This window comes from Triturus cristatus, chromosome 4_1 (assembly GCF_964204655.1).
Source record: "Triturus cristatus chromosome 4_1, aTriCri1.1, whole genome shotgun sequence".
Lineage (NCBI taxonomy): Eukaryota > Metazoa > Chordata > Amphibia > Caudata > Salamandridae > Triturus > Triturus cristatus.
Window position 1 is genome coordinate 332674828 of NC_140585.1, and position 144179 is coordinate 332819006.

The 144179-nt window shown below is 47.4% G+C and overlaps 1 pseudogene across 1 annotated transcript; it reads left to right on the forward strand.

Annotated features, from left to right (window-relative positions):
• Positions 1 to 28928: 28928 nt before the first annotated feature.
• LOC146854889 (uncharacterized) lies at positions 28929 to 97293 on the forward strand (annotated as a pseudogene). The gene is made up of 2 exons (XR_014981242.1): positions 28929 to 29155; positions 94106 to 97293. The product of XR_014981242.1 is annotated as an uncharacterized LOC146854889 (transcript).
• The last annotated feature ends 46886 nt before the right edge of the window (positions 97294 to 144179 follow it).

Sequence of the window (144179 nt, forward strand, 5' to 3'; positions counted from 1 at the left end):
TCGTGTGCTGCATGCTGCACAACATGGCAGTGAAGAAGACTGTGCCACTCATCCTGGATCCGGATGAGCAGGAACATCCACCCGTGGAGGATGAAGGGCTTGGTCACGAGGCAAGTGAGGAGGAGGAGGAGGAGGAGGAGGACGACGAGATCCGGAGTCAGCTCATACGCAACTTCTTCTCATAATGGTGAGTCCATGAGTCTGAGTGTTAGGGTTTGTGCACAGCAAAGAGCATGTCCCCTCTCATTGCACTAGTGGTCTTAGTAATAGCTCTCTTTTAAACATACTATTGAAATCCTTTCTTGTTATCTCAGCCCCCTCCCTAAGGCTTCTGTGTATGTTGCTTAATGTATTCACAAGTTTGGATTTTGCTGTTTGATTGCAAATTGAACCTTGCATTTACCAAGGCTTATTTAGAAAACCCCTCCCTAGGCCATGTGTTACTTCAACTCATTTGCTTAATAACTGAAGCTCACATGGGCAGCATGTGTTAATTCTACTCATTAGCATAATAACAGAAGCTCTGCACACCGGCATGTGAGAACCACACCCAGTTCTTCGAACCACACCCAGTTCTTTGAACCACACCCAGCTCTTCGAACCACACCCAGTCCTGTCTATAAAAGACAGCCCCTGAGCCTCATCCAGTGCTTGTGCTCGTCTACCTCCTGCTTACCTGAGGACGTATCCTTCGGCGCTGGCACTCCTGCTCTCTCCTGACCTTCATTGGCTTCAACGGGCGTGGCTGCTGGCTCTTCCTTCTTCCGGTTTCCGGCTCCTTTCTGCCTCAGTCCCTCTTCTGCCCACTGCAATCAACCTGCAAAAGAAAAAGAGGACAAGGTTAGACTGATCAGTATCCCTTTCCAGCAACAAGTAAGTGCAAAACCTTTTATTACCTGAAAGAACTTTGACGGCGATTTCTGGATTCACGGATAGACAATTTGGAACAAGATAGCTCCCACGAACTTGTGGTTAGAATACTTTGTGGAACTTTGTGAAATAAACATTGTTTTACTTGGAACTTTTGAAAATCGAACAGAGGAAATCATTGGCAGCAAGGCCAACAGTAAAGCAAGGACTTGAACTAATTACCTGCAGTATCTTGATGTAAAAGTACAGTATTTGTTTTTATACAAAGTCTGGAAATGTGTGAAAAGTGAGTTTACTATTAAGAACTTCGGCTTTAGTTATATTAAGGTGAATGTTTGATGTTGATAACTCTGATAATGATATTCGTTTGATTTTTATAGAAATTTTACAGTAATAGAAAACACATCTCAGAACAGTAACACATACCAAACCTGGAAGCTAAAGACCAGGATCCAAGAGGTACTTGTAGAAGGGAATTTCTAATAGATTAAGGGTTAGTCAGGAACACATGTAGGGATAGGTTGCACTTATCTGTTCTTTGTTTATATTTCAATAGGCACCCATTTCTACAGAAATCAGAGAGGGCTGCAGATTTTAACAGCACTTTAACAGTGGAAACTCAAGAACGGTGTTGTCTCTCTCTTTTTTTATTTTATCCACTTCCCCCCTTCCCTTGAGCTTCTGGTTCTTAGTGCACTGTTTACACTAGTTTGCTGGAACAAGCAGTTTCAGGGTGGGGTCGGACTGTCTTCAACCTCCATCAGAACTGAACAGAAACTCAGGTGAGCTGGGCTTTGACACTGAGTGTGCACGCTTGGAGCCTTGTGTGGCATGTGTTGCAATGTGTGTGTCCAGCTGACTGTATGCTAAGTGACTTAGAGGTGTGTTCAGATGTGTCACTCGAGGGATGATGTCCTTCCACACATTTTAGCTTAGACACTCAATTTAAAAATAGCATGGTGACACACTTATTCCTGTACAGTAAATAACCATGCATGCGGATGACAATCTTTTCCCTGACTTCTTGTGTGTCTGTCATCCCCAGGTAGTTGCGCATGCTGTCCGCTCATGTCATCCTTGGCCTCCCGCTATTCCTCATGAGTATTGCAACGTGTGCTGAATCAGCGTCCCATGCACGGACATGGTGAAAAGTCTTTTTGGTTAAGGATTGCTGCAAGGCATTTTGGTGGTGGTAGGTGTTTGGAATGTGTGGGCACTGCTCCTGTGCATGTTGTGTTACTATACATACATGTAGACTCACCATGGGGCACATGACATTTTGCATGACTCCCATGAATTGATAGTCACCCTTCGTAACAGTAATCTGTAATGGGACTGTGGATTCTGATGAAGGCATCAATGTGTGTACAACTTCCCTCTGAAACATACGGGATGCTACGGGTGGACATAGTGTGGGACACCCCTATGAGAGGATCAATGGGGAATTGCAGCCCCTCCATGTGCAGCAGGGGGTGTTTGGCTCACACCCTTCACTTGTGTGCCAGTTCAATGGATTTACAGCATCTGTGTTGTGAAGGGGGTGTCCAGTGTAGGTCCCACATGTTCAGCCTAATGACCTGTGAGTCTGTTCATATTGAGGCATTTCCCTAGGTGTGAACGTGAGTAATAAAGGTGTTCCTCACCCTCCAAGGTACCTCATCTCTGTCAATGCAGGTCTCTTGCCACTTTGCATGCGGCATCTCTGGCATATTTGTCAAAGATTGTGCATATGAGTCTATGTGTAGTTTAGCAACATGCATGCAGTTCTTCAGGGATTAGGATCTCTATTGTGCATGATGTCAATGGTTGTGTTTGTATTTGGGCATGTTGGTCACCACAACGGGCCGTCAACACCTGCTGAGGGTCTGTATCCTGTGCGCAGCTCGGCCTTCAGTTTCCTGATCCTGTGTCAGTCATCTTTGGTGATTGTGCATCCATTGTCTGTGGGTGTGCCATGGGAAACCGGACACTCCTTCCTCTACATACGCCTGTTGCAGTTGTCCTTTCTGGCATCCTTGTCTTTGTGTGCAACTTGTGGCATCGTTTCCAGGACATGCCGCCTGCTGCTGCGGCCCCTGTAGCATGGGCCCACAAAGTTTCTGGATTCTGCAACACACACACCTCAAAGATGCTCCTCCCTTCGTCCCTTCACCCATTCATTTGGCTGTCATCAGCTTGTCTGTGCCACTGTTGCGGCCACGCGGTGCCAAAGGCTGGACCGTCAGCGCATGCAACGTGCACATTGCACGACCCTCATGTCCTTGTATGACCCACATCACACTACAATCTGATGTTGCAGCCCCCCTCCAAGCATTGTCCATCCGAAAATCTACCGCCTGCTCTCAGGCATACCCTAGGCGCATACACGACACCTTTGCATGATGAGTGTGCAACTCCAACTGCATACACAACGCTGCCCCACCTTCCAGGCCCTGTCACACCAACCAGGTCATGTCCCTCCTACTCCCCACCGGCTCCGTACACCAGCAAGGCCATGGGAGTGGGACTCAAGCCTTCAGCATGGAGTATAGTGGCATCATCTGGCACATGGCCCAGGTATCATCTCTCAGCATGTCAATCTTCAATGTGTCCAGGTCCCCCTCTCCGGCATCACATGCGCACAGCACCTCATCATCAGCTCGTATGCCATTGACAGCCAGGTGCTCCTCACCCTCACCAAAGACGCAGCCATTGCCAGTTCCAACATTCAAGAAGGCATGAGATCCATTGATGAATGGCTGAACATCAGCCACCTGAGGCTGAACTTGTACAGGACTGAGGTAATCATCTGAGGATTGTCCCCTTACAGCTGGGTCAACTGCTTGTGTCTCACCCGCAAGAGCCCTGCACATGCACCCAGTGCCCACGCACACAAGATGGTGTGCATCATGGATTCGTCACTCACATTTGCCATGCTAATCACCAGCATCTGTACCTCAGGGTGCAACACCCTCTGCATGATGCACATGATCCACAGATAGATCCACTCCAAGGAAAGACAGACCATCCCCCAGGCCCACGACACCAGCCGTGTCAAATACTGCCCCGCCCTCTACGGAGCAAGCACATCCAAACTGCCAGGAAACTTGTCCACATCCAGGCTGCATGTGCACACTTCAGCTTCAACATCCCACGCCCCAGCCACATCACCGTCCACCAAAGATAGCTGCAATGGATCACTGTCTGCTTCAGGATGACCTTCAGACTCCTCACCCACACTCAGGAGGCAGGCCACAACCCCAGACCCCAAACCAACCTTGCCCGTCTGTCATCCGAGACCCCGTTGTGCCAACTCCGTGCATCCAACCTTGCCCTGGCCACCATTCTTCACATTCACCGTACTCCAGCATGCAGGACATAGTTCTCCCACCTGGCAAGACATACCTGCTACTCCCTCCCCGGCAACATCCACATGAGCCATGACCTCTATGCCTTCATGATACGCTTCCCAATTGGTCTGTCCGCACAGTATTGCATGCCCCCCCTCAGCAGCTTGAGGCCATCAAGGGTGAGAATTGTGCTCCATGTTTGTATTGTATGATACATTGTGACCCATGTGTGTCCTGTACCAGACTCAGATTCCAGGGTATGGATGGCTGGAGTTAGTTCAACACTCAGGCATAGTTTGACATTTCCCCACACGTAGGTTGTGTACTCATGCAAAATGAATGCAACATCTAATTGAAGAAATTAAGATTTATTCTCGGTGGGGGGCCTGTTTGGTGTGGACAAATAGGTGCTATACAGTGTGCATGGAATCCAAAGTTCACAGGGGGAGATGGGATCCTTGTCATTTGGAGTCATCAGAGTCCAGACCACAGTGTTGGTCATCAGGTTCAGACTCCTCACCCACGCACACAAGGCTCTCCACGACACGGGCCCGAAGTACCTCAACAGCCGCCTCACATTCTACACACCCACCCGCCAGCTCCGATCTGCCAGCCTCGCCCTCGCCTCCGTCCCATGTTTCCGGAAATCCACCATCGGAGGACGATCCTTCTCCTACCTGGCAGCCAAGACATGGAACTCCCTCGCCACTCACCTACGGCTGACCCTGGACCATCTCTCCTTCAGGAAACAACTCAAGACCTGGTTGTTCGAGCAGTAGCGCCCCCCCTCAGCGCCTTGAGACCCTTACGGGTGAGTAGCGCGCTATACAAATTCTGCTGATTGATTGATCATTGGTCAGACTGTGACCAGCAAGTCCATGTGGCAGAGAATGTCATTGGATGAGGTGCTGCTGTTGCGCATGAGGGCCAGGTGCCAGGCCGGGTGACCTGGGAGATGTGGATGGTCCGCTGCCTCTCACGGTCTTTTCCGTGGACGACCCACCTTCCTCGGGGGACCCTCAGATGCAGGCCTTGACGATGTTTGTGACGCTCCGTCGGACGATTCCTCCTCCTCCTCCCTCCCTGTGGCTGGTGGTGGTCTTCGCCTGGGGGCACAGGGAGGGTTGGCCATGTTGTCGGCGATCCGACGGAGTGAACGGCTCATGTCCGTTTGCACCGCCAGGAGCTCAGCCAGTCTTGCCTCCATCCGTCCTTGGTTTTGTTGTTGACTGGCGTGTTGCTCGGCCTGCTGGTTCTTAATCTCGTTGAGGGTCGCCACTACCTGGCTGATGCCCCTGGTGTCACGCCGGTATGTGTCCATGATGTGGCGTATGTGTGACATACCGGTTCCCTCAGCTGGCTGGTCAGGTTCGCGCCTCCGCCTGCCTCCACTCCCACCACCCCTGCCCACACGAGCCTGGCCTGCCGTTGTGGTAACATCGGGTCTACGGGACCCCTGAGGGATGGCATTTGCAGAGTTGTCTGCCTCCTCCTGGGTGGCCGGAGAACCTTGTCCCTCCAGGTAAGACTGGCTCAGTTGTTCTGTGCGGGCAGGGCTCCTGGGTGTCTCCTGGGATGTGGCAAGAATGGGGGTGGTGGTTGGCACAGATGTACCTGACGCAGGTGCTGCAGGGGCTTGGGCACCAGAGGGTCCAGGTTGGTTGGGGTCATCCACAGAGTGCTGAGAGTCGTCGCTGCCGGTGGGATCATCTTCCTGCCGAGCCTGGGCCTGTGATTGTTCCCCCCCAGTGTTGGGGGGAGATCAATGACGTTGTCCTGTGTGTGAGAGAGAGACAATGTTAATGCTGTTTAATGCGACATCCATGTTTCATACATGTTCTAGTTGCCACAGTTCCTCCAGGTAGTTGTATGTGCCTAGCATTCACATCAATGTTCACTTGTGGATGGGTATGTTGCAGGGGAATGATTGAAATGTTGTCCAGGGTCTTTGACATGTCGCATTTGGCCTTGGATGCTTTTTTGGCTGTGGCTTGATCTTGTTGTGTCACATGTCCATTGTGAGAGTGTGTGACTCCATTGGCTGCGTGCTTGTGTGAGGGGTGAGTGATCATCCCTCAGCCTGACGCTGTTCAACATCCACATGGCCCCCCTCACACAAGTGGCCCGCCACCACAACCTCAAAAACATCTCCTACGCCGACGACACCCAGCTCATCCTCTCCCTCACCAAGGACCCTCACACCGCCAAGACAAACATCCACGAGGGTCTGAGGGCCATCGCCGACTGGATGCGGAGCGGCCATCTGAAACAGAACTCGGACAAGACGGAGGTCCTCATCCTCTGACCCACACCCTCAGCCTGGGACGACTCCTGGTGGCCGATCGCTCTGGGGACATCACCGACACCCACCAAACACGCACGCAACCTAGGAGTGATCCTCGCATCCTCCTTCTCCATGTCCAAGCAGGTCAACGGCGTCTCCTCCTCCTGCTACGACACCCTACGCAGGCTCTGCCGGATCTACTGGTGGATCCCGACCTAAACAAGTAGAACAGTGACACAGGCCCTCGTCAGCAGCTGACTGGACTACGCCACTGCACTCTACGCAGGACTCCCATCCACACACCAACGGCGGCTACAACGCTTCGGAAACGCCTCGGCACAACTGATCGTCAACGCCCCCCGCCACAGCCCCCCTCCTGAGAGACCTGCACTGGCTCCACATCGATAAGAGAATCACCTGTATGCTCCTCACCCACGCACACAAGGCACTCCACACCGCCGGACAAGCCTACCTGCACATCAGACTCAGCTTCTACACCCCCATCCGCCAGCTCCGCTCCGGCAGCCTCGCCCTCGCAGCTGTCCCCGGCATCCAACGTACGCCCCCCTGCAGCAGATCCTTCTCCTACCTCGCCACCAAGACCTGGAAGACCCTCCCAACCCACCTACGACTGACCCAAGACCTACTTGCCTTCAGGATACTCCTCAAGACCTGGCTCTTCGAGCAGTGGTGGAACCCCCCAACCTCTGCGCCTTGAGACCCTGACAGGTAAGTAGCACGCATTACAAGTACCTTGATCGATTGTTGATTGCTTGATGGTGCCTGCTGGTGGGTGTGGTGTGATTTGGCAGTGGGTCTCCCAGGTGATGTATCTGTCCCACCATGGCGCATGCTGCCATGTCAGTGAGTGTGAGTTCCTGTCCTAGATTTCTGAGCTTGTTGTGTTTGTGTTAGAGTTTGCAGTTGTCACAGGAGGGCCTTGTGCTGCCTACAGGAGGGCCAAGTGTCAGCTACCTTGTCAGTACTTTGCCAGTCCCTTCACATTGCGCATGGTGCATGGGTATGTACCTGGGCCATATGGGCTGAGGGTAATGGTGTCTGTTTCTGAGTTGTACAATATGTTTAGTGATTCCCACCCTCCCAGCATCCCGGACAGCCTGTCTTGGGTTTGTGGTTTGTGTAGGCTGGGACATGGCATGGCCTTGCTTTGTGAATGGGGCATACACATGTTAGTGGCATGAGCGTTGTTTAGAGTGTGGTTGTGTCAGGTGAGGGCTTGGGGGTAGGTGAGTGCATTTGTTGTAGTTGGGGTGTGGATGCCATTCCCCCCATGTTACATAAGTTGTTTGTGTACTCACCAGGCTCTCGAACTCCTTCGACTCCGTGTACTCCCACCGGCGGAAGCAGGGCCATCACCTTCTCCTTCCAGGGATGGTAATGTACCGGTCTGCAGGGCAGCCCACCTCCTGTGATGTTACTCTGGGCGTAGTCCTCGTTCATTTTGCGCTTGACTGCCCTCCGCAGATTGTACCACCTGGCTTGGCATTCATTCCTGGTCCTTCTGATGGGCGCAACAGCATTCACCCGATCGACGATCCTCTGCCACATACGGGGCTGGGGGTACGGCGCGTACATACGGGGGGGCTGGGGGTACGGCGCATACATACGGGGCTGGGGGTACGGCACGTACATACGGAGGCTGGGGGTACAGTGTGTACATACAGGGCTGGTGGTACGGCGTGTACATATGGGGGGACTGGGGGTACGGCGCGTACATACGGGGCTGGGGGTACGGCGCGTACATACAGGGGGGTCTGGGGGTATGGCACGTACATACAGGGCTGGGGGTATGGTGCGTACATACAGAGGGGGCTGGGGGTACGGCGCGTACATACAGAGCTGGGGTTATGGCGCGTACATCCGAGGGGGGCTGGGGGTACACGCCGTACATACGGGGGGTGGGGGGTACGGTGCGGACGTACGCGGTAGGGGTGGGAGGCTGAGGGGGCAATGCAACTCATACCCCGGGCACAAGTGTACCCGGGGTAGGGGTCGTGCAAAGTTCGCTCCGTACGGGACGTTTTCCATACGCTTGTGTATTCGGGACGCCGGTACGGATCGGACTTGTGCGCTCGGACTTCAGTTTTACGACTCGTACATAAAACTGTCCGGGGACGTCTCGTAGACTTTTCCCAAGGTCATTCGTATGTATTTTTCACGTATGAATCGTACTTCGCCGTTTGTACGGGACTTGTACGATTCGTACGTAAAAAAATACGGATACGAGTCGGACTGTAAATTTTTTTAACGGATCGGAATCGGCACCACTGAATTTGAAAAATATACAAATCCAATCAAAATCATTAAACATGATATCTTCAGAGATAAGTTATAGATAGGAATTAGCATTTAAAAAACCTTTGAAATTCACTGAAAAAAACATAGGTTTCAGGGGCGTTATAGTTAGGAATTGGCATTTAAAAAAACCTTAGAAATTCACAGAAAAAACCATAGGTTTCAGGGGTGTTATAGTTAGCTGGACATTTCCCTCGTAGAAAACCCTAGAATTTCCCCTGTTATAGTTAGTTCAGCTAACTATAACTCGCGCCCCCGCAATGCACTGCTGATGACGTCACATATTACATCACTCATGACATGGTCAGTGACATCACTGATGACATCACTGATGACATCTCAAATGACATCCCTGATGACATCACTGATGACATAATCCATGTGATAAATTACTGCATCTTCTCACACCCTAATTTAACCGTTGATACACCAACTCAAAATTTCAGACGTCCATTCTCAAAACCATAGATACTCCAATACCAATAACTACATACCCACTCATTAACTCTTAGGTCTACATACACCTCCACTCACTCACCTGTACAGTCACTCATACTTACAGTCACTCTGTACAAGACTATCATATGCATTTATACACCTACATAGACACTGACACACCACCAATCATCCATAGAGGTACTCTCACACCTAGTCAGTCATGCAAATAATTAATCACACTCCCATTTACTCACCTATGCAGTTATACATACTCAAGTTCACTTACTCATAAAAATAGTACCACATTCTTACGCTCTTATACATTCATTGATACAAGCACACACTCATCCATACAGCCACTCTCACAATCACACACTCTCACATATACCCACTTATATACTCTTACACGCATATATACTGCCTTTCACATATGTTAGTCACACATGTACCACTGAGATATACATTCAATCCCTAACACACCCATGCACTCTTAAAACCATGCACCCATAGAATCACCCACTCACACATCTATGCATAGAGTCACACACACCCTACCCACACAAACACTCAGGCACCCATACAGATACTCAGACAACCAATCAATAACCCATATAGACACTCATATAGCTATTCACAAAACCATGCAGCCACTTATACACCTACACACAGACACATACAGACATTCACACAGTTTAGTCACTAGTCTGCAGTAAGATACATTTAATGACTCACTTATAGAGTCAGTTACGCACCTAGAAAATCATCCATTCACACACTTGTACACCCACTCATTCTTGCACAGGCCTTTCACTATAAATATATAAAACATATTTAAACTTTACAGAAACACACAGTCACTGGATGACGTCATCAGTGATGTCATCAGTGATGTCATTTGAGATGTCATCAGTGATGTCATAAGTGATGTCACTGACCATGTCATGAGTGATGTAATATGTGACGTCATCAGCAGTGCATTGCGGGGGCGCGAGTTATAGTTAACTGAACTAACTATAACAGGGGAATTTCTAGGGTTTTGTACGAGGGAAATGTCCGGTTTTGTATGAGGGAAATGTCCAGCTAACTATAACACCCCTGAAACCTATGGTTTTTTCAGTGAATTTCTAAGGTTTTTTAAATGCTAATTCCTAACTATAACACCCCTGAAACCTTTGGTTTGTTCAGTGAATATGTATATATATATATATATATATATATATATATATATATATATATAGAGAGAGAGAGAGAGAGAGAGAGAGAGAGAGAGAGAGAGAGGATGGGTAGAGAATAGGAGTAGCTAGGTGTTTTAGGGCCATAAAAACGAATCAGTAAATTGGTGCAATATCCATCCTTGCGCCTTAAAAACAAATTACTAACCTAGTGCAATACCCATACCTGCGCCCTAGAAACTAATTATTAAAATAATGCATCATCCGTCAATCAAACCCTATGAAATCTAAAGAAAATAACAAAAATTAACATTTCTATTTATTAACTATAAACATTTTATGCACTTCAGTCCACTAGCCAAACACCCATCTAAAACGCAACTACCCAACAAAAATACATAAACATACAAAAAATACATTAAAATATAAATTAAATTAAAATTAAAGAAATAAAATTAAAATGTGATTACAATAAAAAATGTAATGCACTACCCAACCAAACCTCTATAAAACCCAAAACCCAACAAAAAAAGACATAGATAAAATCTTAAAAATTAATAAAAACATATATTCAATTGAGATTACAAAAACAAAATGTTTAAAATGTTTGACAAATATGTATCAAATTATAAAAATGCGAATTAATAAATTCCACTCCCAAAACAACAAAATAATTCACAACCTCAAAAATAAATAGCAATAATTACTTTAAAATGATGTATTAAACGAATAAAATTGAAATTTGCAAAAACAAAATACAATTTAATGCAGTAACCACTCACAACCCTGTTGAATAAATGACATAATTAGATTTTTATATTAAAAATAAATATAAACTTTTAAAAATGTAATTAAAGAATCTACACGTCCAAAACTAAAAAGATATTAAACAATTATTACAACTAAATAAATCGAATGTTTTTAAAATGTCAAATATTTAAATATATTTATTACACTATCCACCCTGATCCCCTATAGTACCCAACACTGAACACAAAAAACATAACATTATTAATGTATAATACATGTATATTTATATGTATGTGTATATGTTTGTGTATATAAGTATATATATTTGAATTATAACATCAGAAATATATTTAAGAATATATAAACACATTTAAGAATCAATTTACATTTTCAATATAATTTATACATTAAAACTCTTAAAAATTATACTATGGTGCAACAATATTTACATTTTAGGTATTTAAAACTTCAATAGAATTGTATAAAATAGAAAACCAATATCCTTACCACCAATAATACTTACCTGGATATAATGATACTCTCTATCTTATGACTTCCATATTAAGGTTAAACACTGCCCTTGCTACAATATATTTCGTTTTTGACTGCTTAACTCACATTCACAAATCTTTTGGGGTTCTCAACTGTCCTTGACATGAGTACATTTCTGGCCAAGTCCAAGGTGGCCAGGAGTGGGAAAATGTGAATATCCACAGACATGGTGTTTGTGTGTGCACGCACATCCAGACCATTCAGACCCTGAAACTCCCACTTCCAGCCTACTACCCATCCACAAGAGTAGATTCACTCACACAGAACCCTCAGTGTGAGTACATTCATTTAAAAGCTGGAAACGTTTCTAATTTGTAATAGTGATTTTGCAATGTAAATAGAACTATTTTCTATTTGACTTACATACGCACATAGCTTAAGGAATGTGGTGTGTTTACTCAGTGGTGGTTCTGAAATCATGGTCTTGAACAACATCTGCCTTCAAATACTGTGAGGGAGAGCTGCATTGCCACAGCATCTTTAGCTCCAATTACCTTGGATGAAATGTGTACACTATTCAATACTTTTTGAGTCTAAGCCAAACATGGCCCAACAAACATGTTCTGCCTTTAGCATTGTAACCCTTGAAATGCCCCTGACAATGACATGGACATAATATAACAGAGAAGAATCAGAGTGGCAAAAGCCTCTATGGACAATACACATCATCTGTATAATATCCTATCGTGGGCTAGGTAACCGGACAATATATTCAGCATTTAACATATATTTTTCTGATACTTGAAATAAAAGAGCAGCCATTCAGCTCCATTCTATTCTCTTCCTAAAATTTAGATTAGAATTGCTTTAATTCCCAAGACTGCCCACCTAGCCCCTTCTAGAACCTAACAATGACCATTTAAGGCCTGGTGCACAAAATACATTGTATGTTTACTCCTTAGGTACATCAGCACTTGGATTGAATGTATGCTTTCCAATTCATAAAATGTTCTTGGGAGCTATGGCAATTGCCGTTCTCCAGGAGTACTGCCATTTATAGGTATTTACGCATTCATACACGTGTGCTGCATGTGTAAATGACTTCCAAAGGTGTGTTTCTTCTCTATAGGAAAAATGTTTTGCCTCGCTAGAATCCCTTTGCCCACTATGATTTCCCACTGCTAGTGACTGGCACCAGCATGCATTTCCTTGGGGACAGGGACTTATTTCTCATCAATAGACTTTGACAAAGACCAATAGATGGAAAGGCAGAAAAGGGGAAAATAAAGAGGGATAGAAAGATTGGAAGAAAGTAACAAAGGGAGAAAACAGTGATGAAAAAGAACCTGCAAAAGTGTATAAAGAGACAAGAAGTGAAAGGTGATGGTGGGGAGAAAGAGGCACAAGGTGGAATTAAGACTAGGCAGCCTTGGCAGTGGTCAACTGTGGCATTTGTCATCACCAGCAGAGGGCTCCTAAGGAAAACATTATAACCCTGCATTTATTAATTTATTTCATTTTAAGGCATACTTAACGCGCGTTAAGGCATACTTAACGCGATTTTAAAAATCGCTACCCTCCCTTGTTAATATCGCGAAGCTGCCTTCGCGATATTTTCCCCAGGGAGACTTGTCAGGAACGCCCACTTTGCATCTCATTAGAGATGCAAAGCTGGGCGTTAGGAATCCTGACACTAAAGCAAGGTTTCACGCGTCAGCGTGACCTTGCTGATTAGGCAATAGAATTATCGCCGCTTTTGGGCCGAAAACGGCCGCAAAAGCGGTGATAATTTTGTATCGCCTACTTGTTGATATGCCCCATATTTGGTTAAATGATCCCTCTCATTAAATATTTACCACAAAAAGCTGCTCCTAGTGTGATAACCCAAATAAGTTATTCCACAAATTGTGAAGATTTCTCAGTTTTACATTAGCCCTTACTGCATTTGAATACTATTCTGGTGCTCTTCGATTTTTTTCAGCAAGAATGTGGCTACTGCTCCAAGCTATAATGTTCTGTGAGATCGATTCACAAAGGTATGTGCAAGTTGGAATTAGGTGCACCAGTGCCTTTAAAGACAAAGCAAAATGTGAATTTTCGCTAGTAAATGGTGTGTTGTGTGCATAAGGGCACAGAATCCTGCCTAAGTAAGTGAAACCCCACAAACGTTTATGGGTAGTCAACAACTTTTGTCAGGAACATTCCTAGCCTGAATACTATCAAAGATTTATTCTAAGAGCAGGAGTAAGTCCCTATCCAGGGAGTCAGTGGAGATAGAAATCCCCCAAAAATTGCAGGATCTGCAAAAGACTTTTCCAGAAGAAGAAATATTTTCTCTTGAAGAAACACAATAAAGTTAGAAAATGCACTTCTGTGTAATTATGTTTTCTGGGAATATTGAGTCCTGATTATCGATAGAACAAAATATCGAAATGTAACTGTCTATACATTTTACAAAATGCTTTTTCATAAGTATAAAGCACAAATTGCAATTCGGTAACTTGTTACGGAATCGTAATTTGTTTTAGCGATTCGGTATTTGGAAGGGCGTGTTTAGGGCGTCCCTTTTAAATACAGAATCCCAATGGTATGTGCGGATGTTTTGCGACCTGATTACGGTTGCAAAACATTCATATTTTACCAACACCTCAAAGGAGGTGGTAACTATTAGCAAATGGGAAAGGGTACTGGGGGACCCCTTCCCCTTTGTGAATGTTGAACAACATTTTTGAAGAGCAGGCAGTGGTCCCACAGACCTACTCTTGAGAAATGAAACTTAAACATTTCATTTTATTTTTTGAAAAGCATCCCATTTAAGGAAAAAAGGCTGCATTAAAAAATGTGTATTAAAAAGCAATCAGAAACAAGGTGGTCTACTGACCACAGCAGGCCACCATCCCTTTGATGGCTGCAATTCCTAATGAGTCGCAAACAGCAAACTACCTCATAAATATTCATGAGTTGGGTCGATTTGTGACACACTAGGAATCACTATTTCAGACTTATACATTTTTATGCATTTGGAATTGCGATTCCCTAATTGTGATTTGGTAAGAATCGCAATTAGGAAATCGCAATCTCTATCGTTCATCTATAAGGCCCAATGACCTTTCTATATTGTTGTAACAATATTTTGTCCCATCGATGTTTGGGATTTGATATTCTCTACTACAATCTGTGTGATATTTATGTCTATGTAAATGTAGACCTGTTATATTTGAATGTGGGTAAATGCTAACATATGTAAATAGTCCTGGAAGATGTGCCAGTCACCATTTCCCAGAAGAAATACTGGAATTCTTTGAGAATTGAAAAACAGAATGTATGCTAATGTCGACGTAAGTCTGCAGGGGATGATTTCAAGCTTTTTCATGATTTGCATGCTTTGTCTTTGGGCACCACAGAGATATCCCCGTGGCTGCTGCTGTGTCTATGTGCCTCATGCTGAGAGTGACTTGTCCGTGGCTCTCAAAGCTTCCATAGCTGTCGACATGTGATGTCTTCACTTTGAATGGCACTGCACGTTGTTGTTGCATTGTTCAATATCTTTGCGTCACATCTTTGTGTTGTACTGTATTGCAGCATTTGTATATTGTCATGCCCCGATAAGACCCTGAAGCTCTTTGCCTCATTGTGTTTGGTTTATTTTTCTTGGCTATAGTACCAACTGAATCAACCGTTTATACATGATTCTTCTTTCCATTGCTACATTTTCTATGTTCATTGTGAGTGCCTTCGGTGAAAATGTGCAAGTGATCCATCTCTCATCCACTGTACTCCCAGCAGTACATAATTGGTAAAAAATATATTGGGGCAGGGGTTGCCGAATACAAAGACTGCCTAATTGTTTTCATTCTTCCCCTTTCTTCCGCCACCCTACTCTTCCTGTTTCTTTATCGCACACCTGCAGGTTGTTTTTAGGTTGAAGCCTACCAGACAGCACAGCTGTTTAGTTTGCTAAAGACATCTTGGAGACATTCAGAAAGCTGACCTAGGAATGCATTCCGCCTGTTGCTTATCATTGGCTTTGTGGTTTATTACTTCCGTTTTCTGGCTTTCTATTTGGTGCCTTTATTTACTTTTGGCTGTGCATGTGAGTCCACCCCTCCCATTGCTCAAATCTTGTTTACTGCATTCTTCCACAAACTTGCTTTCTGTAAATAGACCTTTAAATCTTGTTCTCATCTTGCCACATTTTCTGTGCATTCAAAGACAGAGGACACATGTCAAGCTCTCTCTTTTGAGGGAGCTTGGGGGCACATGCATCAAACCTTTTTGCGATCGCAAACAGTGCGAATTGCAAAAATTGTCCGTTTGCGATCGCAAAAGACGGTGTAGCAATGCATCAACTGTATATTTGCGAAAACACAGGTTTTCGCAAATATAGAGAATCGCTAAACATTCTGCGAATAATATTGCGATTTGGTATTTGCGTCTCCCAAATAGCGAATCGCTAATAAAGAATCGCAAATATTATGCATGAAAAATCGCAAACTGCAATTTACCCAAAAATCGCAATTTTGCGAGAGAAAATAAGAAGGATCACAACCAGGTGGTAATCATGAGTGCAAATCAGATGCAGCTGAAAATCAACTAAAACCTATTTAAACATACCCAGAATGAGCTAGCACATTTCACAATGGCAGGGATTTACTTGATGGCGAGGAGGATGAGGCTGCAGGCTGCTGCACACAGACGGAGGCGAATAAATGAGCGCATTTTCAGAGTCCGCATAACTTTGCTAGGACAGCAAGAGGATGAGATATACGATAAGTATAGGCTCAATGCAGCAATGATCCATGATCTAATCAATGAATTGGATGCCATTCTGCAACGACAGACACGTAGGACCAATGCTATCCCAACGCATGTGCAGGCGTCAGGCAGTTTTCAGGGGGTCATTGCTGTAGCGGGAGGTGTGTCACAAAGCGCACGTTCAAGAATATTCAAAGCATTCCTTGATGCCATGATGGCCGTGATCGGGTCACACATCAATTTCCCTACCACCGCGCTTGACGTTGCGAAAACTAAACAGGAGTTCTACCAGATAGCTCGCTTCCCACATGTTTTGGGTTGTGTTGATTGCACCCACGTGGCCATATGTCCCCCTGCAGCTCAGGAATATTGATATAGAAATAGGAAATGTTACCATTCCCTCAATATTCAGGTTGTTTGCAATGCCAAAAACATATTAACTGACATAATTGCGCAATTTCCCGGGAGTGCACATGATTCTTATATATTCAGGCAAAGTGGCATACACACCCGGCTTGTCAGGGGAGAATTTGGAGAGGGACATCTGCTTGGTAAATATGTGTAATTGTTTCACACAGTCATTGTACGTATGTCAAGGTCAAACTGCCACTGACCCTTTGCTTCCATACATGTAGGTGACAGTGCATGCGCCTTGCGTAATTACCTCATGACGCCTTACCTCAATCCCACATCTGCCAATCAACAGAGGTACAATGCAGCACATATTTCAACAAGGAACATCATAGAGCGCACATTTGGGCTGCTGAAGAGCCGATTCAGATGTCTCCATAAGACCGGTGGAGCACTTCAGTACAACCCTGAACAATGCTGCAAGATAGTAGCAGCATGTGCCATGCTGCACAATATTGCGACAAAGGGAGGAATGGAAACCGAGGTGTCTGACAGCGAATTGGAGGATGGGAACCAGCAAGTGCCACACCACCGTGCAGCACAAGGGGCAAGCGCAGCAGAAGGGCGCAGGAGGAGATTGGACATCACACAAAATTATTTCTGAGGTGAGTAATGATGACACAGAAACTTTATATTGCAATCAAAGTAATCTTTAATTAAATAAGAATGACATGAGTGTTGAAGCACACTTTTAATCTGACCAGTGTAATGGACATAATTGGTTTGCTAAAGAAAATGTACTTGTAAGTCAGTAAAAGGTCAGATCACAACAATGGTTACGTCACCATAGTGGAATGTAATTCTACATGGCAGTCTAGCGCTTTCTTCCACAAACACCCAGATGCCTGTCAGAGCCAGCATGGTCATCCCTAATATTGGAAGCGGAGGGGGTACTGTTGCGTGTGTTGCGTCTTCTTGCAGTGTCGACTGGCACTGCCAAACTACTTAGGCTTGAGGCACCCTCACTACCCTGTTCCAGCGTTGAAATGTTGGCAGCAATTGTGGAAGCATTAAGCAAATCTACTGCATTGGTAACCTGATCCAGTGCTTTAGCCACATCCCCGCTCCAATGGCACATTTCTGTTTGCATGGTCACAGACCTAAGTGCCAGCAGTGCAGTTGTCGTGGCCAGCCTATTGTTAGATTTGGCAAACATTTTGAGGTGCTGCATTAGTTCGCGATGGTGTTTTTTGTGGGATACATGTCCCTCCTGCATGACCTTGGTCAGTTGCTGCACACTATCGGACAGTACTGCAATGTTGCTTGCCATCTTGCCAATTTGTAATTGCACTGCACATGTGTTTTTTGTCTGCAGGCGCTGCATACGGAGCATCTGTCCCTCAAGACCACCCCAGACATCATTTGTTTGCTCCTCCTGCTGTGTTCTCAGTGCTCTTCCTCTTCTACACCGGACTCTGACGTTGCTTCTGGGATGGAAGTGGCCTGGCCATGGCTGGCACCTGGTGTTGCATCAGCCTCATCATCAGAATCCATGGTGACCAGTGATGGGACAGGTGCCCTGCGTGAGTTTGGGGCACGTGATGGATTTTTTTGCAACATGGGTGTGTCCATGCGTTCACCTGCGCTGGTGTCCTGCATGTCGTGGGAATCACTATCCTCGGCTTCTACACGTTGTGCATCTGTGAGGTGAAACAGTGCAAAATTGCATGAATTAATGTCTGTGATGTCATGTCACACTAAAATCATTTTTTTGTTATTAAATTAATAATCTATTACACTATTTAGAGTTTTTTTTATCTCAGATTTGTGTGTTTGTCATTGTGACTGTTTCACCTGACTACATCTCCCATTATGCAACTCCCTTTATGAATTCCTTGTGTAGTGGATGTTCAATGTGTGCACTTGGGCTGTACTGAGGTCATGTTCCACCTTTACATTTTAGGACAATGGTAACATGCATTCATCTTACCTTCAGATGTGTTTGCTGCTCCTGACGTGTCAACCTGGGTCACACCTAGAACAGCTTCTGGCTGGATGGTAGATTCGACCAAGTCCTCCATGGGAGTGTTCCCAGTGTCTGTTGGTGTTCCCCCTCCTGTCTTCTTTGCCTCCTTGAGCTGGTCAGCAATGCGCACCTTAGCCCGACTGCGCAAGTCGTACCATCGTTTTTTCAGTTCTTCGATGGTGCGGTGTGTCACCCCAATGGCATTGACCCTGTTTTGGATCCGGAGCCAGATTTTTCTTTTCTCCTGCTCTGCCACTTTCAAGGATAATTTTCCAAACAGCTTATCATGGCTGTGGACTACTCCCTCAATGAGGGTGTCAATTTCTTTTTCAGAAAACTTTATTTTCCGCTTCCTGCCTGTTTGGCTCTCCTCTGCTGTTTGTGAGGCTTCCATTTAGTTGAGATTCAAGGTGTTTGTAATGTCTCTCTCCCACTCCTGTTCAGCTCCCAGAGCCAGCTCCCTCCTCTCCCTGAGACTGTGCACTGAAAATGAGGCTGGAGCTGCTCACTTCCTGGTTCTGATTTCATCAAGATGCATCAAAATGCGACTTCGGTAATGCGATTTCGCAAATAGCGAAATCGCTATTAGCGAGTTCGCTATTGCCGGAATCGCTATTATATTAGCGATTATTTGCGAATCTTTATTTTCTCACTATTTTTTTAGTGCATCGCGTTTTGCGAGTCTTTATTTGCGATTCCTTAATAATCGCAAATAAGGACTCACAATTTTTAACTTTGATGCATGTGCCTGTTGGTGTTTACTTTTCTTTCTCTGACTTCAAGGTGAGAGAATTCATGATGTAATCCTGCTGAGTATCCATGTAAAAGGAGATGCTGTAGGATGGGTTTTTTCCTAGCACAAAACAAAGAAAACAAATAAACTGTGCTGATGTTTAAAAATATATCAGAATTAGTATAAATGAAGCACTTTTTTCATCATTCTGAAGTGTGGTGAAAACAAATACGATCAAAACACATCAATACACTAGGTGATGATATTTGCACACATTATCATTTGTGTGCAGTAAAACTGTATGTCAGTGCAAATGTGATGAATATTTCATTGAAAATAAGGTTGTTTGTAATGGCAGTGTGCTACCACACCATGCATACTTCACACTACGCCATTCCACTCTATGCCCTTTCACTCTATGCCACGCCTCTCCATTCTACAACACTCCACTCCACGACATGTCACTCCACTCTACGCACCTCCACTTTAAGACACTCTATGACATGCCACGCCACTCAACTCCATGCCACTCTAATCTACGCCACTCACTCCACAACACGCCACTCCACTCTACAGCCCTCCACACGACTCCACTTACCCCACTACATTCTACCCCACTCCAATCTACTCTACCCCACTCCAATCTACCCCACTCCACTCTAATCTATCCTACCCCAATTACCCACTCCACCCTAATTTACCCCACTTCAATCTATCCCACTCTGACCCAATCTACCCCACTCCACTCTACCCTGGTCCACTCCACTATGATGCTATCTACCCCACTCTGCTACAATCTACCCCACTCCAATCTACCCCACTCCACTCCACCCCAACCTACCCCACTCCTCTCCAATTTACCTCACTGCACTCAAATCTACTTCACTCCTCTCCAGTTCACCCACTACACGCAGTCTAACCCAATCAACCCCACCCCACTCAAATCTACCCCCTCCACCCATTCCACTCAAATCCACCCCCTCTGCTACGATCTACCCCAGTCTATCCCACTTCAATCCACTCCAATCTGCCTCAATCCACCCCACTCCAATATAACCCACTTCACTCCCATCTATCTGACTCCACTTCAATCTGCCCCACTTCACTCTATTCCACTCCAATCTACCCCAGTTTAATTTACCCCACTCCATTCCAAATTTACCCCACTCTACTGCAATCTATACAACTCCTCTCCACCCTAATCTATCCCAGTCCACTCCAATCTACCATGATCTACCTCACTCCAATCTACCACAATCTATCCCACTCTACTCCAATCTACCGCACTCCAATCCACCCAATCTACCTCACTCCACTCTAATCCACCCCACTCCACTCTATCACACTCCGCTCCACTCTCCCCAAATCTACTCAATCCATCCCACTCCAGTCTGCCCCATCCAACTCCAATCCACCCCACTCCAATCTACTCCATTCCCTTCTACCCCTCCCCATTCTTCCCCACCCCAATCTAACCCACTTCAATTTACCCCTATCTACTCCATTCCAATCTACTCCACTCCACTCTAATCTACCCCACACTACCCCAATCTACCCAACTCCACTGCAATGTACCCCACCCCACTCTACCCCAGCCCACTCCAATCTATCCCACCCCACCCTACCTCAATCTACTCAACTCCAATCTAGCCACTCCAATCTACCCCACCCTAACCTAATCTACCCCACTCCATTATACCCCATTCCAATCTATACCATTCCAATCTACCCTGCCCCATCCCAATCTACCCCACACCACTCCATCCAAATCCACTCCAAACTATTCCACTCCAATCTACCCCAATCTTCCCCACTCCTATCTATCTCACTTTAATTGACCCCACTCCAACCTACCCCACTTCACTCCAGTCTACCCCACCATATTCAACCCAATATACCCCACTTCAACCCATCCCTATCTACTCCACCTCAATCTACCCCACTCTACCCGAATCTACCCAACTCCACTCAAGCCCACTCTACCCCACTCCAATCTACCTCAATATACTCTACTACAATCTATCCACTTCAATCTACCCCAACCTAACCCAATCTGCCTCACCCCAATATTCCCCATTCCTATCAATCCGATTCCAATCTACCTCACCCCATCTCAACCTACCCCACACTACTCTATCCAAATCCAACTACTCCACTCCTATCTACCCCACTCCAAAATACCCCAGTCCTATCTATCTCACTCCAATCTACCACACTCCACTCCAATCCACCTCACTTCACTCCAATCTTCCCTAGCACAATCCACGCTAATCTACCCCACTCCACTCCAGTCTAATCCTCTCTACTCCTATCTACCCCACGCCACTCCAACTTGCCATACTTCACCCCACAATCATTCCACTTCACCCCAATCTACCCGAATTCAATCTACCCAAATTCCACTCCAATCCACTCAACTCCATTCTACCCCACTCTACCCCAATCTACCCATCTCAAACTCAATCTACCCCACTCCACCCCATGCCAATCTATCCAAATCCCATCCCAATCTACCCAACACCTCTCCAATCTACCCCACTCCCCCAATCTACCCCACTCCACTCCAAAATACCCCAATCTACCTCACTCCATTCCCTTCTACCAGACTATAAACCACCCAATCGTCCCCACTCCAATCTACCCCACTTAACTACATTCCACCCGACTCTACTCCAGTCTACCTCATTCCCCTACAATCTACCCCAGTCCACTCCAATCTTCCCCAATCTACCCCACTCCACTCCAACATACCCCAACATATCCCACTCCATTCTACCCCATTCTAGCCCAATCCACCCTGCTTCTATCTACTCTACTCCAATCTAGCCCACTCAAATCTAGCCCAATCTACTCCACTCCAATCTACCCCAATCCACCCCAATCTACCCCACTCTACCCCAATCTACCCCAATCCAATCTACCCCACTCCACCCCAATCTATCCCACTCCACCCCAATCTACCCCACTCCACTCCAATCTACCCCACTCCATTCTACCCCACCCTACCCCCACTCCACTCTATGTCAATCTACCCCATTCCAACCCCAATCGCCCCACTCCAGACCAGTATATTCCAATTCAAGCTACCCCACTCCAATCTATCCCAATCTAACCCACCCCACCCCACCCCACTCGAATCTACCCCAATCCACCCCACTCCATTTTACCCCACTCTACCTCTCCTCCACTCTACTGCAATCTACTCCACTCCACTCTACCCCTGTTCAAGGACTGGCCGCACCCTGTTGAGGTTCCACCGGCCGGAGGAGCTATTCCATTGGGTCGGTGGGGAGCCGGGGCAGCCTAGCTGAGAGGCTGCATGGTGGGACTCTAACTCAGCCGCTGCCCCCGTCGAGATCTCAGGCGGCTCCGGGGGTGCTGCCGGTGTGGCGCCAGCCCCAGTGACTACCACCTGCTGTGGGTGCATTCACACCTGCCTTGGCTGGCATCTTGGGGCCCCTGTATTCTGTTGTGGCCCCTCCTGCTGCCTCCTGCAGGGCCTTAAAATTCACCCAGAGACTGCCGGTAAGTGACTGCTGACACACATGGCTGGGGCGCGCTGATTAGGACTCCCACCATCGACTGCTCTGTCATCAGGCCTCTGTCTCTCTGCTTTCTGCCTTTTCTCCTGATCTTTTTTTTCCTCCTTGCATAGTTTCTGCTTTTTTGTCACTTTCTTTCACTTTCTGCATTTTTCGGTCACTTTCTGCATTTTTCCGCATATGCACTTTTTCCTCTTGTCGTTTTTGCACCTTTTCCTCGCCGTGTCTCCGCCGCTGCTCGTCCCGCGTGGCCACACCCCCTCCAGCACCGATTCCTACCTCCCACTTCTCCCTGATCCCAGCTGTCCAGCCCCCTGATTTCTGGACCATCCACTGCTACGATGCCAGCACCCTCCTCACCCTCACCGCCGTATGCCACACCGCCTGCCACCAGGCATCATCGAATGACACCCAGGGCGCTTCTTCCTGGTGAAACTGCAGTTGCACCTTTGACTGCCACCGCACACCAGCCCTACCCACTGCACGACCGACAAATACCGGACCTGACCGCCTCAGTTGTATCCTGCTTAACACATGCTCGCTCCACAAATATGTCATGGAAATCTGGGACCTATTGGACCCCGTCGACCCCGACATCGCCTTCCTCACGAAAAACCTGGATGACCTCCACTTCTGTTCCGGACATCGCCGCCGCCATCCCAGATGGCTACAAGATCATTCACAAGGACTGCATCAACATACTGGGATGGCCTTCATACACAAAATAACCCTCTGTCTCACCACCCACTCGGACGACCACTCAACCAACATGGAGCGCCTTCCAGATCCAAACCAACCCGAACACCGCCTTCTGTGGTACGTCAACTACAGACCCCGGTCCCCATCCTCCATTCAGCGACTCTATCATCAACTTCATCGCACCCCACACTCTCGCCTCTACAGACTACATCCTCCTCGGCAACCTCAACTTTCACCTGGACAACCCCAACAACAAGAACACATCGTCCCTGCTGGAGAACCTCTCCCCCGTCTGACTCAAACAACGGGTCACCACCCCAACCCACTCAGCAGGCCACCCACTCAACCCCATCTTCCCTGCCAGTGACAACATCACCGTCAGCCACACCTCCGAGCTCTTTTGGACAGACCGCTGCTGCGTCCACTTCTCCTTCACCAAACTCACCGTACACCACCACGCCCACCGCTACCCTCGCAGAAGTTCGAACAAGGTCACCGAAGAACAGCTCACCACCTCCCTCAGCAAAAACTCCACCCCAACATCCGCAGATGATAATACCTCAGCACGCACCCTCCACCGATGGATCTCCAACTGCGCCAACACACTGGCTCCCCTCAAGAAAGCCCAAGGCAAGCAACACTCCAAAAAAGCCAGCTTGTTCTCTCTCACCCTTCATGAGTCCAGATGTACCTGTAGACGGCGTTGAGAAGAGGAAGACCACTCAGCCTTCAAAACCACTGTCACTGCACACCACCACCTCATTAGAACAACAAAAAGTGACCCTACAAGAAAGAATCAACTCCAATGCACTCAATAGCAAAGACCTTTTTGCCATGGTCAAAGAATTCCCCTAACCCAGCACAGAGACAGCAGCTATCCTACACTACCAAGACCTCTGCAACAACCTTGGCACTTTCTTTTGCCGCAGAATTAAGGAGATTTATGACAGCTTCAACAGATTCAATGCCCAATACCCTCTTAACCCACCCGCAACCACTGCACCCAAAGACACCGGACCCCAGCAGACCCTGCTCAGTTGGACTCTCTGCACTACTGACGACACTCTCAAAATCATGAAGAGCATTCACTCCGGAGCACCCTCGGACACCAGCCCCCACCACATCTTCAACAGAGATCACCTTCGGACACCACCTCCATCGCCTCAGAACTCTGCCGCGCCACCAACTGCTCCATCAACTCTGCTGCCTTCCCAGCCAGAAGAAACATGCAGAGATCAACCCCTTGCTGAAGAAACCATCTGCCGGCCTTGGCAGGAGTTCATTGAAGCGAACCAGATCCTGGACCTCTCCCAATCTGGCTTCCAAAGCAACCACAGCACCAAGACCACCCTCGACCGAGGCGAAATACAGCCCATATCCTACTGGACCTCTGAGCCGCCTTCCACACCACCTCCCACCGCACCCTATGTACAAGACTCCAGGATGCCAGCATCCACAACAAAGCCCTAGAATGGATTCGCTCCAATCTCATTGGCCGAACACAAATAGTCAGACTACCACCATTCCACTCTAAACCCACAGAGATCAGCTGCGGAATGCCTCTGGGCTCCTACCTGAGCCCCATTCTCTTCAGCATCTACTTTGCCCCTCTCACAGCCATCGTCAGGAACCACGGACTCAACATCATATTCTACATGGACGACACCCAGCTGATCCTTTCCATCTCCAATGAACCCTCAGTCGCCAAGAACAACTTCCACGGCAGGATGAAAGCTTTCGCCACCTGGATGAAGGACAGCTGCCTCAAGCTTAACTCAGAGATGATTGAAGTCCTCATCCTGGGCTCCATCCCCTCTGCCTGGGATGACTCCTGGTGGCCCGCAGATCTTGGATTCTCCCAGGGACCAGGCACAAAACCACGTGGAGCCCCACTGAGTCCAGTAAGACTGTCATCCATGCACTCATCTACAGCAGACTCAACTGCAACGCACTCTATGCCAGCATCACCCAGAAACTCCTCAAGAAACTTCCGAACATACAGAACACCTCTGCCAGACTCATCCTCAAAATCCCCCTCTGCAGCCACATCACCGGCCACTTCAGAGACCTCCACTGGCTCCCAGTCAACAAAAGAATCACCTTCAAGCACCTCACACACACTTACATAGCCCTACATGACACGGGACGTGCATAACTCAACCGCAGCCTTGCATTCCACTCACCCACCAGAGAAGTCCACTCTGCCAACTTGCCCTGGCCACCGTTCTACGTATCCGCAAGACCACGGCCCGAGGGAGTACCTTCTCCTGCCTCACAGTAAAGACCTGGAACACCCTGCCTCTCCACCTCAGGCGATCACCGTCACTGCCTCAATTCAGGAAGGACCTCAAGACCTGGTTCTTCGACTGAATCACAGGGCCTTTGAGGGATTAGCGGTCCCCCCCCCCCCACCATGCCCCACCTCAGCACCTTGAGACCCTAACGGGTGAGTAGTCACGGCTTACAAGTCGATTGATTGATACCCCAATCTTCCCCATTCCACTCTACCTCGCTCCATTCTACCCCACCCCACTCCACACCACTAACGTTTAGCCATGCTGAACAGAATCCACACTTGTGTACATAATGGCTAAAACACAGTGCCAAAGCCAAGAGCTCTTGCACAGGCAAGACCTATTGGCTTTGCCAATGCTTATTTTATTCCTGCTGTCTTCCTTTTCCACTGTTTTCCTATCTTTCTCTTCCATTTTGTTTCTGCATTTTCTTCATTTCTCTCTTTTGGCCTATGTCAAAGTCTAATGATGAAAAATATGACCCGGTCTCCAAAAATAGGTGCAGTTCATTTTGTGCTTCTGCTGAGGGTTGGCTTTATATTTTTGGCTAACCCGTTTGTGTTTAGGTGAAAAATTCAACCCTCAATTTTAAATGTGGTTTGTTTTAAATGATAAGGCCGCAGTTATTACCACATCCTTTGTCAGCCCACAATGTAACTTTCAAAATTGTCTGAAAGTTGCAAGTTCCTTTCTGTAACATTGTAATGTAGACTGTACTGTCTGTTCAGGGACCAGATTTAAGTTAAGGATTCCTGGTGGATCAAAATATTATAATCCATAAGGGCGATCCAGTGTGACAAAAAAAATATTTTCTTTACCCACTCCTGCATCTGTAACAACCATCAACAATATGCATTCTGAAATTTTACTTTGTTTGATGACGTCTGGTGTTTTTTGGGACATCATCCACGGGATGGCTTTTCTAAAATCAGCTCTTTTATGATATTCACCGGATGGCTATTTAAGCTCAGCTCTTTTGTGACATCATTCACTGGATGGCTGTTCTAAGCTTAGATCTTTTGTGACATCATTCACTGGATGGCCGTTCTAAGCTTAGATCTTTTGTGACATCATTCACTGGATGGCCATCTAAGCCTAAATCTTCTGGGACACAGTTCACTGGATGGCTGTTCTAAGCTCAGATCTTTTGTGATATAATTCTCCGGATGGGCGTTCTAAGCCCAGATCTTTTGTGATATCATTCACCGGATGGCTGTTCTAAGCTTAGATCTTTTGTGACATCATTCAAAGGATGGCCGTTCTAAGCTTAGATCTTTTGTGACATCATTCACTGGATGGCCGTTCTAAGCCTTGATCTTCTGGGACACAGTTCACTGGATGGCTGTTCTAAGCTCAGATCTTTTGTGATATAATTCTCCGGATGGGCGTTCTAAGCCCAGATCTTTTGTGATATCATTCACCGGATGGCCGTTTTAAGCTTAGATCTTTTGTGACATCATTCACTGGATGGCCGTTCTAAGCTTAGATCTTTTGTGACATCATTCACTGGATGGTCGTTCTAAGCCCAGATCTTCTGGGACACAGTTCACTGGATGGCTGATCTAAGCTCAGATCTTTTGTGATATAATTCTCCGGATGGACGTTCTAAGCACAGATCTTTTGTGACACCATTCACCACTGGATGGCCGTTCTAAGCCCAGATCTTCTGGGACACAGTTCACTGGATGGCCGTTCTAAGCCCAGATCTTCTGGGACACAGTTCACTGGATGGCAGATCAAAGCCCAGATCTTTTGGGACACAGTTCACTGGATGGCCATTCTAAGCCCAGATCTTTTGTGACATCATTCACTGGGTGGCCGTTCTAAGCCCAGATCTTCTGGGATGCAGTTCACTGGATGGCCGTTCTAAGCCCAGATCTTCTGGGACACAGTTCACTGGATGGCCGATCAAAGCCCAGATCTTTTGTGACATCATTTACTGGATGGCCGTTCTAAGCCCAGATCTTCTGGGACACAGTTCACTGGATGGCCGTTCTAAGCCCAGATCTTCTGGGACACAGTTCACTGGATGGTCGTTCTAAGCCCAGATCTTCTGGGACACAGTTCACTGGATAGCTGTTCTAAGCTCAGATCTTTTGTGATATAATTCTCCGGATGGCAGTTGTAAGCCCATATCTTTTGTGACACCATTCACCACCGGATGGCCTTTCTAAGCTCAGATCTTTTGTGACACAGTTCACCGTATGTCTGTTTTAAGGTCCGATCTTTTGTGACACAGTTCACCGGATGGCAGTGCTAAGCTCAGATCTAATGTGATACCGTTCACTGGATGGTCGTTCTAAGTTCAGATCTTTTGTTACACACTTCACCGGATGGCCGTTCTAAGCTCAGATCTAATGTGACACCGTTCAGTGGATGCCCGTTCCAAGCTCAGATCTTTTGTCCATCTTTTGATCATCCATTCTGGATGGCCGTTCTAACCTCAGATCTTGTGACACCATTCACTGCAAGGCCGTTCTAAGGTTCACCCTCCACAGGGCTTTAAGTGGGATGAAAAAAGTGGGGGGTCTCTCAAAGGAGCATGGCCGATGTAATTGAAGGCGTGGCTTAAAAACACAGTAAGTTTAAAATCTGTGTTTAGCATAGTGTACCGCCCAAATGGTGGTTTGCTGCTTCATTGCATCCACATATATAATACTAGTAACATTACACCTACAACAAGCCAGGACTATTGGCGTTGTCAATGGTTCTTATTTGCATAAGAGAAATAAGCAACAACTATGGCTTCTTAGTGTATAATATTGAAAATACCTCAGTTCTGAAATGATGAGCCATTGAAAGAACTATAACGACGCCCTTTGAAGTGACATCACAGGCGGTGAAGGGTGGTACTGCTGCAGAGTTAGGATATTTTTCACCCTGAGGAGGAAGGCAAGGCAGAAATGGAGAGCCTGATCAGAACCCGTCTCAGCACCTGCCTTTTAGAACAGCCGGTGCCCACTTCAAACCCTGACCCTCGAGATAAAAAGTCTTTCCATAGCGAGCCGCGTGCCGGTCCCTTTAAGAGCCTCTCTGCCCCGACCCATCCGGTTGCCTGGAGAGAAACGACAAACATGAAGTTCTGGAGTGCAGCGCGCGGGCAGGTAGTACTTCCGCTCTGTCTGACTTTCTTAAATCACTGTGTAGTTATTTGTCGAGTTACTTAAAGTGATTTGTGCGGCACTCATGGGAGCTTTATGCGCAGTGTGGTGATTCACTAGTACGGACAGGTTCCCGTCGCTTTACGTGTGCGTTTTTTGTTTGCTATATCGTTCGTATGGGTCTGGCATATTGGTATTTTCTCCAAACCAACTATATAGATGTTCTAGCACATATGCCAGCAATTATTTGGCTGTTTAAACGGTTCAACCGGTATTTCTACCAGGTCATGTTGGCAGATTTACGAAGTGGCAAACGATGGGGACTCCCTGAATTCGAGAGCCGCCTCACTTCTCAGATGACAAGTTTTCTTAATCGTGGTTTTGGCTGAAATCTCTTAGATTCATGTACACCCACTAAATATCCCCAACCAAGACTATGATTGCGTAATTTCTCCCTGACAATTTCTCAAAACACCCGTAAAGGGGGTCGTAAAGGGGGGCGTCTGTGTACTGCGCCCAAAATGATAGGAGCAGTCCTTTAGTTTCCTTCCAAACGTGACGTGTTACAGATTCACAGCGAATGAGGGAGGGGAAAGGGGCGCCCGTTTAACCTCAACAGGAGATGGACAAAGTGTTCCTGTTTGCTGCGTCCTGGAGAAGGAGGACGCGTGAGTTTACTTGATATACCATAGAACTGCTCGGTGTACCACAGCACTGCGCACTGTACCACAGCACAGCACTATTGTATACCAAGCAGCATTGTATACCAAGCAGGGCCGTGGTATACCATAGCATTGCCCATTATACCATAGCACTACTCGGTGTACCATAGAACTTCTCTGTATACCATAGCACCGCGCTGTGTTCCACAGCCCTGCTCGGAATTCCATAGCTAGGTGCATGTACCGAACAGTGCTATGGTATACATAGCAATGTTCGGTATACCATTCTGCTGCTCTGTATACCATGCTGCTGCTCTGTATACCATGCTGCTGCTCAACATACCATAGCACTGCTCGGTGTACCATATCGCCGCTCTCTGTACCACAGCACTGCTCAATATACCATAGCATTCCTCTCTCTATCACAGCACTGCTCGGTGTACCGTAGCACTCCGCAGTATACCATAGCACTGCTCGGTATACCATAGCAATGCTCGGTGTACCATAGCTGGGTGTATTTACTGAGCAGTGCTATGATATACCGAGCAATGTTCGGTATACCATGCTGCTGCTCTGTATACCATAGCACTGTTCAATATACCATAACGCTGCTCGGTGTACCATAGCACTGCTCGGAATACCATAGCTGGGTGTATGTACTGAGCAGTGCTATGGTATACCGAGCAATGTTCGGTATACCATGCTGCTACTCTGTATACCATGCTACTGCTCAGTATACCATACCATGCAGCTGCTCGGTATACCATAGCACTGCTCAGTATACCAAGCTGCTGCTCAGTATATCATGCTACTGCTCTGCATACCATAGCAGTACTTAGCATACCACCCAGCTACCTTGCGTACCATAGCACTGCTCAGTATACTATGCTGCTGCTCATGGATCTACGAGTGTGTTGCTTAGTGTGCTCGTCATTGTCGGTCAGTGTGGGGAAATGCTGCTCAGGTCTGCCAGTGTTCTTCTCTAGTACCACTACCACCACAGTGTTGCCAACAAAAGGAACGTTTTTACAAAACCCAGAGACAGCATTCAGAGTGCTTTGTCAAACACAACACCGTCATTCAACCTTGAGCCATATGTCATAAATAATTTTATTGTGTAAAATCACCCCAAAAACTTAAAACTCAAATTGTATCTTCTTTTTAAAAAAAATACAGGCTATATCACCTTATTCGTGAAAACGTTCTTCTATACATTAAATTTAGACTCTCCCCAACAAACATAGAGGCAACGCATAAAGACACAATTGATAACAAGCATTTGCAATGCAATAGGTCTCGCATTTATAAGAGTTTGAGCTATTGGCATTGTAAAATTACAATGCCTTTTATTTATGTTTTGGTTTTAAAACAAATAAAAGGCATTGTCATTTACAATGTCAGTAGCATAAACTCGCATAAAAGCAGTGTGTGGAGTGCAGCAGTGTGCGGCGTGCAGCGGTGTGCAGCAGTGTGCGGCGTGCAGCAGTGTGCGGCGTGCAGCAGTGTGCGGCGTGCAGAAGTGTGTGGCGTGCAGCAGTGTGAGGCGTGCAGCAGTGTGAGGCGTGCAGCAGTGTGCGGCGTGCAGCAGTGTGTGGCGTGCAGCAGTGTGTGGCGTGCAGCAGTGTGCGGCATGCAGCAGTGTGTGGCGTGCAGCAGTGTTTCGTGTAGCAGTGTGAGGAATGCAGCACTGTGTGGCGTGCAGCGGCGTGCAGCAGTGTGCGGCATGCAGCAGTGTGCTGCGTGCAGCAGTGTTGTGCAGCATGCAGCAGTGAGTAATGCAGCAGGGTGTGATGTGCAGCAGTGTGCGGCGTGCAGCAGTGTGTGCCTTGCAGCAGTGTGTGCCGTGCAGCAGTGTGTGCCGTGCAGCAGTGTTTCGTGTAGCATTGTGCGGCATGCAGCATTGTGCGGCATGCAGTAGTGTGTGGCGTGCAGCAGTGTGTGGCGTGCAGCAGTGTGCTGCATGCAGCAGTGTGTGGTGTGCAGCGGCATGCAGCAGTGTGTGGCGTGCAGCAGTGTGAGGCGTGCAGCAGTGTGCGGCGTGCAGCAGTGTGTGGCGTGCAGCAGTGTGTGACGTGCAGCAGTGTGTGGCATGCAGCAGTGTGCGGCGTGCAGCAGTGTGTGGCGTGCAGCAGTGTTTCGTGTAGCAGTGTGAGGCATGCAGCACTGTGTGGTGTGCAGCAGTGTGTGGCGTGCAGCAGTGTGTGGCGTGCAGCAGTGTGCTGCGTGCAGGAGTGTCGTGCAGCATGCAGCAGTGAGTAATGCAGCAGTGTGCAGCAGTGTGTGGCATGCAGCAGTGTGCGGCATGCAGCAGTGTGTTGCGTGCAGCAGTGTGTGGCGTGCAGCAGTGTTTCGTGTAGCATTGTGCGGCGTGCAGCAGTGTGTGGCATGCAGCAGTGTGTGGCGTGCAGCAGTGTGTGGCATGCAGCAGTGTGTGGCGTGCAGCAGTGTTTCGTGTAGCAGTGTGCAGCGTGCAGCAGTGTGCGGCGTGCAGCAGTGTGCGGCGTGCAGCAGTGTGCTGCGTGCAGCTGTGTGTGGCGTGCAGCAGTGTGTGGCGTGCAGCGGCATGCAGCAGTGTGTGGCGTGCAGCAGTGTGTGGCGTGCAGCAGTGTGTGGCGTGTAGCAGTGTGCGGCGTGCAGCAGTGTGCGGCGTGCAGCAGTGTGAGGCGTACAGCAGTGTGAGGCGTGCAGAAGTGTGAGGCGTGCAGCAGTGTGTGGCATGCAGCAGTGTGTGGCGTGCAGCAGTGGTTCGTGTAGCAGTGCATGGCGTGCAGCAGTGTGTGGCATGTAGCAGTGTGCGGTGTGCAGCAGTGTGAGGCGTGCAGCAGTGTGCGGCGTGCAGCAGTGTGTGGCGTGCAGCAGTGTGTGGCGTGCAGCAGTGTGCGGCGTGAAGCAGTGTGTGGTGTGCAGCAGTGTTTCGTGTAGCAGTGTGAGGCATGCAGCACTGTGTGGCGTGCAGCAGTGTGCGGCGTGCAGCAGTGTGTGGTGTGCAGCAGTGTGCTGCGTGCAGCAGTGTGCTGCGTGCAGGATTGTCGTGCAGCATGCAGCAGTGAGTAATGCAGCAGTGTGCAGCAGTGTGTGGTGTGCAGCAGTGTGCGGCGTGCAGGAGTGTGTGGCGTGCAGCAGTGTGTGGCGTGCAGCAGTGTTTCGTGTAGCATTGTGCGGCGTGCAGCAGTGTGTGGCGTGCAGCAGTGTGTGGCGTGCAGCAGTGTGTGGCGTGCAGCAGTGTGTGACGTGCAGCAGTGTGTGGCATGCAGCAGTGTGCGGCGTGCAGCAGTGTGTGGCGTGCAGCAGTGTTTCGTGTAGCAGTGTGAGGCATGCAGCACTGTGTGGTGTGCAGCAGTGTGTGGCGTGCAGCAGTGTGTGGCGTGCAGCAGTGTGCTGCGTGCAGGAGTGTCGTGCAGCATGCAGCAGTGAGTAATGCAGCAGTGTGCAGCAGTGTGTGGCATGCAGCAGTGTGCGGCGTGCAGCAGTGTGTTGCGTGCAGCAGTGTGTGGCGTGCAGCAGTGTTTCGTGTAGCATTGTGCGGCGTGCAGCAGTGTGTGGCATGCAGCAGTGTGTGGCGTGCAGCAGTGTGTGGCATGCAGCAGTGTGTGGCGTGCAGCAGTGTTTCGTGTAGCAGTGTGCAGCGTGCAGCAGTGTGCGGCGTGCAGCAGTGTGCGGCGTGCAGCAGTGTGCTGCGTGCAGCTGTGTGTGGCGTGCAGCAGTGTGTGGCGTGCAGCGGCATGCAGCAGTGTGTGGCGTGCAGCAGTGTGTGGCGTGCAGCAGTGTGTGGCGTGTAGCAGTGTGCGGCGTGCAGCAGTGTGCGGCGTGCAGCAGTGTGAGGCGTACAGCAGTGTGCGGCGTGCAGAAGTGTGAGGCGTGCAGCAGTGTGTGGCGTGCAGCAGTGTGCGGCTTGCAGCAGTGTGTGGCGTGCAGCAGTGTGTGGCGTGCAGCAGTGGTTCGTGTAGCAGTGCATGGCGTGCAGCAGTGTGTGGCATGTAGCAGTGTGCGGTGTGCAGCAGTGTGAGGCGTGCAGCAGTGTGCGGCGTGCAGCAGTGTGTGGCGTGCAGCAGTGTGTGGCGTGCAGCAGTGTGCGGCGTGAAGCAGTGTGTGGTGTGCAGCAGTGTTTCGTGTAGCAGTGTGAGGCATGCAGCACTGTGTGGCGTGCAGCAGTGTGCGGCGTGCAGCAGTGTGTGGTGTGCAGCAGTGTGCTGCGTGCAGCAGTGTGCTGCATGCAGGATTGTCGTGCAGCATGCAGCAGTGAGTAATGCAGCAGTGTGCAGCAGTGTGTGGTGTGCAGCAGTGTGCGGCGTGCAGGAGTGTGTGGCGTGCAGCAGTGTGTGGCGTGCAGCAGTGTTTCGTGTAGCATTGTGCGGCGTGCAGCAGTGTGTGGCGTGCAGCAGTGTGTGGCATGCAGCAGTGTGTGGCATGCAGCAGTGTGTGGCGTGCAGCAGTGTTTCGTGTAGCAGTGTGCGGCGTGCAGCAGTGTGCGGCGTGCAGCAGTGGGCTGCATGCAGCAGTGTGTGGCGTGCAGCAGTGTGTGGCGTGCAGCAGTGTGTGGCGTGCAGCGGCATGCAGCAGTGTGTGGCATGCAGCAGTGTGTGGCGTGCAGCAGTGTGTGGCGTGTAGCAGTGTGCGGCGTGCAGCAGTGTGCAGCGTGCAGCAGTGTGAGGCGTGCAGCAGTGTGAGGCATGCAGCAGTGTGTGGCGTGCAGCAGTGTGTGGCGTGCAGCAGTGTGTGGCGTGCAGCAGTGTGTGGCGTGGCAGCAGTGTTTTGTGTAGCAGTGTGTGGCATGCAGCAGTGTGTGGCGTGCAGCAGTGTGCAGCGTGCAGCAGTGTGTGGCGTGCAGTGGCATGCAGCAGTGTGTGGTGTGCAGCAGTGTGTGGCGTGCAGCAGTGTGTGGCATGTAGCAGTGTGCGGCGTGCAGCAGTGTGCGGTGTGCAGCAGTGTGCGGCGTGCAGCAGTGTGAGGCGTGCAGCAGTGTGCGGCGTGCAGCAGTGTGAGGCATGCAGCAGTGTGAGGCGTGCAGCAGTGTGAGGCGTGCAGCAATGTGTGGCGTGCAGCAGTGTGTGGCATGCAGCAGTGTGTGGCGTGCAGCAGTGTGTGGCGTGCAGCAGTGTGAGGCGTGCAGCAGTGTGAGGCGTGCAGCAGTGTTTCGTGTAGCAGTGTGAGGCGTGCAGCAGTGTGCGGCGTGCAGCAGTGTGTAATGCAGCAGTGTGTAATGCAGCAGTGTGTAATGCAGCAGTGTGTGGCGTGCGGTAGTGTGCGGCGTGCAGCAGTGTGCGGCGTGCAGCAGTGTGTGGCGTGCAGCAGTGTGTGGCGTGCAGCAGTGTGTGGCGTGGTTTGTAAACAACAAGAAAAGCGGACATCAAAGGAAGGGTGGGAGGGAACGAGCATATGGGGTGTGAGTTATAACGAAAGTTAATTGTTGTAAGAGGGGATGCAGGAAGTGAGGCCGAGCACGCGCTGGCAAAAGCAGTCTGCTGCTTTCAAGTCCGATGCCAGCTTTGCGCTTGAATGCCTCACATGCACTGGCCATAAACCGCATTCCTAAGGTCTTGTGCCCCTTACTAAATCTCTCTGAATGCGTGAGGCGGCGCACACGCAGGAAGTAGCTGGTGGCAAATGGAATGCACGTGGTTGTACGCGTAACCGCCACCCGATCCGCCTGGGAAGCCTTTGGGAGCATTTTCTGAAGCCCCTACAGAAGTCTCGCTGAGCGATCGCTTACGCGATAGCCAGGCAAGACCTAAAAAGGGCTTTGTTTGGAAAGTGTCACTGCATAATTAGTGATTCTTCCTTCACCCAAGTATTATGCATGGTATTAACAGTAGTCTCTTCTTTAAAGTCTACGCGGTGTTTCAGTGTTTCGCAATCTTTATCTCTTGGGGCTGATGCTGTGGTATGTATAGCATTAACAGAAGTCAGTTTCTGCAAAGTCGACGCAGCGGTTCAGTGGTTCTCAGTCTGAATATCCACCTTCTGCAGGGCAAACGCAGTTTTAGGCATAGTTTTTAGAAGAGGCAATTTCTACAAAGCTGACGCAGCATTTCAGTAGTAGTTGGTCATCTTTAAAAGAAATTATTTCATACATACGAACTGTGGCAAAGAAGGAAGCTGGTTTAGTGACAGTCTAATCCGCGCTTCATGCATCCTGCCCTTTTTCATTGAAGTAAGAATTCTATGCCCGGCATGGTACCCAGGACTCTCTCCTGTCTGCCAGTTTCTGTTTTCTGTTCAACACCAAAATCTTTCCAATATCCTTTCCCTTTACTCCTTCATAAAATGGGTAACACCACTGGTGACGCCTCACGTCTAAAACTGTTTATTTACCTAAAAAAATATTTAAACTACTTTTAAATGCTTCCCTTTCACTCTCCCCTCTTATTGCCATTCTATCACCTGGGGTCACACCACTTACTCATCTCTTTCACTGTCCTTGAGTTTCCCTTCTCGGTCCAATGACCCAGGGCTTTAAGTGAATGCAAAAAACTAGTGTGTCTCTCAAAGGGGCGTGGCCAATGTATTTAAGGGCATGACTTAAAAATATGCAAGATACAAATCTGTACTTCGCATAGTGGGCCCTCTACTGGTATTCCGCTGTTTCTGTCATTGCATACAAGTAACATTATACCTACAAGTGGAGAAGTGTGGCTCAATGATTAGAGCGGCAGACCCTGATGCAGAGGTCTAGCCCTGGACCTGGGTTCAATTCCCCGCCTCGGCGGGTCTTGGGCTCAAAAAATTCCACGGACCTGATAATTCTCACCTCGGTGCCTATTCCAATCATGGAGTCCCACTCTGCAACTCTGGGCAATAGCTTGCTTAATCTCCACAATGGCCCCCACAACGCTAAGGATGCCTGGCCTCTACCTTGGGGGTGCCCAGGAGTGGACACCTCACAGGGAAAGCCAGGATGGGTTCCACAGCGGTATTCGTACAAGCGCCTTGAGACCCTTGCGGGTGAGTAGTGCGCTATACAAGTATCAAATTTACATTTACATTTTTACAAGAAGTCAGGGCTATAAGCTTTGCCCTGTTATAGAGACAGTTATGAGTGTGTGCAGATACATATGGAAACATGGCTGATTATTATGCCCGTTGAGGGCATGGGTTAGGATTATGGTGTTTTATCCATTGATCACCTGTCAATTGGTTTGGGGTCCTATTTGCTGGCTCTCGTAAGAGAACCTATAAATAGATTGTTACTGTATTCAATCCGTGGCAAGTATGCCACGTATATGCATGCATGAATGTTTTAATATTCGTTAAACTTCTGAATCGGTTTAGGATTTAGGTATAGAAGGTAGGACCTCTACACAAAATATATAGAAAACAAAAATATGGACTTGGTGTCCTGCTATCCTTGCCCACCTCCCTCTGGCCTGCCCTCTCTCCTTGTCTTAATACCTTTGAATACAGAGACTACCTGGCATCCCACCACCTGCCTTCACCCTCCTCAGTAGCCCCCCTTTCGAAAATATAGCAACCTCACCTAGCATAATGCCACTTTCCCCACCTCCCTCTGACCAGACCAGTGAAAGGCAGAGGAGAACCCTCACCCACCATTCCACCCACTTCCTCTGGGTCAGTGGAAACTCGAAATTGGGGTACGGGTGTGGAAGATGACAGAAACTCGAGATACGAGTGGAGGTTGGGAAGACGGAAGAAACTCAGGATACGGATGGAGTTGGGGAAGACAGCAGAAACTCAAGATATGGGTGGAGGTGGGGAAGACAGAAGAAACTCAAGACACGGGGGGAGGCGGAGAAGACGTCAGAAACTCAAGATTCGGGTGGAGGTGGGGAAGATGGCAGAAACTTGAGATACGGGTGAAGGTGGGGAAGACAGCAGAAACTTGAGATATGGGTGGAGGTGGGGAAGATGGCAGAAACTCGAGATACGGGTAGAGGTGGGGAAGACAGCAGAAACTTGAGATACCAGAGGAAATAGGGAAGACGGCAGAAACTCGAGATACGGGTAGAGGTGGGGAAGACGGCAGAAACTTGACATATGGGTGGATGTGGGGAAGACGGTAGAAACTTAAGTTACCGGTGGAGGTGGGGAAGATGGTAGAAACTCAAGATGCGGGTGGAGGTGGGGAAGACGGTAGAAACTCGAGACAGGGGTGGAGGTGGGGAAGACGGTAGAAACTCGAGATATGGGTGGAGGTGGGGAAGACGGCAGAAATTTGAGATACGGTGGAGGTGGGCAAGTTGGCAGTAACTTGACATATGCTGTATGTTGGGAAGACGCAGAAACTTAACATATGCTGGATGTGGGCAAGGCAGCAGAAACTTGACATATGGTGGATGTGGGGAAGACGGCAGAAACTCGAGATGTGGGTGGAGGTGGGGAGGACGGCAGAAACACGAGATACGGATGGAGGTGGGGAAGACAGCAGAAACTTGACATACGGGAAACTCAAGGGAGGGGCGAATTTGGGGAAGACAAAACTTCATTATCTGCCATTCCACCACCTTCCTTGAATGTCTGGAGAATCAGAGGAAGTAGTGCGTCACTATGCCATTTTTCACATCTAACTTCTACATAGCAATATATGTATTAGGGTGCAGGACTCCATTTGATTTGGTAAACATGGTTGTAATGAGACCATACTTCATGTGATGTAAGCTAGGGTTATGATTTTCAACAGCAGCTGTAGCTCTCCGTTAATTATCAAGTCCTCAGAGATAAATATATTGCTACAATATAATTACTGTCTCCAGTAATGCACCTCTCTGCCTGATTCAGTTTAAGATGTTACATCAGGCCTACATTGATTGTCAAACTCTCAACAAAATATGTATGTCTAACAAGATTGGATGAGTGTACCCTCTGTCACAGAGATAGGACAGATTTCCTTTACATGATTTGGATGTGCCCGGTGGTCAGAGAATATTTGGAAAAAGTGGTAGAGGCTCTGTCACGGGTTACGAGGCTGTTCTTTGATACCTTGCATATTGGGGTTGCTACCCCGACGTGAAAAGTGCAAACTCTGTTTCAAGATTTCATCCCTGTTATTAGTACTGGCCAAGCGTAGAATAATGATACACTGGACCCTTCCTACAAATGTGGGACAAAGACGCATCAGAATGGTCCTTAGCAGAAAATAATGACCTTAACATGTCACAAGCATCCTGTTGGGACAGAAGAGTCATCTACAGGGTCACAGACGTGCACCCCTGCCCTGAGTACCCAACTGTATTGATGTCTGGCTCACTAGAGCTGATTTTTGTTGTCATCGGCAAACATTAATCATGCATGTGCACCATGACATAGGCCTGTCTCATGGATTGTGGTCTTATTGGATCGAGAGGCCAATAGTACTTCCCTCATAGCGGTGAAAGGCTATGAGGGAAGTACCTTCAGCAGCACGATTGCGGTGGTGGCAGCATACCCTGCAGTGATCAGTAAGAGTGACCAGGTCCTTTTTCACCTGTTTCACTGGCGTGAGGCCTACGTACTTACTCATTTTTAAAGTTCCGCTGCTGTGTGCTTAACTCACCCTAGACCTGCATCGGTTTAGAGTGAAGTGCTATGCAGTGCAGAAGTGGTGTATTTGCACTGGGTGTATGTGTGTCTGGGAAGGGTACAATAGAGAGATAATGCAATACTGAGCTGTGCGTGCATAGTGAAGGCATGTGCTAGGTGTATGTGTGCCTATGAGTGGTACAGGACAGGGAGGATACAGTTCTGTGCAGTGCTTGTATGCTGTATACATGCACTGGGTGTATGTGTACCTGTGAATGTACAATACATGGAAGGCGCTGGGTTCTATTTTGAGAGATTCAGGCCTGCATAGTGAATCATGGCAGGAGGTATAGAGAACCCCCCTCCCCCCCAAGGAAGGAGTCTGGGCACATCTCTGGAAGAAGATGGGGCTGAAAAGAGAGTCATAAAGAATAGGGCAGGGTGTCCTGGGCTACCCTTTTGATGCACATATCACTGTGGTTAACATCCAGGTGTGAACTCTAGTCATTCCCATGGCCATTGCTGTGGGGCTATCAGCTTTGGAGACATTCTTGCTATGACTACTTTTCAAGAGGAAAATGGAGCAGATGAGTAGACACTTTAAAAGAAGCAGACCACAAAACGTTAAAGACTCGGATCCTAAATCACATTTGGTGTCTGGAAATGAAATATAACAAGGGGAGTTTGTGGCCACCAAAATTGTCATCTGCCATGCAGCCAGATGAGCTGTGTGATGAGGGGAAGGTCTGCAAGACTTCTGCCTTTTGCCAGGACTGGGGGCACAGGCCGCTACCCTCCCTGCTTGGTAAAATGACATCACCCAGAGAATCCAAGACCACCTGACCTGGAGCACCACCACCTGCCTGCTTGCCCAGACCAGTGTTCCCTGTGAGAAAGCAGAGAGCGTTGGAGGGAGCAAGGTCCAGTGGAGAGCCCTGTTGAGTGGGCTCCCTATGCTAGGTGTGAGGAAACGGCTGCTGCACCGAATGGGTCATTGCCCAAGTGCAGGACAAAGTTTGCAACCCCCGTATGCCAGCAGTGGACTGCCGTGAATTGAGTTGTGTGTTACGCTGTGCCGATAGGGCCAGAGTCCTGCATAGTGCTAGATCAACAACCCTGTGTGCCAGGAGGGGCTGCTATGGAAAAGACGGCCATGCAGAAAAAACTGTAACCTTGTGTGGTAGAGGACTGTGACCCTGTATGCCAGGAGGAGCCTGTTTGGAAAAGACTGCTGTGCGGAAAAGCCCGTAGCCTTGTGCGGCAGCAGTCAAAGACCCCATATGCCACAAGAGGTCGCTATGAAGGATTTCACTGTGCCAAGCATGCAGGAGCCTGTGTGCTGTGAGATGCAGTGACCCCGTATTGCCAGAGGGGGTCACTGGAAGCATCAAGTATGCAGACCTGATCTGCGAGCACTGGCAAACGGGGCACACTGAGGAACTCCAGACTCTGCATGTGTGCCGGTGTAGGTGAGATTAGTTTTGTGCCTGTGAGCCCTAGGGGAACTTGCTGCTAGAAGTGCTGCGGCGCTGGTATACTCTTGACTTTCACATAGAGTTAAAGGTGACTCTTGAGACTCTTACTGCTATTAGTTCATACCTGGGATGTTGCCAACAGTGAAGGGGAAATAAAACACTATCACTAATGCGAGGAGGGAGTAGGACAGGAGATCGCCATTCAAAACATTAAAGACCCAACTTCAAGGGGGATTGTACTGTTGTTTGTGAATGTTGTATTTTTCCTTTGTGTGGTATGTGGTGGAAATAAAATACTTCATTTTTTATAAAAGTGAGTATTTGGCTGCACAATGATTTATTGCTGCTGCTCCATGTATTTTGAACTGTGAGCCTGGTTATGCTATCCTGTTACCACACATCCTCCCGAGGGAGCTTTCGATTGCTCGGACCATGCAACCCTGAGAATCAAGTGCAGAAGGGCAATTGGCCCATTTACTAAGAATCCATGGTAAATTGGGCATTAAGACATGTAATGAATGTGCTTTTCACAAAAAAGACACACCCAAACCCTGCATTCCCACCTGGGAGGCAAACATACCACTGCACCTCCAAATGATATACACTTTTGAGCATGTAATGAGCGTGCCCCTCTCCAAAAGGACACACCCAAACCCTGCACTCCCACCTGGGAGGCTAATTTACCACTGCACCTGTAAATAATACACGTTTGCACGGCACTCCCACTCTGGAGGCAAAAAGACAAATTCAGGTGCTTTTTAAAATAACACACACAAGTTTATTAATGCAATGTTTAAAAAGGTAGGCCAAATATATCAATAGATGCAGATTCTCAGGTATCAAACACTTTTAAATGAACAAGTAAAATAAAATGCAGTATATACACAAATAGCAAAGAGTAGAAAATATATCCATATAAATGGTTAGGAACACCTCACCGATTGAAGTTGCATCATCCTTGCCAACTCAAGCTTGGGAAGCCGGTCAAAAGCCCAGGAAGGATTTTTAATCAGGACTCAAGTTGCGTCACCTCCATAGCAATACATCTAATCTGTGGTAAACTTCCACCGGGCCCCCGGCGGCTCCCAGCTTTAATACCATTACTCAACGTGAGGCGAGGCTTCTAGAAAACCTCGGCCCCTTCTCATTAGAAAAGACCGAGCTGGCTGTACCAGTCTGCGTCAAGGCCAAGACGGAGGCTGGCCAAGCTCCCGTATTTTGACTTCGAGGCAGAGTTGCACATTCTACAGATAATATCCAGTTTACTCTGGGCAGTGAGGAGCGAAAAACAAGTGAAGAGCAGAAAGACCTTGAATATGAATCGCAAGCACTGCTGTGCACGCAGAAATAAGGCAAAGTCAGACATGAGGCCATGTCAAAGCCAATAGTCAGAGTCAGAAAGCAAGATGACATGAGGTCATGTCAAAGTCAATAGTCAGAACTTATAATATAAATGTACTGTTCTACTCCATGACGGCTCTCAGTAAAAGACAAGAAGATTACAAGACAGAAGAGAAGCAGGCATATGCAGGACCGTCTCATAAATCCAGGCTATGGTAAAATAATACACTAAAGTCAGTTAAAATGGTGGTAGTTGAAGGTCATCAAAGGGTGCCAAACCACAAGAGTGCCTCTTTCACTACATTCCACCCCATGATCTTTGACTATCACCATTTACATATATCAACAACTGAATCTCTTAACTGAAGACACAACTATGTGAAAAACTGCAATTCTTAACTGAAAGCACAAAAACTGCATTTCTTAATTGAAAGACTCAAAAACTGTTGAAAAACTACATTTCTTAATTGAAAACACAACTACAAGTGAAAAACCTCATTTCATAACTGAAAGACACAAATATAAAACTATGAAATCGTAAAAGCATGTTATAGTCACTTCAAAGCAAGTCGTAACTGAAAACATAGCCATGGTTGAAAGACTGCATTACATAACTGAAAAACACAACTATGATTGAAGCACTGCATTTCATAACTGAAAAACACAACTATGAGTAAAGAACTACATTTCCTAAATACATGTTGACGCAGTAACTCATGTGCTGAACTGAAAGCACAAATATAACACTGTGAAATCATAAAAGCATGTAATAATTAATTCAAAGCATGTAGAAACAATTCAAGCATATCTAGATATTCTGCAAGAATAACACAAGATAAATGATGCAAGCATATGAACTCAGTAATGCTCCTAATGTCTCAAATGGCTAATACTGGAACTCCTACTGAGAAAGCAGCCAAACTTATATATTTAGTGCTAAAAAATAAAGGCAACATTATTATTTTCTTCTCATCTTTAACTAAATTTCACAACATCTTTGTCGTTCTTTTTCTTTTAAACAAACAGTCCTTCTGTGTGAAAGACACACAGCCCTCTCGCATTTTGTTTTAACTTCATGTATATAAAACAGTTTCAATTGCAGCACATTTTTGTTGTTCTGTTTTCTCTTTAAACACACAGTCCTTCTGTGTGAAAGACACACAGCCTTCTCGCATTTTAACTTCATCTCCACTAAATCAGTTTATTGGTTTTGGCAAAGTAGGTCCCCAGCTGGTTCGTTCAGCCACAGGACGTCAGCTTCCTTCGTCCGGCGATCACTCCAGGCTTGAGGGGAGGGGGAAGAGGGGAAGGGAAGGGAAGGGTCCCACCCATACGAGGACACGGGCAGAGACATCAGGTATACCAACGCGTCGCAGTATGATGACCTCGAAAAGAAACAAGCATCACTCTTCTTGCAAGAAACATTTTTCAAAAAGCGCACGTTTTTCCTGTCCCTGTTTTGCATTTCTGAAAGTACAATATTATCATTCCTGTCTGCACGGTTCACTGCTGGCTCTGGGGAATTGTTTGAGAATTCTACCCATGCTTTAGCCTCTGAATTCTTAGTATTGGAGTGAAAATCTCTCTTTCCCTGCACAGCAAGAAGGGCTGGGGCAGTCTCCTTCCTGACTGTTTCTCCACTCACTGCTGGATACCTGCTCCCTTTATCAATTGGCAGAAGCCCAAGGCACTCCATCTGCTCTGTCTGCTCTGGTAATTTTCCTTTCTTCAACTCGCCCTTCACCTTTTGTGGGACTGATCTGGCTTGTGCATTCTGACACATAAGAATCACAAATCTGAGAAAATCTAGGGAGATATGCATCCTTTCATTTTCTGCCCACCTGTTTGTATGGTCCTTATCTCCTAGATGCTCGTATTTAGTTATGCACACCAAATCTGAATCGTGTGTCACCACCTCTGTCTCCAAGATTTTAGCCTTTTCATCTGTAAGGAAATTAAATGTTCTGTCATGCACAGTAGCTGCGCTTTGCAATACAATCTGCCACTTCACTGGGGAATCCTGTGTCTCAATTTCCACCCCTGGACTTTCTATTGGGACCTGCGCAAACTGTTCATGCAAAACTACAGTTTCTGTCTGTATATGCCACTTTATAACCATTGCTTCCTCCCATTGATAAATCACATTGTGTTCTATTGCCCCCTGTCCAGTGTCTTTCAATGCGCAAAAACACAAAAGCATCTGTATTTGTCCAGCGTTAAGAAATGTTACAGTCCACAACTTTAAAAGCATACTTTTCTTTCCCTGTTCTTCACAATAACTAAACATCTCAGACTGCTCCTGAACTGGCACATAAAATACACTGTTTCCTTTCTGAATTGACCACATGTTTGAAACATTCTGCACAGTCTGTTGTGCAGATTCAAAAATACATTGCTGCACTTCCTTTTTAAAAATATTGTCTTTCCATGTAAAGCAAGATTCATCGTTCACTGCCATGTCTGATTTATACTTGGAACCAGCAATCGCTAACAGACTGGACTGTCTATCTCCCTGCACATTCCTTTCTGGCTGAATGACCTCCTCAAAATAATTAATTAAGACTGTCTGAGAAATCTGCAGATTAACTGGCACATTCCCTAAGTTCACATTTTTCACATACGACTCATCGCTGGTCAAAGCAAACGGCTTCAGAGCCTGGTACATGCTTAATTCTGTTTTCAAAGACTTATTTTCAAATTGAACATCAGTCAACTCTCTTTTCAGCTCACTATATTCTTGTTCTAAATGTTCAAATTTGTGATACATGCTAAACAACATATTCAAGATAACACCACTGTCTCTGTCTGAAATGTCAACTTGTTTTCCTTCTTTGAGAGAGACCAGCTCCCTTTGCAATAACTCACTTGGCATCTGGGACTCTGTAAGCATTTTAGAAAGCATTTTCCCCTTTTAAAATTCAATGTTCGAATCCTGTGAAAGTGACGCCAAGATATAATGAATGTGAATTTCACAAAAAGGACACACCCAAACCCTGCACTCCCACCTGGGAGGCAAACATACCACTGCACCTCCAAATAATATACACTTTTGAGCATGTAATGAGCGTGCCCCTCTCCTAAAGGACACACCCAAACCCTGCACTCCCACCTGGGAGGCTAATTTACCACTGTACCTGTAAATAACACACGTTTGCACAGCACTCCCACTCTGGAGGCAAAAAGACAAATTCAGGTGCTTTTTAAAATAACACACACAAGTTTATTAATGCAATGTTTAAAAAGGTAGGCCAAATATATCAATAAATGCAGATTCTCAGGTATCAAACACTTTTAAATGAACAAGTAAAATAAAATGCAGTATATACACAAATAGCAAAGAGTAGGAAATATATACATATAAATGGTTTAGGAACACCTCACCAATTGTGTTGCATCATCCTTGCCAACTCAAGCTTGGGAAGCCCGTCAAAAGCCCAGGAAGGAATTTCAATCAGGACGCAAGTTCCGTCACCTCCACAGCAATACGTCTATTCTGTGGTGAACTTCCACCTGGCGCCCAAAGGCTCCCAGCTTTAATACCATTACTCAACATGAGGCGAAGCTTCTAGAAAACTTCGCCCCCTTCTCATTAGACAAAAAACGAGCTGGCTGTACCAGTCCTTGTCAAGGCCAAGACAGAGGCTGGCCAAGCTCCCGTATTTTGACTTCGAGGCAGAGTTGTACATTCTACAGATAATATCCAATTCACTCTGGTCAGTGAGGAGCGATAAACAAGTGAAGAGCAGAAAGACCTTGAATATGAATCGCAAGCACTGCTGTGCAGGCAGAAATGAGGTAAAGTCAGACATGAGGCCATGTCAAAGCCAATAATCAAAGTCAGAAAACAAGATGGCATGAGGCCATGTCAAAGACAATAGTCAAAGTCAGAAAACAAGATGACATGAGGCCATGTCAAAGCCAATAATCAGAGTCAGAAAGCAAGATGACATGAGGCCATGTCATAGCCAATAGTCAGAACTCATAATATAAATGTACTGTTCTACTCCATGACAGCTCTCACTAAAAGACAACAAGATTACAAGACAGAAGAGAAGCAGGCATATGCAGGACCGTCTCATAAATCCAGGCTAGGGTAAAATAACACACTAAAGTAAGTTAAAATGGTGGTAGTTGAAGGTCATCATAGGATGCCAAACCACAAGAGCACCTCTTTCACTACAAGACATCAGGAGTAAAAGGCCTCAATCCCCACAGATGGGCCTGGTGACCCCTGCTTGCCCCTTGGCCCTCTGAAATACGTTTTAACACATCCCAATCCTCACAAACTTGATACCATCTAACTTAGTGGGTGTCCAGCTGTGCCGGCAATCAGATCAGAAGTGGATTTCACATGAGTCTGGAACAGTCTCCATATCTTAACTGGTGGCTGACAATTTCCTGAAATGTGTATAATACAATGTTTTATTTTTTTAAAAAGAGATACATTTATTGCTCAGTCCCCAGAGGTTATACAGTTTACAATGTTAAAGAATGTCTTGATCTTTAATCGATTTTTTTGCCTTTTTGCCACATCTGTACTGCATGATAAAGTATGTCTTTTTAATCATAGGGCATTTACACGTGGCTGTAAAGCAGAAAGGGGTTAACTTGCTTGATGAGGTCCTCAAATTTGAGCAACCTCTGGGCAAGTTTATAAAACACTGCTCCAGCAAAAACGGTGTACCTTAGAAGTAAAGAGATTCAACAACGCTGGACATGACAATTACAAAGAAGTCTTGGCAAATAAATAGCTGATATTGCTCAACACCTGCAGTGACCCATTCAAGGGTATAAGCAAACAAGCAAAGGAGACATTATCCACATTTTCAAAATACACAGGAGTATTGCTTTTCTCTATAATTTAAGGGGAAACAGCCTGTAGAAATTAAAAGAAGCATGTAGAAGGGACTAAAGAGGTATTGCTTTTGTCCTTAGACTTACATACAAATACAGGAGCCAGGTACTGCATGCTCACAGCACTGCTAAGTACCTCTTCTTTGGACTTTGGTTTTCAGGAGGCAGCAAGGTCAAACAGTCACGGCTGACTCATGGGGCAAAAACACTTTTAGGACCTTATTACGATGGTGGTCGGTCAGATCGCCGACTGCTATCATATCGGGCAGGAGACTATCTGACAATAAATTGGCGGTCCTACCCGCCCAATTTGGATGAGACCACCAGCACGGCAGTCGGAAAATGCTTTTTACTACTGCGGCATGTGCTGTGACCCAGGAAAAGTTCCGCAGCACAAGCCACAGTGGTAAAAAGCACTTTGTGCACATCCATGCACCGTGTGCTAGGCACCATGCATGGATGTGTGAGGGCGGCCCCCAGACCAGTTAGCAGTGGCCCACATGGGACAGGGGCCCTGCTTGGGGCCCCCAAAGTCCATTTCCATCTACCTTTTCAGGGTGTGGGACTGCCATGAAAAGGCAGTTAGAAAGGGACATCCTAATCCCTATGGTGGTGCCTGCGCAGGCATCACCTCCAATGTTGGGATAAGATTCCGACCACCACCGTGCTGGGATCTTGGATCCTGTCAGAGGCAGCGGTCTTTCCCTCCAATCTCTGCTGTCCGACCGCATGCATCAAAATGCGGCAGTCAAAGTGATGGCAGGTCTGTTGGGGGGGCTGCCACCGACATCCTGTTGGTGGCGGTCCGCCCAACACCCTAATGGGGCCCTAAGTTCATAGAGCACAGCATCTCCATCAACAAATATATAGAGCAACCAGCATTATGCTTTTGAAAAGGGATAAGACTATGTATAGTAAAGGAAGTATGCTTAGTAACTTCACAAAGTCGTAGTCTTAACTCACAGGTAGTTACCACAAATAATTTGTGTCTCAATGTATGGCTCCCAAAAGCCTGCATGAACTCCAGGCAGAGCTTCAATTAAACACCTATAAATATATGCAAGTGCAGCTCTGGTGTTTTTCATGGTCTCTCTGGGCCTAATAACAAAAAGTAACCAGGGGAGCTCTCTGTCTTTGACAATTACTACCTCTGTAACATGCACATACTTTTTGAAGCATTGTTTATTAAGCTGTAAACGCTCTATTTATGTGAATTTCCTATGGGACTGTCCCCACCCATTTTCACCACTTCCGTTTTTTTGTCTCTTGAGATATGTCTCAGTTGCCTCTAGTTACTTCTTGGCCCCGGGTCCATCTGCATCAGTAGGCGGTGTAATATATCCAGTCTTACAAATGAGGCTTTGTGATCTGGGTGAGTTGAGGGCGTGCATTAGTGTTCGTGGTGGAGTAGGATTTAATAGCTTTGGATTTGGAATGAAGACAGTGTCAGCTTCTGATTGAGCCTGGCAGTGGGACACAAAGGTGCACATCCAATCCTTGGCCTCTTAGCATAGTGCACAGAGCAATAGTTCCATATTTGCCAATTTTAATTATGATTATAAAGGTAAGTGTTTAAAGTAGATAGGCAGCTGATGGAATGTTGACAAAAGGAAATGATGTGTTTAGAGGTGAGGAGAGAGAGACTGAATGAGCATGTTTGTGGGTGTGAATGAGCACAGTGAAGGGGAGGTGAAGAAAGGATGCAGAAGTACAGAGTACAGACATTTTGAGAAAACAGGTACTGTCAAGATTTCAGACACAAAAAAGGGTGCAAGTGTCTGCCCTTAAAAAGGGCAGAGTGGGATTGATTGACATTCCAAAGACTACTGTCTCTTCCGGATCTAACTAATGTCTAATTCAGTTTCACATTTTCAGAATTGAAATATTTTCAATTTTAATTCTTCAAAAGCAGAGATAAAACTAGCGCCCTATCAGCAACAGGGTGCTAACACACAAATTTACATGTTAGCACCCTTTTACTCTACGCTTTCCCTTGCATCTCTAATGAGATGCAAAGGGGGCGTTTCCAGAGTAAAATAATAGGAGAAATGTCGCTAAGCGACATTTCACCTATTATCAAGGATATCGCTAACCCTGTTAGCGATAAAAAAAGCAGCGTTAACCGCGGTTAACTGCTTTTCTACGTCTGGTATTTTTATGACTTAGCCATGATATCCTATGTAAGGTGGATATCATGGCTAAGTATGTCTATCCCTATCAGCAAGCTATCGCCAAACCTTGTGGGATTATCGCTGTATTTCCAGCGATAATCTCACAATTGGCAGCTTGCGCTCTGAATTTTATCGCTTTGGAGATAAGCGTTGCTGATAGCACGCTATCTCCGCGATAAAATTCAGAGTTGGCCGGCGATAATTATTCTCACGCTAAGAGCGCTGAGCGATAATTATCTCCGGCCCTTGCTGATATGCCCCTATGTGAGTACCTGCACTTATTTTTCCATTTAAAGCACTGCTTGGATTAGATTCCCCGTGCTGCCCTTCGTTGTTATTGAATTTCCAAGTGCTTTACACACTACAGAATAAACTGGACTCCCTTTTATACCCCATAATTTGAATTGTATTCCTCTGTCCTAATTTGAATGGACATCATTTCTGTGGCCCTTGTCCCTAAGGTCACTCCCTGTTGCTTGTCTCCCACGGGGCTGAAACTCGTTTGATTCAATGTCGTTCAAGGTGATGTTCATTTGTATTCAGTTGATTGCATCAATCTTAGACGACTGTCTCGACTCGGGGTATTGTGGCATCCTCCGGATCGATACGCGGGGATTAGTAATATCTTCCTCGCAATCCTTCTTCCAGCGTCGCCGCCATTACCCCCTGTTGTGTGATGTAGAGGTACGAGGTATCCTCAGGGGCTGCCTGCATATGGCGGCTTCCATCCTTATTGTCACTCTGTGGTAGTATGGGTTTTCCTATTGTGTTTCTGATACCTAGATCTTGAGTGTCTACATGACTGTCATTGCTGGTTCGCTAACTCCTGCTTGTCTGGTTAGTTCTGGTTGAAGTCCTGTTGTTTTTCCATCAGTACAGTGGATGGACGTTTCTGAGGTCTGCTCTTTGGGTTTGCTGTTCCTCATTTTATAGGTTCTGTGAGGGCACTCTTTTTATTTGTTCTTCCCTTTTGCTTTTTCTCTTTAAAATTGAAATACTTTTCGTTTGTGTGTTATTTTGTTTCTTATTTCTTGCTCTTTGAAGTGTCAGCTTGCGTAAAGAAATACCAACAATGATGTCAGTATGAATTAAGTATTTATTTCTATATAAAGACCCGCATACAGCTGATAAGAAGTCGGGACCAGCAGGAACCCGTCAGTAAGCAGAATGCCGTGCCTCTAAGTGACGTAGATTAAATAACATTGGAACATTCTAAATGACGTGGAGGGAAGACAACCAATGGGAACAGAGTGCAGCCCCACATTGCGCAAGGAAGCAAAACATGTTAAGATATACAACATCTCCCTTTCTCACACAAACAAACCTTAATACATTATAAAGTCTCTAAACCTGTTTGGAATACGTGTTAATCTTCCAGAACCAGTACAAGACCCTTCACAGAGATTAGAAGCAAACAAATCATTGTTATCACTAACACTTCCATCTGTAGCTACTACCCTTGGTACTTGCATCTCTTGGTCAGTTGATGCGCCCAAAGTTTCACTGTTATGTAGCATTTCCTTTTCAATTACAACATGCATAGGAATCCCTGATGTTTCCTTTGAGATAGAGCATTCTCTGGTTGGTTCATTTATGTCTGATTGGGGATTGGTGGAAACACCTCCATTTTTATTTAGACTCAAGTCAAACCAACTATTACTCTGATCGGAATCTACACTCTCATTACGTGGACATGTCATGAGTTCTTTCTGCTTGATAACATCACTTTTGTTTCTCCACCCCAATTTTTGGAGGCGAACAGAACCACTCGAGACATCCATCACTTCACTAGGTTCGTAGTATTTGGACTCTCCTTTATGTCTGACAAAAGGTTTTTTGACAATTACCCAATCACCTTTGCAGATATCTTTAACAATGGCTCTGTGAATCTTGTCATGGTACTCTTTTGACTTAATTTGTTGCTTTACAATCTTATCTCTCACTTTAAGGTTAGAGTCATCCAATTTTGTTACTTCCTGAATTCGTTCTTGAAGGATAGAAAACTTTGGAGTGATGGCAATGTTACATTGCCGTCCTCTCATGAGGAAAAATGGAGTATACCCTGTTACACTGTTGATTGTGTTGTTGTACATATCAACTCTTTCGCGAGTGAAATCAACTACTGGAAAACCTGCAGAAAGTGCCATCTGAATACCATCTTTAAGGAAACGGTTAACTCTTTCCACTTGTCCATTGGATTTGGGCGAGTAACACTGAGTCTTTTCCTGACGTATTCCATTTCTCTTTAAAAATGTGATCATTACTTCAGAGGTAAGCTGTTTTCCATTGTCCGAAACCAAGACCTGCGGGAAACCTTCCAAAGAAAAACATGACTCCAAAAATTCTATTACACATTTGGAGTCTATGGTTGATACAAATTTGACATATATCCATTTACTATAATAGTCACATAATACAATTATAAATCTTGAATTATGTTCCAACACACTGAACGGACCTGCAAAATCAATAGCAACTTTGATCCACGATGAATTAGGAATATCAACTAACTGCATTTCTTGCACTCTAGGCTTCCAATGTTTATCTGACTTCAAACATATGGAACATTTATCCACAAATTCATTGACATCTGAGTCCAATCCAGGCCACCAATAATACTGTTTCAATAATTTCTTGGTCATGGTTGACCCCAAATGGGAATTATGAGCTAACTCAACTAGATGTTTTCTTAGTTTTGTAGGTGGAATCAACAAATCCCCCCGTAAAATAAAACCTTTCTCAATGCTCAATTCTTCCGCAACTTGCACATAAGTTTTTAACTCAGCATGTACATTTCTGATTGGCGGCCACTTGCTCAAAATATACGCTTTTACCTTGTTTAACACTGGATCTTCCTCTATGAGGCTCAACCATTCAGATTCTTTACACACCTGTTCTGATTGGTTAAAACCGTGCACATACGACACTACACATTCAGTGTCTTCTTCCATTTTGGGTTCATCGTTGTGCAATGGGAGGCGTGAAAGGAAGTCAGCACTTACGTTTTTCTTACCTGCTATGTGTTTAATAGTAAAATTGTATTCCTGAAGTTTTGATAACAATCTTACTAACCTTGCAGACACTTTGCCATTTCCCCTGCCACATCCGTCCATTAAGAAAGTCAAAGGTTTGTGATCTGTGATCAACTCAAAACGTTTACCCCATAAGTACATTTTGAGTTTATCAACAGCCCAAACACAAGCAAGGGCTTCCCTCTCTATAGTGCTATAGTTACACTCTGCATCCAGTAAACGTCTAGAAATGAATGCGATGGTATGCACATTACCTGCTACTTTTTGAGTATAAACAGCACCTATGCCAACCGAACTTGCATCCACTGTGATGATATTGGTACCATCTGGATCATAGGGTTTCAAAGTAGGGGCTCTAACAATTGCTTTTTTGATCTCTGTAAAAGCAAAATCTTGATCTTCAGACCAAACATATTTTTCTCCTTTGCGAAGCAAAACGCGTAAAGGCTCAACCATTTCTGAGTAGTTTTCAACAAAACGTGAATAATATTCACTGAGCCCCAAAAAGGATTTAAGGGTATCTTTATCAGTTGGTATAGGGGCATCAGTTATGGCTCTAACTAAGTTGAGTTTAGGTTTGATACCACTACCACTCAATATATGGCCCAAGTATTCAATTTCAGTTTGTAGGATCTTACATTTGTCTTTAGCAACTGTCATACCTCTCTCGTTTAACTTGTTAAGAACAATGTCTAAAATTTCATTGTGTTCTTCGATTGAACTAGCATGAATGAGTATGTCGTCCTGAAACTTCTGAACGCCCAACACTCCTTTAAATATACATTCCATCAATTTTTGAAACACGCTGGCTGATGAAGCCAACCCAAAAGGGAGTCTTACAAATCTATAAGCACCCAACGGAGTAATGAATGTTGTTAGATCTTTAGATTCATCAGACAGTTGTACTTGGTGATATGCTGATTTGAGATCTATCAACGAAAAATATTTTGAACCCTTCGTGGCCGCTAGAATCTCCTGGATTTTGGGTAAAGGAAAACAGTCCACTAATATATTTTTGTTTAATGATCTCAAATCAGCACACAAACGAAATTCACCATTTTTTGTTTTAATCAAAACAATGGCAGAAACCCATTCTGCTGAATTGGTTTGTTCAATAACCCCTTCATCAACTAACTTGTTGAGAAGTTTTTGTAATTCAGCTTTTACAGACAAAGGAATGGATCTTACCTTATGCTTAACTGGTATAGCATTTTTCTTCAACTTTATGGTATGTTCAAACCCTTTGACACAACCAATTCGGTCTTCAAAAAGAGCCTCATATTTACTTAGAATTGATTCGACTTTGTCTAAAGACGACGAAGAATCAGAAAAAGAGACTGCATGAACAAAATTTTCAGCTAACACAATAGGATCAGCGGCACCAGGTTTGAGATACAACACTCTTCTTTGCCTTTTTCCCTACCTTTCTGTCAGGCCCTTTGCATACATGCCAACATTTCAGAAGAGCAAAGTGGGATATTTAAAAAAAATAATCGGGAGAATGGGGCCTTGAATCTTGTATGGGCTTTGGAAGTGTGCGGCTGCAGGATCGGACATTTGAAACGCAAATGCACGTTTTTTTCTTACCTTTCAGAAGCATGGAGCGCAATGGCAGGCAGAGAGAGGGTGATGCAAGTGTTGTGCACTGGCCTGGCAGGTTGCGGGCAGTGCATACACTCCCCTCCCCCACCCCCTCCCCCCTGTGTGGCCGACCGGGCTGAAACAGCTTCCAGGGCACCCACATAGCTGCCTCCACCCCCCCCCCCCCCCCAGTACTTCACAGGTCTTTAAAAGACCATTTACTTGCTAACGAGGCTGTGTTGGTTTTTCATCCCTTCTAGAGCCCCCGCATCTTCACTCTGACTATTGCTGGATGAATTAGCACGTTACACAATACCAAGCCCTGTCAGCTGAAACCCCCGAGGAATCGGGTTTTTGCTTGAGTTGAAATCGGTAGTCTCCCGCCTGAATCGGGAGGCTTGGCATGTCTGCCTTTGTAGAAGTCCCATGTGCAGGGTTAGTTCCAAGTTGTCCTGTGTGCTAGTCGGAGTTTTCAAGTTGAAACTGTTTGCAGTGAGACTGGGATGATGAATACCTGCTTGATACTATGTATGCTTGTACGTTTTTTACATTGACCAGGTGCTGATTATTGGTTCATTGATCGTTTCTGGTTATTTGAGCATTTACTAGTTCCTTGTGCTCCGTGTAAGCTCTAGTTCTAGCCGAGGGACAAACCAACCCCTTCTCTCCCTCCTTAAACTGCCTTAGTTTATGCATTATCTATGTCAGCATTGTTATTTGGCTGCACAGGCCTGGCATTGTTGTCAGCATTGTTATTTGGCTGCACAGGCCTGGCATTGTTGTCAGCATTGTTATTTGGCTGCACAGGCCTGGCATTGTTGTCAGCATTGTTATTTGGCTGCACAGGCCTGGCATTGTTGTCAGCATTGTTATTTGGCTGCACAGGCCTGGCATTGTTGTCAGCATTGTTATTTGGCTGCACAGGCCAGGCAGTGTCTGCTCAGATCTGATTTAAATTCTGTAATTAGTGTGTTTAAGACTATTGTAATACTGACGAATGTGTCTAATATCCGGGAACTCAGACATTTTCTTTCCTGCTCCTCTGTATTTAACTGCACACGTTTTACTGTGTTGCTTTGTTTTGATTGATACTTGAGAGCATGCACACCTGATAGAAAGCTTTTAAGTAGAATTGTCCAGGTGTCTGTTGTATCATTTACCTGTCCTTTGGTGTTGGTATCATCACCTGTAATTGTCTTTCTTTGTCATGGGTCCGGTGAAGGATTTGTTTATTTGCTTGTCCACACCTATCTGTTCCTCGGTGCACCAGTTGTCACTATCCACCCTATCTGGCCTCGCTTCCAGATTGGACTTGATGTCCGTACTCCTGGGCTGACGGTTTGTTGAAATCTTTGGTTTGTTTTTGTGTGACCCTCGTAACAGACATCATTGATGTTTTGATGTGTTTGTAGGCGCAGCCGGCACAGGTAAGAGCAGTGGGGCGTGGTGAGTCGGGGTGGGGGGGGTAAGTTGGCAGGCGACGGGATAGGTAAAATTAAAATAAATACATTTCAAAAAAACACTTACCTTGCGTGCACCGCATCGCCGATGGGGCTAGCGCATTTTCTCTGCACCACTCTACGCCACTGAACTTTACAGCAATGCACTCTACATCACTCTATTCAACACCACTGAACTCTACGACACTCTACTCTGCAGCACTACACTCTCTTCCACTGAACACTATGCCACTCTACTCTATGCCACTCTACCCTTGCCACTTTCCTCTATGCCACTGCACTCTACTCTGCACCACTCTACTGCACAGTGTGCCAATACACTCCACACCACTCTAATCTACTGTGCACCACTTCACTCTGTGACACTGCACTCTATTCCACTGCAGTCTAGGCTGCTCTAATTTGCACCACTCCACTCGGCAACACTGCACTCTACGCCAGTGCACATTATGCTACTACTCTATACCATACCACTCTACGGTGCACCACTCCACTCTACACTACTCTACATCACTTCACTCTACTCTGAAACAATCTACTATATGCCACTTCACTTTAAGCTACTCTGCACCCCTCCACTCTACACCACTGCAATCAATGCTGTGCCACTCTACTCTACACCACTCCAGTGTACTCTGAAACAATCTACGCTATGCCACTGCACTCTTTGCCACTGCACTCTTCGCCACTCTACTCGACTCTGTGCCACTTCTGTGTACACTATGCCACTGTACTCTAAACCACTGCACTCTACACCAATGCACTATACACCAATTTACTCAAAACCAATACACCCTACGCCACCACACCTATGCCAGCTACTTTGCACCACTGCATTTTACGCCACTATACTCTACAACATTCTACTCTATGCCACTGCACTCTACGTCACTCTACACCACTGCACTCTAAATCATCGCACTCTATGCCCCTCTGTTCTGCTCTGCACCACTTTACTCTATGTCACTGCTCTCTGCACCACTCAACTCTGCACCACTCTACTCTGCAACACTCTAAGACCCTGCACTCTATGACCTTGCACTCTACGACCATGTACTCTGACATTCTACTCTGTATGACTGCACTCTATGCCACTGCACTCTACTTTGCACCACTCAACTCTTTTCCACTCTACTGCACTCTACATAACAACACTCTACACCACTAAACTCTGCGCAACTGCACTCTAAGCCACTCCACAGCTCTGCACTCTATCCTGCACCACTCCACTCTATGCCACTTCACTCTACACCCCTTTACTCCACTCTGTGTCTCTCTACTCTATGCCACTCCTCTCTATGCCATTATACTCTATGCCACTGCAATCTACTCTGCACTGCTCTACTGTATGCCACTACACTCTATACTACTCTATGTCACTGCACTGTATGCCAATACACTCTTAACACCACTTTACTCAAAACCAATGTACTCTCCGCCAATCTACTCTGCACCAGTGTACTTTACGCCACTTCACTCTAGGCCACTCTATTCCACTCCACTCTACGACATTCCATTCCATGATACTCCACTATGATGCTCTCCTCCATTAAACTTTGCTCCACTGAAACTCTACTCAAATTTTAGCCTACTCAACCTACAGCACCCTACTCCACTATACGCCATTCTATGACACTACTCCACTCTACGACACTCTACGCAGCTCCCTCTATGCCACTCCATGCCACTTTGCTCCACTCTGTTCTATGACACACTGCTCCACTCTACTCCACTCTATGCCACTACACTCTATGACAATCTACTTTGCTGTATGCCACTCAACTCCACAGCACTCTACTCGACTCTATGCAACACCATCTATGCCACTCCAGTCTGCTCTACACCACTTCACTGCACTTTATGCCACTCCACTCTACAAAATTCTACTCAACTCTGACACTGTGCTCCATTCTACGCCACTCGACTCCACGCCCTTCCCCTCTACGACACTCTACTCCCTCTACGACACACCACAACACTGTATGCTACTCCATGACAATCCACTCCTCTCCATGCCACTCAGCTCTACTGTACGCCAGTCAATGACACTCCATAACACTCCACTCTACTCCACTTTATGAAACTCCCCTCCACGCCACTGCCCTTTACCCTTAACGTAAATAAAGCTTCAATGAAAAATCTTTATTTTTGTGAAGTTTGATTGTTATGAATTGTTTGAACCAGCGCATAAGTTGATTAAAAAATTGTTAACTAACAGACAAACCCACATTGGGACCACAAGGAGTGCGAGGGGAGACACTGCTGGTATAGTGCATCCAGGGCCTTTCTATTTTGAACAGTGCAGAGCGTCTATCAATTCCACATACTTTAAAAATAATACAATTAGCACGTTCACTTCATCATTATAGCATAAGATGACCTCTAACAGCCCAAAATATCTCACTTGCATGAGTGGGTTGGTTTGTAGGCAACACTGGCACAGACATTGGTCGGCTCTGATTTAGGCAATGGGTGGTGCCAGTCAGGGGGGCATCCTTAAAAAGTCTCTTGGCCCTGGCAGTTAAGTTATTTACAAATAAAGCACAGGCACAGCGGGATAGAAGGAAAAAGGGAAGAAAAAAGGGGCACATTCTAATGGGGGGCGGTGTAAGCCAGCCGGCCTCCCATGTACCCAAGAACGTCACATACAATCAGTAGGAATCAGCAGACAAAGGACTGATTTATTTCCTGGCAGACGACCTGTTCCACCACGGGGATGGAGTAAATTACTCAGTCGCCTTGGTGGAGGAGCCACTTGCCAGATTTGTAAATGAATGCCAAGCTGGCGGTCATTTATAAAGCACTGGCAAGAACCGAAGTCACAGCGGTCGCTGTCAATGCATTTCGCTGTATGGTACAGGCCTCTGTCAACATCACGGAGCCCTGCACCAAACAGTTTTCTTTTTATATTTTAAAAAATAAAATCCTGAAACTGTATTTTATTCTTGAAAATAATTAAGATAATACCCCCCTCTCAATGGAAGTCATCTCTCATGGCAAGGGGGACATCATTTCTGTTTTACTGCCCCTGATGGACAGTAGAAAAACAGCTATATGTCCGCCCATCCTAATTGGGAGGACGGACATATAGCAATTCCCGGCCAGCTCTTACTCTGTCAGGCCGTCGAAGAGGTTTGGCCACAGTGATGACGGACTGATCACCGCCGTGGCTGGAATAAGGTCCGCTTGCATCAAAATCGGGCAGGCGAGATCTCCATCGACACTATGATGGGGTTTCCTCTCTGCCAACATATACATCAGGCCCAAGTCATGTCATGACACTCTCCATGACTTTACACAGGGAGAGCAATCTACCCACCTGTGCTCCGCCCCTATTAATCGGCTTTCACCGGGCGCTAGTAGTGCCATGGGCTGCCCATGCTGATGGCAGCCACCCATGGTAAATGTGGAAGGACATTATCCCCCAACAGAATCTAGCACATGTTAAAGTCACGCCTTTTGACACAGATCTCCTGCATTACAGAGCTTCCTATGTCAGCCAAAATGAGAAAATGAGGAGCAGGTTGTCGCTAAGACACCAAGGCAGGGACTTTCCACCCTACAATCCTGAAACATTGTTATATGTCCCAAATGCTGGCCACACATTGTTGGGTACGGGGCAAGTGTCCGAAACCTGCCTTTTTTTACATAGTACACAAAGCAAGTTTCTCATACATATAAGACTGTTTTCAGTGTAGTCATTCATTTTTTTAATATAATTATGTTTTTCTGTCATTGCTTTAACTCAGCGTGATATATGGACCGAAGATTCTTAAGCCAAAGAAATTGCAGCAACTCCTGCAAGCAGGTGTTTGGGTTTGGAAGGACGGTCGGCGCTGGCAGGGACAGCGCTCCCAGGCTGGCTGCGAACACTGCAGGGCAGGAGGTCTGGGAGAGTCTGCACCTTCCTTAAGGCTGTGAACACTGCAGGGCAGGAGGTCTGGGGGAGTCTGCACCTTCCTCAAGGCTGCGAACACTGCAGGGCAGGAGGCCTGGGAGAGTCTGCACCTTCCTTAAGGCTGCGAACACTGCAGGGCAGGAGGTATGGGGGAGTCTGCACCTTCCTTAAGGCTGCGAACACTGCAGGGCAGGAGGTCTGGGAGAGTCTGCACCTTCCTTAAGGCTGCGAACACTGCAGGGCAGGAGGTCTGGGAGAGTCTGCACCTTCCTTAAGGCTGCGAACACTGCAGGGCAGGAGGTCTGGGGGAGTCTGCACCTTCCTTAAGGCTGCGAACACTGCAGGGCAGGAGGCCTGGGAGAGTCTGCACCTTCCTTAAGGCTGCGAACACTGCAGGGCAGGAGGCCTGGGAGAGTCTGCACCTTTCTTAAGGCTGCGAACACTGCAGGGCAGGAGGCCTGGGTGAGTCTGCACCTTCCTTAAGGCTGCGAACACTGCAGGGCAGGAGGTCTGGGGGAGTCTGCACCTTCCTTAAGGCTGCGAACACTGCAGGGCAGGAGGTCTGGGAGAGTCTGCACCTTCCTTAAGGCTGCGAACACTGCAGGGCAGGAGGTCTGGGAGAGTCTGCACCTTCCTTAAGGCTGCGAACACTGCAGGGCAGGAGGTCTGGGAGAGTCTGCACCTTCCTTAAGGCTGCGAACACTGCAGGGCAGGAGGTCTGGGGGAGCCTGCACCTTCCTTAAGGCTGCGAACACTGCAGGGCAGGAGGTCTGGGAGAGTCTGCACCTTCCTTAAGGCTGCGAACACTGCAGGGCAGGAGGCCTGGGAGAGTCTGCACCTTCCTTAAGGCTGCGAACACTGCAGGGCAGGAGGCCTGGGAGAGTCTGCACCTTCCTTAAGGCTGCGAACACTGCAGGGCAGGAGGTCTGGGGGAGTCTGCACCTTCCTTAAGGCTGCGAACACTGCAGGGCAGGAGGCCTGGGAGAGTCTGCACCTTCCTTAAGGCTGCGAACACTGCAGGGCAGGAGGCCTGGGAGAGTCTGCACCTTCCTTAAGGCTGCGAACACTGCAGGGCAGGAGGTCTGGGAGAGTCTGCACCTTCCTTAAGGCTGCGAACACTGCAGGGCAGGAGGTCTGGGAGAGTCTGCACCTTCCTTAAGGCTGTGAACACTGCAGGGCAGGAGGCCTGGGAGAGTCTGCACCTTCCTTAAGGCTGTGAACACTGCAGGGCAGGAGGTCTGGGGGAGTCTGCACCTTCCTTACAGATGACTTGCTTTACTTCCAGTGTTACCAGTACCTGTTGTTATCACTGCTCCACTCCCCACATTGTTGCTGGGCACTTCCTTATTTTGTATTGCAATAAATATATATTGTTTTTCAATGAATTAATTAATCATCAACATTACACTGAGAATGATGTAAGTTATTGTTCCAAACTTTAAATATCGTTCGACAAAAATACGACAGCTAAAATACCGACTACCACAACACTGCAAGTGTCATTATATTCAGGTGAGTGTGGATTTACTATTCTTAAATACATATGAATGCACCTGGATAACTGTCTTCAAGTTACATAGATGTGAAGTTAAGAATAGTAAATCCACACTTTCCCACACATATTATACTCACCGTGCTGTGGTCAGTATTTTGGCTACAATATGTGTGTACCACAATAGTTTACCACACGATACTCTAAGATACAAGCAGCACTATAGGCCATTTTACTGCTTCGGGCAATAGTAGTGAAAATGTTTAGGAAGCATAAGTAAGTAGTTGTAGCAGTTGCACAGCTCTCACTGAGCCTACGACTCCACGTTACTGCAGGGGCTACTACTTTAAGAACGCAACTGCAGCAGCCCCCATGCAAAACACCCCTCCCTGTGCCAGGACCTGCAGCCCTCTCCCTCGCCAGTAGATCAACTTTACTCCCTGCTTTTCCGCCAAGCTCTACTTTACCTTCTACAGCTTGGTGTCTTTCTTTGAGCTTTGAGGCATACTCTGTCAGTGGTTGTCGTAGAGGTTTGATTCTGACAGTATTGTCTTTACTTTTGGTGTGTGCAACTCATTTGCTTTGCCATTTACAATGAAAGATATTATTTATTTATCACAGCTACCAGAGCTTGTCCTGCCAGAAGTCTGCACCCGTTGTCTGGTACCTGGTACAATCTATGCATTAAATGCTGGGGACACATAGGGAGGCTGATCGCAGAGATGCCTAGATCTCTTGCCAAATAAATCGCTATCCTGATGCAGCCTGCCCAAGAAGTATCATTAGCCGAAACAAAAATAAGCAGAATGATTGCCCTGCCTATACCTGGCAGTCCCGCCAAAGGGACTCCTTGGCCCGATCTGTCAGTCCTTAACAATAAGGCTGTTGCAATAGGAATGAAAAGTTTATAAAGGGCATAAGCTTCACATCTAACCAGTCGGGATCTTTTTATCCAATCAGAAATGGGTTTTCCATAACTCATGGCTAGTGAAGAATTTAAGGTAAGCACCGGATTAGAAGAGGGAGGCTAGCGTTCAGATGGGTCTGGGCATGATGGCTGCCTCCAGAATTCAGTAATGGGAAGAACTGTGTGTCTGTTGGAGTGACCGTCTGCCACACACCTCAGGGCTTCTGTGCTTCTTCAGGAAATTGGGGACCAGGAGAATGATTGCGAGTTAAATCACAAAATACCCAGAACGAGGACATACTGAGATGTGAAATCAATAATTTATATGAACTCTATGATTTGTCTTCACCCTTGGGTGCTTGCTGGACTTTGCAAAACATTTAATAGTACATCTCTGAAGTTGCTTCATCTCAGGTGTGAATAGGTCTTCTGTCATGATTATATTGTTTCCAATCCTATACGTGGACTTTTTTTTCTTTTCCTTTATAAATGCAAGACTACAAATCCCAGAATAAAATGACAAAAATAGGACTAGATGAACAACTGACAGCTGAAATAAGACAACCTGAAACTTTTTTTTAAGTTGATAAGAACTTGTAATACAGAGGGAATGCTGCGCACACAGGTAATAATGTGATGTTGGGCAGCTGTAGAAGCTTCATTCAATGAAGGAGACATACCTGGGCCTCTCCTCAATCAATCAATCAATCGGGGGAATTGTAAGCGCGCTACTTACCCGTGAGGGTCTCAAGGCGCTAAGGGGGAATGGGGGGATGGGGGGAGGGGGGGGTCCGCAGAACTGTTTAACCGAAGAGCCAGGTCTTGAGAGTCTTTCTGAAGGTGTTCAGGGAGGGGGCGTGTCTGATGTCTGCCGGTAGCTCGTTCCAGGTCTTGGCTGCAATGTGAGAGAAGGATCTTCCGCCTGTTCTGGCTCTGTGGATGCGCGGGGTTTCAGCCAATGCGAGGTTGGAAGATCGGAGGTTTCTTTTGGGTATGTGGAAGTTGATTCTGTCATTGAGGTATTTGGGTCCGGTGTTGGGTAGGCATTTGTAGGCGTGAGTGAGGATTTTGAAGGTGACTTTTTTCTCCACGGGGAGCCAGTAGAGTCTACGTAGGTGTTGGCTGATGTGTTCGTGCCGGGGGATGCAGAGGACGAGTCTGGCGGCGGTGTTCTGTTTTGTCTGGAGTTTGTGGAGTAGGGACTTGTTGATGCCGGCGTAGAGTGCGTTTCCATAGTCCAGTCTGCTGGTGATGAGCACATGGGTGACCATCTTCCTTGACTCAGCGGGGATACATTTGAAGGTCTTGCAGAGGATGCGGAGGGTGTTGAAGCAGCTGGAGGTGACAGCGTTGACATGTCGGTTCATAGTGAGTGATGAGTCAAGTACAATGCTGAAGTTTTTGCCGTGGTCTGAGGGGGCAGGTGAGCTTCCGATGCTGTTGGAGACCAGGTGCTGTCCCATGCTGAGTGGGTGGTTCCGAGGATGAGGACTTCTGTCTTCTCGGCATTGAGCTTCAGGCAGCTGTTGGTCATCCAGACTGCAACGTGCTGCATTCCATTCTGGAAGTTGAGTTTGGCGGTGGTGGAGTCTTTGGTGAGGGAGAGGATGAGCTGGGTGTCGTCGGCGTAGGATACGATGTTGAGGCCGTGTTATCCGACGATGGCTGCGAGGGGAGCCATGTAGATGTTGAAGAGGGTTGGGCTCAGTGATGACCCTTGTGTGACTCCGCAGGTGATTTTCATGGGATCGGAGAGGAAGGGTGGTAGTCTGATCCTTTGGCTTCTTCTGGTAAGGAATGATCGGATCCAGTCCAGGGATGTTCCTTGTCTGCCAGCGTCGTGTAGTCTGGTGACTAGTGTGTGGTGGGAGACGGTGTCGAAGGCCGCTGATAGTTCGAGTAGGATGAGGGCTGCGGAGTGGCCTTGGTCTAGGAGGGTGCGGATGCCGTCTGTGGCGGCGAGTAGGGCGCTCTGGGTGCTGTGGTTGCTTCGGAATCTGGATTGGGACGGGTCGAGGACGGCGTTCTCTTCGATGAATCGAGTCAGTTCCCTGTTGACAGTTTTCTCTGCAACTATGGCTGCTAAGGGGATGAGCGAGATGGGCCGGTAGTTCTTGAGGTCGGTGGGATCAGCTGTGGACTTCTTGAGCAGGGGCCTGACTTCAGCGCACTTCCAGTCATCTGGGAAGGTGGCTGTTTTGAAGGTGGTGTTGATGGTGCTGTATAGTTCGAGGGCGATGACAGCCGTGGCTCTGTGGTAGAAGTGAGGGGGGCAGTGGTCGGTGGGGGCCCCCGAGTGGATGCCTTTCATAGTCGAGGTGGTGTCTTCGGTCATGATCAGTGTCCAGTTGGAGATGGTGGACTGGCTGGTGTCTCTGGAGGGCGGGGGACTGGCCGTGGCGTCTGGTGAATGGTCGACAAAGTTTTCATAGAGGGTTTTGATCTTGAGATGGAAGTAGGTTCCAAACTTGTCACAGAGGCCTTGGGACGGGGTGATGTCTGTGGCTTCGCTGCATGGGTTGGAAAATTCCTGAATGACACTGAAGAGTTCCTTGGAGTTGGTGGAGTTGGCGAGGATTTTGTTGTGGATGAAGTTCCTCTTGGGGATTCTGATTTGGTTGTGGTAGTCCGTCATGGCGTCCTTGTAGGTGGAGTAGTTTTCGGTTGTCTTGGTGTTTCTCCAGTTCTTCTCCAGGCGTCTGCAGGTGCACCTGGCTTCTTGGAGATCGGTGGTAAACCAGGCAGCTTTCCTGGAGTGTTGTTTGTCCGGGTTGCGTAGCGGGGCGAGCTCGTCTGCGCAGTTGGAGATCCAAGTGTGGAGTCCTTTGGCTGCAGTGTTTGCGTCGGATGCCCAGGTGTGGTTGTTTGGGTGAGGGTGGAGTTCAGTTGCTCATCGGTAACCTTGCTCCAGTTCCTTCATGGTGAGCATGGGACGGGTTTGGGTGCCATGGATTTGTCGACGGCGAAGTGTATGCAGTGGTGGTCGGTCCATGGCGGTTGAGTTGTGTGGGTGAAGTGAACGCTGTTTCCCGCAGCGAAGATGGTGTCGAGGGTGTGTCCTGATCTGTGGGTCAGTGTGGTGACAAGTTGTTTGAGTCCGATGTTGGCGAGGTTGTCGCAAAGGATGGTGGAGTTGGGAGTCGCTGGGGTTGTCGAGGTGGAAGTTCAGGTCTCCAATGAGTATGTAGTTCGTTGAGGCAATGGCGTGGGGGGCGATGAAGTCGTTGATGGTGGTGGCGAAGGGTGTCCGGGGGCCGGGGTGTCTGTAGACGAGGGTTCCTCGGAGTGTGGTGTTTGGACTGGTCTGGATCTGGAGGTGCAGGTGTTCGACGGAGGGGAAGGTTTCGCTGGAGGTGGTGAGGCAGAGGGTGCTCTTATGGGGGATGGCGAGGCCCCATCTCAGGTGGCTGGGGGGTCCTTCCTCTGGATCTTGTATCCGTCCGGGATGGCGGTGTTGATGTCAGGGACGGAATAGGCGTTGGTCCAGGTCTCCGTGAGGAAGGCGATGTCCGGCGAGAGAAAGTCGAGTAGGTTCCAGATTTCCATGGCGTGTTTGTGTACGGAGCGTCCTGGCCTTTATCTCGATAAACGTACCTCATTACGTGATTTCAAACATTTAATCACAGTAAAATTGATTAGGTAAAATAAATGCCATTTCTGGAATAAGAATAAGGTTTAAGGTTACACTCATTAGTAGAGTTAAGGTAAGGTTTATTTTGAAAACATATTTTACTCAATTGATTTAGTCAAATTAAAAAATAAACAATGCTTCGTGTTAGTCTTAGCATTGAAATGACAGCAATGGCACCCTATGTCAACAATCAACGCAAAAAACTTATTTAATGTACTTAAAATAAAATAAGCTTACGTTTAGACATTAGTGAGGAGTTAAACGTTAGTAAAGGTCATTTTAATGACAACCATAGACTGACGAGGTAATAGAAGAAGATGTAAAAGTGATGAGGTGACAGTAGAAAAGGTAATGTCAGGAGAAGCAGTGGTGTGCATCCCTCCATGAGAGCCAGAGTTGCTGGTGTTCTCTCTCAGAGTCTGAGCTCTGCCAGGATAGTTCAAAGTTTGACTTCGACTTTCCTTTGTACCCTGGACTAGGGTCTCCTTCCTGGTGCCCCTCCTCGACCCCTACACTGGAGTAGCCAGGTCAAAGGCTGTTGTTTGTGTCCTCAAGCACTCAAACAGTCATTTCAGGACTTCTACAGTGCAGCACTTAATCAGGACTTTTATAGTGCAGCACGGAAGCAGTTACTCGTTACTACTGTAGTCCATCCCTCAATACTTCTATAGTCATGTCCTCAAAAAGTGACTTCAGGACTTCTATGGTTCAGCACTCAAGCATTTAGCAGTTACTTCAGGACTTCTATAGTCCAGCACTCAAGCAGTTACTTCAGGATTTCTATAGTTCGGCACTCAAATATTTACTCTGGACTTCAATACTCTGGCACTCAAGCAGTTACCCTGGACTTCTATAGTCTGGCACTCAAGCAGTAACTTCAGGACTTCTATAGTCCGGCACTCAAGCAGTAACTTCAGGACTTCTATAGTCCGGCACTCAAGCAGTTACTCTGGTTGTATATAGTCTGGCACTCAAGCAGTTACTCTGGTCCTCTGTTAGTCCAGGACTCAAGCAGTTACTCTGGTCGTCTATAGTCCAGCACTCAAGCAGCAACTTCAGGACTTCTATAGTTTGGCACTCAAGCATTTACTCTGGAAATCTATAGTCCAGCACTCAAGCAGTTACCCTGGACTTCTATAGTCTGGCACTCAAGCAGTTACTCTGGTCGTCTATAGTCCAGCACTCAAGCAGTAACTTCAGGACTTCCATAGTCCGGCAATCAAGCAATAACTTCAGGACTTCTATAGTTCGGCACTCAAGCAGTTACTCTGGACTTCTATAGTCCACCACTCAAGCAGTAACTTCAGGACTTCTGTAGTCCAGCACTCAAGCAGTTACTCTGGACTTCTATAGTCCAGCACTCAAGCAATAACTTCAGGACTTCTAAAGTCCGGCACTCAAGCAGTTACTCTGGACTTCTATAGTCCAGCACTCAAGCAATAACTTCAGAACTTCTATAGTCCAGAACTCAAGCAATAACTTCAGGACTTCTATAGTCCGGCACTCAAGCAGTTACTCTGGACGTCTGTAGTCCAGCACTCAAGCAATAACTTCAGGACATCTATAGTCCGGCACTCAAGTAGTTACTCTGGTTGTCTATAGTCCAGCACTCAAGCAATAACTTCAGGACTTCTATAGTCTAGCACTGAAGCAGTTACTCTGGACGCATATAGTCCAGCACGCAAGCAGTTACTCAGGACGTCTGTAGTCCAGCAGTCAAACCGTTACTGTAGACTTCTGAAGTCCAGCACTCAAGCAGTAACTTCAGGACATCTATATTCTAGCACTCAAGCAGTTACTTCAGGATTTCTATAGTTCGGCACTCAAATATTTACTCTGGACTTCAATACTCTGGCACTCAAGCAGTTACCCTGGACTTCTATAGTCTGGCACTCAAGCAGTAACTTCAGGACTTCTATAGTCCGGCACTCAAGCAGTAACTTCAGAACTTCTATAGTCCGGCACTCAAACAGTTACTCTGGTCGTATATAGTCTGGCGCTCAAGCAGTTACTGTGGTCCTCTGTAAGTCCAGGACTCAAGCAGTTACTCTGGTCGTCTATAGTCCAGCACTCAAGCAGTAATTTCAGGACTTTTATATTCCGGCACTCAAGAAGTTACTCTTGACTTCTATGGTCCAGCACTCAAGCAGCAACTTCAGGACTTCTATAATTCGGCACTCAAGCAGTTACTCTGGACATCTATAGTCCAGCACTCAAGCAGTTACCCTGGACTTCTATAGTCTGGCACTCAAGCAGTAACTTCAGGACTTCTATAGTCTGGCACTCAAGCAGTTACTCTGGTCGTCTATAGTCCAGGACTCAAGCAGTTACTCTGGTTGTCTATAGTCCAGCACTCAAGCAGTAACTTCAGGACTTCTATAGTCCGGCAATCAAGCAGTAACTTCAGGACTTCTATAGTCTGGCAGTCAAGCAGTTACTCTGAACTTCTATAGTCCACCACTCAAGCAATAACATCAGGACTTCTGTAGTCCAGCACTCAAGCAGTTACTCTGGACTTCTATAGTCCAGCACTCAAGCAATAACTTCAGGACTGCTATAGTCCAGCACTCAAGCAGTAACTTCATGACTTCTGTAGTCCAGCACTAAAGCGGTTACACTGGACTTCTATAGTCCGGCACTCAAGCAATTACTTCAGGACGTCTATAGTCCGGCACTCAAGTAGTTACTCTGATCGTCTATAGTCCAGCACTCAAGCAATAATTCCAGGACTTCTATAGTCCAGCACTCAAGCAGTTACTCAGGACGTCTGTAGTCCAGCAGTCAAACAGTTACTTCAGGACGTCTATATTCTAGCACTCAAGCAATCACTTACGTTAGCACTCAAGTTGTTACTCAGGGATTCTATTGTCCAGCACTACTATACACTTACCTCACAATTTCTTTGGCCCTCTTTCTACATCAGGACTATAAGTTATTAGTTTCATAAGAAGCGCAATATTGTTATCTCTATCAGGTTTTTTTCTAATATGTTATTGGAGATCAAAATGAATTGTCCTCTTTCTGACTTATTTAGAACATTGCTCAGCAGACTTAGCAAATCTGATGTAAAGACCACCAGGTGTAGGTGCGTGAAGGTAAAGCACGAAGATGCTCTAGTTCTGGGCTTGATACTGAATGGATGCAAACTTGTTGGAACTTTTCCAGTTAGGAGTAAGGAGATCTGACCCCACTGACTAAATATCACTTTAGAGACCCAAAGCATCTATGCATTACCTATGAGTAGCTATTAGTAAAGGCAACAGGGTACTCAAAAAACCAAGGTCCAGAAGTTGGGAAAATAGGGTTGCAAAGCAGCTGCCATTTTTGCACAGAGCTGCGAGGTAATATGTTTTTAACATTGTGTCAGGTTTACCAAACTGGCACAGAACAAAATGGCCAATCGTCAGAATTCATAGTGATCCTACCTCATGCATGTTAATGAGGCAGAATTCCCTTTATGAATCATTGTGAATGGCTGTGAATGCAAGGACCGGAGACTGCGATTCACAGCTGCCCTCCATCTTGAATTCAAAATCACAAAAAATGCTGTCATTGCAAGACCTGTCCTGCAACTGAAAAAAAAGTCACAAGCTTTTTTGTACAATTAAGGTGAAATTTAGCAAGCTAGTGATGAAAATGACAAACCCTCTCTGGATGATAGTGGCGACCCGTATGTCATCCACCCCCACCCCTCTTGGCATTCTTTGAAAAAATTGGTATAAGCCGGGCTTTAAAAACATGTTGCCTCACTTACGACATCAGGACCCCCTTGACTTCGACCCAGCAGACACCCGTTCACTAGTCAACGCTCCATTGTACGCTGCTCATCGTCCAGTCACTCTGCAAGCATACCATGGAAATCTGGGACACCATCACCACCCTCACCTCGATGTGATGCTCATCACAGAAACATGGCTCACCCCCTAATCGGCGCCTGACATCACCACTGCAACGCCCCCCGGCCACAAGATGCTAAAACCGCAACCACCCTGGCAGACACGGCGGAGGCATCGCCATCATCCACAAGGACACCCTGCAATGCACCACCACGGAGGACCATGGTATGCCAATCATGGAACACCTCAACTTTCAGATCAGAATAAACGCTACAACTACCATCAGAGGAGCCCTCGCCTACAGACCCCGAGCCCCTGTTCAAGCTTCTGCAACACTATCCTGGACTTCATCGCCCTCCTGGCGATCAGCACCAAACAGTACATCTTCCTTTGAGACCCTAACTTCCACCTCAAAGACCCCTATGACACCAATTCCGCCATTCTCATGGAGAGCATGGACAACATCAGCCTCTCGCAGCTGGTCACCACCCCACACACATCTCAGGACACACACTGGACACGATCTTATCCTCCAGTAACAGGATCACGGTGTCCCATGCCACCTAGCTAACCTGGACAGACCACAGCATCGTCCACTTCACCATCACCAGCTCTCCAGAACCCTCTCCCACCCAGCCCCGCTAAAACTGTAGCAGAGTCAAGGAACCCCTCTGGAACTCCGCCCTCAAAGAAACCAAGCTTGACCACTCCCACACCCTCAAAATCAACGTCCAGAGCTTCTTAAATTGGATCTCCACTGCCGTTGACTCCATCACCCCATGAGGAACACCAACAGTAGCAGACCCATCGAGCACACCAACTGACGATGACGCTCCAACAAGAACCCCACTGACCTCACCACCTTCAGGTCCACCCTCAACAACTTCCACCACCACCTCAGGGAGGCCAAGAATGACGCCCTCACCAACCGCATTGGGGCGAGCGCGAACCATGCCTTGCAATTCTTCAGAATCGTCAGAGAGTTTGCCTCCCCAGCCACCACAGAGAACACAATCCACCCCTCCCAGGCCCTCTGCAACAGCCTGGTAGACTACTTCCACCAGTGGATCGCAGATAACTAAAGGAACTTCAACCCACCAACCTCATCCTCCTCCACACACCTACCGACGCTACCCTCAGCCAGCGTCTCACTGACAGAAAACAGCTCTCTATGTAAGACACCACCACTAACATGAATTCAATTTACTCCGCGGCTCCCATGGATCCCTGCCCACACCATATCTACAACCTAGGAAGGAAAAAAATCAGCAGCAGCATCACAGAGATCCTGAACTCTTCCATCACCATGGCCACCGTCCCGACGCATGGAAGTCAAGACACTCGTGAAGAAACCCCCCGCCAACCCCAACGAGCTCGAGAATTACCGGCCCATCTTGCTACTCCCTTTCCCCGCCAATGTTCTGGAGAAAGCCATCAACCGCCAACACACAGAGTACCACAGAGAAAACAACCTGCTCGACGCCTCCCAATCCGGTTTCCGATCCAACCACAGCTCTGAGACTGCCCTGATCGCAGCAACTGACGACATCAGACGCCTCCTAGACCAAGGTGAAACAGCAGAACTCATTGTCCTTGACCTCTCGGTGACCTTCAACACCGCCTCTCACCACACCCTCATCACCACACTCCACCACATCGGCATCCAAGGCAGCCCCCTCTATTGGATCTCCTCCTTCCTCGCTGGTCGACCTCAGAGGACCCATCTACCTCTCTTCTACTCAGTAAAAAAAAAACATCATCAACGGCATACCCCTGGGCTTTTCCCTTGGCCCCACCCTCTGAAACACCTACATGATGCCACTAGCATACATTGTCCATTCCCACAGACTCAACATCATCTCATATGCTGACGATACGCAGTTCATCCTATCCCTCACAGAAGACCCCAACACCACTGAGCCAACTTCCGAAACACCATATCCCATGTCACCACATGTATGAAGTCCAACTGCTTAAAGCTCAACTCGGACAAAATAGAAGTATTTACCTTCGGAAACAAGCCCTCTCCCAGGGCCGACACCTGGTGGCTCACGAGCTCGGCCCCACATCAACCCCCACCGACTATGCACGTAAACTCAGAATCATCCTGGACAGCCAACTGACCATGAAGCAATAGGTCAATACCGTATCGTCCTCCTGCTTCCACGCCCTCTGCATGCTCCGTAGAATTTTCCGATGGATCCCCACCTCCACGAGGAAAACAGTCTCCTAAGCCCTCATATCGAGCCGCCTTGACTACAGCACTACACTCTACGCCGGAGCCACCAAACAGCTCCTCAACTGCCTCCAGACTGTCCAGAACACCACAGCAAGACTCATCCTCAACCTCCCCAGAAGAACCAGCAACACCCCCCCAACCCCCACCTCAAAACCCTACACTCGCTTCCCGTCCTGAAAATATGCCTCTTCAAGCTCCTGGCACATGCCTGCAAAGCCCTCCACAACTCCAGACTCGCCTACATCAACCATGCTTGACACTCCACCGACCTACCAGGGAGTTCCGCTCTGCCTCCCTTGCCTTGGCACGCATACCTGGCATCCATCAGAGCTGCTTTAGAGGGCGTTCCTTCTCCTACCTTGCAACCAAGTCATGGAAAGACCTCCCCCTCCACCTGCGACCCACCCCCTCGCTGGAAGACTTCAGGAAGAAGCTCAAGACATGGCTTTTCGACCAAGACTCACAGAACCCCAGCGCCTGGAGACCAACTGGGGTGACAAGCCATGCTATACAAGACGGATTGATTAATTGATTGATTGATTGATTGAGAGAGAAAAGGAAGAACAAGTGAAGTAAGGAGCAACAGGAAGTGAGAGTGAGAGAAGTTATGCGAGAAAGGAGGCGACACCTCGGGGAACAGGCCGAGTCTGAAAGTGCCTCAGACTGGTCGGAAGACCAATCCAGGTAAGTGGGAGTGTTGGCCTCCAAGAGTCACTTACACGGGGGCAAATTAATGTACCAACCTTGGCCAAGCACTCTCCTCTAAATAACGACCCCTTAAGTGTTAAATGTTGTGATCTTGGTGATTAACACACTGTGCTGTCTTTTATCGACTCATGAAATAAACGCCAATCTTAATTTTCGTTTTATCGTTGTTTGAAGTGATTCCATTCAACATATTTTGGCGACGAGTTGGTAAACTTTGAAGACAGCAACATTCTGTGCCCCTACCTTGTCAAAGCCATGAGGATTTATTCAGCTGTTTAACGTTGTACCACAACAGCTGGTGATCCATATTAATTTCATCTACTAAATTGATCTATTCCCAAAGAGCCCATTGCCTGCAGCAGACTGTCTTTCAATTCAAGTAAAAATGCTTTGCACAGGAGCACCATGGGGGCTCATCTCCTCGCGCTAATCACAGACCCATTCACTGGAGTGTTATGGTGCTCACGCTCTCCTCCTCACACTAAAGCCGAGCGGCGAATGGTGACCTGTGAACGCGCCCGCTCACCTTTTCTCACGCTCTCCCCATCATGCTAGAAGCGGATCAGTGAAATGTTTCTGTGTGATGACTTGTTAGCACTCATGGTGCTTGTTTCTGGATTAACACTTCCCTTGGTCTTTTCATCCTGCACCGAAAAGATACAGACTCACTTACAAGGGTGACTCCTCCATTGGAGCTTTGGAGTGTCTCCTCACTTAAAATCCCCCCCAAAGTCTCAGAGCTGAAAAATAATATGGTAGTTCATTACCATTTTATTTTCCATCCCCATCCCAAGCTATGCATCAGTATGGGAGTGGGGCCGCTGCTGACTGAAACAGCAGGGAGACGGGTGGGCTGTCTAATGCACTGTTTAAGGTGTGCATGTCTTTTTGGCCGGCCGCCTTGCGATGGCCAGCCACCCATCCGCACTTTAAACCTCTCAACCTAGCTATCTGAAGACAGCTGGGTTGAGAGTAAGTCCAGGCCTCCAGTACGCTGTGGAGCACCGAGTGAGGCCTCTCCCTCCAATCAGGGTGCTGCTCACATGCTGCATGTGAGCAGCACCAGGACTGCGCATGGGAGATCCAGCATCCGGTTCCAGTTCCTGCAAAGAAGAGGTCCGGAGCGAGGACGTTGTGTAGGGAAGTTCTATTTAATTATTTTTCCCCCGTTAGATGCCAGCCACCACTGCTCACTAGAATATATACCTTAACATTGTATGTGGATTACAATGCGGTTGTTACAACGACCGCGTTGTTACATCGCTGTACATTACAACGCAAGTCGTTACTACGACTTGCTCTAGATGGCGCGCTGGATTTAGGAATAGTATAATTTACTATTCCAACTAAAGTGTGTGCAACAGTAGGGAAGGTGTTGGAATAGTAAATTACACTATTCCTTAGAGCACCAGCTAGAGCAAGTCGTTGTAACGACTTGCGTTGTAATGTGAACGCGATGTAATGTCCGCGTTGTTAAGGTTGTTTCCCTGCTCACTAATGTCTGGCAGTTTCACCAGGCATTTTGATTTGTGGATACAAGCCTGCTTGTGATTGGCTTAAATGTATTGACTTTGGCAATGAGTGGCAGCAAAGTTATTTTTACTCCAGACTTGCTGTGGGGCATATAAACTGTATTCCCAAAGTTACTAGAAGTTTTACGAAAATTATCCTTGGTGCTCTGCATATTAATTTGTTTGTTTATCAATGAATGTACAGAGTGCTAATTTACCCATGGCTGTTGTAGCTTAACCAGGCATACAAAAACCAAATGGAAACAGTTACTCAAGGCTTTTGACAGTTATTTAATTGGAATTGATGGTTCAAAACATGATCCCATAAGGAAACTGTCATTACTGTATAGGTGCTTGGGATCTGAAGGTCAAGGATATTTGATAATTTGCCATCAGCAGGTCTAACAATGGACGTAGATTGGGATGTGTACATAGAAGCAATCAACAGATTGCAAAACCATTTTAAAGATGGCACAAGAAAAATCCCAGGGCTGATTTTCTTCCCAGATGTCCATTGAAAGAGCTTGCTGGTAATTGCTAAGTTATGTTATATTGATTTGTATAGCGCACTAATCACCCGGGCCAAGAGGGTATCCAGGCACCTCGGCAAGTGTGTAGGTGTAATGTCCCCAAGGTGCTTATACGAAGAGCCAGGTCTTCAGCTTCTTGTGAAACTCAAGAAGTGATAAGGAGGCTTTTATGTGTTGAGGCATGTTATTCCATGTCTTGGGTGAGATGTAGGAGAATGAGTGACCTCCAGTTTTGCTTCTACGAATGCAGAGGAAGTGTGGCACTGAGCGTGAGGCAGAGCATAGGTGTCTGGTGGGTTGGTAAAAGTGTTTGCGGCTGTTCAGGTATTCCGGTTCAGTCCAGACTGTGCTTGTGAATGGGGAGTCAACAAATCCTCTTGAGGTGTGGTTTAATGTGGGTGCAGCACAGAAGGTCATGTTTGAGTCTTGCATTGGTGTTTTGGATGGTCTGGAGTCTGTGTGGAGGGGAAACATCCTTTTCCATAGAGTGTGTTGCCGTAGTCCAGTTTACTGGTGATGCGTGCTTGCGTGATGGTTCGTCTGGTGTTCTGAGGCAACCATTTAAAGAGCATTTATAGCGTTCATAGGACGTGGAAGCAGGAGCTGCACCCTGTGGTGGCTTTCTTTTTTTAGAGATCTATATAGCGCAAACTCTACCCGAAAGTATTAGAGCGCTTTACATGAGCACCAGCTGCGTTACAGATGGACACATTAATTTTGTTAGGCACTGCGAGATTACGTCATTTGCCCAGAATCACAGGATGTTCATCGTCCCTGCCGAGACTCAAACTCAGTTCCCCAGCTTCAAGGTCAACCACTCTAGCCATGTTGAGCTTGTTTAGATTTCTTGAATGGTCTGTGGTTTTGGGTGGTTGTCCAAACTCCCACGCCCACCAGGTGGAGTCCCATGGGGAGGTTTTGTTGCCAAAGACCAGTACTTTTATATGGTCGGAGTTGAGCTGCAGGCAGTTGGTTCGCACCCAGTTTGCCACCATGGTCATGCAGTTGGTGAAGTTGGTTCTGGTGATGGTTGTCTTGTCCGTCAGGGAGAGGATGAGTTGGGTGTCATCGGCGTAGGACATGTAGGCGATATATTGTGATCAGATGATATTGGCGAGGGGTGTCATGTAAATGTTAAAAAGGGTGGGGCTGTGGGACGATCCCTGTGGGACTCCTCATTTCAATGTCTTGGTCTATCATGTGAAGGGTGACAGCCTGACCCTTTTGGTTCTTCCTGTGATAAAGGAACAGATCCAAGAGCAGATCTTTGTATGCAAATCTTGTGGGGTCGGCTCATGAAGGTGTTATGAGCGATAGTGTCAAAGGCCAGGGAGAGGTCGAGCAGGATGAGGGCCTCTGTTTCTTCTCATTCAAAGATGATTCGAATGTCTTCAGTGGCCACGTATGGTGCTGTTTTGGTGCTGTGGTTCTTTCTGAATCCTGATTGATTGTTGTCTAGAAGATGGTGAAGTTCGGAGTGGGTTGTGAGTCGCTTGTTGCTGGTTGTTAATTAAGCCTTGGTGGAACTGGAGTGTATGGTTGAGGTGGTCAACAGAGTTGTTGTTGAAGATACCAGAACGATTCAAGGATGGAAACATTGCTCAGAAAGAGATGCTTGTCAGGTAGCATTGAAGAATTTTATTGTCGGGTGTTGGACTAAGGAGAGGACTTTAGGAAATTAAATTAAAATGTTCCTCAAAGTAAAACATAAATTGTCTGTTAAAGGAGTATTAATCTTGAGGTAAAATGTGTATATCTGCCTGCCACATTTAGAAGATTGCATGTGATATGGTCTGCCCATCAGGGACATGCAAGCATGGCTGGTACTAAGTGCAGTGGTGCTGAGTGCAGGGAAGCTAAAAAATCTGTTCACATGTATAACACTCCTCTCTGTCCAGTGGAGTTCCCAAATGGACAATGGAAAAACATGGGAATGGATTTTGCAGGGCCCATGTATAGTCTTCATGCGAGTGTGAGGTATGCATTGATGGTGCTTTACTACCATTTAAAGTGGGTTGAGTGTATATGTTTTAAAGAACCCAATTTGTTAACAGGATTGTTCCTGAGGGAAAGTGTCGCAAACTTTTTGAATACGGGCAATGGAGTACAATTTAAATCTTAGGCTCTGAGACATTTTTACGGTAATTTAGCATTAACCATCTGTCAGTGGCATTATATAGTCCTCAAGGTAATGGTTTGGTGGAGAGGGTGAACAGGATGTTAAAGGAGACAATCCAATTGAAAGTTGCTACTGGAGCTGGTGCCATTGAAGCAGTAAGAGAGGTTGTGAGGTTATCACAATACTCCACATTTTCACAACAGATGTTTCTCCTTTTGTCTTCTTGAGGGAAAGATATTCTTCTTGTAAATTGGTTCACAATTGGGTGTTGGAAAAAATGTGTGTTGAGGACAGGATTCTAGATTTGGGAGACGTGTGTCAAAGAGTAGAGGATTTTAAAGTTAAAAGCAAGGAGAGGTATGATTGTTTGAACAATGTGAGAAGGTGCAATTTCAGGTGAAAATCAAGAGGCCTCCAAGTTCCATGAAGGGTAATTCAAATTTATTTCCAAATACATGTGTTGTGAATGTATTCAAAAAAGCAATTTTAGTGGAAAATGGTATGTGGTGGAGTAAAAGGAATGCATCTTTAATCAAAAGAAACATGATGTGGTAAGTGCCATTGGGGTTCTGAGTCGGTCTGCTGCTGGCTAGGTGACGTAAATCCTGCCGGTTGAGCTACTCCATGCCAGGTATGAGGTGGCGATACTCCAGGTTCTGAGGAATGAGATGGAATTACTCGTAGGTGTCTCCGGTGGAGATTTAAATAGCATGATTGACACTATGTCTGAGGTGTCTGATGTTTTAACAGAGAGGAACAGAAGACACGCACGTATTCCCAGATACTTACAGGACTATATTCTAAATTAATTTATTGACGGTGTTATATGTTACAAGGTTTTGTTCTTTTTATTTACCTTGCTCTTGTGTGTTTACACCTTTATGTTCCCATTAGTCATCTTACTCTTGTTTCAGACTACCTTTTTACCATGATTGTACATTGTATTCTTTTGTTGAGTTTGTAGGGTCACTTGTTTGACTGTTTTGAGAGCTGGTAGGGGGAAGATGTGTTGTGTCTAGTTGCTGTTGCATTAACTATGAAATTCCAGCAGTGGCATTTTTTGGTGAGGGTTCCGGATTCTTGGCAGTTGCTGACTGGGGCTTGGAGCAGTCTCCAAGGGACGTGGGGTGCTGTTTTTTATCTACTCATGAAATAAAAGCTAATCTTCATCTTGGAACTGTTTGAAGTGATTCCATTCAACACACTTGCCCTCTAAATTCTCTCCTGATAATGCCAAAATCTCAAAGTGATATCTGTTAATGATACCACAGAGATTCATTTACCTATCCTTCTGCTGGGACGCCTCATCTGAGGTAGTAAGCGCTATATAAATGCAATTACAATACAATACAATACGTAACCTTATTTATACCTTTACTCTTCATACCACACCAATTGTATCCTCATGATGCATTGCTCTAATAATCCCTTATTCCTCACAGTGTAGCAGATGCAGTTACAAAATATTGAATATGCCTGCAACACCCCTAGTTCCCAGGCCTTGGACTGCCAGCATTAGTGGACCTCTGGAACAATCTGTTGAAGCTACAAAATCTAAACATATTGTCTTTGTTAAAGCCTGTTGTGTCTTCAAGTCAAGGCAGAATGTCGAGACCACATGCAAGGACTGCTTGAGAATCTCACCAACTCCACTCTGACTTGGTTTAGTGCTTAATTTGAGCCGATGGTTTCCGGTGCTCGGCACTGACACTTAATTTTCAACACCGGCGTGTGTCAGTCTGCCACAAGGTGGTGCTGTTTAGCTAATTTAGGGATTACCACAACAAGAGTTAATTATTAATTCACTATACATTAAAATGACTATTACCAGCCCCCAAAGTCATTCTTATAGCTTTGGGGGCCTGAAATAGTACTAATTGTCATGCCTGTAGGATTGTGATGGTTAGTAGTTGTGTTATTACTATCACTGGCAGCACGGCAGTGCCAATGTGTGATGCAAGCTGCAGTGGCCTCCTGATGAGAGCCCTGGCACTTATGTTTTCACAAATTAAGCATTGCCTTGGTTGACAAAATGAGCACATACGAAGTGAATGATAGCCACACTTGTAGAGGCCTTAAACTTTAAAGGGCAAAGCACTTCATCTATAGCAGATTTGTATGTAGGCCTGGAAGCACAGAAATATAAACAAAGGCAGCCTTATTTAAGTTCAAACTCTAAATCTACTGTGCTGTTTATTTTTAACTGTAAGCAGGAAATGTTGTGAGTTCGAAATGTAAACTGTAGTCCTCAGTGGAAATGGAAATGTTTCAGGAAATGTGTTTGATGTTTAAAATGCAGAAACAACAGGATTCGTGGTTTGTTTTCCCAAGACAGTGTGAAATCTGCAATTTTATGCCTGGGAGAATGTGAGCCTATCTGGACAACATTATGCACTGTCAAATGCTGCATATCTCCTCATCCCATTTTTCGGTTGACGCTTACCAGTCTGGTTTGCTAACAACTTCTTGGGGACATTCAGAAAGCTGACCTAGGAATGCATTCTGCATGTTGCTTACAATTGGCTTTGTGGTTTGTAACATCTATTTTATGGTTTTCTATGTTCTGGCTTTATTTGCTTTAGTCTGTCCGCCTTGAGTTGTCCCTCCTGTTGCCCAAACCTTGTTTACTGTGTTCTTCCATGTCTTTCATGTAAACATGCCTTTAAATCTTGTTCTTATCTTGTCACATTTGCTGTGCATTGAAAGACAGAGGTCAAATGTCAGGCTGTCTCTTCCAGCGAGCTTGGTGTTTTCTTTTCTTCCTGTGACTTCAAAGTGAGAGAATTCATGTAAAAATACTGCTGAGTACCCATGTAAAAGGAGAGGGTGTAAGATTTTTCTTCTAGTGCACAACAAAAGAAAATGAACTGTGCTGATGTTTCAGAACATTTGTTTTGTAATCCTGCAGTGTGGTGGAAACAAATATTTGAATACGATCAAAGCGCATCAATACACTAGGTGAATACATTTGCACACATTATAATTTGTGTCCAGTAAAAATATATTTCAATGCAAAAGTAATGGTTCTTTCAATTGAAAATGTATTAATTGTAATGGCAGTGCGCTACTACACCATGCATACGCCACATTACACAACTCCACTCCACTCTATGCCACAAAACTCTATGCAACAACACTTTATTCTACGACACCCTACTCTAAGCCGCGCCACTCCTCTCAACGCCCCTCCACTCTAAGACACTCTTTAACAAGCCATGCCACTCCAATCTATGGCACTCATTCCACAACTCACCACTCCACTCTAAGCCCTTCCACTCCTCACCACGTACCCCACTCCACTCTACCCCCTCCAATCTATCCCACTCTACTCCAATGTACCCCAGTCTACCTCACCCAACTCCACTTCGCAACAATCTACCCCATTCCATCAAATCTACTCGACTCTACTACAATTTAGCCAACTGCAATCTCTTCCACCCCAATTTACACCGAACACTTCACCCCACCCCAATTTACCACAACACTCCAATCTACACCACTTCAATATATCCCACCCTACTCAAATCTACACCACTGCACCCCAGTCTACTGCACTCCACTCAAATCTTGCCCACTCTGCTCCAATATACCCCAGTCTACCCCACTCCTAGCCAATCCACTCCAATCTAGCCCAATCCTCCTCACTCCAATGTACCACAATCCATCCCACTCCACTCCAATTTACCCCACTCCTCTCTACTCCACTCACAACTATCCCGCTCTACTCCAATGTACCCAAATCTACCTCACCCACTACACTTTGCTACAATCTACCCCAATCTACTCCACACCAGTCTACCCCACTCCGCCCAATATACCCCACTCTACTCCAATCTACCCCACTGCAATCTATTCGGCCCCAATTCACACACCACACTCCACCCCACCCTAATCTACCATACCACTCCAATCTACCCCACTTCAATCGATCCCACCCTACTAAAATCTACCCCCTGCAACACATTCTACTGCACTCCACTCAAATCTAGCTCACTCTGCTCCAATATACCCCAGTCTACCCCACTCCTCTCCAATCCACTCCAATCTATCCCAATACACCTCATTCCAATATACCCCAATCCATCCCACTCCAATCCAATTCACCTCACTCCACTCTACTCCACTCCAATCTACACCAGTGTAATTTACCACCATCTAACCCACTCCAGTCTATCACAAATCTACCCTATTCCACTCCAATTTACCACACTCCAAGCCACCTAATCTACCCCACTCCCTTCTACAAGACTCCACTCCAGTCTACCCAAATCTATCCCACTCCACTTCACTCAAATCCACTCCACTCCAATCTAACCCACTCTACCCCAATCTACCCTACTACACTCCTCTCCAGTCTACTGCACTTCACTCTTTCCTAATCTATTTCACTCCACTCCAAGCTATCCAACTTCACCCCACTCCATTGCAACCTACCCGGCCCCACTCTACCTAAATCTAACCCACTCCAGTTTACCCACTCAAATCCACTCAATCTACCCCACTTCACTCTATCCCAATCGACCACACTCCTTTACACTCATCCCAATCTACTCCACTCCGCTTTACTTCAGTCTACCACATGCTACTCAAGTCTATCACTGTCCAGTCCAGTTTAATCTAACCAACTCCATCCCAATCTACCCTACTACAAGCAACCTCGCTCCAATCTGCCCCACTCCGATCTACCATAATCTGCCCTACTGTAATCTACCCCACCTCATCCCAATCTACCCTACACCACTCTATCCAACTCCACGCCCACTTTGCCTTATATAGCGCGCTGAATCTCTAGCTCGCTGTACACCACTTCCCTCCTGAGGCACAGCCGGGAGAGGAAAAACGCTGCTAAATTGCCGATTTTGCACACTTGGAAACTGTTTTAAATTGCTTTTAAAAATACTTGTATTTTACCTGCCTTCCTTAGAGCGGAGCTAGCGCTCAGAGGGAGTGTCTGACAGAGCCCTCCTCAGCCGCCATCGGCCACGAGGAAACGAGGGACACGCCCACATTGTAGCCACGCCCACTTTGCCTTATATAGCGCGCTGAATCTCTAGCTCGCTGTACACCACTTCCCTCCTGAGGCACAGCCGGGAGAGGAAAAACGCTGCTAAATTGCCGATTTTGCACACTTGGAAACTGTTTTAAATTGCTTTTAAAAATACTTGTATTTTACCTGCCTTCCTTAGAGCGGAGCTAGCGCTCAGAGGGAGTGTCTGACAGAGCCCTCCTCAGCCGCCATCGGCTACGAGGAAACGAGGGACACGCCCACATTGTAGCCACGCCCACTTTGCCTTATATAGCGCGCTGAATCTCTAGCTCGCTGTACACCACTTCCCTCCTGAGGCACAGCCGGGAGAGGAAAAACGCTGCTAAATTGCCGATTTTGCACACTTGGAAACTGTTTTAAATTGCTTTTAAAAATACTTGTATTTTACCTGCCTTCCTTAGAGCGGAGCTAGCGCTCAGAGGGAGTGTCTGACAGAGCCCTCCTCAGCCGCCATCGGCCACGAGGAAACGAGGGACACGCCCCCCTACCCTTCCTATAATTATGTGCATGCACAGGAAGCGCAGCGGACGAGCGCAGCGGGCGCGACGAATGCGCGCCGAGTCCGGGCCAAGGGCCAGTTCCCCTGCCCTCCGAACAACCGACCGCTTATGTTACAGTGCGGACCTCCTTTACAGCCTGAGGGCCTCCACGGTCAATTATAGTTGTCACAAATACTCTGCAGATACTCTACCCCAACTCTGTCCAGAGTGTTACAAGCTCCTTAAGCCTACCACCACTCCCAAACTGCTCCACCACTTTCGGATGTTCTTGCTGAACTGCCGCTCCCTACCTAAACACACAGCTGAAATAATGCTGTTAATAGAAGAACTCTCCCCCGACATTCTGTTTTTGACAGAAACCTGGCTCTCCCCGGCAGCCGATCCAGCCATAATAGCTGCGCTCCCCGCAGGCTTTCAAATCCTGCGCCAGGACCGGTTAAAAGGGAGGGGAGGAGGCCTAGCTATAATACATAAAGAGCAGTTCAACTGCAGAGTGGTCACCGAAACCATTCTAGACTGTGAAAGCCTCACCTTCAAAATTGAACTGTCCCCCAATCAGTGCCTTTCAGGCACTTTGATCTACCGACCTCCAGGGCCCCCGAGGCAGTTCCACGTTAGCCTACCCACTTATGTATCCGAACGTATTAATACTTCATCCAACTTTATCCTGCTGGGTGATTTTAACTTTCACTTTGACTCGCCCTCTGACCTTACCGCCTCGACTCTAACAGGCGACCTAGCAGCCTTGCTGCTCTCACAACGAGTCACCCTGCCCACACACGAAAAAGGCCATCTGCTCGACCCAGTTTTTAGCAACTGCCCCAACCTCCTAACTTGTCCTCCCATACCCCTTCCCTGGACGGACCATTTTCTGATCCCCATCAATTGGACCATTCTCAAACCCCCCGAACCTATCCCTACTACAAGACTCAAGAGAGCCTGGACCCATCTTATGATTGATAATTGGACCAATGCACTCACAGAGACCCAACCCTTGGTCACGGATAACCCTGAGCCAGCTTATCAGGCCTACGTCAATTGGATTTCCCAATCTCTTGACATTGCCCTTCCGAAAAAGGTAATCACTCTTAAACGCCTCCACAAAACTGCCCCGTGGTACACGGAGAATCTGAGAAACCAAAAACGATGCTGTAGGAAACTCGAAAGACGCTGGCGAACCGATTATTCATCGGTACATAAAACTCTCTACCGAGAAGCTATCAGCAACTACAAAAGCCAGATAAAGGAAGCCCAGGCCTCCTACTTCTCGGAAAAAATTGTCCTTGCAAAATCCAAACCGAAGGAAATTTTCAAAATCATTAAACAACTAACCAAACCCCCGCCCAGCCTACCAATGGACAAACCCACTTCTCACTGCAACAAAGTTGCCGAATTTTTCCATCAGAAAATTAGTTCAATCTACTCGGCTTTCCCCCCGATCAACCCACCTCCGTTCATTACACTTTCACACCCCGTTGAACCCGTTCTCAATCCTCAATCACCCACGCTGTCCCATTTTCCCCCATTGGAACTTGTCTTGCTGGAGTCTCTAGCACGCAAAGTCAAATCCGGTTCTCCGAATGACCCTGCCCCCCCAGAGATAATTATGGCCGCTGCACAAACCACTCTACCTATACTAAGGGACGTCCTAAACACCTCCATCTTCACGGGCATAGTTCCCACAGTCTGGAAGCAGGCCATGGTGAAGGCCCTGCTGAAAAAGCCCAGCCTGGACCCCACAGATATGAGCAACTACCGCCCAATATCCCTGCTCCCCTGGGCGAGCAAGGTCCTGGAGAAATACATAAACCTCCAGCTTACCAACTTTTTAGAAACCCATCTGCTCCTGGATCCCACCCAAACCGGATTTAGACCTAAACATGGGACCGAGACCGCCCTCCTCATGGTCACCGAGGAGGCCAGGAAAATCTTAGATCAGGGAGGATCAGTGGCAGTGATCCTCCTTGATCTTAGTGCGGCCTTCGATACGGTCAGCCATGTCACCCTGCTGGACCGTATGGCCCAGGTCGGGATTAAGGGCAAAGCGTGGACCTGGTTCCGGTCCTTCTTGGAAGATAGATCTTTCCAAGTGTTTGATGGCGATTCAGCTTCCACCAGCATCTCCCTGAATTGCGGCGTCCCCCAAGGTTCCTCTCTGAGCCCGGCACTTTTTAACCTGTACATGAGACCACTAGCTGATGTCGTCCGTCCGTTTGGGATTAAGATCATCTCCTACGCGGACGACACGCAGCTGGTGGTCTCCCTGACACAGGAGACCAATCTCCCTGTACAGAGCGGCCTCAGAGAGTGCCTAGAGGAGGTAAAATCCTGGATGTCCCAATCATCTTTAAAATTAAATGGAGATAAGACCGAGCTCATGGTTCTCGGCAACTCGGTCCCCAGCCTCCCGCCCACCCTTTGGCCACCCAGTATGGGCCCCATACCTATTCCCAAAAACAGCATAAAAAGTCTGGGAATATGGATGGACAACTCTCTCTCCTTTGGCGTACAAGCCACCAAACTCTCGGCTACCTGCTTTGGCATCATGAAGATGCTTAGGAAAATTCTCCCCCTCCTTCCCATGGAAGCCAAGCAAGCAGCGGTACAAGGCCTGATTCAATCTCGCCTCGATTTTAATAATGTCCTTTACCTCGGAGCCCTGGAATCCACATTGAGGAGGCTACAGATTGTACAGAACTGCGCCGCACGTCTGCTACTTGACATCCCTCGCAGACAGTCAGTAAGGTCTGGGTTGGTCTCTCTTCACTGGCTACCAGTACGCCAAAGGGTTTTGTTCAAAGCCATGTGCATATCCCATCAGTCCTTCTGGAACTCTGGCCCCATGATCACACAGGACCTAATCCTTCACTATAGGCCCAATAAGAACCTAAGATCCAACCAGTCCTTCTTGGCAGTCACTCCGAGAGTAAGGAGATCCAGATCTGGAGGTAGGTCTTTCGCCTATAACGCGGCGAGGGCCTGGAACTCCCTCCCATTGCACTTAAGATCCAACTCTAATCACACGACTTTCCGCAAACAACTAAAAACCTTCCTATTTCATCCAGTTTAATTTCCCCTCCCTCTGTTGTGTTTTTTGTTTTTTTTTCTCTCTGGTCGGTTTTGGTGTTTTCAGCGCTTGGACGCCCTCGGGCAACAATTCGCGCTTTACAAATCGACATCCAATCCAATCCAATCCAATCCACTCCAACCTCCTCTACTCCAATCTACCTCAATCTACTGCAATCTAAACTACCCCACTCTTATCTATCTCATTCCAGTCTACCCCACTCCACTTCAATTTACCCTACCATAATCCACCCAATGGATGCCACTGCAATGAACCCCACTCCACCCTAATCTACCCCACTCTAATCCTCTCCACTCCAATCTACCCCACGCCACTCCAATCTACTCCAGTCCACTGCATTCCACTCTACCCCGATCTACCCCATTCTACTCCCTTGTACCCCAATATTTCACACTCCACTCTACCCTGATCTACCCCACCCCACCCCACCCCAATCCAATCTACCCCACTCCTCTCCGATGTACCTCACTCCAACCCAATACAACCCAATTCAATCTTCCCCACTCACCCACTCCAATCTACCCCACTACACTCCATTTTAACCCAGTTAACCCCCTCTACCCCACCCCAATCTACCCTACTCCAATCTACCCCTTTCTAATCTTCCCCACCCCAATCTACCCCGCTCCAATGTTAATCGCTCTAATTGACATTAATCTATCACAATCTACCTCAGTTCATCCCACCCCACTGCAATCCATTCCACTCTACCATACTCCAATCTACCACACTCCAATTCAGTTTACCCAACTCCATTCAAATCTACCCCACTCCGTTCCAATATACCCCACTCCACCCCGATCTAGCCCAATTCAATCTACCCCACTCACCCATTCCAATAAACCTCACTCCACTCCAATTTAACCCATTCCACCCCAATCCACCCCATCCCAATCTACACTACTCCAATCTACCCCTCCCTAATTCACCACACCCCAATCTACCCCACTCCAATGATAATCACTCTAATCTACCCACTCTACTCAATCTATCCCACTTCATCCAACCCCACTGCAATCCACCCTCCTCTACCATACTCCAATCTGCCCCACTCCAATCCCATCAACCCCACTCCCCTCCAATCTACCCAACTCCAATCCACCCAACTCCACTCTACCCCACCTCACTCCAGTCATCCCCACACTATTTCATTCTACCCTACTCCAATCAAACCAATCGACCGCACTCCACTACACCTTAATCTACCCCACTACACTTCACCACAGTCTACCCCACTCCACTCCACTCTTCACCAATCTATCTCACTTCACTCCAATCTCAACTCCACTCCAGTATATCCAAGCCCACTCCACCCAACCCTACTCCAATCGACCGCACTCCACTACACCTTAATCTACCCCACTACACTTCACCACAGTCTACCCCACTCCACTCCACTCTTCACCAATCTATCTCACTTCACTCCAATCTCAACTCCACTCCAGTATATCCAAGCCCACTCCACCCAACCCTACTCCAATCTACCCACTCCAATACACCCAATATGACCCAATTTGCCACACTCTATTTTACTCTACCCAATCTACCCCACTCCACTTCACTCAAAACTACCACATGCCACTCAATTCTACCCCACTCCAGTCCTAACTAACCCACTTCACCCCACCCCACTCCAATCTACCCCATCTACTCTGCCACGCTCCAATCTATTCCACTCCAATCTAGTCCAATCTACTACACTCCAATACTCTCCACTCCAATCTCCCCCATCCTAATCCAATCTACCCTACTCCAATAAACCCCATCCCAATCTACCTGACAGCACTCTATCCAACTCCACTCCTACCTACTCCACTCAAATCTGCCCCACCCCACTTCAATATACCCTAATCTACCCCACTCCAAACTACATCACTCCTATCTACCCCACTCCAGTCTACCCCACTCCACTCTACTCCACTCCACCCTAATCTACCCCACTCCAATCTACTTCTCTCCACTCAAATCTACCCCAATCCAATCTACCTCACTCCAGTCTACCCAATTTACTGAAATATTCCCCGATATATCCCAAAATATCCTACTCTAATCTACCCCACTATGCTCTAATCTACCTCACTCCAATCTACCCCCCTCCCCCAATCTAGCCCACTCTACTTCAATATACCCCACCCCACCCCAACCTACCCCAATTTAATCTACCCCACTCTCCCACTCCAATCTACTCCACTCCAATCTACTTCTCTCCAATCTACCCCACTCTATCCCACTTTACACCAATCTACCCCAACCCCAATGTACCCCACCCCATCTCAATACAACCCACACCACTCTAATCTAACCCATTCCCCCAAACTACCCCTTTCCTCCAATCTACCCCACTCCAATATACTCCACTCCAAACTACCTCAAACTACCACCACTCCATTCCATTCTACCCTACTATAATCCACCCAATCTACTCCATCCCACTCCACTCCAATCTGTCCTACTTCTCTCCAGTATATGACACTCCACTTCAGTCTACTCCAATCCACCCCACTCTTCCCCAATCTACCCCACTCCACTCCAATTAACTCCAATATATTCCGCTACACTCTACCCCGATCTACTCTACTCCTATTAACCCCACCCCAATCTACCCCACTCTAATCTACCCCAATGTATTCCACTCCCTTCTGCCCCACTCCACCCCAATCTACCCCACTTTACCCCAATTCAACCTACCCAACTCCAATCTGCTCATTTCCCCCACTCCAGTCTACCCTACTACAATCTACCCCAATCCACCCCATTCCATTCTACCCCACTCCACCCCTGTGTCACTCTATGCTAATCTACCCCACTACACTCACCTCCAATCTACCCCATTCCACTCTACCCTAATCTACCGCACTCCAATCTACTCCACCCCTACCCACTCCATGCCACTAATATTTAGCCATACTGGTGTACAGCATGACTATAACACATTGCCATAGCCAACAGCTCTCACATAGGCGAGGCCTAGTTGCTCTGCCGATGCTTGTTAATGTACACCATTACACTCTAATGTGTCTGTCTTGGGTGCAGGGGGATAGAATCACACCCTATGGTAATGTGCATTTTTGGGTTTTGGTGGTAGGTCCGGGCACTGCTCTATTACTGGTGGTTGTGGGTGAAGGGCACTGGCATTTTTGGGGGGAACCGGAACTTATTTTTCATCATGAGGCTTTGATCCAAAGCAAGAGAGAGAAATTCAGAAAGAACAAAGCAGAGAATGATAGGAAACGAGTGACAAAGGGTGAAAGCAGAAATAAACAAGCACTGGCTAAGCCAATAGATGTGGTGTTGACTGCCAGCCTTTTTGGTTTGTCTTTGTTTTTTTTGTTTTCTCTTGGGATTTGTAGGATGTTATTGTTGGATTAGCTGCCAGGCCCTTGCCAATATGTTAATTTAAAAAACAGTGACTAAATGGAAACCATTTAGTCTCACAAGGCATACATTGCTATAGTAATCCTTGCCACTGAAGGGAATTACTTTGGGCGTGGATGTGCTCCTTGTAAAAGGGAACAACGCTGTCACTCACAATGAAGTTCGCCAGTGAAGTGCATTGATCCATAGTCCCATGGTATATGATACGAGGGACAGAATTTAAATATGAATGCCACTACCATAGACCAATTTATGACAGGTGCTGGCGGTAAGCCCTCTATAAGTATATCATACATATAATTTTAGTGAAATCAAAAGGTCTTGGCAAATGCCAGATCTAAAATCTAAAAAAGAGACATGAATTGTGAGGTGAGGAAGAGAGAGGCATGAGGTGGAATCAAGGTTAGGCAGCCTTAGCACTCGGCATCCCACCATTCTGCGACAATAATGGTCTCCTAAGAAAAACTTTAGGCCTCTACACTTATATTTTTTCAAATTAAACACTGGCAGGGAGAGTTTAACTCATTGAATTATTATTTCTATGGCTGGCAATTTCGAAATAGTATTAAAATATAAAGGAACAGCATCATCAACATGTCAAGGAAATATTGCGACAATTATGTGTGTATTGGCAGCACAGCACGCTTACATAACATGAACTACTTTTACAGACAGGAGAATTCTTGAGTCATGTGATCACACAATGAACTATTGGAATAGAAAGATGAATGGTACAGACTGTGCTCAACAAGTCTACCCGTATATTTGTCAACAATTGAGGGTTTCCATGGCTATGCTAATTTGCATAGAAGCATAATAGCCAAGTATTCTAATCTGGTGTCACTGCTAACTTAATTAATTAGAAAAGAGTTGAGGTTTGCATGAGGTGAATCGGCAGAGACATCTGTTCAGAAGTTCAAGGAAGTCTTTGTTCTACACCTGTGCTGCCACAAATTGATTAAGCCAAGAGATTTGTATTTGGAAGCATGCTTCGAATATTACAGAGGCAGCTGTATTGTCGGGGACGCTTCCAGATGTTTCTTTTTTTGTAGAAGGTTGAATGCTGCAGACTGTAATTGTTCAATTTTCACTGAGGAGTAATTTGTGATTCAAGGAAAGAGTGGGGAGCTGTTGGGAATGGCATGGCGAGGACACAGAGCAGCCTCAGAGGAACACAAGATTGAATTTGATGTATTTAAAGACGCCGAAGTGAATAAATCAAAGGCAGGCGCAATACATCCAATGCAGCTACTTTCAAGGTTTATCCGTAAGAGCTCCTTTCAGGGAAGCTACAGGAAGAGAAAAGCCGGTGCACTGTCATAAACACAGGCAAAGAATTCAATCGGAAGGAATAGTTGAGTCACTGGGTGGGCTGCTGAAATGATATTGTCGAGTGAAAGAAGTGCTGTTGCTACAGAGACCTTGAGATTAATGAGTTATGAAGCAGGTGATTTTCAGATAGAAGTTAATTTTGAAGTTCTGCAGTGAGGACCTTATTGGCCCCGAGAGGCAAAATCACATGCTCTGGTTGGTTGTTGTGGTCTTGCGAGGCTTGTGGGGTTTGTGCACATGCAACATTGCCTTCGTAGAAATCTAGAAGCCGGGTATGACTGATACAAGCTGCACCTCTGGATTAAATCACTAAACCTCCCGCATCACAGAAAAGCCTGAGGTCTTCAAAGTAGACCTATGTACTAATAGTTATCATTTGGCTGGCTATAAATGTCATTCATTCGGCCTTAGAATGAACCCACACATTTTTTTAAACAACTAGGGGCCTGATTATGATGACGGGGAGACCACCACCAACAGGCTGTCGGTGGCGGTCTCCCCGACATCGGTGACTGAATCACCATTGGCCAGATTATGATGGCTGTGTGTTGGCGGTCAGAAGGACCGACCGACCCAGTCCTGATGGTCAGAAGCATCCCGACAGCCTGGCGGACCGCCCTCCATCCCCAGAATGGCGGCAGTGCCTGTCAGGCACCGCCACGGGGATTACAATATCCCTTTCTGCCGGTTGTTCTGCGGGGGTCAACTTGCAGTGAAATGGCTGGCGGAAACGGATTTGGGGGCCCGTAGACGGCCCCCCTTACCCCATGGGGCTGGAACATGGGCCCTGGGGGGCACCTGGGGTGCCCCCCTACATATCCCTGTACCATGTGGCAGGCACCGCATCGTGCCTGACACGTAGTGCAGGGATATGTAAACACCCTATTTTTGGTATTGCGGCAGGGGCTGCTGACCGCATCACTGCCGCAATACAAAATATAGGCAATGCGACCGTCGTGGTGGCGTTCGCACTGTAATTCGGAGTGGGGGTAGGCCACCTCGTGGGCAGCCGGTCCCCATTCCGAGAAGATGGCGGACGGACTTAAGTTCATCTGCCATCGTAATGAGGCCCCAAGACACTGTTCATGGGAGTCCACCTTTTTTGGTGAGTGATCGAGGAACACGGTCAAGGTCCTGCTTTGGAGAGCATTGCATAACATATTGAGAAAGTAAATAGATTTTTCTAAAGCCGTCAAATATAAGAGACTCAGGACCTGGCTCTTCGACGTAGATACAGTGCCCAGATACCCCTAGGGGTGACAGTTTTGCACTGCTGATTGATGTCAGAGGTAAGGATACCACTGGTTCACAATTTCATGGGACAGACCCAGCTTCCAAACCCTTGTCTCCTACTGACTTCTGCCCTACAAGCCTTTTGCCCACCCCACCCCTCACCGCACCAAACTGAGGTGCTGCCCAATCCACCCCTCCCCCATGCCCTGCTCTCCCCAAATCTGTAGATTCATGTCATGCTACTGCACTCTCCTCCATCTGTCAAGACGGCCTGCAGTGAGCGCCCCTGCGCTCCAATGAGTAGCTCGTGGGCTATACGTAGCAGGACGGCAAAGGCCATTGGCTGGTGCTAAAGCAGTGTCAGGGTGTATGACGTAACGATTCTGAATCTTTAAAAAAAGCTGCGGGAGGCTGTCAGTTGCTGAAGCTATACCTGTTCATATTCCCCCACTAGTATCCCATCATAATGAGAACCGCCAAAACTCTCCTTTCCATCTTTGAGCAATCAGTTTGCAGCTCAATCCCATTTCAATCACGAGGAAGAAATGTTTCATTTTTAAATTCATAAATTTTGTTCGTCGAAAAAGAAATCTACAATACCTCAAATTGAATCATACGGAAAGTATGTCTCCGGCTGTATGTCACTGTGAGAGGAAACCAATGCAAATTACAATTCCCGGCGTGCATCGCTCAGTAACACAGAAACTGCTGGTGTCAGAAGGACACATGGAAAGGAGTAACAAGCCCTTGAAATAATATCTGCACAGGTTTATTAATATTCACCCAGTAAACCAGCCTGGCCTCCTCCAGGGCAATCTCTGAGAGGGACAGAGAAGGTAGAGTACCACCAGTTTGAGAGTTTAAGGGGCATACTATCAAGCACGGTGATAAAATTATCGCCGCCTTAAAACGGCACTAATGGGCTTGATAATATGCTCGATGGAATTCCAATTGAAGCCCATGTTAGACGTCCTTCCCAGTCTTGATAATATGCCCCCAAGGGTTTTGCAGATGCACATCTGGAGATGGACTATGGTTCACATGTAGTCTTGCAGTGCAGGGCACTGTCTGCCAGCTAGACTGGGCATTTTGGGTCTAACGTCTGAAACCATTTTAGTCGCAAACCCTGTGAGTTTATGAATCGCAGGGTTTGCAACCACAACATGTTATTTTACTGTCTGCTAAACCCCTTTTGCTGTTGGGAAAAAACCTTTCTCAATAAAGAAAGAATTTTTGAAACTCATTCCAAAAAAACAATTAGGAAGCGGTTGAATGGGGCGTATCAATGGTTTGTGACCACAACTGCTGCCATAAACTGATGAAAACTCCTCAATGGGGGTGATAACTCATTTGCAAAGGGGAAACTGATCTGGGCAGCTTCCCCTTTGGAAACTAGGTCAGACGGATGCGCAGAAGTAGGCAGTGGGTCATGGCACTACCGAATGCTACCCCTGATGTCTTCCCAAATGGCAAACATTTTTATTTTTAAAACAGCACCTTAAAAAAACATGCTTCGAGATACAAATGCAGAGTTAGTGGTCGGTTGTACATTGACTATGTATTCCAATGTCTGCAAGCCAAGAGCACAGATACTGACAGTGCTTAATTTGAGCCGGGGCTTTCCGGTGCTAAGCACCGGCACTTAATTGGTTTCCGGTGCTCAGCACCAGCACCTAATTGTCAACACCATGCATAGAACAGTCTACCACATGGTGGCGCTGCTCACCTAATTTAGAGATGAGCAGAACAACCGTTGTTTAGGAATACAATATATATTAAAATTGCAAATACCTGCCCCCAGCCATTGATTTAGCTTTGGGGACCTGGAATAATCTGAACTGTCACATTTACATGCGAGAGAGATGATTAGTTGCTGTTTTGGCAGCAATGACAAGGGTGATGGGTGGTGCAAGCTGCAGTGGCCTAACAGTCAGAGCCCTGGCATTTAATATTTTACAAATTAAGCACTGGATACTGGTCACTAATCGAGGACTTGTTCCTTGGACAGACAAACCTTGTAACCTCCTGGCCTATAGTTTGACCCTTGCCTATTAGCATATGACATTATAAACGTTATAGGGAGAGTGTGGCAAACCGGATAATAAGGTCCCATCAGTCCGTAAAGCTAAGATAGGTGGGGCAGAAACATGTTGACCACTAGTATAGTGATGAAGGAGGTTTCCTAACGAATTACCCCAGAATTGTATAGGTTGGTATAGGTAAATGAAAATAATTAATGGTTCACTAATACAGGTTTAATAATTAGGGGCCTGTTTAGAATGCATATATCCACAATCGCTCACAATATGATTTTCGCCTTGCTGCTGAAATACTTGAGGCTTGCCAGGAGACTGGTGTGCTGCTGTTCCTGATTATCTGCAAGTAGTCACAGAGTTGATGGCTGAAAGATCAATAAAAATAAGTTCCCAAGTAAGAGTTAGCCCCGCAACTTGTTTGCTGGTGACTAGAGTGACCCCGATGGTAAAGCATCTCACCTAGTGACTGGGGGGGGGGGGGGGGGGGGGGGAGTGGGGATCTGTGTTTTCTTATATTTTTTTAAATACACCAGATCAAAATCCTCTTGACGGATCCAGTATCTAGTTTTTTGTGGGCGACTGTGTAGCACTATACAAAAAAATGAATGATCATACTTCTCGTTTCTGAATCGCGCACTCCACTCGGTGAATCATTTTGCCTACTGCGCGTCAGCGTGCCACAGAAGGCCACTTCTCATCGCTAAGCGCTGCATTTTCCCATCACGCAAATGTGTACTTCATTCCATAATGTATAGGATTTGTTGTTTTTCTGTTCTTCTTTCCATAAAAGCCATCACCCCTACAGTTTGTCATAGTTAAAAGGGGATTTGTGCAGAGATAATATTTTCTAAAAGGGAAGTATCAGCTGAGGCCTGGTTCACCTGCTGTTAACATACATCCATGCCCCTGAAAACACAAGCAGGGAACAGAGCGGGGTTAAAGTAAATGACAGCCATTTTGTGTGATGCTTTTAGATGGTTTGAAAGGAGCGACTGTCCTTCTTTCACCTTTCCATATTGAAAGGAAAAAGATCTGTGCTATTTCTCAGCAGTGCTACAATTATGAGTGTCTGTCTTGAAGTCCGAATGGGGCTGATTACGTCACTTCCCAGCCCCATCGGAATTAACAAGATCCGCGACTCTGGGGCAGATTTACAAGCCCCTTGCGCCATTTTTGCGTCACTGTTCCCATGTTAAAAGTAACACAAAAGTGACCTTCTGACCCTTGAGGTCACTGTAGAAGTATGGACCTTCGGGGAGCTCCGTGTCTCCTCCTGCTCAGACAGATAGTGCACGTTTCTTTTCCTCGAGTATTAGTGCCTTACAGTGGGGTCCTTCTTGGTCTGTGTTTACAAGGAGCTAAAAAGGGCGGGGCCACATACACTGCACAGACAGACTGAACTTCATAATAACACTTGCTTTTGTTGTTTGCTTTCTTTGCAGGGTAAACAACCCAGAACGGCAGTTGTTACTCCAAAGAAAGAAAGGGAAAAGAACTAAATAAAAAAAAAAGAATGCATTTCCCAACGTGACCGGAGCAAGAAATGTGACTTGGGTGTGGAGATCTCGTCTTAGCACGAGCGCAGAAGTGACGTCAGTAGAGGCTGACCTTTGAACCGGAACAGAAAGATACCGTCAAGGAAACCATGGAGGCCTCCTGCAAGCCTGCACCATGAGGAGGGGGAATCTTGTACAGAGAGAAGGAAGACAAGACCTTCAAACAGAGAAGCCAGAGTGCAGAGGGGCCATAGGACAGAGAAACCACAACACGTGAGAACTATAGCACAGAGCAACCATTATACATAGGAGACAAACACAGGAAAGCCATAACACAGAGAAAACACAGCGCATAAGAACCAAAACACAGAGGATTCACACCTCTGAAGAACCATAACACCAAGGATCGACACACTGGCAGTCATTCCTCACAGAAACCTGTAACTCTCAGAGACCATAACCCACAGGAAAAGTAATAAAGAGAAAAATACCACAGACAAATCATAAAACAGAAGAACGTCACAGAGAAGAATCATTGGAAAGAAAAACTACAACAGCGAGAAATCATAACACGGAGAAGCAAAGAGCAACGATTAAATTGAAAGGCGTCAAAGAAATAACATAAATAACACTAGCGATCTCTAACACCTATGAAGCGGCAAACCATAGCACAACAAGACACTTGAATACAGAGGAACAATAACACAGAGGTAGATCAGGCTTAAAACCGAAAACCCATAGCACAGAGAAACCACAAAACACAGGATCCTAACACACCTTCACCATAAGAGTTACAGACAACTCCAGAGGAACCTTGCCTGTAACACACAAGATCCTCTATACAGAGTATCTATGTCAAGGGAGTGCGGAATGGAATATAACCCCTAACACAAAGAAAACACAAATACGAAGAATCACAACACAAAGAAACCACAAAACACAGGATCCTAACACACCGCCATAAGAGTTACAGACAACTCCAGAGGAACCTTGCCTATAACACACAAGATCCTCTATACAGAGTATCTTATGTCAAGGGAGAGCTGAATGGAATATAACCCTTAACACAAAGGAAACACAAATACGAAGAATCACAACACAAAGAAACCACAAAACACACCGGCATAAGAGTTACAGACAGCTCCAAAGAGCATTGCCCGTAACACACAGGATCCTCTGCACAGGATATCTTCATCAAAGGAGAGCTGAACGGGATATAACCCCTAACACAAAGAAAACACAAATGCGAGGAATTGTAGCACAGAGAAACCAAACCATAACATAGAAGACCTAAAACAACAGGTAACATAACACTGAGACACCAACATACAGAAAACCATAGCATGGAGAAACAAACTAACTCCCTGAACCCTAATGATAAATTGTTGCCAGGCAAACACAGACCCCGGAAAAACAACTTGTGTGTAGAGTCCTGTGTGTCCTCACTTGGTGGAAGCATTGAACTGGGCAGCAGGTGCTCTGGCAGTGAACAGTCTGACTCCCAGAGTGGTCGCACAAAGCTGTGCAAGACTGAAGACAGAAATGCAAGAAAACATACAATTAAAGCCAAGGTTGGCGTTGAAAGCAGCACAGCCAAGACGGAAGGGGGCTTGTATATGGCGGTGCTGAAACCATTTGGGTTCCGAATCTTAAGGCGCTGCCCAGTGCCCGCTGTCAATGTTTCTGCACACTATCTGAAGAAATCTAGACCTAAGCAGGGAACTGAGTCTGAGCAAGAGAGTCAAAGACCCCCCAAGCAGAGGGTGAAGAAGACCACAGAGAACCATCTGGAAAACACTGACAACGAGGCACTGAGGGCATGGCTGAGGGAGAAGAAGATCCTGCTGAGGAGGGAGAGAACTGCCGAGAGGAAGCAAAAGAGGCTGGAACGAGAAAAAGAGAAGGAAAAGGCAAAAGAAAAACAACAGAAAGAAGAGATGTCTGAAAGGGAAGTACGGCGGTGGATGGAAAGGAAAGTAATGGAGAAGGCCCTGAGCAGAAGGTTTCTTGAAGGCCTCAGCCTGAGTCATCCAACTCACCCCAGACAAATGGGGAGCATGCCGTTTACGACAGGACCAAGGCCCATGCAACCAAATGCAGGAAACACGATGGCCGGCGTCGAGGACTTACGCACACATACAACACCCATGCCTACAGCCACAAGTGCAGTGAAGGATGAGACCCAGAGCTTGAGTGAACTACCAAGACCAGTGCTTCCAGCAGCAGACAGTGTGGACGTTCATGGTGGAAGCTTGTTTGAAATATCTGAAGTCACTGCTCTAGCAGAGGGTGTGCTAAATGACATCATGGTAGAGGATACGGAAACACCCATAGGGTCCACCCTTCAAGCAGGCAGCATGGAGAACAGCCAGAGCGGTGACTCAAGACAAGACGTCGGGCTAAGGCTCCCATCGGTTCGACAGGTGCAGAACCACCAGGAAAGTCGCGAAGGGCCTACAGAGTGGACGCTGTCAGTAAGGACCCGGACAAGGACAACCAGGAGAATTCTAACAATGACATAACAATAGCATGGCACGAGATGGACACTAACGCCGAGAGCGGTAAAACACTTACAGGTTCAGAAAGCTTTGGCAACGCAGACATCACTACAGAAAACCCTCAGAAATGGCTTTCTTTCCCGTCAAGCAGGACCACAAACTCCAGTAACGAGAAAGATAACGAATCCTCCAGCCCAACACTTTCAGCAATGGGTAATGTGGGTGAACTGGCAATGTTCACACTTCCCGCAAAGGGTAAGGGACGCCGCTGCACAGTAGACTCCAAAAAGCTTCTAAGAAAAGCTGTAGGTGAGAGTGTCTGCAGCAAGGACACAAGTATATGAGTGAAAAAAGTAGTACCGAGGAGGCACTTCCAGAGAAAGCGAACTGCAATGGTGTCATATTGTCAGATACAGAGACTGAGCCGAACAGCTGGGACCAGGACTTGGAAGTGATGGAGAATTTGGAGGTCGACAGCTCACTTCACCACTGGTGTCACTGTGAGGACATAAGCACACGTTGGGTCCCAGAGCACATGCATAAGAAGGCAAAATGCCTTGGATTAAGTTGCTACTTGAGCGCATGTGCAAATATTACACTTACGCATACATAGGAGTTGGGGAAACATTGAATAAATGAGGGACATGTATACTGCTTATGCTGTCCTATTGGCAGCATTACAAGCTGCCGACACAATTTAACCTCACCAATATTTGCTACAACACAATGTGCGGTTTATAAATATACACTTTTGAAGCAAAAACAAACAAGGCAAACTGGACGGGTGCCACCTTTGAGGCTTAAATACCCCAGTGGAAGACAAGGGGAACTCTTGCCATTCCAAACAAGCATTGGCAAATGCATTATGTTTCGCCTACGTGGTTAATAATAATTTTTTTGTTGTTGTAAGTTTTAGCTTGGTAAGCAGTTGTGCAATACAAGTTAGCAAAACTTCATAAAAGTGTTGCGACTTGTTTATTGAGAAGGCCAATATGTTGTGCAGTAACTGGTGGTAATATAATGCAGGAGATTAGGTAATTGCTTTTTTTGATTAAATCCTTGGCGCCAATACCACTGAGCCGCGCGCTTGCCAGTTTAGCCTGAGGGAACCTGAAGCACACTCCTCGAGGGTGGGGGTGCTTGTACACTGAACTGCGCAGTATTGTCGAGCCTGGGGCAACCTGGGGCTATGGGGGCACGGGGAGGGCATTGAGGTTATGGTTCGTGAAGTGCTCCCACTGTTTAGGACAGAGAGGGTCTGGGTATAGTGACATAGACCCGCAAGGGATTCCTAATTCAGAAGATGCATTTTCCTTTCCCTTCTAAGACCACAGTAGGCATTTTATAAAGAAGCACTTTCCAGAGCTTGGGTTCTTTTTTAGCTGTTGTCTGTTCGTGGCATGTGGAACACATTTTGATAATTGGCTCACAGGGAGTCTCCTGAGGTGTGGACTATCATATTGTATTCATTTGTGTCTTTGCAATGAAGGAGTTTGTAAGGAGGCAGTGTGTTTTTGGAACGCAGCTTAGGCCTTCACAGGCCTTCCAGAGTTTTACCCTCCTCCCATTCATCAAACAACACCTTACCCCTGATCACACATGAAGAGAAAGGTACGAGAAGCTGATATATGGCCGAGGCACGAAGAATAACACACGTTGAAGCCCTAACGACGCACCCATCGTGATTGGAAATGTAGTGTGAGTTGAAGATTTGCCCATAAAAGAGCCAAACCTTAAGCTAATATGGAAATGTCAGTGTCTATGTGCATTTTTGGAAGAATTACATTAAGTTCTGAAGAAGCAACTTTTTTTCAGTTGTGCATTGCAAATGGACTGAATTAAAAATGTTAACTTTGTTTGAATTTAAAAAAATGAGCTCCGGTCAGTTCGGACCAGTCTTGTAAATCTTCATACACATCACCGACCGCCCTAAATATTTTCTTTAAATTACCAAATCTACTCTCTTTTTTATCTGGAGATCAGGCAAGGAGGCTAAGATCACAGGCGATTTCCTTCATGACTAGTGTGTAAGTGGTCTGTATATTTTCCACACTTTGAAATTATCTCCTGGTGTTGAGATTACATTTTCAGACAGTGCAGTACTGCTCACTTGTCTCTCAACCCATCGGCAATAGCAGCCCTGCAGCCTACATAGTTTCTCAGAGTCTCCAACTAGACTTGAAAAGGCAAGCAGACACCCCAGCAAAACCTCCCAGCTACCCTCCTCATACCCCAACCCCTAACCATTATCCTAAACCCACTTTCAGTACCCAAAGTACTATACTCACCGGCAATCACAGCCCGCAGTCTACATAGCTCCTCAGAGTCTCCAACTAGACCCCCCCTACCAACAGCCGACCCAGCACAAGGTGAAACTGCTCATTAACAGGAAATGAGTCAGTGCCTAAGAAACATCCCACAGGCATAAAGCAGGTTCTCATGGAAACAAAAGTGCATCCAGGTCCCGAAAATTTGCAAACAGTCATGCAGAACGATAATTCTATCTGTCAGTGCACATCTCCCAAACTTCCTGTAATCCAAATCAATGACAATCTGCAACTACACTGGGAGGAGGTAGAATGGGTCAAGAAGAAAAACATCACTCTCGTTCTCACCCTTCTCACCCTAGAAAAGATGTACATGCCCAGGACCACATGCACTGGCTCCTCTTCCAGCAGAAAACATATCTTCAATAGTACAGGCACATCTCCTTGACACAACAAGCTTCACCACCCGAGAAGAATGAATAATCACCTCTCTGCAGAAGAGATGAACACTCTGCTAACTTACTATAAGGACACATAAAGATAACCTTCCCCGACACAACATCCAACATTCTGATCGTCAAGCTATCCATCTACGAAAACCGGAAAGACAACCCTTTACAAGTCAATCACAACAATCTGAGTCCAATATCAACAAACACAATGTCCACCACAGTAACCCACAAAACAATAACAATCCTTAAATGCATGCTGAACAACTGAAGATCAGCTACAAAACACAATAACTGATATAGCAGGCGTAAGCTTAGTGCATGAACTGGACATTCTCTCCCTAACTAGAACCTGGCTTAACCCAACAACAGCTCCAATAACAGACCTTCTCATTTCCCCAGATTTTGCTATCTTACGTCTAGACTGCACAGTAAAGCAGAAGGAAGGGCTCGCTATAATCTACAGAAACTCCCTACCCTTAAATTTGCTCTTGCTATAAGAGCCATCATCGTTTGAACTCATGGGAGCTGAAATCAAGCTTGAAAATAAACTGGTAGCGAAAACACTCCTCTTACACTATCCTCCGGGCGACAACACAATCATCCTGGAACAACTTATGGAAACGATCGCAATCAATGCTACTACACTCCCTAATACTATATTATTGGGAGATTTCAACCTGAATTTAAATAATGTGAAAGACCCCACAATGGCTGCACTCTGTAACCTGCTCCAGGACCTCAACATGATTCATGCATGTAAGGGACCAACACACAACAAAGCTGCCACACGCTTGACCTTATCATCACTAAACTGGGATCAGTAAACATGCTAGACATCACCCCAACAGATTGGTCAGACCACCATCAAATTCTCTTCCAAATATCCACACAAGAAACTAAAATCAAGTTTCAAAAGAGAAGGGGAAAAACGTGGGTCAGGGTTTTTCAGCAGTGTAAACAGATCAGCACTCGTGGATATGTGCCAAACACCCTTGTTACCCCGGTCTTGCCAAACATTGGTTCAAGATCTACCGAATCTCTACAACAGCAGTATGACTGACAGCTCCATTACTACTAAAAAGGCAAAAGGAAAAACCATCAATACCATGATTCAACCAAAACATTAACAATGAATGAAGACAACTAAGACAGCTGGAATGACTATGGAGTAGGACCCCAAACATTACCCACCTTGAACAGCTGAGAATGCTCAGAATCTCATACAGAAAGGCAATCCTGAAAGCCAGAGCAACAGCGATCAGATCTCAACTTGAAAAAGCATACAACTCCCTGAGACAACAAGAACTGGCCCAGAAAACTCTTTGACATAATAAAGCAACAGTCAGGAAAACTTGCAGAGCCCACAATTGACAACAACTCGACCGGCATTTGCAACTCCTTCTCAACTTTCTTTAAAGACAAAATTGCAAACATAGGTAACTCTATTCCCAGGCAAGCAAGCCCCCAACCTAGGGAATCCACAAACCCCACACTAGCAACACACAATATGAGTACTGACCAACACTCCCCAATCTGATGCAATCTATGCGTACTTGGAAAGGATAAGTACGCAGAGATCGCATCAGATTGATTCCGCTCCCATGAATACGGCTAATTTCATACTTGGATAAATATCATGTTGATGCCAAGGAGTTTATTCATTTATTGTTGACCTACTAACTTCCACATCTTTAATCTCAACCCATCTGAGAAAATTGTCGTTTTTCTTGCATAGGAGCCTGCAAGCCCATTCTTTTGATTAAACCCACTGATACTTCTGCAGTGGAAATAAGGTGGCTCCTTCTGTCCTGATGAAGACCCTGTTAGAAGGATTCATTGTTCGTCCTAATACCATTGGGGTTGAAACGTCGACTGTCCCTCGTTTGAACCTGTACTTTATATGCATCCACATGTAGATGACAGCAATTAATTTACTGTATCTCTTTACTGTTGTGTGGCTCTCCTCAGTCATAACACGTACAACTGATGGTCAGACAGGGTTTTTGTATAATAAATGTAAATATTGTGAATTTTTTTTATCTTCACCCTCTTCAATCCTCACACAAGCACTTCTTTGAGCCCTTTTTACTTTTACTTCATCTTGGAGCACCATTTGGCAATTGTAAAGATTGATTTCATTATGCAGACTGTGATATAAAAGTGCCAAAAATGTCAGACCAATTTGAATAATGTGTTTATTTTGGGTGATGTGATTTGTATAAATATTTCCCAGACTGACAGCAGACTTCCCAACCTGTTGTACATCTTCCTCCTTCATGTCCATTTGTATTTCTCTCGAAAAACTCCCAAATCAGGTGTTTGTTTCCAAAAATACATCTACAATCACCATGATGTGCATGGACATTCCTCCAGGTGTGTTAGAGCCGTTGATTGTTTTCCTTGCCCAGGCTGCCATTCCTCGCATAGCAGTCCTGGGTAGTGAAATGGTAACTCTACCCTTAATAGGGTGGCATTTCTGCCACTGTGAGGGCTGGCAGCTCAAGGGTTTCCACTGGCAGAGTCAGCTGAGGCTCCATCAGCAGAAACAATGGAGGCTCACACCTCTAAAGGAAGTGGGGGAACTGCCGGGTTGGTGAACGGGGCATCTGTTCTTTAGCAGATTTCCTATATCAACCAACCTCTAAATCAGACCTCTTGTTTGTACGAGGAGAGTCCATGATGTTTGGGTTATAAACCTAAAATGCAAGCAATAGTCTGCTTCTGTGAATGACATTTCTTTAAAGGGACAGACAAAAATAGCTGTGAGCATGAAATATCCCTACCTTACTGACCAAATAGTCAGTCCAATAGAATGTCCTCTTATCCTTTTCATCAAACCTACTTGGGAGCATATTTACTAGGACGGCGATAAATAAACACAAAACGCGCTTAGCGCTTGTTTATTTATCGCCGTCTATCGCTGGAATTTATCGCCCTGGTAACGCGTTATTAACAACACGTTACTCCAGGGCGATAATATTCCAGGGAAATGGACCAACCCCGCTGGAAAACCAGCAATGGTGCACCCAAAACGGAGATGGCCTTGGTGATACGACCCTGTGGTCGTATCACCATAATCCACCTCCCATGTTAGCTATGCCTTAGTCAGGAATTTAACAGACGTTAAATTCCTGCTTTAAGGCTTAGTTAACGGGATTTAAAATATAGCTAACCCTCGTTGATGATATCACAAAGCTGGAGTAGCAATATTTTCCCATGGTGTTTTGTCAGGCACGCCTCCTTTGCATCTCATTAGAGATGCAAAGCGAGGCATGAACAAAACGGGAGCTGAATCAAGGAAACCCGCGCTAGCATGTCCTTGCAAATAATGCAATATAATTATCGCCGCTTTTCGCCCAAAAACGTACGCTAAAGCGGCGATAATTATATCTTCAGCCCTTGATGATATGCCCCTTGTTTATAAAAAAAAAACTCATAGCCCTGTCTCCTCGCCAATGTTAGTCTCATGGCTAAAGTGGATCATGTAGTTGTCAGAGCTGGAAGGTAGCTCATGGAGATGTCTCCACGCCTTTTGGTCAGCTCCAGACTCGACAACATTCTTAAATCAACTGATTGGTCCCAGCACAATGCTTTCCATACCCTTTAGTCTGAACCACTGATGCACGTTTCCGTGACTTATGCAGTGTGTATTACATGTGTATTAATGAAAAGTCCTCATTTTATTAAAGACACAGAGGGGTATATTCACAAGAACGTGTGATAACTGTGGAAATGTGGATTTCCCTGATCAGTTATGTCCCCTATCTTGGACCCCAACGGTTCTATATGGTTCTATATGCATGTTACAAGTACATGTATGTTTCCTCCAGTTCCAGTTTCGAAGACGCAAACACATGTGCGTCCACCGTTAACATGTCCTCTGTCAGATCCGCCATGAATGGGCTGGATATTCGATTCCTAAGTATGAAAGGCCACCGACTTTTTATGGCTAAGTTACTCCATTTTTACAGTTCAGGCAAGTAGGCCCGATTCTGTCCTCAAAGCCTTTCCCTGCTCTCTGCCTCTGACAGCTTCAGCTTGAGCTCGCATCTGTGACCATGAACTCTGTCTCATTCTCTGCGCGGCCCACGAAGCCTGACATCAGCCTATTCTCTGCCAAGAGCTGTATTTCACCTTCGAATTATCTGCTTCCCCCTCAGCCGATGCATTCCTGCCTAGTAGCTTAAGTAAACATTCCTCCAGTTACCAAGCAAAAGGCCCGGTTTCTCTGCCCTCATGCAAGTAATTCATAGCCCTGTCACCATGGAATATTCCCATCCCCTCGCATTCAGTGTAGACACTTAGACGCTTGTACACACACACACAGTCAGTATAGAATAGATTCTGTCCGAGAGCCCTTCCCTTGTGGATAACACAGTTCTTTAAACATAGGATATTAGATATGATTTGGGATTAGGTTGACATAACCCCAGACTTTTGTCTCCACATGTAGAGCTAAATGTCAAGTCCCTTTCACCCTCTAGTTGCACGTCAATCACACGTCATGCTGCTGCGCGCGCATCTCTGCCAAGTATTTCTGCTGACATTGCGAAATCATCTCCAGGTATCCACCCACACATGACAATTTACCCCTTATCATCAAGTGGACGCCCACATGGACGCCCACCTTCACGCCTACTTACACGCCCACATGCTCTTATCTCATTCTCTCTTGCTCTCTTGCTTACGTACAATTGAGAAATGTATATATACTGTACTCTGTGAATAATGTTTTGAGAATATTGAGAATACTTTTCAGCCCCGTCCAGATCCTTTTTGGTGATGGAGATATTCTCCCTTTGACTCGAGTTATTGGAATAAAGCCCTTTATGAATCTGATACCACAGACTCAGCCTCTTGCTTTATGCATGATCTTATTGATAATATGAAAAATTATGACAGCGTGATATTTTATTTACCACAGAATGGCGCCCGAACAGTTTAATCTCTTTCCCCACACGCCGGAGATGAAGGTCCAGTTTTGCCCCCTTCCATAGCCGTGATGGACTTCAAGCGTGCACGTCGCGGGTTTTCCCGCCAACTCCCTCAGGCAACCGAAGGGGACAGACTGCGACCAGGCATCCATACGAGGCGGTGAGGAACGCAGATTGTCTACCCAGAGCCCACCTGCGAGAGAGCTGCGTCTGAGGTATACAGAGGCCCACCAGGTTTTCAAAGTCCCGATGTCCAGAGGGTCCGATGTCCGCAGTCGTCGAGTCCAGTCCATTCTCTGAGGCCTTCCGTTTCAAGGAGCTACTCGGTGAGTACCATCGCCGGGGAGGCGTGTTGACGCGCACATAGGTTGTGCCGGTCAAGACGGATTTGGGTACACAAATCCGGTCTGCACTGTTCAGCAGTGTATATGTACTGTTTAGCAGTATATCAAGTATTCCGAAGTATTCAGTTATTGTCAAGAATTCAGCGTGGTGATTAGTTAGGCAGACTGTCATCATTGTCGGTCGTTGTTAAAATGTTTAATGTTTAATGTTTAAAGTGTTCAAATATTGTGGTATGAATGATTGTTCATTGTTCACTGTTCATTATTGTGCCTTTTGTACCAAGTGTGTTCAAGACAAAGTGTTCAAGATTAAGTATCAGATCAGTTGTCAATATGCCGCTCTTTTCGAAGTTAAGACAGATTACTACTAGAAAAGGGGTGCTTGAAGAAGCAGTTCCTATTCCTCCTAGGGACACTCCAGGGCAAATAATGTATCACAAGCATGGCTTAGACGCCATATTATTCCTTGATCTATGGGTGGATTACACCAAAGAGTTACCAGAAAGTCAGAGATGGCCCGTAGCTGGGACCTGGGATGCTGAATGTATCATGAAAGTCGAAGAAGAGTTGTGGAAGAGGAAAGCTAGACAGTCACAGAAAGACGCTGTTGAATTATGGCGTAAAGAATAGCATAGACGCACAGAGTAAGCGCTCAGAAAAGAAGAGAAAAGTAGGGAGGATTCAGACAAAGCCCGAGAAAACGTGTTAGTTGAGGAAGGTATACGAGTAAAAGCAGGACAAGTAGATGGACAACGAAACACTCTTATGAAAGAGAAAATGTAGACCAGCTTGGAAGGATGCCATTGAGTTTTTGGCGCAAGGCGTCACATAGAAGGTCAGAGTAAGTGTTTCACGAAGCAGAGAGAAGTGGACTGGTGTCTGGAAAAGCCAAGGATGAGATGTTACAGGAGGAATTTGAGCTGGTAAAATGAGCGCAGGCTGACAGAAAAAGAAATACTGACGTTGCTGGTATTTATCCCGTCCTTTCAGAGGACCTAGCAAGAGTGGCCCCAGTAGAAAGACCAGTTAGAGTGTAACAGCAAGTACAGCGATACAAATAATAATGATATAGTAGCCCAAAGGTTCTTGAGCCCCCCACCAAATGAACAGCGCATAGCTGGTGTTTACATGGTCCAACATTTGACTACGTTGTCAATAGGAAATTGAGAGGGGTGCAGCTAGAGAAGGAGCAACTCCTGTGATTTGATGACACCCCTAATGTACAAAGTGTTAACGAAAAATAATTAGTGACAAGTTTAGCTTGGAAAAAGAATTGTGGGTATTTCGAATTTGCAAATTTTTCATGAATACAGGTTTGTGTTCTTGATGGTCCAGTGAGCCAATGTGCTGGGTCAAGTCGGTAAGATTATGACCCCCTGAGTGCAAATTGTATGTAAAAATAATTTTTCAATTGAGCGAATTATTGCAGTTTTTATGGAATTGAGTAGTCTTTTTGTCTTTGACAGCTTCAGAGTGAGGAGAAGGTGGGGGCCGTGTAGAGCAGAATGTGATACAGAAATCGGAGACAGATTCTGACCTTGTAGCCAGTGTAGGTGGGGGCCGATGAGAGGAGCAGAACAGGGCACTGCTTAGAAGGCTTCTCTGACATCGCATCTGTGTAATGCCTGCAGCTGGAGAGCCTTGGGGCCAGGAGTAGGAAAAACAAAAAAAGATGGCTGGCAGCCCAGGCTCAGGCCGCGCTGAGGGGCTATTTTTAACTTCTCTGATAAGACAGGGCAGCTGAGAAATGTAAGTCGAGAAAGATTCCCTTGTTCTATTCTGTGCAAAACAAGTGCCCCGAGGAAATGTCTATGGAGAAGATTTGTTTTATTTTTTAGCAATTGTTATATTGCTTCTGGTCAGAAAGTAAAATGTTGCTCTTGCTTGGAATTTTAAGGGCTATGTGCCTATATAAAAACGATTTTCAAATTCAGACATTTTTGAATTGTGGCCACAAGCTGCCACCAGTTGCATTGGATAAATGATCCAGTGGTTACGGGTCTGTGAGGAAAGATGTGAGATGCATCTTCGACTAGGACATGAGGGTACATTGTGTACAAAGAAGCATAGCACATTTTTATAAAAAAAAAAAAAAAAAAAAAATAAATAAAAAAAAAAAAAAGAGACAGGTTCGTGTGTTCGTCATTTTTTGATTATTGTTGCTGATCCTGTGTGTCAGACTTGACGCGGTCATCATTGGGATGACCCACTGCCAGATGGGGTTGTATAGGGCAGGTAAATAAGTTATTGATTATAAGCCTGACAAATTAAGCAGGCCAGAATGTTCGCATCTGAGCTGTAGGTACTGTAATTACGCATCGCTGCTCATTTATATATGTTAGTGTAATTATCTATGCTTTCTGTGCCCGGTATACTGATGGCTTGGCACAATTACTAAATTTCACAGACATGATATTACCATTATCATGCTGTCAAAATAGCAGACAACACGTTATCAGTGTATGTCTAATTGGTGTTGGAGATGAATGAAACAAAAGAAAAAGGCTATGCAAGACTAAAATATTTTTCACATAACTGCCTTTCTCTTATAGACAGGCAGCCTCGGTCATATGTTTCCAGATTGGACATTAAGGAACAATTATGATCTGTGCACTTGCATCTTAACTCTTGAAGGCCTGTTTTAAATAAGGACTGCCACCACAGAGTGACAAATGAGGCCCGGTATTTAGGGTAATGAGAAAAATATCTGACAGGATTTCCTTTTTTAAAGTTTGCTTTAGTAAGCTCATTCTTGTGAGTGGTGGCCCCAAAAGTTGACTTGTTTTTGAATTAGGCTATTTATTGTATAGGTGGAAATTATTGCACAATGACTGATTTCTTTAGCAGATAAATTATTAATTATCAACATTAACAACTGTTCTTAAACTTGGTTTTCCGAATATTTAGGTAATTTAGCATTCCTATTAGGGCCTCCTAGCATTAATATTGACTTCAGGTTGGTGTAGGTTCATGTACTAGGGACATTTGCATATGAGATGTCATTTGGCTAGCTTATGAGCTAACACAATGAGGTTTGTACATTAATTTGAAGGATTTCTCGCCGTTTCACATACGCTGTGTATCTCCTATAATTTTGCTTACGCCCAGTAGCTACACACAGGGATTAATAGTATTGTCAAGACACAGGGTTTGATAGTGTTTGACACTTTCTGCTGGCCCCTGAGGAGGTTCGCTTCCCGCTAGCCCCTTAAGAAATTAAGCCCCTTAGAAATTAGCCCCCTTAGAAATTAAGCCAAGGAAATAGGTATGGTGTTTTCCCCTTTTTCTCATGTTTTATTGTGATCTTTCAGGGGAATTAGTCCAAGCCCCTAAATACAGCTTCTACTAAAGTCCTCCCTTGGACACAAGAACACACTGTGGCATTTGAAGAATTAAAGAGAGCTTTATGTCAAGCACCAGTTTTAGCAAACCCTGATTACAACAAATCGTTTATGTTTTTGTGACAGAGCGGGATGGAACAGCACTATCTGTCCTAACACAAGATCATGCAGGAAAACACGAGCCCTGTGCTTATCTTTCTAGTACATTAGACCCAGTAGCACAGGCTTTGCCTGCGTGCCTAAATCAGTTGCAGTAACGGCCTTAGCCATAAGACAAAGTGACTCGATAGTGCTGGGCCACCCTCTGACAGTACAAGTACCACACGCAGTAGAGGTTCTCTTGAACCGGACACAAACACAACACCTGACTGTAGCTAGACTGACGGATTATGAGCTGACGTTATTTCAACCACACATAGAGATCAGACGATGCAACATACTGAATCCCGCTACCCTTTTGCCCTCCAGTACAGAAAGCGTTTCACCACACAACTGTGTTGAAGTAATACATACCGTGACTAAACCAAGACAAGACTTGACAGATGTTGCACTCCCAGACCCCGAGCTAACACTATATGTTGACGGCTCATGCATGAGGACAGGGGCGGGAGAATTAGTGGCAGCATATGCAGTGACTGCTGATACTGTAATAATAGAGACTAAAAGAATAGACATATTGTCAGCACAAGCAGCAGAGCTCATCGCCCTGACACAAGCGTGCATAAGAGCTAAGCACCTGAGAGTAAACATTTACACCGATTTTGTGGAGAGAAAGAGGTTTCTTGACCTCTCATGGGGCCAAGATACAGCATGGCCCCCTTATTCAAGCCCTACTGGAAGCAATACATTTACCAACAGCCATAGCTATCCTAAAATGTAAAGCACATACTAGAGCCACAGATACCATTTTCCCAAGGCAATGATCTGGCAGACCGAACTGCTAAACAGACAGCTCAGACCCCACTAGACATGACAAAATCACAGATACTATCACTGTCCAAAGCCATGACAGTTAGGGATCCTTCCAGGGATGTACAAGACATTCAGACACATGCTACTGTAGACGAATTAAAGAAATGATCGGAACAAGGAGGGGTACTGACTGATCAAGGTTGGATGACAAAGGGCAAATCCACATGGTTTCTTCCTGATACCATGGTACAAGTGATTATAAATACCGCACATAGTCCTGCACACTTAGGAGAGAAAGCAATGATAGATAGCTTACAGAATATATGGTTCAACAAGCACCTGCGTGCAGCAGCGAAACAAAAGGTCAGAACATGTATGATCTGTTGCCAATTCAATCCAGGTAAAGGCATTCCGATGGAACAAGGTGGATTCCATCCACCTGACCACCCTTTTGAAGTGCTCCAAATGGATTATATCCAAATAAACAGATGTAGAGGTTACAAATATGTCCTGGTACTAATGAAGCAGGTGTCCCTTCTGTTAGGGTATACCTGGAAATTCCATTGTGTGCGACATCCTGAAGCAGCAGGCCTTGTAGAAAGACATAATCAGACATTAAAAATTTGCGCAGACAAAGGTATAGACTGGATGGTAACCCTGCCGGTTGCCCTCTTTTACATGCGAATTGTAGCTCATTCTAGAACAGGCTTATCTCCCTATGAAGTGGTCTTTGGTAGACCACCAAAATATGTGGGCACTACAATGCCTAAAAGATTACTTATGTTGACAGTAACATGCTGACAGATTACCTGGCTTCCTTGATGTCTGCACTACTCTCTTGTTGTTCGCAGGTTGCTGCCGCCTTCCCTGACAACACCCAGGTCAAAGAATACTCCATCGCTCCTGGATGACAGGCGCCGAAGTCAGTGCTCTGGACCACGGGGACGGCCGTTAAAGTCAAAGTGCACCTTCACCACTCTTTTACAAAGGAAAAAAAAACTTTGAACTTGGATTTTGAACAACATTTTCTAGAGGAGAATGCCCAGAAGTTTCCACAAAGCTAAACCTTGATTCAAAAAGTCAGAACCCGTTTGATCAATTAAGTCCACTAGGTGGTGAAGCGGTTGAACATGTATTCTGGCTCGCATAAGATCTTGGACAATAACATAAAGCAAAAATAAGAGTTAGATAAGAAGCAAATAGATGTATAGTGACTGTAATTTTTCAATATCTTAAGAGCATCACGATAATATGTATCAGCTTAATACTACATGCTATTTTTCCTCCTATTGCCTCACTTTTACACTCCTCCACTAATGATACCATAAAGCACACATTTAGTGATCTGCCATCCTATGAGCTATCATATCGACTTGCCTTACGCAACAATACCTTTATTCAGATGCTGCACCATTCACATCAGACTAGCAATGCTACAGACTGCTGGGTCTGTGGCCGACTCCCCCCCTATCAGAACTATAAGGGAGTTTTGCCCCTTTATTCTCTATCCGTTCACACACAATGGCTCCTGTGGAGCATGGTTTAGTTTGATTAATTCCCTAGATTCGAATTCCGCAGTTTATCAAGACAACTGGGTATGGGGAAACCTGAACTTAGTTTTGCTTAAAGTCTGCTACCCTAACAAGGAGGGACTTCCCAAAAGAACAGGAACTGATCTAAGAAATGAAGTATATGGATTAGGTAATTTTACACTTAACCTCATGATCCTGAACGTTGAATCTGAAGCTACACCAATCTTGCCCGCCATGTCCGTATTCCCAGTAAAAGAGGAATTATGTATAAGAAAGAATGGCTCCATACACATGGGCCATAGTAAATGCACCACTGTAATAAAATTCAGTGATCAAGGCAAGTCTACATGTAGAGCTTCTCGTCATTCCTACTTTATATGTGGCCAGACCGCATATATACGCTTACCTCTAGATTGGGATGGTACCTGTTACATAGCATTCCTCCTATCACCTGTTTTCCTAGCTCCTCCTGATTCTCATAGAAATACTCATTTAGTACACAATAGACAGCAGAGAGATCTCCCAATTGTCAATTACACTGAAACAGCATGGGAAAAATACACAGATTTCAATAAAGGTTTCTTTCCCTATATAGGTACAGTTACCAATAGTAAGCTGATACGTAGATTAACCAGAACCCTTGAAGCAGTAGTGAACGAAACTATTTCCGCCTTAGGCAATTTAACAGAAGAGCAGTCTGCTATGCGGATTGTTGTGCTTCAAAATAGCCTTGTCCTTGACGTTATCCTGGCCGATAGGGGCGGAGCTTGTAGGGTCATCGGATCAAGCTATTGCATTTTTCATACCAGAAAATTCGCCATCTGTATATAAAGCCATAACTCGCCTTCATAAGATTGTAAGCCAGATACACCAGAATCCAGGCACCTGGACTTGGTCCGGTTGGTTTTGGAGTGTATTATCTACCTTTGGATGGAGGGTCCTATCCTTCCTAGGTATTGGCCTTCTCATACTATTCAGTTGCTGTCTATGCCTGCAATGTGGACCAGCGATTTGTGGTCTGTGTGCCACATCGTGTATTCCACATCAAGGTTTTCGCTCAAGATCCCGGAAGAAGAAAGAAGAAGAAATGATGCTCCATGAGCAAATCGATGGATTAATGAAGATTGATGTTTCTTGACGGGCAAGTAGGGGACAAGGAGGGAATGTGGAAATGTGGATTTCCCTGATCAGTTATGTCCCCTATCTTGGACCCCAACGGTTCTATATGGTTCTATATGCATGTTACAAGTACATGTATGTTTCCTCCAGTTCCAGTTTCGAAGACGCAAACACATGTGCGTCCACCGTTAACATGTCCTCTGTCAGATCCGCCATGAATGGGCTGGATATTCGATTCCTAAGTATGAAAGGCCACCGACTTTTTATGGCTAAGTTACTCCATTTTTACAGTTCAGGCAAGTAGGCCCGATTCTGTCCTCAAAGCCTTTCCCTGCTCTCTGCCTCTGACAGCTTCAGCTTGAGCTCGCATCTGTGACCATGAACTCTGTCTCATTCTCTGCGCGGCCCACGAAGCCTGACATCAGCCTATTCTCTGCCAAGAGCTGTATTTCACCTTCGAATTATCTGCTTCCCCCTCAGCCGATGCATTCCTGCCTAGTAGCTTAAGTAAACATTCCTCCAGTTACCAAGCAAAAGGCCCGGTTTCTCTGCCCTCATGCAAGTAATTCATAGCCCTGTCACCATGGAATATTCCCATCCCCTCGCATTCAGTGTAGACACTTAGACGCTTGTACACACCCTCACAGTCAGTATAGAATAGATTCTGTCCGAGAGCCCTTCCCTTGTGGATAACACAGTTCTTTAAACATAGGATATTAGATATGATTTGGGATTAGGTTGACATAACCCCAGACTTTTGTCTCCACATGTAGAGCTAAATGTCAAGTCCCTTTCACCCTCTAGTTGCACGTCAATCACACGTCATGCTGCTGCGCGCGCATCTCTGCCAAGTATTTCTGCTGACATTGCGAAATCATCTCCAGGTATCCACCCACACATGACAATTTACCCCTTATCATCAAGTGGACGCCCACATGGACGCCCACCTTCACGCCTACTTACACGCCCACATGCTCTTATCTCATTCTCTCTTGCTTACGTACAATTGAGAAATGTATATATACTGTACTCTGTGAATAATGTTTTGAGAATATTGAGAATACTTTTCAGCCCCGTCCAGATCCTTTTTGGTGATGGAGATATTCTCCCTTTGACTCGAGTTATTGGAATAAAGCCCTTTATGAATCTGATACCACAGACTCAGCCTCTTGCTTTATGCATGATCTTATTGATAATATGAAAAATTATGACAGCGTGATATTTTATTTACCACATAACTACCGCAAGAGTAGCGTAACACAACTTTCAATATCGCAGCCCATCCCAGGAAAATAACCCAGTGACAACGTGGGATTCACAACAAGGTGGTAGCATGCGATAGTCTGCTGAAACTGCGGACAATGTCTGTGATAAAACCACCTCGATGGAAATCAAACCACAACACCAAAAAACATGCGTTGGGCCAAAGCACGATGAGGAAATCAGCGATAAGCAGAACCAGGCCTGCAACACACACCTGGCAGGTGGGAAAAATCTCCATAAAGCAGGAAAAACACCCACACACACACTGACCTACACCCAAGCACCATGGAGGCAGCCGGAGCAGGCGCAGAGGACGAGCGCAACCCCACAAACACCCCGGACGACCAGTCTGGGACCACGGGCACAGGGAAGGGCAAGGACAAGAAGACGAAGTTCAGTCCGCAGGCAAACAGGATCATAGTCACGGAGGTGATGGAACACCATCAACAACTATTCGATACCTCCAACCTGTCACTGGGCACCAAAACTGCAATATGGCGGGACATCGTCGACAAGGTGAATGCCGATGGCGAGGACAATGGACGAGGTCAAGGGGCGATGGAATGACATCAAGTGGAAGACTAAGGAGAAACTCTCTGCCAACCAGACGGCAGCAATGCAGACCGGAGGTGGGGGCCCAGTGCCACAGCTGGAGCTGGATGACATGGAGGAGTGTCAAGAATTCCTGTCATGCGAGGGGAGGAAAACGGTAACCAGCGAAAACGGACTACATCTCCCAGGATGCTTAGCGGTTGAGAGGTTATGTAAACAGGAGAGCTGTTACATAACTCAAGGAAAACACGCCCTTATGTAAACAGGAGAGCTGTTACATAACTCAAGGAAAACACGCCCTTATGTAAACAGGAGAGCTGTTACATAACTCAAGGAAAACACGCCCTATAAAGGGAGGAACCGGGAGGTACAACGCTGTCGGATATTGTGTTTACACCGACGTACCTGCTTAGTGAAGAGCAGTGTTCCGGAGTGGTGCTCCAGTAAGGCAAGAATGGAGGTAGGTCGAGTCGTTACTCCCTGGGCCGTGTCTTGCCCCATCGTCACCTGTGAAGGACCCGGAAGCTCTACCGGATAACCATTGAGCTTCGCTTTTTGACTCGGCTGAGTCAAAGCGCAGTGGCGCTTTTGCTGGTTGGAGTCGTAACTCCCAGCCCGACCAGAGATACAGGGACTGCCAGCTGTAACGCACACCAGGAGGTGTTTGCCGCGTTACAGACTCGGAAGTCCACGGGATCGATCGAGCGGCTGCTCTCGGTTCAGTCTTCTTTGCTTGTGATTGGGGTATCGGTGACGCATCACCAGGAGGTGACTCCGCGTCCCGGTGCAGTCTGAGGAAGAGGTTGAGCGGCTGCTCCCTTCAGGTAGAGACCCCGGCTGGGTGTTTCCCTGACTCCTCGATTCTCCCCAACACTCTTCGTGCCCCTCACAGCCTACCGATTGGCATTGTCGGCCATTTCATTTCTGCCCTCTGTTGGCATACGCCGGGATCGGCGTATATGCAGAGGACGGCTAGGACCATCCGTGCTGTGGGCTGGTAACGTACTTAGCCTGGAGGATTCCAGTGACTATAACCTTTGTTTATTCCTTGTATTATTTTTGCCTTCATTAAAATAACTAAACCTTCACAAGTGGTTGCGTTCTCATTATCGTGTCTGTTAAACGATCCTGAGACGTTCAGGGCGTTACAAAATATCCGACCTTAATAACACTAACTGTCTCCCGGTCGATAACAGACATGGCAACACTTGATGATGTGCTGGCTGCTTTAGCGACCGTGCAAATTGAATTGGCTGCCTCCAGGCAAGAAACAGCCGATGTAAAAGCCAGACTGGATGCTATCCAATTGGACCCGCTCACGCCCAGCACCTCCCTCACGAACCAGACCCCTGCGGTAGTAGTGGAAATGCCGGTAGCCGTCCCCTTGGCAACACCAGAGAGGTACAGTGGGGATCCTAACACAGTGCAGGTATTCCTCACACAAGTGGCGCTACATTTATCGTGCAAACCAAGGGCGTTCCCCACGAGTCAGGCTCGTGTGGCTTTCCTTATATCCTATTTGGCTGGAAACGCGGCACAATGGGCCGTACCTCTGGTGAGCAGGGACGACCCCATCTTATGTGATTGGGGTGCTTTTCGCGAGGAATTCCTGAAAGTCTTCGACAGAAGGGCTGACTCGTACACGGCGGACCGTGAAATGCTTGAGTTGAGACAGGGATCCAACGACCTGGTGCAGTATCTCAACGCGTTCCGAAGGCTGGTTGCGGAAACCAAGTGGCCTGTTGCTAAACAGACGGCGCTCTTCCATCACGGGCTGTGCGATGAGCTCAAGGACGCCGTGGCTCATATTGACCCACAACCCAAGACATGTGAGGGCCTTATCAACCTGGTATTACGGCTGGAACATAGGCTAAGTGAAAGAAAGGGGGATCATGGGAGAAAAGGAAACTCCCTTCCATCCTATGTGACAGTGGGAAGTCCTGAAACTTCCACCGCATCCAAGGGAGAACCCATGGACATCGGCGCAATACGAGCGAGCCTCACAGCCACGGAGAAAGAGTCACGCCGTAAACAAGGATTGTGCCTATATTGTGGCAAAAAAGGCCACTACGTACGTGAATGCCCTGCCAAACCGAAGACGTCACGTTATCGGGCCAACCGGTCGGTAACAGCCGTGGTGGACGTACCGGCGGAAAACTAGAGGACTCCCAGACCAAAGAAGGGGCATCTCGGAGTCACTCATCCATCCCTTCACTTTCCAACTCGGTCACTAAGGGACAACGACACCTGTTTCTCACGGTGCACGTGGGAGTGCATGACCAGTGGATACCCGTTGTGGCCATGGTGGATTCAGGGGCCACTGGCATGTTTATGGACCACAACGAGGCATGCAGGCTAGGGCTAGTGCTTCTTCCCAAAGCTGTACCCGAAGACGTCTATGCTGTAGACGGAAGGCGATTGGTGACGGGGCCCATCGGGCAGCACACGGGGGTCCTTCCGATGAGATGTGGGAGGAACCATTTGGAACAAATCGATTTTAACATCATCCGAGCGCCCCAATATGGCGTCATATTGGGATTGCCGTGGCTACAGAAACACAACCCCTCTGTGGATTGGCCAACACATCGCATCGAACTGACGTCACCGTATTGCATCCTGCATTGTGGAATAAGAACGGAATCCCTTGACGCAGATGAGAGCGGGAGTCAGACGGTGGCTACAGCGGCAGAAAAAGATGTGGCTCTCCCCCAGGCTTATCACAGTTTTGAGGATGTATTTGATGAGGTGAAGGCGGAAGTGCTACCACCACATAGACAGTTTGACTGCCAGATCGACCTGGTGCCAGGGGCCAGCGTTCCCAGCGGCAGGCTGTATGCCCTGACGGAGCCTGAAAACGTGCATCTCCGGGGGTACCTGGATAAACTCCTCAAGCTAGGATTCATCCGCCCGTCCAAGTCTCCGGCCGCCTCGCCACTCTTCTTCATCCCGAAGGCTAATGGGGAGCTGAGAGCCTGTGTGGACTTTAGGGCATTGAATGCGATAACCGTAAAGAATCGGTACCCCTTGCCTCTCATCAGTGTACTTCTGGAACAGGTCAAGAAAGCTCGTATCTACACCAAGTTGGATTTGAAAGGGGCATACCATCTGGTGCGCATGAGGGATGGAGACGAGTGGAAGACCGCCTTTAAGACCAGGTTCGGCCTTTTTGAGTACCTCGTCATGCCGTTCGGTCTGTGCAACGCCCCGGCAGCCTTTCAGTACTTTTTGAATGAGGTATTCAGAGAGGAGTTGGATATCTACGTGGTCGTATATATCGACGACATCCTCATCTATTCGTCCAGTGTGGAGGAGCACGTACACCACGTCAAAGCTGTGCTCCAAAAGCTGAGGGAAAACATGCTGTTTTGTAAACTCAGCAAGTGTGACTTCCACGTCACATCCGTGGAATTCCTCGGAGTGATGCTGAGTCCAGAGGGACAGGAGATGGCAGAACGAAAGATCAAGGCGGTGAAAGAATGGCCGGTGCCCCAAAGTGTGAAGGACGTCCAAAGTTTCATTGGCTTCGCCAACTTTTACAGGCGGTTTATAGATGGATTTTCAGGATTGGTGGCCCCAATCACACAGCTACTGAGGAAGTCCAAGGAGTTTGTCTGGTCCCCTGAAGCGAACAAAGCCTTTGAGGCCCTGAAAAGCGCCTTTGGTAAGGCGCCGGTGTTGGCTCACCCCGATCCGGATCTCCCCTACGTGGTGGAAGCGGACGCATCGGATGTGGCGCTGGGGGCTATCTTGTCCCAACGCAACCACGACACAGGGGTGCTTCATCCCGTTGCGTACATGTCCCGCAAACTCAACGACGCCGAACGCAACTACCATATTGCGGAGAAGGAGCTTCTCGCAATCAAGGACGCCTTCACCGAATGGAGGCATTGGTTGATGGGGGCAAGACATGTGGTATCGGTGTACACGGACCATCGGAACCTACAGTTCATGACGGCCACAAGACACCTTTCTCCCAGACAGCTGCGGTGGATGATCTTCTTTGCGGGGTTCAACTTCCGCATCACATATCGGCCGGGGACGGAAAACCGGAAGGCGGACGCCCTGTCCCGTCAATCTGCAGTTAAGGAACCATTGCCTGCGACCGAGCATTCCATCATTTCCTCGAGGATGGTATTGGGGGTTATCCAACCGGATACTTTCCTGAGGGGAATAAAGAGAGGGATCCGGTCATTCGCATGGCGGAGGTGGCTCCTCAGTCACAGAGAATGGCAGCTGAAGGACGGGATACCCCTGAAGGGCAGGAGCCTATTGATACCCACGCCTAGGCTAAGGAAACAAGCATTCATCTGGTGCCATGACTCTCCATGCGCAGGTCATTTGGGCTTTGAAAAAACGATGGCTAGCATGGGACGGCATTTCTGGTGGCCAACCATGAGAGTGGATGTCAGGAGGTGGGGACAGGAGTGTCCTACGTGTGCTACCATGAAGGCCGACCATGGCCGAACCCAAGGGCTCTTACATCCACTTCCGACCCCGGATAGACCATGGGATAGCATATCACTGGACTTCGTGGTGGGCCTACCGGTAGACCAGGGGATGACGGCAATACTGGTGGTGGTGGATTACTTGACGAAAATGGGGCACTTCATCCCCTGCAAGAGAGTCCCTACGGCCGGGGAATTGGCGTCACTACTCCTAAAGAATGAGGTACGACTGCATGGATTACCTGGGGTGATCGTGTCGGACCGGGGGTCGCAGTTTACTGCGCAATTCTGGAAGACTTGGTGCACTGCGCTGCATGTTAAGACCGCCCTGTCCACCAGCTACCACCCTCAAACGGACGGCCAAACCGAGCGCCTGAACCAAACGCTCAAACAGTATCTGCGATGTTTTGTGGACCAGGGCAGGGAAGAATGGGTCGACTTGCTATGGGTTGCAGAGATAGCCTATAACAACGCCACTCACAGCTCCACACAGGCATCTCCGTTCTATAGCAACTATGGCCAACATCCCAGGTTCTTGCCATTTCTACATCCGTTCAGAGAGGACAGGATTCCCGCCACAGCGGACAGGGTGGCACACATAAAAGACACGTTGATGCGCTCAAGGGCTGTCCTAATAGAGGCCAAGAGAAGATACAAGGCTGCGGCAGACAGGAAGAGAAGGCCCGGGCCATTGTACCGCACTGGAGACTACGTCTGGATATCCACAAGAAACATGAGGTTTCGAAAGAACAGTGTGTTCCATCCCAAGTACATGGGCCCCTATCGAATTTCCAAGTGTATGGGTCCCGTGAACGTGAAGGTGTGCTTGCCCCAGTCATTGCGGATACACCCTGTCTTTCATGTATCATTGCTCAAACCAGCGCCCTCCAAGCCGTCTGGGACACCTAGGCCGGTATGCGTGGAGTCGGAGGTGGAGTATGAAGTGTCGGGCATACGGGCGTCCAAATGGCGCAGGGGGAAGCTGTGGTACCTGGTTGCATGGAAAGGCTATGGCCCGGAGGAGCAGTCATGGGAACCGGCTGAAGGGGTTCATGCTCCGCGCTTGGTCTCCTTGTTCCATCGGCGTTTTCCTGCCAGCGCTGGACCCGTGGGGAGCCGTTGAGAGGGAGGATGTACTGTCAAGAATTCCTGTCATGCGAGGGGAGGAAAACGGTAACCAGCGAAAACGGACTACATCTCCCAGGATGCTTAGCGGTTGAGAGGTTATGTAAACAGGAGAGCTTTTACATAACTCAAGGAAAACACGCCCTTATGTAAACAGGAGAGCTGTTACATAACTCAAGGAAAACACGCCCTTATGTAAACAGGAGAGCTGTTACATAACTCAAGGAAAACACGCCCTATAAAGGGAGGAACCGGGAGGTACAACGCTGTCGGATATTGTGTTTACACCGACGTACCTGCTTAGTGAAGAGCAGTGTTCCGGAGTGGTGCTCCAGTAAGGCAAGAATGGAGGTAGGTCGAGTCGTTACTCCCTGGGCCGTGTCTTGCCCCATCGTCACCTGTGAAGGACCCGGAAGCTCTACCGGATAACCATTGAGCTTCGCTTTTTGACTCGGCTGAGTCAAAGCGCAGTGGCGCTTTTGCTGGTTGGAGTCGTAACTCCCAGCCCGACCAGAGATACAGGGACTGCCAGCTGTAACGCACACCAGGAGGTGTTTGCCGCGTTACAGACTCGGAAGTCCACAGGATCGATCGAGCGGCTGCTCTCGGTTCAGTCTTCTTTGCTTGTGATTGGGGTATCGGTGACGTATCACCAGGAGGTGACTCCGCGTCCCGGTGCAGTCTGAGGAAGAGGTTGAGCGGCTGCTCCCTTCAGGTAGAGACCCCGGCTGGGTGTTTCCCTGACTCCTCGATTCTCCCCAACACTCTTCGTGCCCCTCACAGCCTACCGATTGGCATTGTCGGCCATTTCATTTCTGCCCTCTGTTGGCATACGCCGGGATCGGCGTATATGCAGAGGACGGCTAGGACCATCCGTGCTGTGGGCTGGTAACGTACTTAGCCTGGAGGATTCCAGTGACTATAACCTTTGTTTATTCCTTGTATTATTTTTGCCTTCATTAAAATAACTAAACCTTCACAAGTGGTTGCGTTCTCATTATCGTGTCTGTTAAACGATCCTGAGACGTTCAGGGCGTTACAAGGAGCTGGTGTCGACAGACATCAGTGTGGAGACTGGCCGGAGTTGGGGGACCGGACACTGCTCGACAGGACACAACACAACAGCAACAGGGTGAGTGACTACCAGGTACTGGGGAGGACTGGTGGAGATGGGCACAATGGCACACTTGCACAATCAAGCACAGCACAGTGCACACCCACAATGACTCTGGGTCATCGCCCAGATCTACAGACTGTCACAATGTACCATGCCATGCTGTCTGAATGTCAACCTGTACCATGCGTCTACACACATGTGGACACATTGTAATACACCATCTCCCCTTCACATCACATCTCAGGGGCACTGTCAACACCTTGTGCAGAGCAGTCCCAGCCACTCTTCACAGATGATGAGGAGGACAACTCCAGCATCGACACCCAAACAATCCAAGACATCATTGACCTCATCCGCCAGTCACCTCCAGGCTCAGGGCACCCCAGCTACATCAATGAGACCCCACCCACCACCCAGCAGGAGGCACCCACAGCCCGGCACTCTCCCAATACCTCCAGGAACAACACATGGCCTTCCAACACCGTGTGCTGGAGTGCCAGATGGAGACAGCTGAGCAGGTGCGGATGGGCTTAGGCATCATGGCTGCCTAAGTGGACGCCATCCTTGGGTGTCTATGTCCGCCTCATGGTCTCCAACGAGCCCTGACTGACATTGCTGGAGTCATGACACGGAGAGAAGAACACCTGTCCGCTCAGAGTGGCTCCAGCGATGCCAGCCATGAGCTGGCACACATATGGAGGCTCATGGAGGACATGGTGCGGATCGAGGCGGAAAGGATGGCAGCCACCGCTGCACATCATCGAAATGTAGCTGGGATCTATCATGCCCTACAGACCTCCACCATGGCATTGCCACCACAAGACATGGCGCCGATGAATGCTGCTGCCCCCACACCATCCACATCCCCGCCCCCTGATGTGTCAGTGCCTCCCAGTGCGGCAGGCGTATCCACTCAGGCCCCTGATGTGTCAATGGCACACAGTGCGGCAGCCGGATCCACTCAGGCCCCTGATGTGTCAGTGGCACACAGTGCGGCCGCCGGTTCTGCAACAACCACAGGTGGGGCATGGCACACACCCAGGGACGAGGATGTGGAGGGGACTGTGGTCAGAAGGACCAGGCACTAGCATTCATTACCGCCACCTGGCCTGTTTCTGCTTGGTCCCGCACATGGCCTCATGACCTTCCACTGACCCACGATACACTCCGATGCACTCACCTTGGACAGCGACATGGACTGCCAATTCGCCTGATGACCAATGACACGGCGACCAGGCTGCGGACTGTACCCTTCCCTTCAGCAGGACTTGCCATCCCCGGATGGACTCTGGCTGGCCCTCCACAGGCCCATGTTGTGTAGTGTACTGGGCATTGCCCTCAACCGCTCCAGCTGCATAACTGCACTGGATGTGCAATAAACATCCATTGACGCACCGCTGTGTCATGTCTTTCATCAGTCATGTATGCTTGTGTGGATGAATGTAGGGGCAGTGATTTCCCTTGCGTCAATGATGCTCATCCTGTGGGATGCCAGTCAGAGGGTGCTACGTTGCATTTTGTGTACCGGGGCCCGTGGACACTACAACAGGAACACATGCATCACTCACTTCCTGGTCCGGACATGGACTGAACCACGGCCAGAGCCCACGAGTCATTGTTGCAAGCCCTGCGCTGGTCTGGCGTACGGCAGGCCAGACCACTCCGCTTACGCTCAGATGAGGGGCCCTCATTGCTCCCCGTCACAGACGAACTCGCTGGTGGTGTGCAGGTAACTGGTCTAGTTGTCAGCATGTCACAGCCACTCCTGAGGGCAGGTTTGCATGCACACCACACTGATCTGGCACAGGCGTCACAGGCCATGTGACTCCGCCAACATAAGGGGCAGACGATGTCACATTCTCCTCTGCCCATGGTGACTGGATGACGGATGCCATGGTTCACAATCATGAAGGGCACAAGAGTTTTGTTGCGCACAGGATTAGTGGCAACCCAGGCCTGCGTACGGCACGGGCCAACCACCACGTGGTGCTACTGGGGTTGCACAGGGATAGTGGCAACCCAGGCCTGCGTATGGCATGGGCCGACCACCACGTGGCGCTGACTGGGGTTGCACAGGGTTAGTCGCACCTGGCGCATTGCGGCAGGCACAGGCACCCCGCCACGGGACGGTGACTTTGGGTGCACTGACTCAGTGGCACCTTGAGCTGCTGAGCAGGTGGGCACCCTGCGATGATGCCCTGTCCTGGCAGTCCTGGCAACTCAGGTTTTGTGTGCCCTGCTGGACCGCAATGTAGGCCAGAGCCAGCGGGCAGCACAGGCCTACCACCACGTGGCCTCGCTTCCGTGTCACAGACTTAGTGGCACCCATTGGGCTGATCGGGTGTGCAAAAGACACACAATTGATGTACGTACTGCTGAACAAATCAAAACTGAGCGGGTGTGCAGCCTGCGATGTTGCCGGGTGCACTGGTATGTCCTCTGCCATGGAGTATTCAAGACCCAGCACCAAACGTGAGACCTGTTGGCCTGCGGAGCGTGGCTGCATGGTGTGGACGATGCCATGTCCGCGGGCCCCGGGCTTGTGACTTACAGCGGCACGTGGTGGGACATCTGGTCTACACGCCGGTGGCGGAAGGTGAGCAGTGAGGCCTGGGTGTGCATGGGCGGGCATGCCCCATGGGTGGCGGGTGCCTTTGTGATGCCTCTGCCTGGGTGTGCATGGGTGGGCATGCTCAGTGGGCGACGGGTGCCTTTGTGATGCCTCTGCCTGGGTGTGCATGGGCGGGCATGCTCCGTGGGCCGCGGGTGCCTTTGTGATGCCTCTGCCTGGGTGTGCATGGGCGGGTAGGCGATGTTATCTTGTGCAAGTGTGTGTACTGTGCCAGTCATGCATCTAGACTCTGTTTCAGATGCCGGCTCTAATTCAGATGTGTGCCCTGGTGTACTGCCATACATACCGGCACGTGGTTGGAGATACACCGGTGGCAGCAGGTGAGCAGTGTGGCCTGGGTGCGCAGGGGCGGCTCTCTCTCTCTTCCTCTCTCTCTCTCTCTCTCTCTCTCTCTCTCTCTCTCTCTCTCTCTCTCTCTCTCTCTCTCTCTCTCTCTCTCTCTCTCTCTCTCTCTCTCTCTCTCTCTCTCTCTCTCTCTCTCTCCCTCTCTCTCTCTCTCTCCCTCTCTCTCTCTCTCTCCCTCTCTGCTTCTCTCTCTCTTCTCCTCTCTCTCTCTCTCTCTCTCCCTCTCTTCTTCTCTCTCTCACTCCCTCCCTCTCTTCTTCTCGCTCTCTCTCCCTCTCTTCTTCTTTCTCTCTCTCTCTCCCTCTCTTCTTCTCTCTCTCTCTCTCTCCCTCTCTCTCTCTCTCTCTCTCTCTCTGCCCCTCTCTTCTTCTCACTCTCTCTCCCTCTCTTCTTCTCTCTCCCTCTCTTCTTCTCTCTCTCTCTCTCTCTCTCCCTCTCTCTCCCTATCTTCTTCTCTCTCTCTCTCCCTCTCTTCTTCTCTCTCTCTCCCTCGCTCTCTCTCTCTCCTTTGATGTGCGCAGGACACACCTTCTCATCATGTGTTTTTGTCTTGCAGGCTGTGACCTACGGACTGTCCCGGGGGGAGCCGCCATGTGTCTTCATTTCATTTCGGTGTTCACTTTAATAAAGTGCTATTTGTTGCTTAGAAAGTGAATGTGTGATGCTCATTTCTGTGATGACATGTGCATTTCAACTGTTGTGATTGTGCGACATCATGCTGAATATTTTGTACATGTTTTTGTGTAGTTGATGTGCATGTCCTTGTTGGGGAGGAGGGTGCCAAGGAGGGGTGGTCCGGGGGTTAGTGTCGGTGGGTTTTGTGGCCCTCTTGGGTGTCCGGGCCGCATGATATGTGGCTCCTTGGCATCTGTTGCACTTCCGATGTGGCCCTGGGCTGGTCTCCCTTTTGTGGTGCTGGCTGCCGTCCGACTTAACTTTGGCTGCGATAAGGTGCCGTTAATTCGGCGATAGCTCCTTGTGACTATGGCCCAGAGGGTATTGTTATCCTACCAGCGACTTGGCTCTGTCTGAAGAAGACCTAGAAGTGTTAGATGTGGGAGAGGTTCTGTTCAACACTGTTTTTTCCATCTGATCTCTCCCCTTTAGAGGTCAGTTTCCCTAATCGGCCTTTCGGTATCGAGGAAACAGGACCTCCTGGTGGAAGACAAGGGTTGTCCTGGGAACCAGGGATTGCTCACACGTTTCTGTGCGCTCATTGGTGGTGCCTGCGTCCAAGGGCTGATTTGAAGACTAGTTGCACCTTGTTCATCTTGCCTGCCATTCTTTACAAAGCCTCTGTGACATTCACAGCACCAGGACTTCCCTTTAATATCTATCCAGGGCTGTTCCCACTTTCAACATTTTAACAAACATTTCTGAAAAACTCAACGCAGACTTTAAATCCCTTTTTTCAATAGAATGAAGAAACAATTTCTAATAATTTCAACTTTTAAAAAACATTTTGGAACGAGGTTCAGAGGTTGGTGGATTGAGTTACATAAATCGGGTAATAATCATATCTATTATTTATAGTGCTATGAATTGGCAGCTAGGTGGTTATGCACAGAAAATAAAAATATTAGTTTTATTAGCATTAGCACTATGCTTAAGAACATTTCCTGGGGCAAATTCGGCTTGAATAATAAAAATAACAGGAAGTAGAATAATAATAATGATAATAATCTGAATATAAAACGATATAGTCTGGGTGAAAGAAACCTTAGCGGAAAAAATCTATATTCCAAATTGAATTGGAAATATTATAAGGAAGAAGGTGTAATCACAAAGAGCCAGATGTCTTGTTTACCCGACCGCACACCGCGAGCTGCTGCAGTGAATCGGTGATGCGGGCATTGCCTGGTGCCTTGTTATCATCAATGTTTAATGCCCCTGTTTTCTCCGAGTGCTGTGCTGCGGCTGAAAGGAAGAGCGTAGGGGCCACGTGCAAGCTAAAAGCATAAATACATAACTGGAGGCGATAACACGAGTCTGCCGCGGGAGGGCCGTAAAAACAAATATGGCTGATTGCTTCTGAGTCTGACTAGGGAATTGGATTCCAGAAGGCAGGTGGGAAGAGTCTACCTGGAGCTCGACTAAGCTTTGCCGCAGTAGCTCACAGACGCCTCGTGGACAAGTAGCCGGCAGCACAGGTCTCGTAGCAGCACTGAAGCAGATAGGCAGACGGAGACCGAGGGTGATGGTGAGTGGGGCCTGGCAGTGGGCTGCGACAACCGGCAGCATCAAGGCCCATTCTCCGGGCCGGCGCTAGGCATGGGCATTGTGGGCAGCTGTCCAGGGCCCATGCTCAGATCAAAAACATGGGGCCCGCTTCCACTTAAAAGGCTGCATTAGACAGTCAGCCCACCTGCTTCTCCTGTGCAGTCTCCCCTATTCGATCACAGTGATAGAGCGCCATGAGACTCTGAAATTTGTAGGGGTGCATCATATTCTCCGTTAGTCAGCACCCACATATTAACCAATGTATGTTAGAAGTGCGATAGAAATGTATTGATGTAATCGTTTAACATAGAAGTGATTAGAAAGGTAATAACGGGGGAGGAGCCTAGCGCCGGACCTAGATGGCCGCGTGAATCCTCGGCTCCGTCACCACCTCCCCTAGGTCCGAAATCCTGTCCATTATCCTGCCCCTGAGGAACGGCAACCTGGAGAGTGGCTATAGCGGTGCCACTGGAAGAAAACCCGGTTTCCCGACGTTACTGGGAACTGGTGATACGGGCTCAGCAGGATTGGGCCTTGTTGGGGAATAAAGCTGGGGACTGGAGTAGCGTGTGGGCCGCCACGGGGAGGCAAGTTCTCGACGGCACGGACCGGAGGTCGCCGGTTGGGCTAATATCGCCACCCATCGACGCCCTGAATCCTGTGGCAGACCATCCATCGTGGCCGGTGAAGTGAAAGGAGTCCCCCCCCCGACATCCCTCGTCTGGCGCCTGCTCCCTTCCGGAGCCTAATCTGAAAAGTGCCCCCGTGACACAGCATCGCCGGGGCAAGCCGCGGTGCGGCGGTGTGCCCGGAGCTCAGCGGGACAGAGTGCGGAGCGGGGGTGAGTGGCTCTCGTTGTAACCCCACACCCCCCCCCCGAGAAGTACTGGGATGCGGCGCGACCTTCCCTTTCCCAGGACGCCATTCAGAGCACACGACAAGCATCCTGCCTGATTCCACACGGCGGCGGGGTGGAGCCGGTGCGAGGGAGAGGTTGTGGCTGCGTGGGGCCGGGGGCAGCGCTGTCATCGCCAGTGTGTGGGTGAAAGGCACCTGGTGTGATGCGGAGAAGCGGTCAGTGACCTCCCTACCAACTGTTACCTGCCCGGTGTGAGTATCATCGCCCCCCCCTCTTCTGGATAATCCACTGTAATAAAAACATTGCCTCCCGAGCGCGAGACGGCAGAAGCTTGAAACCTAGGCTCTATTGTGCGACCTGAGGTGATCAGTGGCACCCTCACTCAGCGCAGTTGCTAGAATCTACTTGTGTCACTGGAGTGCTGTCGGTCGGGCTGCCGCCCTGGGCCAGCCCCCACGTGAAAGGCACTCCGAGTTCCTGCTGGGGAGTCGGGCCCGCTGTGCCCGTAGGCGCATTGCCGCCGTCCGCTCGGTGACACCGGGGGTGTGCGTTGCGGACCGGATTGCCCAGGGGAGTGACACGGCAGCACAGTGGACGGCGGACGGCCGCGGAGATCCTTGGTTGACACCCGGGAGCCCGATAGCCTGGAGGCAGGGTGCGGTGGTATCTCCGGCGCATGTGAGTCGTGGTGCTCCTTTGCCGGGGTTTGAAAGGTGCCTGAGATCTGGTGGAGGTGGGGTCTGGACCCCGGGGAAGCACTGGCTGTAGGGCCCACGGGGGTGCCGAAAACGCGCATTGGCGCAATGGGGAGCAGAGTGGAGGCGGAGAAGTCCCAGCCCAGAATCAGTAAAGGAAACAAGCAGGTTCAGTCCAACAAGCTGGACCGCTACACGCAGCCCAAAGACCCGTCCACGGACCAGAGACAGGCGTTGAAGGCCGGGAGGGACTCGGCGACCCCCCCTCCGGAGTTGACGCTGCAGGACGTGATGACCGCCATAGGGGGGGTTAGGTCCTCCCTGGAGGGCAAGCTGGAATCGCTGGAACATAAGGTGGATACGGTCTCCATTGAAGTCAATTTAATACGTGCGGACCTCACCAAAGTCAATGAAAAGGTCAAGACTCTGGACATCAAAACAGCTGGCCTGGTGGAGGATGTGTCCGATTTGCAGCGGGAAGTCCGAGACCTCAAGGGTTTCTGTGCCTTAGTGGAGCGGAAGTTGGATGACTATGAAGGGAGGTCCAGGCGCAATAACGTTCGCATTTTGGGGGTGCCCGAGAAATCGGAGGGGCCTGCGCCGGATCTCTTCGTGGAAGATTTGATCCTTAACCGTCTCAAACCTAAGGGCCTTGGGAAATTCTTCACCATCGAGCGGGCTCACAGAGTCCCGGGTGGGCGCCCCAGGCCGGGGGCTCCCCCCCCGTCCGCTGATTGCGAGAGTCCTGAACTTTAGGGACAGGGACGCCATCCTGCAGTCGGCGCGGGCGCCGGCCCCTCTCCACTTTGAGAATGCCACCCTCTCCTTCTTCCCGGACTTCACCCAGCTGGTGCAGAAACAACGGAAGACATTCCTTGCAGTCAAGAAACAACTCAGGGAAAAAGGGGTGAAGTACGCCATGATGTTTCCGGCGCGGCTGCGGGTGGAGAGTGAGGGGAGGGTGTGGTTTTTTGAGTCCCCTGAAGCGGCTACGGACTGGATTGAGAGCCAACAAGATCGGGGTGCTGGAGGACGGCGCAGACTTGAGGAGGGGGAGACGCCGGAGCTGGCCTGAGACTGGCCGGCGGCCCTGAGGACGTTGTTTGTGGTCAGGTACGGGGGAGTGGGGCCTCACAGAGAGACTTCTGCAGTGGGGCGAAGCTCCGCGTTACGATCTACTGAAGGACACTAAGGGACACATACTGTTTGAGCTGGGGACCCGGGGGTGGTGAGTGGGCTTCCGCCCCAGTACTACATTTAGTGGTTTTCGTTTTTAGGGGTTAGGGCGACAGGCACTCTGCCAGTTTGTTATGGGTGTTCCCAGTCAGCAGGGGTGCAGAGTGGGGGGGGCGGTGGGGGAGGAGGGGGATTTGTTTTGTGTTTGGTATTCTTGTTGTAGTTTATTATTCGGCATTGTCTGACTGTTGGGCGGAGCGGGAGGGGCATTGGTCGCGCTGGAACAATGGGTGATGAGCGAGACGTGGGGATCAAAGTCCTCAGTTGGAATGTGAATGGGTTGGGAGACAAGTTGAAGCGCGGTATGGTTAGCCAATTTGTAAAGAGACACGCCCCAGATGTGGTCCTCCTTCAGGAGACCCACCTGGTTGGGAATAAATGTTTAGCCTTGCACAAAGGGGGGTACAAAATGGTGGCACATTCGGGGTTCACGTCCGGGTCCCGAGGTGTGGGTATATTGGTTAAAAACTCCTTCCCTTTCGCGATACAGTCCTCCTGGACCGATGTCCGTGGTCGCTATGTTGGGGTTTCGGGCCAGTGGGAAGGGAGAACGGCGACGTTTATCTCCGTCTATGTCCCCCCAGGTTTGCAGACGGATACATTTAAGGATTTGGGTTCCATTTTCCTCACCTTCCCACTGGGTGTCCTGGTTATGGGGCGCGACTTCAACGCGGTGGTAGCAGGCGAGGTGGACAGACACCCGCCGCGGGACCTGCTGCCCTCTCAGAAGTGGCTGTCTAACTACCTTGAAATAACGGGGATGGTGGATGGGTGGCGCACCTTCAACCCCACCACGATGCAGTATACCCATGTATCTAGCGTACACCGTAGTTTGTCGCGCATCGACTATCTTTTGGTCCACTCCATCCAAGAGATCCGCCATTTGGGGTGCAGTATTTCCGACCACTCCCCTGTGTGGCTTCAAATGAGGGTGGGGGGTGCCCCGGCCGGTAGGATTGCTCCAATTAACCCATGGTATCTGTCGGATCCTAATATCCGGAAAAAGGCGGTTAAGGTCACGGACGCCTACTTCCAGGAGAATAAGGGCACAGTGGACTCCGCGCGGACCTTGTGGGAGGCGTACAAGACAGTCATCAGAGGAGAAATGGTCTCTGCCATAGCGGGGAATAAGAGGAAGGGGCGGGCTGAGCTGGTGCGGGCGGAGGAAGAGGTGCTGAGGTCGGAGGAGGAGTTAGCACAGGAGGTCACCCCAGAGGGCCTTCACCGGCTGCGGTTGCGACAGGAAGACCTGCACCAAATTGCCAAAACTAGGGCACAGGCGCAGTGCGGCAGGGTACAGAGCAAAATTTACGAATTGGGAGACAAGGGAAGCTGATTGCGTGGTTGGACAGGAGGGAGTGGGCCTCGCGACTGGTGCCCGAGTTGCTGGGGGATGATACGGAGCCTGTCACGGAGCCACAGGCCATAGCCGATGCGTTCGCGGATTACTATTGCTCCGTGTACAGTGCCTCCGGGGTTTACTCGGAAGCGGAGAACAGTGAAATGCTGAGGGGCGTAAGGCTCCCCGTACTTTCTGAGGAGAACGTGGCGTTTATGGAGTCCCCGTTGTCGGACGAGGAGGTGGCGCAGGCGATCAGGGAGGTGAAGTCCGGGAAGGCCACGGGTCCGAATGGAATCCCGGTGGAACTATTCAAGCTGGCGGCCAGTAGGCTAGCTCTGCATGTCCGCGCAATGTTTGAAGAAAGTAGGAAATATGGGATGCTACCGTATGATCAAAGGGTTGCCAACATAGTCGTAATACGGAAGGAGGGCAAGCCAGCGGCACAGCGCGCATCTTACAGGCCTATATCACTCCTCAATGCGGAACCTAAAATTCTTGCGAAGCTGTTGGCCACGAGATTGAAGAAGGTTATTACCACTCTTGTGCACCCCGACCAATCGGGCTTCATGCCTCATCGTAATACGGCACTTAACTTGCGTCGCCTCCATGGGGTGCTGAGTAGAGCGCCGACAATAAGGGAGTCAGCGGCTCTGGTCTCATTGGACACCACTATGGCTTTCGACATGGTGGAGTGGCTTTATCTGTTCGCAGTGCTGGGTAAGTTCGGGTTGGGCCCGGTATTTTGTAGTTGGATCCGTCTGTTGTATTCCGATCCGATGGCCCGGGTAGTGATAAATAATCGGAAGTCCAGGGATTTCCAGCTGAGCAGGGGCACGCGTCAGGGTTGTCCCCTGTCGCCGCTTCTCTTTGCGCTGGCGCTCGAGCCGCTGGCGGCTTGGGTCCGGCAGGATCGCTCTATCCGGGGGCTGCGGTGGACTCCTGAGTGGGAAGACAAGATCTCCCTGTACGCTGATGATGTCCTGCTCTATCTTGCTGCCCCATCCGGGTCGCTGGTCTGTTTATTGGACGTCTTGGCTATATTTGGTAGGTATTCCGGATATACAGTCAATTGGTCCAAGTCTGTCATCTATGTGCTTGCTGGCGCGCCGCCACGGATACCGCCGGGCTGCCCAATTGCGGTCGCCACCGACGGCTTCCGATACCTTGGGATATATGTCTCCCTTGACCCGGGGCAGCGCTTTGCCGGTAACCTTGACCCGCCTTTGCAGCGTCTTAGGGCGGACGTAGCGCGTTGGAGATCTCTTCCTCTCTCTATGATGGGGAGAGCCGTCCTCTTTAAGATGATGGCCCTTCCGCGTTTTCTCTATGCACTCCACAACACGATGGACCCGGTACCTGGTTCTTATTTTAAGGAAGTCGAAAGCCTTCAGAGGAAGCTCCTATGGGAGGGCAGACCCTGGATCGCGTTCGCTAAGCTGACCCTAAATTGGTACGATGGGGGCATTGGCCTCCCCGATATCAGGAAATACTATTGGGCGGCCCAGCTGGCAGCGATTAATCACGGGATATACTGCGGCCCGAGCGATCCCGGTTATGCTATGGACAGGTGGTTGCTTCTGGGGGGAGACTATACTAGAGCGCTGTACGCTAGGCAGGGCAGATTCCCGCTCACCGGCCCTACGGCGCACACCGTCCAAGTATGGCACGCAGTAAATAAGCATTTGGGGTGGGACGGTAGGCTGACGCTGGCAACGCCTCTCTGGAATTCCGAACAGTTAGGAAGCCTCTGGAAATCCAAGGGCTTTGACAAATGGGATCTCATTGGGATCACTCAGATTAAGGATGTGTGGGGTCAGGGCGGGGTTTTGCCGTTTGCCACCCTTAAGGAGCAGTATGACATGGCGGACGCCGAGTACTTCCGGTATTTGCAGGTCCGACATGCGTTGCGGGCAGGGGTCCCCGGGGGGAAGCGCTGCCGGAGGCTTCGCCGCTGGAAGCCAGAGTATTGGACGGCCATATCCCCGAGAAAACTATCTCTCTCATCTATAGGAAACTGATCAATAATATGGATGATCTGCTGGTGCGCCTTAGGAGTAAGTGGAATAGTGAAGGTCTTGAGCTTGATGATGAGGACTGGCAGGACGCGGTTTCTTCCCCTAGGGTGGTGGCGACTCAGGCCAGACTTCGGCTGGTGCAGCTTAATATTCTGCACATGACGTATGTAACGGGTCCCGGGCTGGTTCGCATGGGGCGGGTGGATAGTGAGCTGTGTAGGAGGGGGTGTGGAGACACGGGGACTTTCTTTCATATCCTTTGGGGATGTCGACAGATAGAAGCATATTGGAGAGACGTACACCGGGTCATGCGGGCCGTGCTGGGCGTTGACATACACCCAGAGGCGCGGAGGTGCCTGCTAAATGTCTGGGAGCCCAATGACCTCAATACATACACTCAACAGTGGGCTGCGCTGGCATTCATGATGGCAAAAAGGAACATCGCGCAGTTGTGGGGCGCGGCGCAGCCTCCCGGGCTGGGGAAGTGGAGAGAAGATCTAGATTGGTGCATGTGGCGGGAGAAGTCCGTGTTTGTTGCTAGGGGCTGCCCCGGAAAGTGGAACAAGGTGTGGGGAGCCTGGAACCGATATAGGGGTGGTATATGGCCCCCACCGGGCAGGCAGACGGTGGATGAGGCTCATGCATCCCCTTGATCGCGTAGGAAATCTGCAGATGCAATGTCTTGTAATGTTCAGTACGTGGCCGTGTGTATCTGGCTCTCGCCTGTCACTGATTATTTGCTGTATGACTGTCGAATTTGTTTAATAAAAAGAAATTTAAAAAAAAAAAAAAGAAAGGTAATAATGCTTTTGTGAAGATCAATGTTGCAAGTTGTCATGAACGTATTTAGTAATAAGCACAATGATTAGTTTTCGCATAATGCAATGTATTAGGTTAAACGTGTGCTATGTTACAGTTAACGTGTAGGCTGCTTATTTACTTAAATGAGAATAATGAATTATTACTTAGGGTGTGATTTAGTATTGTGTTTAATTTTGTAAAGGCCCGATCGCATATACGTTAGAAGAGAAGGCCTGTTAATTTCTTATGTTAGCTAACGTTGTAGGCCGAAAATGATTCCCTTGGTAAAGGCTTGGGTTGTAGAGAAATGTAAAATCTTAAGATGCGAAGAGTTTCTTCTCTCGTTCCCATGTTTCTGTTGCAGGTGCAAGGACATTTAGCTCGTTAGAGAGAATAAGTCTTTGTTTTAGGAGTTAAGATGCTGTGAGGAGCCAACAGGGGAGTGCATTGGAATGTGCAAACGTTACTTCGAGCGAGGAAGGTGCCTGGGACCCAAGGTCAAGCTAACCATCGTTGGATGCAAGACAACTCTGAGGAAAATTACCGAGAGGAGACCTGGCTGAAGAGGTGTGCCGAAGGGCGTGTTCAGTGATTTTGGGGTTTTGTATTAGGGACAGTGCCCCGTGGGTAGAGCAGATGAGGTTTAGATGGAAAACTAGAAGGAGCATCTTAGAACGAGCTCTGACTAAGTGATTGAACTTCTTAGGAAGTCTTCACTTCTGACACCTTTTTCTTGATTCTCTTGCCTGGGAGGGATGCTAAGTAGGGATGTCACCTTAGAGTTAGTGTAGGGATAGAAATGTTTTCTTGATTGATGATTCCTAAAATTGACATTAGTCTGATGATCATTTTTCTGATGCTTTTAGAATCTGTAATCCTTTTTATTTTAGGTCGAATGAGAATTTTGCGTAGGCTTGCATTTGTACTAGTGCCTATTTACCTTTTGCACCTTGTATTGAGGTGTCTGTACGTTCAGATGTTTTTGATTGTAATAAAATCTTACAAATTTTAGATTCGGAGTCAGTGGTCCTTTCCAAATGAAGTCTAATTGTGGTAGATATATTTTGATAATTGTGTTCATCCCCTCTACGCTATTTGGCAGATAAAAAGATCCTGGCGACCTGTGAGGATTCTTGGAGATAACCAGGTAGGCAAGAATCCGGCCCCATCAGTTGGTAGCAGAGTAGGATGGTTATTTCCGATAGCGAGGGGAGATCTAGATTAGGATAAGAGATCCTTGAGGCCCACAGAAGTTAAGTGATGGTGATTCGGATGGCGAGCAGCGGACGACGGCGGCCGATGGAGATTGACGGAGAGTAGCGGTGCAGCGGAAAGCAGCAGTTCGAGGAGGAGTGAGTATGAATAGGGTGAGATGTTTGTAGATTGCGGTGCTGATTTGTTGTGTGATGTCTTGCGGAGCTGGAGTGAGTGTTGAGTGATTGTGAGATCAGGCTGTGAGCGCGCGCAGCCCGGGAAAGTCTTAGGCTCAACGAGAAGCTTAAGCGATTGTGGTGTAGAAGACACCCAAGGTAGATTTTGTTGACCACCGAAAGGGGATCGTGAGACGTCACCGATCACCCGGACCGAGATAGGGGGTGCGAATGTGTGAGTGCGTGAGAAACCGACGCTGGTCGTGGGTTGTGGTAGGTGGAATTTGAGTACTTGTAACCTATCAGAGGTGATTGTCTGGTCGGACATGGGCAGACAGTTGCCAACGGAGGTCGACAATTTCGAGAGACTGTGGACGGACAGTCAGAGAAGTAACTTGTTTGGGACAAACGGTTATTTCAGCGTATGAATGGGACGTGAGTTGTGAAGGAGGGGAACTGCTGCAAGCAGAGGACGGGTGACGTCAGAAGGTGTCACGCTGCGATAGGTCGGTTGGTGTGAGTCGCGCTGCAATTGGAGGGTTCGATATTAGAAAGTAAACGAAAACATTGTGTGCGATCAAAACTTGTTCATCATGAAATGTTTTAAAGTTTTCCAAGAATTGTTTAGAGGTGACAAACATGTGGTTACTCGTGGGGGAGAAGAGGCCCCTCCCGAGGATACTCCGGCACATTATATGGCAAGGAATGTGGGGTTGCATACTATAATTTGGCTTGAAAATTGGCATAAATGACTCAGTGTGAAGGAGAATTAGCTTTCCCGCGATATGGCTAATTTAGATTGGAAGTGTTGTATCAGTTGAAATCTGTGATGGCGGCTTTGCGACCCTTGCCGAGACCAACCCAGTTTGAAGCATTGCATGCATGGATTAGAGCAGCACATGACAGGAAGAGAGATCAAAGTCAGGAGAGGGTGAAAAAGTCAATCAAGGCATTTCAAAATGCGAGATGGGATGCAGAAGAGATGGAGAGTACAAACAATAGAAGGAGACAGGTTGTATCCCTTATTGGTAAAGACTGATGGTTCGATGACAACAAATGTGGATGATGAGGATGACAGTGACACAGATGATAGCCTACTAGAGAGGTTGTTATCTGAGAGACCACCTCCATACAATCCTGATCTTTGCGAGGGAAAACCGGCTCAGATAGAAGGGACTAGTCGAGTACCGACCCAGTCAGAGGTGAGAGTAGAAGGGAAGATTTCGACAGGAGCTGAGGGTACTAGAAATCTGCCTGTAGCCAGCACAGAGGTCGGGAGAGGTGTGCGGTTACCAGATGCTCTAAAGGTACCGGTAACCATTGGACCTATTGTTTCTGTCTATGACCCAGATCAAGAGAAGGTTGGACGCTCAGTATAGTCAGTTGTAGGAGCGAGGAGTGGGGCCGATGGAAATGGATCAGTGAGTGGAATGGAGCAGACTCCAAAACCTATAGAATGGAGTACGCCATTACCAGCCACAGCAGACTCCTCTAGGGGACAGGGAGAGTCGGGACCAGTAAGACAAAGGTCTTTGGCGGAGTCAAGATCAGATTTGCGGATGTGGGCACCGCCAGTGAGGAATCAGAATCAGAGTGTGAGAACAACAGAAAGCGAACGAGGCACAATAGTGAATCGTTCCGTTCCTATGAGTATGTCAGAAGAGAGTAGGTCTCAAGAACGGGAATGTGAGTACGATGAAAGAGATGGAGTAGCTTGTCGAGAAGCACTGAAGGGAGCCCTGAAAGGGAAAATGCTAGATGTTGTGAGGCTAAAGGCTGAGGTAGATGAGATAATAAGTGGAAATTTGCCCATTGAGAGGACCTATATGTATGAACAAGATGAGTTACTCTTTGTAGCGAAGGATGTGACTCGCAAAGCACGAACTGCACATGAGAAGTTGTCAGAATTAGCCAAAAAGTATGAGGTGGACTTGCCCAAAACAAGATCATTGCAAGGAAGTCATAGATTGCAGTATAGCGATCAGGAATTGGAAGAGAAAAGGGTCATGGGATTGAGAGCCCATATCAAAGATTTGATCATAGCAATGCGTGCATGGATCATGCTTGATAAGTGGGAAGAAAGATGGTCCAAGAAGAAAAGTTCTAAGAGAACCATAGGAGAGACGCCACCTCCCGGTGGGGGGATGATGGAGGTAGGGAATTACCCTTTACGAGAGGTACAGAATGGAGGTTATGTGCATGTGCCCTGGAGTAGGGGTGATTTGGCTGCCTTCACTAATGATTTTCCCCGGTTAAGGGAAAAGCCTGTGGAGTGGTACAAGCAAGTTGATCGCTTTGTCAAAATCTCGAAAGTGTTGTGGGTTGATTTGAACACATTGTTTGACATTGTGGTTCCGAGTGACTTGTGGTCGGCATGTAAAATTGCTATTGAATGGCCAACCTCAGAACCTGATAGGGATCCAATTTCGAATGGTCCGTCGCCCATAGTGATGAAGAAATTTGAACAGGTGATTACATGGTTGAAGTCGAAAATCTCACCTCAGGATATTGATTGAGTGAAAATAGATAGGACAGTGCAAGAGCCAAAGGAGACAGTGCATGAATTTTATGAGAGACTTTTGCAGGCTTTTAAACAGTACAGCGGATTAGACGTGTTGGATACAAAAGACATGGGACAGTTTGTTTCGAAGTTTGTGTTGGGATTGAGACCAGAGGTTAGTCTCATGATACAGCAGCATTTGATTTGTTGGCAGAATAAGCCTGTGGATGAGATTTTACGGTATGCTAGGTACTGTAGTGATGAGATAGAATCGAAGCACAGGAAGTTGAAAGACAAATTGATGCTTGTTCAGATGCAAACAGCTCAGGGACAGTCTAATGGAGGGACTTTAGGAAGAAAACAGGGAAATAATCAAGGAGGAAACCAGAATGCCCAGGGTCAGGGGAGACCAAAGTCAATTGATCCCAAGACAGGAGTGGATGTGGCGACATTGAAAAAGACCACAGCGTGTCATCTCTGTCATCAGGTCGGACACTGGAAACGCGAGTGTCCTTTGAACCCATTGAATCAGATACAGCAGGAAGGAGAGATAGTTCAGGTTCCTGTGGCAGACATGGTCCCAAGAGTGACTCGACCTAAGATGGTCAAAGGGGGGACGGGTGCTCTGCAGGTGCAGGTTCCTCAACCACCTAGAATACAGAATATGCAACAGGGAGTCCGAACTTACCTACAGATGCCTATGTTTGAAGGGAGTGAGGAATACGGTCCAGACCCGTTGGCACGACCATGCTCGAGAGGGGAAGAGGACTGCGCGCTTGAAGCAGTCTTAGAGGTAGATCAGAGGGGACTATTTGTGGAAGCAGATATTGATGGTCATCCTGCAACCTTTTTGGTTGACACTGGCCCTACTCGGTCTACTGTACGATCTGCAGTAGTCCCTGGCTTACCCCTTTCGGGACAATCAATCCAAGTTGTTGGGGTAGCGAATAAGAAACTGACTAGCCCATTGACAGAGCCAATTCCGGTAAGGATAGAGAATTTCAGAGATCGACATCAGTTTGTGGTGTGCGATTCCAGTCCAGTTTGCCTGTTATGTAGAGATCTGTTATGCAAGCTCAACTATACCATTTATTGTACCCCGAAGGGAGTAGAGGTACAGACGAGGGATGATGATGCGGCCTTTAAGGTTGTGAATCAGCGTGTGTGCATAGAAATGTATCCAGCATTGACAGTGGAAGAACTTCCACTCGATCTGAGAGATTCTGTGTCAATTGATGTTTGGGATCTTAGTGGAGAAGAGATCAGATTGGTCAAAGGTGTAGACCCAGTGAAAATTCAGATTAAGCCGAATGTAGAGTTCCCTAGGATGCCCCAGTATAATTTGTCACCTGAAACGATTGCAGGGATTAAGCCTGTAATCGAGTCTATGATCAAGCAGGGAACTTTGAAGGAAATAATGGGTAGCCCATGCAATTCACCCATCATGGGACTACAGAAACCAAGTGGGAAGTTCAGGATTGTACAAGATCTGCGAAAAATTGACGAGATAGTTGTTCCATGTTGTCCAGTGGTACCGAATCCGTCTGTGATCCTGTTTCAGATCCCATGTGAAGCTGAATGGTTCACCGTGATTGACTTGTGTCAAGCCTTCTTCTCAATTCCTCTGCATGAGGAGAGACAATTTCTTTTTGCTTTTCGGCTGGTGAATCGTGTGTTACCGTGGTGCCGTATCCCACAGGGGTATACGGAAAGCCCGTCTATCTTCAATCAGATCTTGAAAAAGAATCGTGAAGGTCTTGTGTTGCCGCAGAACTCTGTTCTGGTGCAGAACATCGACGATCTGCTCGTTGCGTCAGAGACTGGATACGCTTGCAGGATCAATACCATTGCCCTACTGAATTATCTAGTTTGAGTGAAGTGGAGTATTTGGGTCACAGAATTGAGAAGGGCAGGAGAAAGGTGTCACCAGACCTTATTGAGGCCATTATGAATATGCCTGTGCCTACCACCCAGAGAGAAGTTAGAATGTTCTTGGGAATGGTTGGCTATTGTCGCCAATGGATCCCAAACTTTTCCTTTGAAGCGAAGCCTTTACAGCGGCTAACACGCAAGGATGTGAGTGATCCGGTACCATGGGACGAAGACTGTTTAAGCTAATTTTTGAGGCTGAGAGAAGCTTTGTGTTGCACTCCAGCTTTGGGAATGCCTGATTACAACAAGGCGTTCGCATTATTTTGCTGCGAAACGGAAGGTTGCGCATTGGCAGTCTTGACTCAGAGTCATGGAGGTGTCCGTAGACCAGTTGCCTACTTCTCAGCTACTTTAGATCCAGTAGCTTCTGCGTTGCCCAGATGTCTCAAATCTGTTGTTGCAACAGGTGTCAGTATTGAAAGATGTGAGAGCATTGTAATGGGTCACCCGCTTACAGTTTATGTACCGCATTCTGTTGAACTGTTGATGACAAGGACTAAAACACAGCACCTCACGAATAACAGATTGACTCGTTATGAGCAGCTTATACTTGCTGCAGAGAATGTGACTTTGAAGAGGTGTTCCGTTTTAAATCCTGCTACACTATTGCCGATCCCAAATGTAGATGATGAAGATTGTGAGGACCATGATTGTCTCGATGTGACTGAATTGTGCACCAAACCGAGACCAGACATTGTGGATGAGCCGCTCCCAGACTCTAATGAAATTTTCTTTGTGGACGGTTCATGTTTAAGAGACAGTGCTGGTCGACTGAGAGCAGCGTTTGCTGTATGTACCATCACAGGAGTGGTTGAAGCCACTTGTTTAGAAGGAGTATACTCCGCACAGGTAGTTGAACTCATTGCGTTGACCCGTGCCTGTTTGGCTGCTGACAAGATTCGGGTAACAATCTATACCTATAGTCAGTACGGGTTTGGTGTCGTTCATAACTTTGGACAGTTATGGTCACAGAGGGGGTTTATGACATCTTCTGGTTCGCCCATCAGAAATGGGGAATATGTGAGACAATTGTTGGAAGCATTGCAATGTACATAGGAAATCGCAGTTGTCAAATGTTCCGCGCATAGCAAGGGGAATGATTTTGTGTCGCGAGGTAATAGCTACGCGGATGAAGTTGCCCGGTTTTGTACAGAATATGAATGCATATTTACTGAAGGGCATGTAGAAAAGAGCCAAGAAAGAACCGATCTCAGCATGATGTTGACCATGGCTGATACATGGGAGGAATTAAAACGGGTGCAGGATGAAGTTTCTGATCAAGAACGAGATAGTTGGATACGAGCTGGATGTGAGAAGGGAGATGTGGATGTATGGATTTCGAACGATGGACGAGCTGTGTTGCCAGAATGTCTGTTGAACCCAATGGCACGATTGATACATGGTGCTGTACATCTTGGTAGAGATGCGATGATGCGAGTGTTTCGACAGACGTGGTACAATCCACAATTTCGTGCAGTAGCTGAAGCTGTATGCCAGAGGTGTGTTACATGTCAGCAAATGACTGCAGGAAAGAGAACTGCTGTGACTTTGAGCCACATTGGGAGGTCAGGTGGGCCTTTCACTAGAATGCAGTTGGATTTCATTGAGATGCCAAAGTGCAATGGATTGAGGTACATTTTAGTTGTGGTGTGTGTTTTTTCAAGATGGGTGGAGGCTTACCCAACACGTAGATGTGACACACTCACTGTAGCTAAACTTTCACTGAGAGAGCTTATCCCAAAGGTTCAGTTTTCCGACCTCTTTGGAGTCAGATAGAGGGACACACTTCCATAGTGAGATCATGAAATTGCTCTGTGCTGCCTTAAATGTGGATCAAAGATTGCATTGCAGTTATCGGCCAGAGGCTTCTGGGATTGTGGAACAAGTTAATGGGACTTTGAAAGCACGGATGGCAAAAGTGTGTTCTTCGACATCTCTGAAATGGCCAGACGCACTACCCTTAGTTCTCATGAACCTTCGTAGTGTTCCCGATAGGAGGACTGGGTTGTCGCCCCATGATATACTCATGGGAAGGGCGATGCCACTGCTTTGATTAACATCACTGATGACTTGATTCTCGACTACTGTAAGGGCCTGGCTGACGTAGTCCGTTCTGTGTCTCAGCAGGTGCAAGCAGCAGTTGTTCCTGCCGCAAGTGACCTGTGCCACGACTTGTGCCCAGGGGATTGGGTACTTGTGCGTAAACACGTGAGGAAGAGTTGCCTGGATGCTCGTTGGCATGGTCCGTACCAGGTAATACTGGTTACGAACACGGCAGTGAAGTGTGGGGGATTGCCGAACTGGGTGCATGCCTCCCATATCCGCAGAGTTCCAGCACCCTTGGAAGATACAGCCCCTCTCGTGAACGAAAATCCAGCTGAGGTGGCAGAGCCATCTGAGAGGGCAAGCCAAGCTGTGAGGGTTGCTGATGCAGTTGGTTGTGCACTAGATGGAGCTGAAAGGGGATATGCAAATCGAAGCCCCGAATTTGACTCAGGCGAAGAAAGTGTTGCTGTGGGTGGAGTAGAGTCAAATTCTGCTGAAGAAGGAAGTAGTGCACAGGGTACTCGAAGGGAGAGCAGAAGTGCCACAGAAGCAGAGAGAGTTTGGCCCGTGAATCAGAGACGGCTAAACTTGCGATTGGCACCTGGAAGAGATCTTGCCCCAGTTTCTGAAACGTCTGAATCTGAGCAAAGTGACGAAGAGCAAGCTCGAGTGAACCGGAGAAGGTCAAGGAGAGCAAGAGTGCCGTGTCAAAGGTACGCCTCACCAGAGTGGACATACGTTGTGACTGATGCCAGGCATACCGAGCACGGGGAGGCTGAGATCCCTGACGTTGATCAGCAATTCTCCGAACTTGAAAATAGAAGTGCTACTGAGAGTCCCAGGGTTGGAAATCGAAGGAATATTGACCATCAATATTCCGAATCCACCGCTTCTGAGTAAAGTTCGTGAGCTGATTTTGGAGACGCTGGTTTTTCCGACCTTTGCTGTTATACCACCACATCAGGAGTTGGTGATCCTTCGTCTTGAAATTTTGCAAGGGGTCTTAGAGCTTTTGGGAGCGAATATTGTTCTTGACTGAAAGTGAACACTTTGTTGTACATAAGTCCGAGAGAAGATAACCTAGGCCCGAGTGAAAGAAGAATACATTTAGGGACTTTTCGCTAGAGACAATGAAAAAGGGCTAGGGAAGTCTTTGTGGACTTTGTAAATAAGGAACTGAAAATTGTTAGGGGATTTCCAGCTTTGAGGTGTTGTGTGAACTGGATTGACAAGCAATAGTTGGATGAGAAAGAGACTTTTACCTGTTGCTGTTGAACCGAATTCTGAGAATTTTACAAAAATGGCAGATGTTGGAAATACTCACCGTAGAGCTAAATTAGTGATAGGTACACTTTTAGGGGTAGTGATAGCTGCTATAGTCGCGATAGTTGTAGCCTCATATATAGTTTCTCATGAGCAGGAGGGGGAGGTACAGGGGACACCTACACCTACCACCTCTAGCCAAAGAGGGGTTACTATAGGAGCTCAAAGAGCTTTGATACTTGAAGAGAGTCGTAGATTTCACATAGATCTGTCTAGAAGTGATTTTAAGGTTAATGCTTATGCGAAGCTGTTGTATGAGTATGTTGATGCAATGTATGCGAAAGATTGTTACGTATGCATGCAGCTACCTTCTTCTGTAGATGAGGGTATTAGATACCATCATCTTCCACTAACCTATGGGATTTCTTGCAGCTTATTGCTTAGCATCTTTTACGAGAGGAGACAGTTTGAGTATTTCTTTTCTAATTATGATGCAGTACTTCCTGAAGTGCCGGCCTATAAACATTTGAACAAGTACGACTATTATAAGTCAGAGGACAGACTTCGGAAGTATTTCATACCAACTTTGAGTTTGGATACGGCTTATGCTCACTGACATAATCTAACGTGTTTATTGTCGGAAACTAAGAAGAAGTTTATTGGTCAGATAGAGGATAGATATAGAAAACTAACCCAGACACGAAATACAGGGGAGAGTCCAGTAGATTGGACTGATGAGGAGAGATTACACAGATCTAAGGGGAATTATTGACCCGTAGCATTAGATCGGACACAGAAGGGGAAGTTGTGTGTGAGACGTCCTCAGACCTACTATGAAAAGGTTTCGGTAGGACAGAGTACATGTGACCATACCTTTACTATGGAGGACTCTGCTAAGAACTTTTTGCAAGGTCCGTTGCAAGTGATACCAACTGTGTATTTTGTGTGCGGAAGGAATGCCTATGTGAGGTTGCCTGCAAATTGGTATGGTACATGTTACTTGGCTATTATTTTTCCGAAGATTTATCATGCGGAAGATTTTAATTTGTTAGAGACAGGATATCATTCTAAAGTACGGAGAGCTGCAAGTGCAGGAGAAGTGATTGGTGATATCTTTGGAGCAAGGATACCGAGTTTGGGTGTGGTTTTGAATGATGTGAAGATAAGAAAGTTGGCGACTGTGGTTGATGAATTGTTGATGAATACAGCAAGGTCATTGTTGTTGGTGGATGGAGAGATGTTGTCGATAAGAACGATGGTTTTGCAAAATCGTCTTGCTTTAGACGTATGATTGGCAAAAGAGGGCGGAGTCTGTAAGTTGTTGAAAGTTCAGGAATGTTGTACGTATATTCCAGATAACAGCAAGGATCTGCAGAAATATATAGACAACATTACCACGATTCATCAGGAGATTGCAGATCTGACTGAAGTGGGTGTGTGGGAGAAGATTGGTAAAGGATTTGGTTGTGTGGGAAGTTGGTGTGCAAGTTTGGGGAAAGGGTTCCTTGGTTTTGTGTGGAAGCCCCTTATTATCGTTGTGATTTGTGTGGTCTGTTTGTGGGGTCTCATCAGAGCCTGTAAGTGGTACAGAGGGAATAGAGTTGAAAGAGCTCTCAGAGCGAATGAGAGGCGAATGGCGAGACTGCAGGACAGTCAATATCAGAATCTTAAGAGAATGGAGAGGTTCCGACAGAATAGATTGGCAACGAGCACTGTTTAGGTCGGTTCTTTCTCCAAGTGAATAAGGTTGTGATGGTGTGATGACTTTTGTCTTCAAAGGGGGGAACTGATAGAGCGCCATGAGACTCTGAAATTTGTAGGGGTGCATCATATTCACCGTTAGTCAGCACCCACATATTAACCAATGTATGTTAGAAGTGCGATAGAAATGTATTGATGTAATCGTTTAACATAGAAGTGATTAGAAAGGTAATAACGCTTTTGTGAAGATCAATGTTGCAAGTTGTCATGAACGTATTTAGTAATATGCACAATGATTAGTTTTCGCATAATGCAATGTATTAGGTTAAACGTCTGCTATGTTACAGTTAACGTGTAGGCTGTTTATTTACTTAAATGAGAATAATGAATTATTACTTAGGGTGTGATTTAGTATTGTGTTTAATTTTGTAAAGGCCCGATCGCATATACTTTAGAAGAGAAGGCCTGTTCATTTCCTATGTTAGCTAATGTTGTAGGCCGAAAATGATTCCCTTGGTAAAGGCTTGGGTTGTAGAGAAATGTAAAATCTTAAGATGCGAAGAGTTTCTTCTCTCGTTCCCATGTTTCTGTTGCAGGTGCAAGGACATTTAGCTCTTTAGAGAGAATAAGTGTTTGTTTTAGGAGTTAAGATGCTGTGAGGAGCCAACAGGGGAGTGCATTGGAATGTGCAAACGTTACTTCGAGCGAGGAAGGTGCCTGGGACCCAAGGTCAAGCTAACCATCGTTGGATGCAAGACAACTCTGAGGAAAATTACCGAGAGGAGACCTGGCTGAAGAGGTGTGCCGAAGGGCGTGTTCAGTGATTTTGGGGTTTTGTATTGGGGACAGTGCCCCGTGGGTAGAGCAGATGAGGTTTAGATGGAAAGCTAGAAGGAGCATCTTAGAACGAGCTTTGACTAAGAGAATGAACTTCTTAGGAAGTCTTCACTTCTGACACCTTTTTCTTGATTCTCTTGCCTGGGAGGGATGCTAAGTAGGGATGTCACCTTAGAGTTAGTGTAGGGATAGAAATGTTTTCTTGATTGATGATTCCTAAAATTGACATTAGTCTGATGATCATTTTTCTGATGCTTTTAGAATCTGTAATCATTTTTATTTTAGGTCGAATGAGAATTTTGCGTAGGCTTGCATTTGTGCTAGT